General features: G+C 40.6%; 5 protein-coding genes across 11 annotated transcripts; 4 read left to right on the forward strand and 1 right to left on the reverse strand.

Annotated features, from left to right (window-relative positions):
• The first annotated feature begins 2,024 nt into the window (after window positions 1-2,024).
• LOC148868894 (Pentatricopeptide repeat (PPR) superfamily protein) lies at window positions 2,025-8,107 on the forward strand. Of its 5 annotated transcripts, none has more exons than XM_088973604.1 (6): window positions 2,320-4,817; window positions 4,971-5,147; window positions 5,455-5,551; window positions 6,813-6,949; window positions 7,057-7,215; window positions 7,388-8,107. In XM_088973604.1, exon 1 carries the CDS (start codon window positions 2,484-2,486, stop codon window positions 4,572-4,574), a length of 2,091 nt encoding a protein of 696 aa, XP_088829730.1. In that variant the 5' UTR covers window positions 2,320-2,483; the 3' UTR covers window positions 4,575-4,817; window positions 4,971-5,147; window positions 5,455-5,551; window positions 6,813-6,949; window positions 7,057-7,215; window positions 7,388-8,107. The 5 variants fall into 5 exon arrangements, with proteins under 5 accessions (XP_088829733.1, XP_088829731.1, XP_088829730.1 ...); XM_088973606.1 differs by having other exon boundaries at window positions 2,332-4,817; window positions 6,813-6,879; XM_088973605.1 differs by lacking the exon at window positions 6,813-6,949 and having other exon boundaries at window positions 2,293-4,817.
• On the reverse strand, window positions 6,685-7,684 carry LOC148868895 (8-amino-7-oxononanoate synthase). The gene is made up of 2 exons (XM_088973609.1): window positions 7,541-7,684; window positions 6,685-7,430 (listed from the first exon to the last, which is right to left on the reverse strand). The coding sequence occupies exons 1-2, from the start codon at window positions 7,682-7,684 to the stop codon at window positions 6,996-6,998; spliced, it is 579 nt and encodes a 192-aa protein (XP_088829735.1). The 3' UTR covers window positions 6,685-6,995.
• An 11,539-nt stretch (window positions 8,108-19,646) lies between the features above and the next one.
• Window positions 19,647-24,104, forward strand: LOC148868896 (laccase-4-like). Its single transcript, XM_088968315.1, has 6 exons — window positions 19,647-19,811; window positions 20,675-20,826; window positions 21,164-21,408; window positions 22,395-22,523; window positions 22,620-23,540; window positions 23,636-24,104. Exons 1-6 carry the CDS (start codon window positions 19,725-19,727, stop codon window positions 23,764-23,766), a joined length of 1,665 nt encoding a protein of 554 aa, XP_088824441.1. The 5' UTR covers window positions 19,647-19,724; the 3' UTR covers window positions 23,767-24,104.
• A 15,401-nt stretch (window positions 24,105-39,505) lies between these two features.
• Window positions 39,506-64,534, forward strand: LOC148868897 (KRR1 family protein). 3 transcript variants are annotated; one of them, XR_016107457.1, is made up of 3 exons: window positions 39,506-41,805; window positions 63,306-63,481; window positions 64,178-64,534. XR_016107457.1 is itself a non-coding variant. In XM_088970935.1 (2 exons), exon 1 carries the CDS (start codon window positions 39,836-39,838, stop codon window positions 41,771-41,773), a length of 1,938 nt encoding a protein of 645 aa, XP_088827061.1. In that variant the 5' UTR covers window positions 39,506-39,835; the 3' UTR covers window positions 41,774-41,805; window positions 64,173-64,534. The 3 variants fall into 3 exon arrangements, 2 of the variants coding, with proteins under 2 accessions (XP_088827061.1, XP_088827059.1); XM_088970935.1 differs by lacking the exon at window positions 63,306-63,481 and having other exon boundaries at window positions 64,173-64,534; XM_088970933.1 differs by lacking the exon at window positions 63,306-63,481.
• Window positions 64,535-106,123: 41,589 nt separating this feature from the next.
• On the forward strand, window positions 106,124-108,980 carry LOC148868898 (transcription factor DIVARICATA-like). The gene is made up of 2 exons (XM_088971825.1): window positions 106,124-107,588; window positions 107,993-108,980. The coding sequence occupies exons 1-2, from the start codon at window positions 107,161-107,163 to the stop codon at window positions 108,489-108,491; spliced, it is 927 nt and encodes a 308-aa protein (XP_088827951.1). The 5' UTR covers window positions 106,124-107,160; the 3' UTR covers window positions 108,492-108,980.
• The last annotated feature ends 16,300 nt before the right edge of the window (window positions 108,981-125,280 follow it).

Below are 125,280 nucleotides of genomic sequence, written 5' to 3' on the forward strand. Positions count from 1 at the left end.
TCCCTTTAAGTGATAAGGGATAACCCTTATCTTATTTGCAAATCAGATCAGCCATCTCCTAATCTAATTAGGAGGCTTCCAGATCTAAATCTCATTTAGATCTTGGACTCTCTAAGTAGATAGGGTCTGGGCCCAATCCTATCAGCTGATCCATCTCAGAATTCGCCCCTTTAAGTGACTAATCAAATTAGCCCAGTTCGAAATGGGCTTAAGACCAAGTTATGTATTCATTTAGCCTTCCAAACTACTGCCTAGTTGGGCTTCCTTGTATAGCGTGGGACCCTAACATTGATCTACACATCAGCCACATGGGTTCGGCCTAGCCTTTGTTACAAGGCCTGGCCGAATACACTGTTATGGACAGTGCACCCCCTGAAACCCATCTCATGGGCTTTATGGGCCCAATACTTACCCTAAGAAGTCCCTAGGCCAAGCCACCTTGTAACACCCAAAGACTAGGCAGATGCAAGATTATCCCATTAGGTATTATCCTCAATTGTCTTACACTTAAACTCTCAGCCCATAATGATCATATACTACCCGACAAGAGAGGACTTCTCCCTCGGCTGCAAGGAACAATGTTGCACTATCTACTTATATGGATCCCGGGAATTAAAACATTTTGCAAACCTTTTAAAAACCATAATATATATACTTTTATATCTCATATAAAATATATTTTGCAAAACAAATCTCAACGATTGAAATCGGTTGCTGACAGTCTTGGTTTCCATTAGTGAGAGTGCATCTCCGATCATTACCTTTGTCCGACAAAGGGGCTGATCCTGTCACTATGATCACCCACTTAGATGAATTCTCATACTGTCCCAACACCCAGGTTTTGACCCCCACTAAGATCTCACTGGATGGTACATCAAAGACAGCCTAATCCGCCACCCAGTGCAGTATCATAATCGAGTCTAGCGGTCGGGTGTAACTTTCCAGTTTTGCCCATCAATCTCCAAGGTCCAGGGCAATATTGGAAATCTGGTCCAGTTCAAAGATTCAATCAATTATACACTGTATGTGCCTAGAGTCTCACCCTGGCAGCTGAGACAGGCCACCCTAACCGACTTGGTGGCACCACAGTGTCAGCCTTGTCAGGATAGGTCTCCCCAGATCGACCCACTGACTGTGAACATTCTAAACTAACACGAGTCTCATTAAGTGTCCAGTTTACGGGTATTACATAGAAACATACTAAGGGAACATGAATCAAATATGCACTTTTATTCATTACTATAAACTCATAAAGTACATCATCTTGATTGAAGCTAAGGGCATACAAAACTGTCTAACATCTCTATCTATCTATCTTTGTTTCTTTTGAGATCTCTCTAGATATCTCGAGGATCATCCATTTTTTTCTCAGTTTCTCTCATCCTCTATGTTTTTCTTTGTTTGCTTTCTTTCTGCAGGCATTCTAACACTCTAGTTGACCAAGATAATGCTAGATGGCCGAGATAATGCTTCGACGATAGTTCGTTCTCTGTTTATGTGTTTTTCCGGCATCCTAAATGGTTGTGATAATACTCCGATGTCCTGGATGGTAGTTTTAGTTCTCCGACTTTCTAGATGGTAGTTACAGTTTTTTTGGCAATTTCCAACATTATGAATGGACGTTCCATTCTCCGACGTTGTGGATGGACGTTACGGTTCTCCGGCTTTCTTTAGAAGACAACTTGCAATTAGCAGTTCTTCGGTGTGCTGGATGGCAGTTACAGATGATGCATCTTCTACAGTTTTTTTTTTTGTTCTTTTTTTTTTTGCATGGTTGGAAGTTACTGTAGCTATGTAATATCCTCTATCAGTTTTCGATTTGGTTGATAATTCCTCTTGTCAGTTTGTTCGTCAGTTATGGTGGTTTGGAGATGTTCTTATCCACTTTTGTTAGTGATTTTAACTCACCTTGCTTTGATAAATAACCAATTGATTGATTATCGAACCCTAAAACTTAAATCTACATACAACACACTTGTATTGATTTTGCTCTTATAAGTTCAAAGTTCGACTCTAGCCTTTTTAATTGAGTCGTTCTTTTCAGGCTTAGGATTTGGGCCGCATTGGACCCGGGCCCATGGTTATACGGAAAAATACGGACAGGCCCAATGTAGATTTCTGATTTACACTACACAATTATAAACATACAAAATCTCAAAAACTACCACTCTACACACAAATGCCCGCCTTCCGAGCTGGCACCCACCCCAACTGATGGTAAACCCGGTCTGAACCGGACATGGTTACCCTTGCACCTCTGGTTTTTTAGCTTCTCCCTCCCTCTGTCCTCTTCAAAGCTTTAAAATCAGGGAAGCCGTCGGGAGATTTCTTCTTCCTCCCAAATCCTCTACTCGCCGGAAATCAAACAGTCGTCTTCGATCGTTTAGCCGGTAGCAGTGGACTGTAACCACACTTGGACAACCATAGCTAAACAGAAAATGCCATAAAGATGAAAAACAATTTTGAAATTTCGTTTTTATTCGATGGCCGAGTTCCCCAAATTTCTTCATGCGAAGTACCTTCTGAAACTTCTCAAAGCAGAGAAGAATACTCTTTCGGCTCTTTCACTTTTCGAGTCGGCGACCCACCATCCGGGTAACGCACACACTCCTGCCGTGTTCCATCACATCATCCGTCGACTTGCCGACTCGAAACACGTTGGTTATATAACCAGAGTTGTCGAACTCATCCGTGTTAAGAGATGCAAGTGCTCCGAAGACGTTGCTTTATCGGTCCTCAAAGCGTACTCGGAGAATTCGATGCCCGAACAAGCATTAGATATTTTTCGGCGGATGGACGAAATTTTTGGTTGCCACCCAGGTATTCGATCTTACAATACCCTCCTCAACACTTTCGTTCGTTCGAGCCAGTGGGACCTGGCCGAGTCGTTTCTCGCGTATTTTGAAACGGTTGGGATTTCTCCCAATTTGCAGACTTACAATGTTCTGATCAAGATTCTCTGTAAGAGAGAACGGTTTGATAAGGCCAAGGGTTTGTTAGATTGGATGCGGAGAAGGGGCTTCGAACCGGACGCCTTTAGTTATGGTACCCTCATTAGTGCCCTTTCTAAGAGCGGGAAGTTGTCGGACGCACTGGAGCTGTTCGATGAAATGTTCGATAGAGGAGTTTCTCCTGATGTAGTATGCTATAATATTATGATTGATGGGTATTTTAGAGTCGGGGACGTCTCGAAGGCTATGGAGATCTGGGAGAGGTTGTTGAGAGCGTCGAATGTTTATCCTAACGTCGTCACATACAATGTTACGCTTAATGGTTTGTGTAAATGTGGGAAGTTTGACGAGAGTGTACAGATATGGTCTCGAATGATGAGGAATGAGCGTCGCCCAGATTCATTTACTTATAGCACTTTGATACATGGATTATGTGAGTCGGGGAATGTTGATGGAGCTTCAAAGATTTATATGGCAATGGTTGATAGTGGCTTGGCTCCTGATGTAGTCACCTGTAACGCACTGCTTAATGGTTTTTGTCGATCTGGTAAGATTAATGAGTCTTTTATATTGTGGGAATCTATGCAGAAGGCGAGTTGTTGCAACACTGTGAGTTACAACATATTGATTAGGGGTTTGTTTGAGAATAAAAAGGTAGATGAAGCAATTTCCATCTGGGAACTTTTACCAGAAAATGGTTGCCTTCCAGACTCAACAACCTATGGTGTTTTAATTCATGGGTTGTGCAAGAATGGATACTCAAACAAGGCATTGCAGGTTCTGAAGGAGGCAGAAGATAGAAACGAGGATCTAAATGTTTTTGCCTACTCCTCATTGGTTACTGGTCTATCCAGACAAGGGAGATTAGATGAAGCAGTTTTTGTCTTTAATCAGATGAAGAAACGTGGTTGTAAACCAAATTCTGAAATGTACAATTCACTGATTAGCGGCTTTATTCAAGCTTCTAAACTTGCAGATGCAGCCTGGATTTTTAAGGAAATGGTCAGTAATGGTTGCTTTGCCACTGTTGTTACATACAACACTTTCATTAATGGTCTATGTAAGGCAGAAAGATTTGGTGAGGCCTCCACTCTTGTGAAAGAGATGCTGGGGAAAGGCTGGAAGCCTGACCTGGTCACTTATAGCTCTTTGATGGATGGACTCTGCCGAGACAATAAGATAGAAGAGGCTCTCCATTTGTGGGGTCAAGTCCTTGATAAGGGATTAAAGCCTGATGTAGTTATGCACAACATTCTAATTCACGGTCTTTGCTGTGCAGGCAAAGTGCAAGAAGCATTGCAGGTCTACTCAGAGATGAAACAGAAGAGCTGTGCTCCAAATCTAGTGACATACAACACCCTAATGGACGGCCTCTACAAATCCAGAGACTGTGAAAAGGCATCAGAGATTTGGAGACAAATTTTAGAAGATGGGATGCAACCGGATATCATATCCTATAATATAGCTCTTAATGGGCTTTGTTCTTCTAACAGGGTATCTGATGCTGTGCGGTTATTGGAAAATGCCTTGGCCCAGGGTGTTATTCCAACTGCCATTACTTGGAGTATACTGGTTAGAGCAGTAATCAATATTGACATGCTCTTGTTGGAAAAAGAAACATAGTGCAATGAGTTCGTGAAAACTTGACTTTGCAGCTTGTGGAGTCTGATTTTCTACATCATGGGAAATTCTTGGAGATGATCCTATCATTACTTTTATCATGTGCAGTTTCTGTCAAAGAACGTTTCAAAATGAGTATGCCAATTTCAAGGGCGTGAAGAACAAGTGATCATATTTTTAAGGAACTGTGGACATTAGTGATGTTTTCTGATAGCTCACATGCCATTGCTTACATGTTTCTAGAAGGTATCCTACAAAAGCGATTTAAGTTGCATATTAAGTTCTACAGGTTGGGAATTGGAAATTTCGGTGCATGCTTTATTTGGTTTATAATGGTTACAAATTAGTTGTTGGCGATCTTCCTCTTGAAAAGAGCATACCAAACTCTTATTTGTGCAGGCATCAAGACAGGGGTGTAAGCAGAGCTTGGTATTTGGTTGTCTACAAGATGTTCTGTCAAGCACAGCTTGGTATTCAGTGGTCTACAGCATGTTTCTAGCACTTCAATGCCCTGGGTCAAGTAAGGGAACTTTTCACCTTGTTTCACATGGGGTTCTGACTAATGAATCATCAAAGGTATTTTATCTTGACCGGATAAACTCCTAAAGGATACTGTATTATTTCAAGAAATTGTTATTGTAACAATTTATTATACATGCAATTTGGCTGGTAGCTGGTTTAAGCCCTTTCTGGGCCTACCCAGTCAAAGTTCCTGGTGACAGGGATGCCAAATGAAACTTGCTACATAGAAAGAGGGTAATGTTTGGATACAATGTGGACTCATATTGGATTCCCACCTTAGGTACCACATGCATTCCTGGTGTATAGACATGATCTCAGGCCTATTGTTGTCAGAAATTGTAAACCTGCCTTTCTTTTTTAGGTGTCGCAAATAAAACTTGAAGCTCCTCCAAGTCACTGAATTGGATCAACTCAACTCAACTCAACCATGCTTTATCACAAGTTCACAACTAGTTGGGGTCAGCCACTGTAATCCTGTTTTTGCTGTTTCACTCTATTATGGGCCACATCTTTTGTTTGTTTTTTTTTCAAGAAAAAATACCTTAAATTAGATTTTTGAAAGATGATACATGAAGGCCATTGAGGGGTAATTGATGTAGTAAATCTGTTCCCCTCTTACATGCTTTAATTGCTAATTGATGAGCTAAACCATTGTACTTCTGTTTACATGGTGTATTTGACTTGTAACAAAAGAGGCTTGAAGCTCCACTACCCTATCTCTGTACAACTTTTGGTTCCAGTCCTGAATAGCAGAAGGTGTAGTCACAATATATGTACTATTGCTTGTGGATCACAAAATACTTCTAGCTCTTTAATATTTCTCTTTTTGGCTTCCTGGAGCCCTAACATGAGTGATTTCCATTCTGTTTCTTGGGGATGGTGAGCTGAGACTTTATGTCCTGCTGCTGCTATAACCCTACATGAATTCTGTATTAACACATTAGAGCTGGCAGCTCGACTTGAAGAATGCATAAAGGATCCATCCACGAATAGGGTATATGATGGATTATGAGGATGGAGACCCATGTCCTGAATAGTCGTCACCCCTTGTGTTGAAGGTTGTGCATTATTTATGACAAAATATTTTTCTTTCCTGATAACCTACAAAAGATCAGGTGTTATATTATGATGCAACCTTCTATTGCGCACACCCCACATGAGTCTTAGTGCAATAACAGCAACATGAAGATATTTATTTTTCTAATGTTTTGATACAACATTTGACGTGTCATGCATCCATTGTTGAAATGGCATATTCAACAATGTTGGAGAAGATCCTTCTATGTTAAGGTTTATATGGAGGTCTGTCCATACTGCTCTTGCAAAAGGGCAGTTGAAAAAGAGATGAAAAGCTGTCTCCTTTTCTGTATTACAAAGTAAGCATAGCTTGCCATCTTCCTCTAAGAAGTACATCTTGTCTCTTGTGGAAATGCCATTCCAATATAGCTTCCAAGCAAAAATTTGAAACCTGAATGGGACTTTCAGCTTCCAGATAGACCTCCATGGCATCATTTGTGCGGATGCAGAGGGTAGTTCTCTTGTAAAACACAAGTAAGCAGATTTTACTGAAAATGTATGGGAGTTTTGAGTGTTTCCAGAGTAAAACATCCTGACCTGATTGATGTGCTAGTTGTATTTTAATCTTTCTTTGTTCATAATTACAATGAAATTGGAAGCATCAGATATGGTAACTAAGTTACATGATTTTGGTAATTACAGAGACATTGCCAAGATCGACTCTTGATGATGCAAAAGCAAAAGTAGCTTGATGTATCAAGCCCAAGGAGTAAGAATTCACTTGGGTCTATTGTATCATGCTATATTAATCCATGATTACTACCATTTGAAACTTTCAGGTAGAAAAATAATAGAATTGATTCTGCTATTCTTTCTTCATCTACCTCACTTTTGCTCTTCTTCCTTTCTTGTTCTTTCTGATGTTGATGACATCATCTGCTCATAGGTGAATTGAGCAAACAAACCCACCAGAATAGCCCCCAAAACTGTAACTTTTCTCCAATCCAACGAAGTAGATATCAATGCATCAGCAATGACAATGACCAACAAAGCTATTAATGCAAGATAAATGCTCCTCCTGATTTTCGATCCAGCATTTTCTTTAGTAAGTTCTCTAATCTTTTTTGTTTCCTCTTTTGCTTTAGCTCGTTGTCCAGGTGCTCTCTGCCTCAGATTTTTGAAGAACAGCCCTTCATTCCTGTCCTTTTCCATTTGATCTTCAAACTCTACTAACTTCCTCTCATTCTTCGCAATTTCCTGTCTGTTCGATGCCGCAGTTTCCTCGAAGGCTTGCATCCGGTTCTCAAGATTTTCCATTATCTGCTAATCAAAAAGCGAAGAACTGGTTATCAACAGGAAGGAAAAGTTTTTGGCAAACTACCCCTGCTCCCTATGCATTGGATGGACATAAAAAGGGAAGATGAACGGACCCGTGCCCCGGCTTCATCAAGATCCTTGAGAGCATTTTCCCCAATCTCATCAAACTCAGCATTAGCATCTTCTGCAAACTGGGTCAAATAAGCAGAGCGCTCATCTAAGTAATCTGTAAGTCGGACCTTCTGGGCTTGAAGCATCGCAATTCTAGCAAGTAGTTCTTGCTTCCGGGCATCTCCTTCGGGAGGGGGGAGGACTCTGATCCAGCATCAGAGGCCTTAGACAGAGGAAGGATGGAAATCCTCTTCTTGGTCAGGTGATTGTTTTTGTAAACAAACACGTTTATTGTGGGAGATAAGGGGGTTTGGATGAATTTGAGAGTGGGAGAGAAGGGGGTTTGGATGGCTTTGAGAGCGTTCATCTCGTCTTCTTTTCGGATAAAGTAGCTGCAAGAAATGCAAATTTAAGAAGTTGCAGTCTCTTTGAACCTCTCGTCTCCAGACGAATCAGGTGCATTATCTCTCCCTTTTTTTTGTCTCTTTTTGATTATTGAAAAGACAAATAATACCCTTCTTTGCTAGAATTATTACCAAATTGTCTTTTGCAACGTTTATGATGATTAATCCGAACTTGCCACGGCTCCACGTTTTACAAGTTACAAAGAATCGACACCTGTTCAATCCACGTTTCTTTGTAAGTTGTTACACAATGATACTAATTTCAAGGCTTATAAATAATTTCAAAAAAAAAAAAATATAGAGTTCAAATCAGCCCCCACAAGATTCCCCCTTCCTCCCCACTCCACAATGTCCCACAGCACATTCCTACCGTGTACCTCCCCACCCCACAATGTCCTACAGCACATTTCTACCGTGTATTTGATGATGACATCATTATTTCTGATATTATTATTGGAAGATGTTTCCAACATAGGACAGATATGTGCTATGTGCTGTGAACAGTGTGGGGGGCAATCTTGTGGGAGACTGATTTGATCTCAAAAATTTAATGACTCCGAATCTTCTGCCAACATCACATGTTCCAACACTTCATCAATATGATCTGACACGGCACATCTACCCATGAGACTTCACTCGACAGATCATATGGGTAAGGTGTTGGAACCTATTTTATTGGCATTCTCAACTCCTTAACTGGGTCATTTGGCATCCCTCTAGGCACGAGTTTAAACCTGTGGGGATTGGGGAAGAGCTGGCTTCCCGCATGGAGATCAAATCAGCCTCCTACAATACTGTGTCCCATAATGTCTGACGGCATATCTCAGTCGTGTATTAAGAACATCTCCTGGTAATAGTATCAGAAATGATAATATCATCATTTGAAGATGTTTTCAATACACAGCGGGATGTGTTGGACGTTATGGGGGAGTAGTCTTGTGGGGGCTGATTTGAACTCTGTTGAATGCCAATGGGCCCGTATGTATCTTTGTCATCATTAACCCACTAACCTTGCCAACTGGGTCTTATCATATTGCATTTGCATCTCATTCATGTGCCGAGGCCCGAGGGGGTGTAAATCCGGGGTGCTTGATGGGTTTAAGGTCAATTCCCCAGTTTCAATATTTGGGCACAGGTCTTGAGTCTGGAATCAGTCTAAGGTCAAGTCTAATCTGTTCAATCAGACCGAAATTTGACATAGGGTTGCTGGGGTTTGACTGATCAATTGAGCTTATCTGGACCTATTAGGCCCAATGTATTAAACAGTTGCATAAACCTATTTAGTATCGATAATCTAAACCTTTAAATAGAAATTTATATATTTTTTATATATGCACCATGCATGTACATATCTACGCATGTGTGTCTGTAACTGTATGGTTGGACAGGACTCAGGTTGGGTTAGTGATGGGTTAAGATCTGGCTCAGGCTACTTAAGGGTTAGGCCTGTGCCCAACACGAAAAATAAGATCAGGGTTTTGGTACCAGGACTAGCTTGAGGACCAGAAAATCCAAACCCGAATTCCCACGGGTTTTGCTGTAGTGGCTTTGGCCTCTGTATGAACGGGGTGTTATATGCTTGACCCAATTACTAAGCTTAGCAGTAGTAAGACATGGGTGCAACTTGAGCTGGATTAAGTTGGGTTTTCTGAATGGGCCTGGACGGAAAGTCTATCTCGAATCTGTGTAAAATGTTAACTTGGGCCAACCTGAATTGCACCCTAAATTAGCATTCTCAGAGTCCAGATCACCTGCCAACAAAACACATTTCAATCCTGACTAACATGATTTTACAGCGCAGATCTCATACACGGTGGGTTCCAGTCTCATGGTGAGATGTCCCATGTTAGATTAAGTTGGTAAAGAATTGGAACGTGTTTTATTGGCAGAAGATCTCAACTCACATTCTTGATGCAGAGAGCCCATCCTTATGCTTATGCGGGTTTGAACTTTGAACTCTCACTCTCACTCTCACTTGGACGGATGCCCAGATCAATTGAAAGTTGAAACCCATATCTTCTTTCTTTTACGTTTTTGTCACCGCATAAATGAAATAACAAAAGTACAAGGTGTTTTCGAGGCTTCTGACCCTGTTTTATTTCGTTCCCATGCTAACAATTGAAACAATAGAAATGGATGGGGCTTTCTGTATGTTTTATTTCTCTATTGGTGGCCTCTTTTCCAGAGTTCCTTCTCTGGTAATCTCCCTTCGAGAGGTTCTCTGACCAATTTGAACTTGTTGTTTTTTTTTTGTGAATATATATATTCGAAAACTGTAGACATAAGTATTCGAAACTACAGATCTCCTGTTCAGCTGATTGCACAAATAGTTCAGAGTTAAAAGCAATCAATTCTACCTTGATTTATATAGATGCTTTTTCTACCAAAAAAATAATAAACAAGTTCATTTTGCACGACATGAAAACACGGAGATGCAATTCCTTCAGAGATAGAAATGCGAACTGCCCCAAAGGACGGAAAAAAGACACTGACCCGAAACTATCATGGTAGTACAAGATTACAATACATCACTGGCCCCATTGAGTTTTAATTGAGTTCATAGTCTATGCAACCAAACAAAACTCTATGCTTTCAACAAAACATTTATTCAACAACAGCAGCTGGTGAAGTAAGTTAGGATGCTGTAGTTGGGGACTCTGTTGGATATGAATTACTTCAATTTGGATAACTTTTAGGTTCTGTTCGCATTTTGGTAAATTATTTATCTAGGTAAGTTTTTTCTTACAAACACTTTTACCCTCGTAAGTACATTTACCCATGTTCTTTTATTTTTCATATAAATAAGGAAATGACCATTTTACCCATAAAAATCTATTATTAAAAGAGGTAGAGGCATTTTTGCCCCATTCAAGTATTAGTAACTTTCCCCCGTGATAAAATTATTTACCCACTTAGGAAATGACTATCACTTATCCCAGTAAGTGATACTTAGGAAAATAAACTTTTCCTGGTCCCCACATAAATCTAAAAAAGAACATGGGTTTCTTGGTCAATTTCTCCCTTTTCAAAATCCAAAAAAATGACACCCCCTTAGATGGGCTTATCCAGAACTAAACTGACAAGATGCCAACCGAGACAGATAAGATATGATTATTTATTTTCTACTCTTTTTTGGCACTAGGCATGATAAAAAATCACAAGAATTGCTGTCCTATGAAGCATTTGTTTTGAAACCTAGGAACATTGGTTAAGTAAGCTTCAATAATAATAAGAGTATTAATAAAAGCCATGTGGCATCATGAGATAAACTAAAGATTTGATAATAGTCTCTTGCCCTGGTTTGGTGACTTCTAGTTGTTTATAGGTGTTTCATTCAAGTGAAGATACCTTATGTTCTTAGCAAGGTTCAAAGTATCGACATGTATCGGCCTGTATTGGTTGATACGTATCATTCTAGGACCCCTCCGATACGCCCCTACAGTGGGTGTATCGGGGGTCTGACCAGTTCAAGGTGTGGAAGAGGCCTAAATCAGTTCCCCTGAACCAGTTGCAAAAAATAAATAAATAAATAAACACTAAAAAGCTGTATTGATTTGTCAGATACGCCCAAACCAGCATATCAGATATATCGATATTTTGAACCTTGGTTCTTAGGTTCTAGCAAATTAAAACATAATTTCTCTGCTACGAAAAAAAACTTCTTAGTTTTTATCAATCACCCAAATAAAATAGAGAGATTCTAAGGCATCACATCAGTATCTCTCATGGATGATGAAACCTAGTTTTCGAACCCCGTACGGCATTATTATTATGTCTGATTCATCCACTCTTAGAACTCGGAAACTCATGACAACTATTGTTTCAATGGCTTGCAATGACCTCAGAGGGACTAAAGAGGGAGATTCAAGCTACATTAATGTACGATCTATATAAAAAAAGCTAAATTAATGTACCAACTTTGGAAGGAAGCCTAAGCAAGTAAGCATCCTTATTTCCACGGGTGGAGTTTAAAAGGGACAACAGAACGAGAGACAAAAGAATATGGGGTTAGTTGTTAGAAATTTGATGAATAAGCTGTGTAGCATCCTCTAGTTGTTGCTTTCAAACAACAAAAATAAAAATTATCCTTGAAAAGCATTTCCCAACCATATTTGTTGACTTGCAAACTAAACATATAATGAGTTTCAAATTGTTAATAACTTCATATTACCCAACACCTCCTTACCTTCTCAAAGTCGGAAATCTCCATGAAACCATAACTAGAAGATGTTGGTTGTTGGGGGGTTGATTTCAAACCAAACTATCAAGGCACTTTGGAGCACATAATAGCATTACTGCTAATAACCATAAAATGGCAGTATTAATAATTAATGTGGTAGTAATAATAGTGTTTTTCATTATAATCTTAACTAACATTGAAATTTAAATTAATTGGTGAAAGGGTGGGTCTTCTGCTCTTATTTCAATAACCTACTTGGAGCCCCAATTTGGGGGAAGATCGAGCGACTGTCAGTTGTTGGTCATTTGAAGGACTGTCCACTTCAGCCTCTTTGAATAGTTTAACCTAAGGGTTTTAAAGCAGCTGAACTAGTTTAATTAAAATTTCAGCTCAGCCCTCTCAAACAGGCCCTGAGATTCCCTTGCTTTTCAGCTTTGCACCCTTATATGCAAGGATGCTTTGCTCTTATGGCTGTGTGCATGTTCTTGGACATTATCACTATCACTTGTCTAGCTCTCTTGTACATATAAGACATCTGAGCTCTGCTTCACATACAAAGTTATAAGCATGATTGCAGTTTATATTAGTCTATTGAGCAAATGGTATGATCCCTACCATTTTTTGTCATTTATAGGTAACCACATGTGTTTGAAGTTAGTATTTTTTTTTTTGAAAAGTGGATAATGTGTATTAGGAAGAAGGTTTATATTTGAGAATAGAATGAACTACTCTTCAGATGCATTTTCGTAAGAAGGTAGGATACGATTTTCTCAAGTAGAAATTCTCTAGTATTTAAAATCTTTAGAATTAATTCTAATTTGGGACTTATATAAAGTTTATAAATTAGTGTAAGAGTACGTGTACAATTAAGTAATATATGTATTTTGATTTAACTTTTATAATTTGCATGGAGCCAATGCAAGTGTATGCTTTATACAATTAAAGATTTATACTAATTTTATATTAAGCTATTGCTATTTTAATAAAAAATGGATTCTAATTGGACATACCGACTAATTCAAATATTTTTTTATATGAGATTGAATTTATGGATCTCTTAGATTCTTATTGGGTTAGATTGGACATACCTGGCCCTATCCAAATTGGATCCGATTTGTTTGCAGCTCTATAATTAGGCTTCAAAAATATTTAACTTTAAGACGTTTAAACCCACCTACAATTTCTACGAAAGGGCAAGGCAGGGCAGCTCATAAAAATTGTTTTTTATTCTATTTGAGAATAGAAAGAACCATTGTTTTTGAACCGTCATTGATTCGGACGGTTGGACTGTTCGACTCGAAAACCATCTTGGTAATTGGTTTTATTTCAACCCAAACAGCGGTTCATGGGTATGAGAGAGAGAGAGAGAGGAATGAACTCTAAGATCACTAGATCCCAGATACAACAAAGAAGAAGAAGAATGCATAGGTTGGAGACTGGAGAGAATCATCACCATCACCATCATCATCGCCGGTGAATGTTGAATCCTCCTCCTCCTCCTCCTTCCCTCATTTCCTCTTTCCTCTTTCCTTCTTTTCTTTCTTTTCTTTCTCTTATTGCTTTTCTTTTTTTATTTTCCTTTTCTATTCTTTCTTTCTTTCTTTCTTTCCATCTTTTCTTCTTTCTTTCTCCCTTTTTTTTCCTCAGCTAACAACCACAACCTCCCTTTTCTCATAAAAACCTAAAGCCAAACCATTCAAACTGTTTGACCTAAAAACCGATGGTCAGAAAGATTACATTTTTAGGTCTTTTTTTTTGGTAGAAACTAGCAAGATAAAGTTCATTAAATTAAACGCGAAGTACAAAAAACATCATAAGTTAAGGTCTAATTAAGTCTTGGTTGGCCAAATCTTGTATCCACCCAGGTGGATCATGGACAAACAACTCAGACTCTTTTAGACCTTTCCTGGCTAGCATTTGTGCAGCGACATTACAAGATCTATTTACATGATTAAAAAGAGATTGCTAAATCTTCAGTTAGTAACTTAATATCTGATGTAGCGCGATCCGGACACTACTAGTTGACTGTTGACTGGCTCCTTGTTGGCAACGAACGACACCTGAGAAGATGAAATGAATGATTCTCGGGGATTTACCCGATGGGTATACTCCGATGCTTAAGTTAGTACTATGCATGGAAAGTAAAGGGAAACACGAAGGCTAAGAGTGGAGGTCTCGCTTTTTCCTATGCTCGAAAGATTGGAGGTCTCAAGAAGTAGTTTTCTCCTCTGCCCTAAGGGCTTTTATAGGGGCACTCTTTGTGAGATCGGGTATAACCGCCACCGGGCCTCCTGCTACAGCCGTTACCTGCCAGGGCTGCGCAGGTGGCCGTTGGGATGTATTCCTTACCCGAGCGAGTGACACGTCCCCAATGTGACAGGCATGCCTCCGCCTACTGAGAGACGTGGGCGCAAACTGTCGAAAGGACAAGGACTGTGCCGTTAATAGGGGATATGGTACAGTCTGATTGATACGGTCTATCAGATAGAAGCTTCCAGTGGAATGCTTGTGCTGCCCACTCGCGAGCTACTTTGCAGCGAGCTTAGAATACTCCAAGAGTACCCTTAGTAGAATTAGTCCTAGAAATGACTTGTCTGCTGGGGAGCTCGGGCGAGTTGGTTTTCTTGGCTTGCGAGCTGAAGTTTCCTCGGAATATCCCTTTGGGGGTAGCTCGGGGATCCCGGAGCTCGCGTCGTGGTGAGCTCCTTTTGCGTGATATGATGTAGCGAGCTGCTTTATGGACCCGTTACTTAGCTGTACTGGGCCACAATGCTGAGCTGTTGCTTACGTCGGGTCAGTGTCAACGTGTCACCGTTTCATAGATCGGGTCAAATCATCCTTCATCAATATCCATGCAAAGAAAATTTGCGTCCAAAGCCATATCCAAATTTTCTGTCTTCAAAGTCTGCACCAGGGTTTAGTAGTCATATTCCACAGCTATATTTTCCTCCTTGTACATACTCAAAACCTCTAGACTGTTGAGGATCACCATCGCTTCTGCCTGGATGGAAGACGAAGCTGTTGATTTACCAAAAATTGCAGCTATCACTGTTCCTTCAGCATTCCTTAGAATTGCACCAAAACCTGAATTTCCAGGACACTAAAACTCCCATCTACATTCATCTTGAGTTCCCCTACTCCTGGTGCTTCCCAAAAATAACATCTCTCCTCACTCTGGCTTGGATGTTGAGGAGAAGAATCTTGCAATTCTGCTTGAGAAATCATCACTGTCTCTCCACACTCTATAAGAAATAGCAAGGGTAACTCTGAGAATCGGGTCTACATTCTAAAATATTTTACCATTCCTAGCCTTCCAGATATGTCATAGTAATAGAAAAGAGAAAGGAAGCAGTTCATCTTTTTTGTCTCTGTCTTTTAAGCACAAGTCTAACCAAGTTGAGAGCCATTGATTGAAAAAAGTAAAAGGTCTACCCCTTAATCCCAGAAAATTCATGTGGGAACCAAACCAAGTTGCTTTGGCATGTTCACAATCAAATAAGCAATGTATAATGGTTTCAGTCTGTTGAGCACAGATTAGATAGATGCTATCATTAGAAAGTTTTTTTTTATATAGGTTTTCTTTCACTGCTAGAGCATTTTGTAAGCATTTTCAAATAAAGTCTCTTATTTTTGGGTCAAATTTTGCTTTCCAAACTTCAATCCATTGCTTTTTCCCTATATCTACTACAATGAGAAGGTTTGTGGTCTCGATGGTTGGCTTACTACCATTTGATACTAGGGCATAGTACCTAGTTCTAACAGTATATAGCCCTTTCTGATGATAGGTCCATTTAAGTTTATCTTCCTAGTTTCCTCTAGCTAAATTTACACCCATAATGTTTTTAGCAATAGCCTCCTCAAAATTTTCTTCAACCAATTTTGTCTTCCATTGTCTACTATTCTCTACCATGATGTCTTTAACCCAGATCATATTTGGGTTATTTGGCCTAGGCCCCATAATTCTAAAAGACTCGATCTGGTTTAACCATGGGGTCATCCCATATTTTAATTTTAGTACCAGAATTTACAGCCCAACAAGTTCCTTTCTGGAGGACCTCTCTTGCTACTACCATACTTTTCCTTTCCCAAGAACCCCTAGTAGGCAATCTGTCAGTTAGGAAGTTTCTTCTCTTTAAGTATTTGGCTTTTATAATCTTAACCCATAGGTTATTTTTTTCATTGCATAATCTCCAAGCTTGCTTTGCTAATAAAGTCATGTTAAAATTATGTGGATCCCTAAATCCAACCCTCCTGCGCACTTATTTTTGCTGAGAATCTCCCAACAAACCTAGTGTGTTTTCCTCTGTTATTTTGTTCCCCCCCACCAAAACTTAGTTTGGATTTTTTTAGTTCATTACACACTTCTTTGGAAGGAGAAAACAGAACATTGTGTAGTTTGGGATTGCACTGGCCACTGCTTTAATCAAAACTTCTTTCCCAGTTTGAGATAGTAGGGATTCATGCCATTTAGAGAGCAATTTTCCAAATCTTTCAATTAAGAAATTGAAGAGGGTTTGCAGTTTATGATGCAAATTTCTACTGAAAAAAAACTTCTGATTTAGAGAAATTTACCTGCTTCCCTGAGGTTTCTTCATAAGATTTGAGAGCATCCAATATACTTTGCCCTTCCCCCATCTTTGCTTTAGAAAATATGTAACTGTCATCTACAAAAAAAAAACAAGTGAGAGACAATTGGACAGTTTCTGACAATTGAAATGTCATTTATTTTCTTTTGAGTAGCAAACTCTATAAGGTTTGTAAACAAAATTTAAGAACAAAATAAAAAGAGATAGGAGGATAGAGGATCTCCCTACCTCAACCCCCTTTAAGGTTGGCTTTTAAAACCTCAAAAAGAACTACTCTTTAGATACTTTCTTTTAATAATGAATCCAAAAGGGCAAATCAGTTCACGCACGGTTTTTTCAATGTGACTACACCCATGAATCTTTGGGGTGATCCAATGGGTTCTCACTAAATAGACAATGAGCAATCTAATGTGTTCATCATTTATTGGCTTGAAAATAGAAAATATCACCATTTCTTACAATGTTTTAGCTGTCTGATTTTTTTAGCCAACGAATAAGCCCTTTTCTTTTTATAAATATATGAAAATAATTTATGTTCTTTGCTTGGTGGAGTGAAGGATTTGTACATGCTTGCATTACTCTCCAGTCGGAGGCCGCTTTTGGGTGGCCATGGTCATCCTATCAGGATACCTTTTTGTGTTTGAACTCAAAGAAGGAACGCTAGCAATAATAAATCTAATTTCTTTTTGTCTTTTTGGCTCGTATTGTTTGTGTTTGGAATTTGGAACTTGTTTTAATTTGTAACATCATACAAGGTTCTAAATATCGATACGACTGATACATTGTAGCCTGTATAGGTATTTTTTCTTTTGTGTTTTACTTTTTTTTTTTTTTTTCGAAATTGATTAGAGAGATTGGTTTAAAGCGCGACTATCCTCTGAACCAATGGCTGATTCAATACAATTCTTATAAAAACATATTAAAAAGCCATCAGCACCATACATATCGACTGATACGTATAAATACTTTGAACCTTTTATCATTTATCCAATCCGGTCACTTGCTGCTTTGTCTTAGTTTTTGTTGATTATATAGCCAGATGATATTTGATAAAGTGATATGGAACATAGCAATCAACCCAATATGTATGATTTTATTCTTTTTTTTTTTTAAACGACAAAACAACTGCCAGGTTCGAAAAAAAAGAAAACAATCAATCGGTGTTTTATCTAGTATTAATTTTAAACCCCTTCCTCAAGCTTCAACCGTTTTTCTCTCTGATCAAATGGGTCAGTGCCTCAGTAGTTCAATTGTCTGGATCAACCGGTCAACCTGTGATGTCATCAATATAAAATTTAAAATAAAATAAAATAAAACAGTATCCTGCAAGAACTCACATTGAATGGGTCAGATGGGTCAATTGTTCAATCGTCCCGATTAATAGATTATTGACCAAGTTTATTAGGGGTGTTGTTCGATTAACTATGGCTCATGGGCATTTATTTCAAATCAAACCAATTCTTTGATTTTTGCAATGTCTTGAAATTGAACCAAATCAATCAGTTAACCTGGTTTTTATATTTTTAATATGCATTATAAAAAAATGCATAAATATATAATATTATATTAGCTGATTTAACTAACGTGGTTTGTTTAGGTTAATCAAGACCGAACATACTAATTGGTTAACCGGATTTTTCAGTCCGATTTTTTTTATTTTGTTGAGCACTCCTAGAATTAATAGGTTGGGTGTTGAGTCGAATTAGAAGTGTGAATGACATTGTTTTGAAAACCAGATCGGAGCGGGTGGTTGGACCAGTTGACTGGAGATTAGTTCTATTTCACCCTAAAACTGTTTTTTGGTCAAAGCCATTGATTTGGTCAGCGGCCAGTGTGACCCAGATAATGGTTTTGGCCTCGTTTTATTTATTTATTTAACTTAAGAGCGAATTATTCATTCAAACTGGATGATCTGATCATTTGACCTGTGAATCAGTCTTAGAACGGTTCCATGTTCGGTCCGGTTTTAAAAACCTTGTATGAATATGTTAGTGGTCTGACCTTCACGATCAGTGACGGATTAATAATACTGGTTTTTTCTAATTTGACCTTCACATATGGTAAAGCATGCATCCAATTCAGTCACAATGTTTGCCAAAGACTCACCCTCACGCAGCGGTATCAATTGGACTGGATTTGGTCTAATTCGGTCCAGTCCAATGTTATTACAAATGGACCTGATCCAATCCAATCCAATTAATATTTTGGACCATTTTGAATTGGTCTAAAGCCTGTCCAATCTGTTCAAATTCTTATTATTTTAGATTGGTTTCAACTCAAACCTGATCCATTGACACCTATGTTCTTATCTTCTATCAATGGATTAAATATTGGCTCAATCCAATATAAATTCATTATGGACGAACCAGGTCCAACCCAATATGTCATATTGGTCCATCCAGTCCATCCAAATTTAATATGTCTTATTGGTCCATCCACTCCGTCCAAATGAACTTTGATTTGGATGGATTCAACCCAAAACCGGTCCATTGATACCCCTACCCTCATGACACCAATGGATTATCTTCCGGTAATCACCCCAAAAGGCTGCAACTCAAATATACCTGCCAAAATATTTATTCTATTAACATGGAAACAATATAGAAAGTGCAAAAAGCCCATAGGTCTTGAGGGCCTAGAAGTATCAAAGCTAGCTACTTGTGAACCAGAAAATCCACCAACCAAATTTCCTGGATGGAGGGTTGTAGCCAATTGAAAATGGCAAATCTCCAGAGCTTAATAGCTTTAACATCGAGGATTATCACAGTGGTTGATATGTTGTACTTTATGTAATATGAAAGGCAACTTAGGCCAAATTTGTAGTATTCTACTCGCAATCTTCTTCTTCAAGAATCCCCGGTTCACCTAACTAATTAAAACGACATGGAAGCAAAGCCGCCCTCATGTCTTTATAAGCATGTGCTGGTCAGTCATAGCCAGACTACAGCGAGAAGAGTTAGAGGAAAAAAAGTGAAAGAGCAAGAAGAGAGAAGAGACATAGATTAAAGAAAGAATAATGGTGTCCTGGGTTCGGCTCTTGCTACTAGTGGCCTTCCTGCTTCCTGCACTCGTTGAATGCAGGATTCGTCACTACAAGTTCAATGTAAGTATAATTTTTGACCAGTTTCTCTTGGCATCAAAGTTGAATGGTACATTACAGCTTGAGCTTGGTTTAGAATAGCTATTTTGAATAGGCATAGCTATTCCATTTCCAGTTGTTTGGTTAGTCATGGCAAAATAGGAATCCCATTCCCATTCCTGTTAGAATGACATTCTCCCATTTGAGAGAATGACCATTCTCTGCCCCTCCCTTGAGAATGAAATCTCATTCATTATTATTATAATTTCTATTCCGATTCTTATCTGAATCAAACAGATTATGGGAATAAGTTATCCGATTCCGAATAATTTCGATTTCAATTCCAACTGTAACCCAAACGGACCCTAAATAAATATGATCTGATCTTGTTCTATGATTTACAAATATCAAACTTTACATAGATAGATAGATATGGATATAGATATGTTCCACCTCAAAACTTGTTTTTTTTTTCTTTTTTAATTTTTTTGGTTTTGAGTTAGCAAGAGCTAAGGGGCTGTTGCTTGGTGTAATGAGAAATTTAATGCATATTTATCTATTTATTTATTTATTTATTATTTTTTTTTTGGGGGGGGGGGTGTCACTTTCTTTGCTGAATAGATATGTTTAATTAGAAGAAGTGTTTCTTCTGTCAAACAATAAGATCTCATTCAAATAAAAAGGGAATTGAAAAAGGAAAGCAGTTTCTTCTAATCGGAATTGTTTTTTCTTGGATTTCAAGTTATAATAGATTTTTTTTTTCTGGGCTTAGTGGTTAAGGATTTCAAATGTTTCAAGCAGTACTGAATTAATTCTAATGAAGTTTCATGGGTGACAACTGACAAAGAATTAATGAATCATGGATATGGTTGGTTTAATTTCTGCAGGTGGTGATGAAGAACACAACGAGGCTCTGCTCAACGAAGCCCATCGTCACAGTGAACGGGCGGTTCCCAGGACCCACTCTCTATGCCAGGGAAGATGATACCGTGCTCGTCAAGGTCGTCAACCATGTCCAGTACAACGTTACCATCCACTGGTAAGCCCAAATGACTACTTTGCTACCTACATTTTGCCATAATTCCTAGAGAAATTCGAATTTCTGTTAAAAAGTCAGAAGGGCAACATGGTCATTCTACTCGGTAAAATGACTGTTTTGTTTGTTTGTTTGTTTTCCACATTCCCTTTCATCCTTTTGGGTTGGGTAAGCACTAAGCAAGCTAGCTTACTCATCAACCTTAACAAACTGACATTTTGATCAAGCACATATAAGAGGCAAAAGTTGTCTAAAGTCTGGATTGATAATAAAAAATAAAAAATAGCTAAAAGTGGAGAAAAACAAACACTGATTAGTCTCTGTAAATTATGTATGGCAGGCATGGCATCCGGCAGCTTCGCACAGGCTGGGCAGATGGGCCGGCCTACATCACACAGTGCCCCATACAGCCAGGCCAAAGTTACGTCTACAACTTCACCATTACGGGCCAAAGAGGCACGCTTCTGTGGCATGCGCATATCCTCTGGCTAAGGGCTACTCTCCATGGTGCCATCGTTATCTTGCCCAAGCGTGGCGTTCCTTATCCATTCCCCACACCCCACAAGGAAGTGGTCGTCATCTTAGGTGCGATTTAAAGACCTCATCAATAATATTCTCTAATTAATTCAGGTGCAGTTTGGCAAGTATTTTTGAAAGATTTTTTTAACAAGTAATTTGGTCTATCGGATTATTATATTTTTTTAAATGCATTTAGAGATTATTTATCACATGGAAACATCAGAAAGCTTCATTTGAAGCTCTTTAGATTTCCTGAAATTTGGTGTTCTTTTCGAGTCTTTTGCACATACATCTTATGGTCTTACTTACGAAGGAACAAAAATCCGGAAGCTCCTCGTAGGAACAAGGTTCAAGTCTATATTGGTCTGTTAGGATGCCTCAGCTGCATACATCACTGCACTTCCACTTGACACCTATCATAATGATAAACGGATCGTCTCGCCGTAACCTTTTCTTGGATTCTCAAAACTTCCGTCGCTCCATCCCCGCAGGGGCAGAGAACCCGTTGCTGTATCGGCTGAAAAAATACCGATTTTTGGTCTTTCCTAACGTTGATAGACTTCCTACTCCCACTTTCTCTACCTATACCTTATCCATTAAGGTTCAAAAAACTGACCTGGAACTAGAATCATTTTGGCGACCGATTTTTGGGTCAGCAGTTCGATTGTCTGATTCAGAAGGGTCAATGGTTTGATCACCTGGATCAATAGGTCACTGACCAAGTCAACTATTTTTGGTCAAGAAGCAAGAAAACCAGATGCATAGCCTGGGCGGTTCCTAAATCGAATAGTTCAAAAACACTGCTACCCACAAGACATTGCGATCGCGCATCTCACAACAGAAAATGGCGATGTGGCTGCAATTCAAGGCGGGTAGAGTGTGGGTAGAGAACAAATGGACACGAAATTCGGTTTTGCTTCCAAACTTTGTCAAAACAGAACGAAAATTAAAAGACGGCACAGAGAGACTTGCCAAACGCCGACTCAATACTTTCTTCACAAAGGTGTAGATTAGAGGTTGTTATTTTTGACTTGATTCTTGGAAAATTGTAGGTGAGTGGTGGAAGTCCGACGTTGAAGCTGTGATCAATGAGGCTCTCAATTCTGGTCTGGCACCAAATGTTTCAGACGCACACACAATTAATGGCCAACCAGGGCCAGTCCCTACCTGCCCTTCACAGAGTATATACTTGCTACTAGTGAAAATGATCTCCGATTCTTTTTCATTTATCAGAAGTCTCAACAGTAGTTAATTTCCTTTCTAATTATCATGCGCAGGTGGATTCAATTTGAAGGTAGAGCCTGGCAAGACATACATGCTACGCATCATCAATGCTGCACTGAATGAAGAGCTCTTCTTCAAGATCGCCGGACACAAGCTGACGGTCGTCGAAGTTGATGCCGTCTACACCAAGCCTTTCAAGACCGATACCATAGTCATCGCCCCCGGCCAGACCACAAACGTCCTCCTGGAAACGGGCCGCGGCTCCGGGAAGTACTTAGTTGCTGCCTCCCCTTTCATGGATTCGCCTATTGCCGTCGACAACATGACTGCAACCGCCACCTTACACTACTCCGGCACCCTTGCTACATCGGCGACCACTCTCACCAATCCTCCTCCTCAGAATGCCACCCCTGTAGCATCCAACTTCATCGACTCACTCCGTAGCTTGAATTCGAAGGAGTATCCCGTCAAAGTCCCACTGACCGTGGATCACTCTCTTCTGTTCACCGTTGGCCTCGGCGTCAACCCATGCTCCACCTGTCCTAATGGGATCCGAGTAATTGCAGACATCAATAACGTAAGCTTCGTCATGCCGACCACCGCGCTGCTCCAGGCACATTACCTCAACATAAGCGGAGTGTTCACCGATGATTTCCCTGCCAACCCACCCATATCGTTCAATTACACGGGCACCCAGCCGGCCAACTTACAGACTATGAACGGGACAAAGCTTTACAGGCTGCGTTACAACGATACAGTACAGCTTGTGTTGCAGGACACAGGGATGATAGCCCCAGAGAACCATCCCGTCCATCTGCATGGCTTCAATTTCTTCGCAGTCGGAAGGGGATTGGGAAACTACAATCCGAAGACAGATCCTGCCAAATTCAACCTCGTCGACCCCATCGAGAGGAACACCATCGGAGTACCGTCAGGTGGTTGGACTGCCATCAGATTCAGAGCCGATAACCCAGGTAAAGAAATTAATTAACAATTCATGACTCTGTGTAATCAATTACATACATCATCTCATTCTTAACTATTACTTCTATTCTCGATCAATTTGTAGGTGTTTGGTTCATGCATTGTCATCTGGAAGTGCACACGACGTGGGGTCTGAAGATGGCATTCGTGGTGGACAACGGAAAAGGCCCCAATGAATCCCTGTTGCCACCTCCAAGCGACCTACCCAAATGCTAAGCAAGCCGAAGGCTTCACATACAGTTCTATTGTTTTGACAAGTCTTCAGTAGGGGAAGAAAAGGAAGAAGGATTAAAGGTGTTGATGAAGAGGTAGAAAATGAAGGAATTAAAGGTGTTGATGCCTGGTTTATTCCCCCTCCGGTTCAATGGAGGAGCTGCTTAGGCCGAGTTTGAATAATAAAACCAAAAAACCTTTTTTTTTTTTTTTTTGTATAATGTTTTCATATTCACAAGATTGCAATGTGTATTTATGTATCCATCAACTGAAACTTTCCAAGTGAAAAAGTATCTTCACAACTTTTCAATATATTGGATATTGAGCTTTATCCTGATCAAGTTGGGGGAAAAAGTTCTTATAGCGATTAAAAATTCAGAAAAGTCCATTTTTAGTAAAACGTGAAAATATTTGGGTGAAAGACTTAAACCTCCCCAGTGTTTCTTCTAAATACTTATACCTCCCTTGTAATTTCTCAAAGGACTTCAACCTCCCGGGCTCCCATGTGAAATGATGTCGCTAGGACAAATAAGACCCCTCTCTTATCTATCTTCCATATTCCGTTTGACTTAACAGTCATATGTCTTATATATATTTAATTTTTTTTCAAAAATTCACTTTTTCCCTTTAACAAATTATAAAAATAATTAAATAAAAAACCTCAAAACAGTTGGGTTTGAGGCGGTTAGTGGCGGAAAGAAAGAGACCACCACCCAGGGAGAATGAAGCCTAAACTCAACCCGGAAAGAGAAAGTGAGAGAAAGAGACTTGCAGAGAACACAGCCATGGCTTTGTCGACGTTGTGGTCCTTCTTGAATCCATCAAAGAATTGGTTCGCTGCTGAACACATGAAATCCCTCTTCGAACGTCTCAGGAAAAACGATCGAGCTTCAATATGATGACCTCTATGACCCGATGTACGATCTGGACATCAAGGAAGCTTTGGCTCGCCTTCCTCGCGAGATTATCGACGCGAGGAACCAGCGTCTCAAGCGCGCCATGGATCTCTCAATGAAGCACGAGTACCTTCACGAAGATTGTAGGCAATGAGACACCATTTAGGAGCTACCTTTGGGGGCATTGCCTCTATCAGCGCACCATCCCTTGATTGTACTGTTATTTATATCTCGGTCGTTACTTGCTGAGTACATCTTTAAAAGAAATAAGGACACTATTATTCTATTGGAATCTTTAAAGAGGAACCATGAAAGCTGAGAGTTTTGGTTTGTTTTATCTACATGCAGATCCTTTGCTTTTATGGATCGATGCTTCACTTTGAAAATTAGAAACACATTAAAGGGCAAAAGTGTCTTTTTATGAATTCTGCCAAATAAAGTTTATGTCCAATTAGAAAACACAGGGGAAGTATAAGTATTTATGAGCAAACTTGGGGAGGTTTAAGTCTTTTAGTTGGTAAAAAATAAAACTTATCTCTTTTTTTAATTTTATCTCTTCCATTAACTAATTCCCGGTAGCTCCACGGTCAAAATTAAAGGAGGTATAAGGTAATACTTAAACTTGAGGGGGTGTCCAAATATTTGATTGAAAATTTGAAATCCCTAAGTCTTCGTTTGTTGTGATATAAATGCCCAACCGGGATTTATGTAATCAAGTTTGGATTTGTAATCGCTTGCTTTATATGAAAAATACAATGATTAAGAGGGCAAAAATGTATTTTCTTACAATTTTGTATCATAAGGAGAGGATTGAACTGTAAAACATGCCATGTTGAACCGTGTCTCTCTCCTTTGGGATATTTTGGGGGTTGGCCTGGCATGACCAATGAATGGAGTCTGTGTGGGCTCATGTTGGGTCGGGCCATGAGCCGAGCTGGTCTATGGGCCATGCCTTGGGCTAGGTTGGGCCATAGACTGGGCCAAAGTTATTTATTTAAAAAATTGAACAAAAAACTTAAAATTTTAATTTTATATGAATTTTGAATTTTTGATGTATATAATTGCTAATATATACAATAATCAAATAAAATAGTATAATAAAATTGAAAAAATATTTATTTTATTAATATATTATATTCCATATATTATAATTATATATAAATATTATATGTTTATATATAAATATATATAATATATATGGGCCATGTGGAGCCATGTTGAGCCATGCCACGGGTCGGGTCGGGCTATGCCAACCTGCCGGCCATGAGCAACACGTCACAACAGTACAGACCATGCCGGCCCAGCCCATTGATGTGAAACCCCCAAGTACGACACGACCCATTGGCCCATACAATCATGTTTATACTGCTAAATTAGGATTGCATTTCAAAAGAGACGATGTTCCCTAAACAGAATATAAACACAATTTTTACAAAAAATGAAAGGTGAAAATTCTAAAAAATAAAAAATTCAAATTATTCTATTATTAAATTCATTAAACATTTAAACATGGTTTTCGTTAATTCCCAAATAATACGGATATTATAAGTATGAATGTGACTTAAAGGAGTCGCACCACATTTGAAGTCATTTTCAAGTGGGAATATCTCCGGGTGATGATATCAAAAATGGTGATGTCATCATCGGAAGATATTCCCAATACACATGGGATGTGTTGTGGGCCCTTAGGGGGGCTGATTTGAACTCGATTTTTGCATATTTAGATCTTGTATCACTGACACATTAGAAGGGACTTAGGGATGGAGCAGGGTGCACGTGAGACACACCGAGCAGCCAGATAAGGAGAGCCGCAGTTTCCATGTGTTTGAATGTGAGTATGTGACATCTCTCCCTTTTCTGAGCCCAGAAAGATATTTTCACTCTAGCCCAGCCCGCTCGACCCGGACCTGCATTAAGCCTTCACACAATGTGGGTCAGGTCTAGGCCAAGCAAGCCAGACCTGGAAATTGGTATATATATATCTTTTATATACAGTATAATATCTTCCATATTTAGTATACATCATAGTATATACTAGTATCTTAGTATCTTACATATAAGTTACGATTTTTACTAAATAAGTAAATATATATTGCATATGTATATGGGATTCAATCCCAAGCCTTTGCTACAACCAGCAAAGCCTTTACTATATTAATATATACATAATAAATTTTTAGATCTTTTTTGTAATATTGATTATAAAGTTTAATTAAAAGTTTGACACTTTTAAATATAAATACTATTAGGGGGTGTTCTTTTTTTGGATTTTGAGGGGGGGAGTTGGTCAATGGGATTTTGATTCCCATTGACCAAGAACCCCATGTTCTTTTTTCAACTTTATGTGAGAATCAGGGAAAATTTGTTTTCTTGGATATCACTTACTCAGAAAGTGATACCATCTCTTAGGTGGGTAAATAACTTTCCCACATAAGGGGAAGATTCCCAACACTTGAGTGGGACAAAAATACCCCTTTTAATAATGGATTTCTATGGCTAAAATGTCATTGCCTTATTTACCTGGGAAATAAAAGAACATGGGTAAATGCACTTACCCAAGTAAGTGTTTCCCATGAAAAATTTACCTAGATAATTGCATTTACCTGGGTAAGTAACTTACTGAAAAGGGAACGTGGCCTTAATTCGTAATGTGCTAGCCTGGGGACAGCCCTAGACATGTATCATCAAGCCCAATGTGTAGGCTAGGCCAGGCCCAAGTAGACCTCAAGGTCATTAATACTTGCAAAAAACCAGCCCATGATCATCCTTAGTTAATCAATACAATTTGGCATATAACTGTTATTTGTGGTTATTTATAGTTGAAACAAATATACCTTATTTGACGTTTCTTGCTCTAACAAGGTAAAATCTAACCATTTTAGCTTAATTGATTCTCATACGTTATGTGACAACATACATCTCTCACCAATTTGTATGGATCAACCTAAAACGTTTTCCAAGTAGAAACAGCAATGATATCGATCACAACCCAAAAAAGTAGTCATTTTCTATTCTGCTAATTTGCTTATTATGTATAGAAAAATTTAACCCTCTAGGCTCCACTTGAAAAGAAATATATCTCACTGGTAGGATCAATTCGAACCATTCACATTAGGGTAATATTAATCAATTATTGTCCTTTCTTTATTCTTAGGGTTGTGTTTGGTTTGACAGAAAAATAAGAGAGAAACAGAAAGCTGAACGAAAGTTTTTTTAAGTAAATATGTTAAATATTTAAGAACTTTCCCTCAACTTTCTTTATTTTTTATTTAATATCAAGCCAAACATAGCCTTAAAGGTGTTTCATTTATACACTACGTTTGTGTTCCTGTTCTTTGAAAAATAATTAGTAGGGGACCTGTGCGATGCATGGGAAAATCCAATGTCTAATTTGCTGGTAAAAAGGATCAAAAGGATATATTGAATGTCGACTATTGGTAAATTTCCAAAAGTATATATACTAAATTATTGATTTTTTAAATATATTAAATAATTTATTTTCTTTTTAAATATATTATTTACAAAATTACACTAATTTATCTTTTATATTTCAATATAAGTTAATTAATAATTTCCTTTTCTAAAATTTTCCAATTTTATACTAATTTATATTAATTTTCCAAAATTACAAAATCACATAATTTTTCAATAATTTTCCAAAATATATCAAATGTAATAGAATTTCTCAAATTTCCAAAATACTCCAATAATTTTCAATAATTATTTACTACATTTTAAATAAATTTTCCAAAATTATATTAATATATTTTTTATTTTCTTCTCCAAAATTATGATATTTTGTTTGCCAATTTGCAAACTCCACCAACTCTTTCCTGGGGCTATAATTGTTGGCTTTATTTTTCAATTTTATATTTTTTAATTAATTTTAAATGGCATTTATAAAGAAATTAATGGTTGAAATTTTTGTATATTCATTGATTTCTAGTAACTCTTATGGAAAATAACACAATTTAATTGTTAGTGTAATAAAATTAATTTTAATAAATTGTAACTATAGTAAAATATTTATTATAATGATTACTCTATTTAATTACTACACCAAAATTCCAATAATAATTATTAGTGTAATAATTATTTTGAAAAAATAATTAATTTCACTAAACTAATAATTATTATTGGAATTACAGTTATTTCAAAATTACTATAATTACAGTATTTTGAAAATAAAAAATTTTACTAATAATTAATGTAACTTAATCGTTATTATTACACTAATAATAAATTTACATTAATAAATTTCTGAAAATGTAAATTCCAATGATAATTATTACTGTAATTATCATCAGCGACAGAACTCCAATAATAATTATTGTTATAAATTTCCATAAAATAATAATTTACACTAAAATTTCAAAGATAATTATTTCTGTAATAAAGCTAATATGAAAAACAAATCTGTAATTAGAAATAAAATTTCCATTACATTAATTATTGTAATTGAATTATTACAATAAAATTCCAATAAGATTTATTAGTGTAATAAAATTATTTTGAAACAAGCAGTAATTATTACACTAATAATTATTATTGGAATTTCTGTATTTCAAAAGTACTGTAGTTACAATAATTTCAAATAACAGATTTTATTGTAATTTATAAATCTGTAGTAATTATTATTTTTAAATAATGGGAATTTGTGTAATTTAATAATTACATTATTGGAATTGATACAAAATGGAAATTTCTTAATTATGTAAAAATATTTATTACTATTAATTTCCATTATTTTAAATCAAGATTCACAGTTTTTTCTATTATTAATTTTTCAAAAATTATTAGATAATGGGAATTACTATTTGAGATTATGAAAAAGGGAATTAGTTAAACTACACTAACAATTATTTTAGTGTAATAATTATAATTATATTGATAATAATAATAATTTCAGTAATTATAAATTATGACAACATAATTATAAATTTTGAATAATTACAATAATTTTCCATAATATTCCAAAGATTAAAAATTGTCATAAAATTCCAAAATTGCACTCGCTTATCTGTTATTTTCAATTAAATTTAATAAATAATTTTCTGAAAATGTAATAATGATAATTAGGCTAATTTTATGAATAATCAATTATTAATTTTAAATAATTATTTATTGGTTGAATAATCGATAAATTTTCAATAATTTCAGTAATCTATTGAATAATCAATAAATTATCCATAATTTCCAAAAACTACACCAAACTATCTTTCATTTTCGAATGAAATTAATCATTAATTTATAATTATCTGAAATCATAATTATAATTTTTAGAAATGTAATTATTTCAATATCTTTTACCAACAATCAATTACTAAAATTTGTAGAAATTATTGATAATGATTTATTGATAAGTATTAATAGTAGTTTATTTATAAATTAATTATTTGTATTTATTTTCAGAGATTACTATTATTAATTTTGTAAATGTAAATGAATATTATTGATTAGTAATTATAAATAAAAAAATTATTAATAATAGTAATGCTTTAATTGTTCTAAATTATTAATTATTGCCTCGCTAATTAATATATTAATTATAGATTATTGTAATATACTTATTTATTAATTAATGCATTAGTAATTTATTAATTATCTCATTTACTAATCTGGTTGGCTTGGACTTGTTCTAAAAATGAGCCAAACATTTGTAGTTCGTCGAAACTCTACTTGTCCCATTCTCTTGAAGAATTTTAAGAGGGGATAGGGTTGAAAATTTGAAATCAAGGAGGGGTAGGATTGGAAACCCCCAAACTCTACTTGTTCCATACTCCCATTCTCTTAGGCATTTTAAGAGGGGATAGGATTGGAAATATGAAATCAGGGAGGGGGTAGGATTGAAAATATAAAATCAGGGTGTTGGACGAAACCATTCTTTTCAAGCATTTTAAGAGGGGATAGGATTAGAAATATGAAATCAGAGAGGGGGTAGGATTGAAAATATAAAATCAGGGTGTTGGACGAAACCATTCTTTTCAAGCATTTTAAGAAGAAATAGGATTGGAAATATGAAATCAGAGAAGGATAGGATTAGAAACCCCCAAACTCTACTTATCCCATTCTCTTCGGACATTTTAAAAGGGGATAGGATTGAAAATATAAAATCATGAAGAGATCGGATTGAAAATGTAAAATAAAGGTATTGGACGATTCATCCATTTCTTCTTTTTCATGAATGGGTAAGATACATCAGCAACAAAAATGTTATTGGATATCTGTTCCCTCATGAAAAACATTTTCAACTTGATTTAGGAAAGCCTGAGCTTTCTAAACACAAACAAAAAAATATATTTTAAACATGTGTTGTTTTTAATTTTCGTTGACATCATACCAACTTTTATTTGAATTGACATGATTCCTTATTAAAATTACAGCTGCAACCCAAAAGAGATGACGTTTCTCATCAGAATATAAACACAAACTTAGCAAACGTGAAGGACAAAAAATTAAACCAGCTCATGATAACAACTCATTATCAGTTGAAAATTTCGTAAAAATGTAAAATTTAGATAATTCTATTATTAGATTCATTAAACACTTAAAATATTTATCCTTGTTTTTAAAACAATATGGATATTACAAGCATGAATGTGACTTAATGAGTCACAACACATTTGAAGTCATTTTCAATTTTGTGAAGACTTATTTCCTTGCATATTTAATTTTTGCTTGTAGAACTTTCCTTTCTTTCTTTCTTTTCTCTACTTTTTTTTTATATGACACAGTACAAATTTGAGGGGACTTGGGTTGGACATTCTACCAGAAGAGAAGCATATAATCTACTACTTTACATATATTTTCCATGTGACAATTAGCAAATAAAGCTTGCCTTTACTACCAGTGCTGTTTCTATTTGAAAATAAAGTTTTGGGTTGATAAAACATATATTGGCAAACAATTGTTATTTGAGTTTATTTATAGTCGAAATTGGTATATCTTAAAAATGCATGTATAAGAGGTTGTTTGTTTGCAAAAACATCAAATTAACATTTCTTACTCTAGAGGTGAAGTTTAATCATTCTAATCGATCGAAGTGATTATAAAATGAGAATACATATCTCTTACTTATTTGTATCGATCAACCCACAATGGTAGAAATTGCAATGGTACCCATTAGAGAATAAGGCCATGTTTGATTCTACTCTCATTATTGCTCATTATTTCCTATAATAAAATTATATAATGGATACAATTGGGCAAAATGAGAAAATGTTACTACAAACCAAACACTTTTCTTCAAAATAACGAATTCTTTTCATGAAAAGAATGAAAATAAGTTTTAAACAAATTTGGTTACAAATTTCAAATTTATTCTTTTTTCATTAACAGAAATAATAACAATGGTATACATACAGTACTCATATCATTAGCAAATATATAGTGGAAACATGTGAGACTCACATCAACCAAAAATAAATCAACTATGTGGACCCCACATTAATAACACAAACTATGAAAGAGAAAAAAAAAAAACAAAAACAAGAAACTAGAAAAAGCATTTTGCATTGGGTTGTAGAGCCACAACAAAGTGAGGTCATTGTGGTTGGGGTGTGTTAGGAGCCGCCACCTAATATTTACACAAAAATTAAGAAGAAGAGATGAAAAGTAAGAAATAGAGGAAATTTTAAAAACATTTTAGTCTAAGAAAACATGAAGGTTTTAGTCTTAAAATTCCCCTAAGTGACTCTAAAATAACTAGGTGTGACCAACCTATGTAAAGGATGAATGTGAAAGGGGTTAGGCACGACAGATTTACCCAGGGTTGAAGCCCTGACCTCTATTTCATTCCATCATGCCTTAAAACAATGTTAATGCAAATAAACTACAAAGTTGTGAAATAAAGTAAGGGGTACCCCATTTATTGCTTAAAGCCCACTAAAAAAGTCTGGGGAAATAGAGCAATGTATTGCTTATTTGTCCCTGAAAAAGATTAAGTCCTAATCTACATGCTTAGATGCAATTATACATAGCATGTTATAATGTAAGCAACAAAATAGATAAAAATAAAATAAAATAAACCAGGGAGAATGACGATTCAGCCCAGGGGTGAATTTTGGCAAGGCCTCTATTTTTAGAGATGGCCTTGGTTTGAACCTAAATAAGAGATAGGGGTGAATTTTACCTACACCCCCATCATTAGCTTTAAGGGGGCATTATTTTTTCGGATTTTGAGAGGGGGAAAGTTGGTTATTTTCATTCCCACTGACCAAGAATCTCATGTTCTTTTTTCAGATTTATGCGGGGACCGGGTAAGTGATACCCATCTCCTAGGTGGGTAAATAACTTTCCCACCTAGGGGGAAAGTTGCCAACACTTGAATGGGACAAAAATATCCTTTTAATAATGGATTTGTATGGTTAAAATGGTCATTGCCTTATTTACATGAGAAATAAAATAACATGGGTAAATGCACTTACTTGGGTAAGTGTTTCCCAGGAAAAACTTACGCAGATAACTACATTTACTTGGGTAAGTAACTTTGAGAAAAGCAAACGAGGCCTAAAACTTGAATTTTAGAGGAAAATCGCTCTTGGAATGAATCAGAGTGAGGCTTGCCAAAACTAGACCAAACTGAATGAAAATTTGAGGGTTTGAGTATGCACTTGATCCTTTCTGAATCCTTGTTCATGAATGGTGCTTTAACCAATCAATTTTGTGTTTCCTGCAAGGTTTTGATGTGAAAAGGCCAAAATGCCTTTGTTTTTCTTCTTTACTTTAAGGGGGTGTTGACAGTTGCATATAGAAAATGTAAAAGAAAATCTAAAGGAAGCAATTAACACATATTTAGAACTCATTGCTGAATTAAGTTGTCAGTTATTCAAATGAAGAACAAAAGCTTGGGATTTCTAAACAGAAATGGAATTTAAAAATTATAAGAGAAATTTTCACTTTACTATCTTGAACTTTGGGGGTAGTGTCAAGCTAGTACCCGAACTTTAAAATGTGTCAATGCACAGTTCCCAAACTTTTGAAAACTGTCAATTTAGTATCCACCGTTAATAATCCATTAGTTAACCAATGCACGTGATGTCACATGTCATTTATAACATTCTAAAATTCCAAAATTACATTTTAAAGAGGATTGTTCATTGTCTTCTTCCTTGAAACAGAAACTAAACTAGAGCAACGATTTTCATGTTACATGCGAAATCAGAGGAACATCCTTTAAGCGGGCATGATGACATGGCTGAAAAGACAAATTTAGTCAACAATTCTACTAGCTTTTCTGATGGCACAATTGGAACTCCAAGTCTCCAACTGAACTACATTGCTGCTGAAAAAGTTGGCGTGGATCTTAACATCTAACGTTCCTTGAAAACAATGGAGAACTCAAGTTGAACTTCTGAAACTTGTAGCTTCTCCATGAACATTTTATGATATAACTAGTGAAATTTTCAATGTTCGGGAAAAAATGATAGGACAAATAGTAGGAAGAAGGCTGAAACTGTTTGTAATGGATGCGGGGACCATCTTCGAGAAATCCAAATCATGAGCTATTAAAATACATAAAATAGTGTGACTTTGGGCCTGTTCGTTTACTACGAAATCTAACATCTAAAGATGTAATAATTACATTAAGAGGTATATTGGTATTGGTGAAGTTTTCTTTTCTCAAAGCTCTGAATGCAGAGAATGTTGTTCTGAATTTTGAAAATTATCAAATGTCCATTTTGACCCCATATATGAAAGTTTTTGTTTGTCTTTTTAGGAGTATAATTGAAAAACAAAAAAAATGTATGATTGCACTTTAAGATATAGGAGATAAGAGGAAATGAACAACCGTAAGAGATAAGAGTTAAGAGGAAATGAGGAGGCTCTTCGTCTCAAAAAAATAAAAGGTGGTGATTTTGAGAAGTTATTTTATTTTTGAGTCCCACTGATATTCAAACTGACAATGGTGAATTAATTAATAAGGAGTAATTAGAACTAAATCATCATTAGGTAGTTATTGCAGACAATGAGTTTATAATGGAAATTGGGTCTGATGTTGTATACGAGTACAACCTCGTTTGTAACATTTGAACCATTTTGCATTTCTATATACTAAGGGAAAAGCTGTGAGTACCATTGCCATCCATCTGAACCATCTTTTTTTTCATTTATTTTCTTGTGTGCCCCTGAAACTTGTATATTTGTTCTTCTTTCTTTTTCGTAAGGGGTTGACGCCTCCCATAAGAGGTTTTTTTTTTGTAAAGACACTTGAGTAAGTGAAACTTAAGTTTTTTTTTTTCAAAAGATGCTCTTCCTTTTGTTTGGGCCTTGTATATTTTTTCTTCTTCTTTTTTTTTTTGTAAGAAGTTGACGCCTCCCCAATAAGAGGCCTTTTTTGTAAAGACACTTTAATAAATGGAACTTAAGTTTCTTGATGTTCTTCTTTTTGTACAAGGGACCGATACCTCCCCCCGAAGAGTCATCTTTGTAAAGAAACTTGCCATCATTTAATAAAGTAATTCTTTATTGCAAAAATATTCTTTACTTAGTCTTTTGTGTGGACGTTCTGTATTATAGTCTTTTAAGCCGATGCCGACACCATAAGCCGCTCGGTAGAAGCTATTGAAGTCCTGGAACTCCTTGCCTTAGCAAAAAAGAAAGAAGGTGATTATGGTCGAGGCCAACATCATGCTCAATGCTTCATTACGCAAGGGTTTTGTGGTTGAGATCACAAGTGGTTGCTTTAGTGGGGAAGTATTGTTTACTTAGTATGTCATTCATCGTGTTTTTTATTAAGTCATTAGCCGACATTGGCGCTTTGGCCTCCAAAGACTCGCTCATTTAAGGGTCTTTGAGGCTGAGGCTGGGGTCATGGCCTAACTTATCAACAGTTGCTGGGGTCGACCGGAAGAGGGGTCCTGGTAGCTAGAGAGCACGAGAACGTTTACACAAAGAAAGATCTGGGGATGAGGTCTTCCACCCATATACTCCAGCTAAAAGGTGTTGGGTCCAATTACTTACTTGATTTTGTAGGGCCCTCCTCAGTTTGGGCTAAGCTTTCCAACACCAGGCTCGAGACCATGACTTTTCTAAGGATGAGATCCCCTTCCTTGAAGTGACACTCTCTAACTTGGGACACTGACATGTTCTGAGCCTTGCGGGCATGATGATCGTTGAAGAGGTTGTGAAGGTCAGAAACAGGATGGGATCCCCCGCCCTTGGAGGGGGCTGTAGTGGCCCGAGCGAACGCCATTGTTCCAACTGGTCACTGCACGATGGTGTTGACGACTAAGATTCTTGTGCTTGGTGTGGGACCCCATGGGCTTCCCCCTTGGTTCCCTGTTCTTGAGACGAGGTTGTTGTTATCTGACTAGTCACACCACTTGTTGTTATCTAACGTCGAGGGGTTGGCTTCTCAAGGCCGGCCAAGCACTGGCTTAACGGGGTACGGGCGGATTGTCTACTGTGTTGTCCATGGCTTCCAATGGGGCGGCCACCCTATGGGTAGCTTCTTGCCAGACACCCTATATTGTCCAATCGCTGAGCTAGGTTGTCCAACCTGTTCAGGACCAGCTCGAACTGGTCAATTGTGACTAAGTTCTGAACGTCAGGGACGGGCTTTGCTTGTTAGCCATTTCAGGAACACGAGTTGATTAAACTAGGTTTATTTTTTCTTAAGGAAAAGTTTTGAAGATGTTTCCATAGACGACGCCAATTGTTCCTGCCAAATATGAAGCCAAGGGCAACAACATAATTTCTAGCGTCCGAGGCCGACGATGTTTCAAACAATGCTCTCTTGTTTGGTACTATTTGTGTAGAAAAAATGTTGCTCCATACCACACATTGGAAATCAGGAAAGTGTGGTATGAAGCAACACCAAATTCAATGTTTTCTGAGAAGTCGACATGTTGCTGCCAGCAGTGCAGTGATGTGGCATCAACATGTCATCATCTTGGACTTTGGATAATATAGATCAATGTTGAAAACATTGCTGACAGCACTGATACCAAACAAAACCAGTGCTATTTTCTTAGAAAACACTTATATAGCAACACCAGTTCCAAAGGTACTTACAACTCCACATGCCCAACACCGTTTTTTATGAGAAAATTGTGCAATGTTCCCAACACCAATGCCAAACACCTACTAAAAATCCCAAATTTTGGGGTTCTTCAAAATGGGCTTATTCTATTTAAAATGCACTTATTAGGGCTTTTTACCAAATGCCCATATACGTGCCTTTTCCAAGTATTTTTTTGGAATCAAGTGATTTTCTCCATAAGTGCTTAAAAGAAGCACTCCCAAAGAGGACCTAGTTAATTAGCTGAGTTGCCTTATCAGTAATTTTATCCAACTTACCACCTCTTTGATAGAATTTTTGTTTGGAAGAGTATTAATCAAATAAAAAATAAGCTGAAAACAAAAAGATTGAGTATGAAATTTGAATGGAAACTCCATGCAGAGGCTAAAAAATAGCTACAACATAGTTACGATCACCAAAGAGATGCTCTATAGTTTCTACAACTGAGTTATAGCAGCACACAATTTGAATTAGAATTAGTCCACCTAATGACAGATTTCAAGGGAAGAAAATCCCGAAGGCAAGGCCATATGAAATGTTTGAATATGTGAGGACTGCATAACTTCCACGCATATTTTAAACAAAACTTAACAGTTTGAGGAAGGAGAGGCTGAGGGGAAGTCCTTAATTAAATCCCGATGAGCCAGTTTAGTAGAGAACACTCCCTTAATGATTTTTCATCCAAATCTAAGAAACTTTAGAGTCTAAGGCTGTGTTTGATTGCAATGCAAATAAATTTGTACTGATGTAAAATTATGGTAGTGCAAATGGTTTAAGTGTAAACTCTGACCTATTTTTGTTTCAAATTTTAGTTTGTTCTTTTTTATTGCAGTAAAAATGAAATAAATTAAGAGAAAAAAGTAAAATCGAAAACAAAATTAAATGGGAATTTGCATTTTCTTCATTTGCACTCCTATACATTTATAATAATACAAATAAAATTGCATTGGAACCAAACACAGCCTAAGGGAAAAATAGGAGCATCACAAATGGCTTGAGCGACTGGATAAGTAAATAACTAATTTAGGAAAGAACCTAGTGTAACTAGATAACCAACCCTAGATAATAGTTGCCCTAGATAAGGTGAAACAAATTTCCAATAGGATGAGTCTTAAGAATTAATTTGATAAAGAAATAAATGATTGTTCTTCAGGATCATTTTGGAAAGAGTACAAATGTAAATATGTATAGTACAAATACATAAAAAACCATACAAAATACAAGATTTTGCACTCTACGTATTTGTATTTGTACTCCTTCCAAATGGAACCTCAAATACTTAATGCGTCGATGTTTGGACCAAAGCTTATCACCATGAGTCAGGAACTTGTACGCTAACTTCTTCAAGAGAGAGGCGTTAATAATAACCGTGTCGCTAAACCCTAAACTCCCTAGGGCTTGGGTTGGTAGAGCTTATACCAAGAGACCGAATGATAGGAGAGAGAGAGAGAATTAAAACCTAAATTCCTTTAAAAGTTAGTCCAATTTTATCAATTTGATTAACAATTCCCTAGGGAATTTAATCATACTCATACAATGGGCAGGTTTGTTTTGAAGTATATATAGCATAGAAAGAGCATGCAGCAGAAGCCTTCCAGTGGCTTAGTTTGGATTGCAAATTATCCAAGATAAAATAAAGAGGCATATTTATTATGGTGCAATAATAAATGAATGCCCTAATGCTTAGATTATGGAAACGATGCTTGATAATTCATTGAATTTGGGGGGTGGATTTTCTTACTAAACACCAACTTGACTTTTCACAATTAATAACTTGACCAGACATATTTTGAAAAAAGTGACCAAAAAAGGAGTCTTAGATTATCTAGTTCATCTAAATGAGCCTTCATAAAGTACATGGTATCATTTAGGCATGGTATCATTTAGGCAATGTTTGGTTTGAAGGAAAAAGTAGGAAAAGGTAAAGAAACTTTTACAAAACTTGTATAGGTTTCTCTACCTTTCCCTTCCTTTTCTTAAGTTTTTCTTCAAATCAAACATAACCTTAGGAATAATAGATGAGAGAATGAGGAGCTTGAGTATTTATTTTGATAATGTGAATAAGACCCTAATCTTCTCCTTACCCTATAACATGGTTTTAGGGTAGGGCTAACACCAGCATAAGACATCACTTCATCTAATTCAAGGTGGGGCCCGGACATCAAAAGATTTGAATTCCTTGGTTATACTAAAAGATGGTTGACTAGCTAGTATTAGCACTCACCTACTGGTCACTTTTGTGGATTCGGATTTCTTCCTCACACCCACCTCACATCACTTGTAGTTGTGCATTGGATACCCCCTATGAATGAAAACATACTAGTATGGGAGGTGGGTGCATGGAAGATTTTATGAGGAAATCTGAACCCAACTTTCACTCCTTTTTTATCTATATCTGCTCCATACAATGCCCCTTTCATCGACCTTACAACATTTCTCAGTCATGCATAAAGAATGTCTCCCGTACTAGTGTTATAATTCATTGAATATGTTCCCATTACATGGTGGGATGTATCTATGAGGTTGGTGTGAGATGGGCTTTGTAAAGAGCAAATCTCAATTTAGAGGAAATGGTTCTATGCAAGGTAAACATGAGATGAGATTGGCGCCCCACAAATACCCTATATGCATGTCTCAACATGCATTGGGAACATATCCCCTACCTGTCATGGGGAGATGTTCCCAATACTTGACCGGGATGGGTCATGGGCCACGCTTTGTAGGGTGCTGATGCCAATTCCCATTGTGGCTATAATGTGTGTGTAGAATTGGTGTGGGTAGAAAATCCGGACTCCTTGTCATCCATCATGAATACTTGGATATAGCTGTTTTGTTGGTGGCAGATCCCTACCCTCCCATCAGTTCGGATCGGCTCATAACACTATACCTTTCCAAGGCTTTCTGTACAGATCATGTTAAAACTTGATGGAAAAGTATTTTGTTGTGAACAGATCCGGATTCGATTCCCACATCTAATTTTTTGCCACGTCATTTTCTTTGCTCGCTCCGACATATTAAATCGAAACAGCAAGAAAAAACCGGGGGTTAAGCTTTTAGGGTTTTGTGGTTCATACTTAATAATGGGAGATAAAAACCCTAACTCCTAGACGATCAAGCCAGGGCATCGAATTCGGTCGTCTGTCTCTGGAAAAAAATGGGGTTGAATTTATTCGAGGGATCTGGTTCAGATGATGAAAACATTTCGAAGATTGAAATCGACAAACAATTCGCTCGTCGTTTCGAGCACAACAAAAGACGAGAGGATTTGCAGAGACTAGAGGAGTTGAAGAAAAGGGGACTGGTCGATAACTCCGAAGACGGCTCTTCGGAATCTGAAGACGACGAAGACGAGGAGGTTTTGATCAATTCAGGTAAAGGAGAATTACAGTTCTTAGATGCCCTTGTTAAGGTCAAGAAGAAGGAACCGATAATTAACCAGAAGGATACTAAGCTCTTTGAATCTGAAGATGAAGAAGATGACGAGGAAGAAGAAGAAGAAGAAGAGAAGCCCAAGTCATCGAAGGAGAAGCCTATGTATTTGAAAGATGTTGTTGCGAAACAGTTGATCGAAGAGGGCCCAGAATTCGATGATAATAACTCAAAATCCCGTATGAAGAGCTACTCGGAGGAGCAAGAGGAGCTTCGACAAGCTTTCTTAAATGCGGCCGAAGAGGATTTTGATGGTGACGAGGGGGATTTTCTGATAGAGAAGAAAAAATCCCAAGTAGAGGATGGGGAGGATGAGGATATCAATGAAATTCAGAAAAGGTTGGATGAGTATTTTGGTGAGGATGAGAAGTTGGACGAGAATGAGATGTTTTTGAAGAACTACTTTCTGAACAAAATGTGGATCGACAAGGATGCTAATAAAGGTGCAAAATCTTCTGAAGAAGATCTTTATGGGATCTCGGAGGATGAGGACGAGGTAGAGAAGCAAGATAAGTATGAGGCGGAGTACAATTTCCGGTTCGAGGAGGGTGCTGGAGACCGGGTTCTGGGTCATGCCCGCTTCACGGAGGGGTCTGTGCGGAAGAAGACGAATGCAAGGAAGCAGCAAAGAAAGAGCAAGGAAGAGAGGTTGGCTCAAGCAGAACTCGAGAGGAAAGAAGAACTGAAACGCTTGAAGAATGTAAAGAAGAAAGAAATAATGGATAAGCTCCAAAAGATAAGGGCTATCGCGGGTATAGCTGAAGGCGGGGATTGCGCTTTGAATGAAGATGATCTAGAAGAGGATTTTGATCCTGAAGAATACGACAGGAAGATGAAGGAGACATTCGACGTGGATTACTATGATGCGGTGGATGCTGACCCTGGTTTCCGTGGTGAGGGGGATGAGGACAGTGTTGATATTGAGAAACCGGATTTTGACAAGGAAGATGAATTGCTTGGGCTTCCGAAAGGTTGGGATGTGTGTGGATCTGGTGATGGGTTCTTAGCAGCTAGAGAAAAAATTTTAAAACGGAAAGCAGATGAGAAAGATGTTGAACTCTCGAATGCACAAGACCAAGAAGAAGACGAAGAAGAAGAAGAACTGCCCCAAGAAGGTAAACGCAAGAGGAAACGTAAAATCTCTCTCTATGAAAAGGTTGCTCTTGATAAAGCAATGGAGGAGTACTACAAATTGGATTATGAAGATACAATAGGAGACTTAAAGACAAGGTTCAAGTACACTCCAGTTCTTCCCCAGAGATATGGTTTAAGTGCTTCAGAGATTTTAATGATGGATGACAAGGAACTAAATCAATATGTTTCTCTAAAAAAGATTGCTCCTTACCGGGAAAAGGAATGGAAGTTGCCAAAAATTAAGAGATACAACTTGAAAATGAAGAATAAGTCAGAGTTGCAAGGCAAACATATGAGAAACCTGAAGGCTGGAAAGCACAGAAAAAAGGGTGATGATCATGCTGCAACTTTGGCAAAACATGTAATGGAGCAAGATAAAGCTGAGGCTGGGCAACAGAATGGTGAAGTGGGCACCACATCTAGGAGAAGCAGGAGAAGGCGCCGCCAGGCAGAACTAAAACTATCACAATCGAGGCTTATGGCATATGGAAAAATTCCCTCTAAGCCCAAAAGTAAGAAAAAGCAATAATATCTACAGCTTATGTACATCAAGGAAATGAGGTAAATCCTTGAATTTAGTTAATTCTCTGTTCTATTTCTTAATTGTTTGACTGTGCTTTGTAACGATTGTGGAGTTTAAGGATAGTTTTTTCTTCCTATCTAGTTATGTTTTGCCACATATATTGATTCAACAGCCTTTTGAAGTAAATGAAAAATATTACTACTATGTTGATTAAATTATAACTTTGTCTCTGGTTTATAATGACTGTGGAGCTTAAGGATAGCTGTTCCACCCTTATCTATTTATGCTTTTATGGGATGTATTGATTCAACAGTCTTTTGAAGTAAATGAAAAATATTAATAATTTAATACTATGTTGATTAAATTATAACTTCTGCTTCTCTTTCTCAACCATTGTTGTAGGAGCACCTTCTGATATTCTAGGCAGACTTCAAAATGATTTTTAGTTAATAGGTAGATAAGCTTCAATTGATTAGTAGATTTTTTCAGCACTTCCCATTTGATCTCAAGATAAACCATAAAATTTGAATGCAAATGTCTTTATGTCTTCCAGGAGGCATGTTTCTGGCTCTTTCAATCGAGTTTGACCTGGAAATTGGAATTTAGTAATGTACTTTCTTTAGCATGCCACTAAATTTGATTGCAAAGGCCTTCATTTCTTCTAGGAGGCATGCCCCTCTGAATTGAAATTAACTTGGAATCCGAGTTCAAAATATTAGTATCATGAAGCTTGAATACGCATGGATATGGTGGAAATGTATGGATACATAGGGAAACTCTTACAATCCCCACAAATACATCAACAAAGCGCTAAATCTAAGGTTGAAATAATTATGAATAAGGTATAAACACAAAAAAATGCACATTTTAATAGTTTATATGAAGAGATACATTACAATCAACAATACTGGGAGTCTAGAACATGTTGATATCATACAATAACTTTACTAATTATCAAACAGCGTTTCAGGTTTTAATCTATTAAAAATTCATTACAAGATACATCAAATTGTTGTTAGGTCAATGAGTTTGATAGAATAGATCATTAACAAATCCATCTTATAGTCCTCTCTTACCTTGAAAATCATTTAGAATATATAAAATAAGCTAGTTTTTCTTATTTTTGTTTTTTCCTAAAAAATTAAGAAAATTTCATTTTTGAACGAAATATTCTTAGACCTATAAGTTTAATAAATACATAGATCTAACAAGCTTGGACTGCTGGTGTAATTGGATATATGTTGGTGGTTTAAACTGTCGGGTCAGCTTATAAAACTGTCAAAAAGTTTGGATGAGTTATTGAATAGCAATTCGTTGACCTATGCTAGCTGTTAGAAACTTTTAGCGGTCCTTAATGGTGTTGTGCTGTTCCACCTGTGCTCTGTGCCCATGTCTTTAGATACCAATATGATACATCATGTATCAGGTGTATTGTGTTGATAATTTGAATCTTGCTTGGAATGCATTTTCTCTGTTGGGACATACTTTTGAATTTGGGTTAGTCACTTAGTCTCATGCAACCTTATGATCTATGACCTCCGGAATGCTTCATGTGCCTCATGCAAACCTTATGACTGAGAAGAAGAAAAAATAACAAATCTGAGAAGAAAAAAAAATATTGGTCTTAAAGTATCCATGCAAGACAAAAGGTGCAAGTTCCTATCTCAATGAGCATGGGTTACACTGTGTAGCTATCTTTGATCACTTATATTCAATATAATACTTTACTGTTAAAAAAAATTATAGATGTGATAAAGATTAAAAAGTTATGGCTCTCCTACACCTATTCCTACTCTCAAGGAGGCTTATACCTTATGAATTCTGAACTATGCCTTCCACCTCAGACTGGTGAAATGCATGATATCATGCCTATGTGTTCTAATATGTTGCTTATGATGATTTACAACTTAAAGAGAGAACAATGAAGTCAAAAGACTCAATGGAAATATAGATCACAGGATTCAAGACAGTTATGGTGTCTTACTTTGGGTGGATCTAGCTTGCTGATTAAGCCAGCAAACTGATATGGGATTATGTCTTCAAAATTTTAGTTTTATGGTCAGCATATTTCATTGGGTTAGTCCACCTTCTATGTCTGAACTAGAACACTCTGCCACATTTACTAATTCAATTTTATTTTTATTTATTTTTTGCTCAAGTTTTAATGTTTTAGTTTAAAAGAATCCCAAGATTAGTGCCTTAGCCTGAGGAAATAATTGCAAGTTTCTTTGGATTCTAATAACTTGCGATTTTTAATTTGAGGACTCCATCTGCTTTTTAAGTTCTCTAAAGAAGATGTTCTTATCTTGTGAGGGTGAGGATTAGAATATTTAGACTTTGAACATTCTAGGGTTCTTCTCTTGTGTTTCCTTCTTGACCTTACTTGAGTTTCCTCCCTCAAACATTTTCCTCGAAATCCCTTTTGAGCTAGCACTACACCTCCAAAAGTAAAGGCTTTTGTTGGGAATGTGCATTTCAAATCTTTAGCGCATAAGAGATGTTCCAAAATGAGCAAGTAAAGTATTGGTATTGTACTAATATCTGTCGAAGTCAAATTTTTACAATAACTAACTATATACTTAAAGGACCTGTTCATTGGGATATAAAGTGATTATAGTATCACTTCTCTCTCTATCTCTCCCTCTTGGCCTCTCTCTCTCACAAAGAAAGAGGGGAGTTTTGTTGGTGGAAAGATCAAGAGGCCATGGAAATCCAAGTGTTATGGTGGTTTCGAGATAGGCGATAGCGGCTAGGGAGAGATTTTTGCAAAAAGCGTAGTCAAAAGAACAGAGAAGTGGAACAGTCTTATGCAGACATGGCCAAACTACCAACTTGGTCAAAGGAGGGTAAGGTGGTGCTGAAGGTAGGGACAGTGTGTTTCTACCTAATCACAAACGGTACGGGAGAGAGCAAGAGAAAGCAGTTTTTGGAAACTTGTTTGGTAGTGGTTGTGGAGACGTCACTCTCAGTTGAGGAGTTGCAAGTGTGGGCCTTGACAAGTTGGGGTTTAACGTTGGGGGTTAGGATGAGAAGGATGGCGAAGAATACATTTCTTTTCACCCTACCTTCAATAACAGAAGCTAGAAGAATCTTAAACATAGGAGTAAGAAACACTGGAGGAGCTTTGTTTAATTTATGTCCTTGGGAAGATACTAAGGGCTGTTGGCAAATGGAAGCTGGGCCCTCAGAGTCATACTGGTTAAAAATTTTTGGACTTCGACTTCACTTGTGGAGCGAAGGTTTGGTGAGGAAAATTAGAGACCTGTGTGGGGGCTGCTTAGAAACAGACGATTTTGATGAAGCAAAACAAAAAGTCGAGTGGGTGCGGGTGAAGGTGAAATGGAGAGGCTGTCCACCGGCAGCCGTCAATTTAATGGACGGAGAGAAGGCTTATGTGGTTGCAATACGAGCCAAAATCGCACCAGAAATTGCAGCTTCAGTGTATGATTTCAAGGAAGCAGTAGAAGTGGTGCATGAATGGTCAGTTTGGGAAGAAAGGAACAATAGGATCTTTAAAGGAGTGGACACATCCAAGGAGGAAATTGTAGAAAGGATAATCATTATGACTATTCAATGGTTGAAAACTTTGGATTTGTTTAAAGACTTCTCAGCTGAAGACATTTACGGGAATTGGGAAGTCCTGGCATCTACAACTTCCATAAAACCTACTGTGCAGGAATTGTGGTCCCCACCAACACAACAAGGAGTGAAACTGAACTTCAACGTGAGTTCTAGAGGTAACATGGGCCCTTTAGGTATAGGAGTATTCAAAGATGAAAATGACAGAACTGTGGCTATGTTTTTCAGGACCAATAGGAGTGGGGGACTCATTGAGAGCGGGGGTGATGGCCTTGCTTCAAGGTGTAAGATAAGCCAAACAATTGGGGTTACACCACATTGAGATAGATGGAGACTCTAAATTGTTGATTGAGTGGCTGCAATCTGGTAAGTTGGGAGCCTGAATTTATAGACAACCCATAAGGGAAATCCTCAACACAACAAGGGAGATCGGTGCATGCTTCAAATGGACAAGGAGATCAGCTAATGGTTTAGCTGACAGTTGGCTAAACAAGGGATTGTAAGGGAGAGAATGTTCTAGGCAGTTCTGTAAGAAAGATTACTGGGGGCCCAACATCTATTTAGGGGTTGACAGCTGTACTTATTTATTCTTAAGTTGTATTAATGAAGTTACCGTTTCTAATAAAAAAGGGCGTTTAAGGTGTTAAAGGGAGAATGTATAGGCGAAGAGGTTCTAAGAAAGATAAAGGGTAAAGAAGTAATTGATTTGGAAAAGGACAAAGAGTCCATGGAATCATCGGAAATGTCTACAGCTGTTGGAGCCAAGGATGGAGATACCCAGATTGGTACGCTTAGAGATGAGGGATGCCACATAGTGATTGCACAAACGAGAGAAGATGGGATCTTGAGACAAGAGGATGAAGTTGGTACGAGTAAGATCTAGGACTGTAGGATATCTGAACCACCTGGCATAGAAATTAATTATAGGGGGCGGAAAACGGCCAAGTGGTGGTAAAAATGACTTGGAAAACCAGATTATGTTTAAACTTTTGAATGAAGACACTTTCTTGGAAACTTTGACGCTTAAAAGTGTTGGTAAATTGGAAGGATTGCTTATATATGAAAGGTTGCCACTTGGAGAAGCTCGGAAGGGCTGGAGAGCACTAGTGGAATGGTTAAGCGAAAGAAATGTTGTAGATGCTAAGCGGATCCCATTCTGGATTAGGCTTAACTTTAGTGTCTGGAGGTTATTGAGGGAGATGGAACGAGAGGAGAGAAACTTCAGGCCGGTGGGGAAGTGGAGGATGGAGATGAGTGTTGAAGCTAAGCATTTCTTATTTGAGCAAGGATGGACAAAAGGTAAGGCATGCTTGAAAATCATAGAAGGTAATAGGGCAACGATATTCATACCAAAGGAAGCATGTTACTAGTTGAAAGGCTTTGTTGATGGAGCAGTAAACACTATTAGGGAAGAAGGTGGAAAAACTCAGTGGCTTGTTGTGGGAAGAACTATGAAACAACACTAAGAAGAAATGAGAGAGGATGGTTTATCATGGTTACAAAACACTTTGGCACTAACAAAAAACAAATGATTTGTATACTGGAAGGACAGAGGGGACAAAGCTGGGCTTCCTTCGCCAATAACCTTCAGGCGTTTCTCTTGGAAGTAGAGAGGAAGGTTGCAGAACAGAAGGATAACAAGCCGTGTGAAAGTGTTCCAACGAACCATGGTACTCCGGAGAATAACAAGAAGCAAAGTCCATCTTGTCAATATATCTTGGTAGCAAGTTCAATTGGACTTTGGAAATTAGCACTTGAAGAAGGGAGAGGCAAATGGGAACATAGAATGGTATTAACGGCAGATAGGACTGTAGGGGATTGGACGAAAGTCTTAGAGGTAGTTGCAGAAAGACTGGGCTTAGAAGGTGATGCTGTCTTATTGCCGTTTACTGAGAAGAAAGCCATACTTGATTTTGGTGACGAGAAACTGAGCTTCAATACAGTCCAAGTAGATGGAGGACTAATACAAATACAAAACTGGGCTCCATGTTGCAATGAAGTTGAGCCAAATGATGGTAGCCTCGGGATCAAACTTTTAGGGCTTCCCTTTAATCTCTAGAACGAATTGACCTTAGGAAAAATTGTTAGAGCCTTTGGGGGAATTCTAATGGAGCTGAACCTGAGAAGTTTGCATGCTGTGGAGATCATAGTCGCAGGGATTAAGTATGAGAACCTATCGTGTTCTTTTGATGTTCTCTCCGATGGCACCTAGTACAGGGTTTGGCTGGCATCGGAAGTTGGGGCATCTCTTTGGGGAAGACGAATAGAGGTAGGAAACGATGGTGAGGTCGCAGGTTGGTCTACACATGGCACCCAGGGAATGGTGAAGAAACCTGATGCGCGTGATAGAGTAAAAGAGGAGAATGAACAGTCATAGGGGGTTACCAATTCTCGAAGCTTACCATTTAAAGTTATTAATTCAAGATTCTTTGCATTAGAGACAAGGTCTTTTGGTGGCCCTTCCTATGCTGACGTGGCCGGAAGGGGAAATAACTCGGCGAGTCTCAACAATGTAACTCAATATGAACCGGTTGGGAGAGCGAGTGAACCAAAACTTGGACCACATGCCACCATTAGTGGACCACGTGAATACTTAAGGTGTCACGTGGGGCATGAGAGACTAAGAGAGGTTGTAGACTAAAACTCTCTTCTATCTTCTTCCAGGCAAGGGTCAGCCGAACATGATGAGTCATAGAAAGCGCAATCAGGAGGAAAGTATCCCTTGAGTTGGACCCATCGGCTGGACTTTAACGAGCAGACCTTCAGTGTTGTTGATCACCCAATCTCGTGCTACATTAGAGACAAAATAGAAGTAAGAGAGGAGGAAGACCAAGGGTGGATAAGTTGCAGCTCGGAAAGTGATGTAGAGGGGAGTTCAGAAGAGATTGCTAGTATTGATAGTTTGGAAGAGGAAGGATTCCATGGAGGCCAAAATAGAGAGACATTAAACTTGGAGCATCCTTTTTCTCGGAGATACGGTGGGAGCACAAAAGAAAGACTTGGAGTTTCCGGTGAACACGAACAAGGTGGACCAAAGCCCAAATACGGACAAGCCTTTACCAAGCTTTAGCACCGTGCAAGTAGCTAAAAAGGAGTTAGGTCAAGCTAACCTAGAACTGAACAAGGGTACATCATAGAGGTGAATATCCGGGTAAGGGAAAAGGTCTTTGTGTAGACCACTTGACGGGGAATAGTTCCCTCCAAATCGAGGAGACAGAAAGATCCAAATTTTCTTTACAGGGATTGAAAACCAACCACCCTCATTTGCCCCTTTCTCACAACCCTCGGTCGAAACCAGGTAACTCTGTCAACTCTGTCAATTCAGTTTATGCTACTAATGAGTGTTTTGTGTCCCTTGTCCCAGATTCCATTTCCAACCAAGAGTCAGAGGCCCATGGATAGGAATCCACAATGAGGATACAAGGGGAGAAGGAGGGGGAGACAACAGTGGGAATAACATGCGGGGATAAAGGCTTTGGGGAATCATTGAGAGAATAATGAGTGAAGTGGAGAGGAATGAATTGCAAAGGGTGGGTACAAATGGGGCAGAAAGAGTTCCTGGTGTAGAGAATGAGATAAGGAATGAGGAGAGTAGTAGTAGTGGAGAGCTTGGAAAAGTCGGACAAGGGGAAACTTGTAAGGAAAATTCAATAGCAGAATTTGTGGGAAAGCTAGGGTGTAAACTGAAGAACCCGAATGATATAAAAGCCTTTATACAAAAAAGGAGGATAGAAAGGTTAAGAAGGAAAACTGAGTGAAGTTGAGAGATTGAAAAGAGATATTGAGGGGGATAAGAAGTTTGGGGCGCGAGGGGACAGAAGGAAAGGGATTAAATGTGAGGGGGCTTGGTAGTGCGAGGAAGAGAACAACAATTAAAGAGGTGATTAAGAAGTTTAATCTAGATGTGGTATTAATTCTGGAATGCAAAGGAATGAATTTTGATTGCAGATGGGTAAGAAGTGTTTGGAGAGCTAGGGGGGAATAAGTGGGCTGCCGCTCCGTCGTGGGGATCCTCAGGTGGGATTGTGACATTGTAGAAAGAAGATATGCTAATAGGAGTGGAGGAGTTGATAGGTGATCATTCTGTTTCTTTAAAGTTCAAGCAGGTGGAAGATGGTTTTGAATGGGTACTTACAAATGTTTATGGCCCCAATGACTATTGGCAGAGAAAGAATTTGTGGGAAGAGTTGAGTGATATTAGGGGCCTCTGGGATGGACCATGGTGTGTGGGAGGGGATTTTAATGTAGTGAGATTCACAGAGGAAACCACCAATCCTAGACAGAGAGTGACAACAAGTATGAGGAAATTCAATCAGTTTGTGGATACATTTGAGCTTAAAGAATTTCCACTCCTAAATAATACGTTCACATGGTCAAACCTTCAATCAAGTCCAATATGCTCTAAGCTGGGCAGGCTTATATTTTCTATGGATTGGGAGGAACATTGGGGTAATTTAACATCTAGGGCACTTCCTAGACTTACCTCGGACCACTGGCCTATAGTGATGTGTAAGGAGGAAATGAGAAGTGATGGACCTGCCCCTTTCAGGTTTGAAAACATGTGGTTGATCCATCCGGGCTTCATTGAGAAAATCAGGTAGTGGTGAGAGCACTTTAATCCGCTAGTACAATGGGAAGGAATGTGGTTCCACAAAAAGCTTCGGTTCTTAAAATCCCAAATAAAGGAGTGGAACATGTTGGAGTTTGGGAGAGTGGAGGAAAGGAAATAGATCCTGTTGGAGCAGATAGATGAACTGGATATGAAGGAAGAAAGGGGATTTTTTGGAGAAGAAGACAGAGAGAGGAAATGGAGTTTAAGGAAGCAAATGGAGGATTTATTGCTTAAGGAGGAAATTAGTTGGAGGCAGAAATCTAGGTGTAAATGGTTAAAGGAGGGGGATAGAAACACTAGATTTTTCCATTCAGTGGAAAATGGTAGGAGAAAGAAAAACTTCATCTCAAAACTAAAAGTTGAAGGAGCAGTCATATCCCACCCGGTAGAAATAGCAGAGGCCTTTGTGAGTCACTTCAAATCTATTTTCAAAAAACCTCTAAATGAAAAGATTTGGTTGGAGGGTTTGGATTGGCTGACTCTAAGTGCTAAAAACAGAGTCTGGTTAGAAAAGAGATTTGAGTTGGAGGAGATGAAGGAAGTGGTTTTTTCGATGGATAGAACAAAAGCTCTAGGCCCAGATGGTTTCACAATGGCTTTTTATCAAGATTGTTGGGATATTGTGGAGAAGGATCTTGGGTCAATGTTTGAGGAGTTCCACGGAAGGGGAATAATTAACCTGGGTTTGAATTCCACATTTATTGCTCTGGTACCAAAGAAGAATGAGGCATCACAACCAAGGGACTTTAGACCTATTAGTCTGGTGAATAGTTTGTATAAAATAAATGCAAAAGTGTTGTCTCTAAGGGTAAAGAAGGTTCTTCCTACCATAATTGCACCTAACCAAGGTGCTTTTGTGAAGGGAATACAGATTACTGATCAAATCTTGATTGCAAATGAGAATCTGGAGATCTTTAGGAAATCCAAGAAAAGGGAGTGGTCTGCAAACTGGATTTGGAGAAGGCTTATGACATCATTGATTGGTCTTTCCTATTGGAGGTGTTGAAAAGTTTTGGATTTGGAGACATTTGGTGTAAATGGATCTGGGGTTGTGTTAGGAGTTGCCACTATTCTATTTTGGTGAATGGAATTGTGGCGGATTTCTTCCCTGCTTCGAGAGGAGTAAGACAAGGAGATCCACTATCTGCTTTTCTTTTCACTATGATTGCTAATGTTCTGGGGAGATTGATCCATAGAGCGGACTCGAGGAATTTAATAAAAGGCTGGAGAGTAGGAAGGGAAGAGGTACCACTTACACATCTGCAGTTTGCAGATGACAATTTTGTTCTGTGAAAGTGGGGACATCAATTGGATTCGGAATTTAAAATTGGCAATACAACTCTTTGAACAGATGTCTAATCTCAAGGTGAACTTGGATAAGAGTAGTATGGTGGGTGTGAATTTGAAGGAAAGGGAGCTAAGTGAGTATGCAAGCGTGTTAGGTTGTGCAACCTTGGATTGGCTTATGACTTACTTAGGCCTCTCCTTGGGGGATAACTCTAAGAAGGTAAGCTTTTGGAACCCGGTGGTAGAGAGATTTGAAAAAGGGCTTGTTTCTTGGAGGAGAAATTATCTTTCCTTTGAGGGGGGGGGGAAGAGTTACTTTGATTAGGTCAACCCTAGCTAACCTACCTGTTTACTTCCTTTCAATATTTAAGATCCCCACAAAGGTGTCTTAACATTTTGGAGAGATTAGTGAGGAATTTTTTGTGGGAGCCTAGAGAGGGAAAATAGGACCATAGGGTGAGTTGGGAGTTGGTAACTAGATGTAAGAAGCTAGGAGGTCTTGGGATAGGGAATATTAGGAAAAGGAACATGGCATTGTTGGGGAAATGGTTATGGAGGCTTCCATTGGAAAGAGACAAATTGAGGACAAAGATTGTGGCTAGCATACATGGGCTCGAAGGCAATGGTTGGGAACCTGGAATTTTGGCAAGGGCTACAGCTCCCTCTCCTTGGAAAGCCATTTACAAATTGCTTCCACTCTTCTCCTCTTGGATCAGGTATGGTCTTAACTCCAATTATAGAATAAAATTTTGGGAACAACATTGGGTTGGGGACTCACCTTTGATGGACCAATTTCCTTCTCTGTATGCTCTTTCAGATTCGAAATATGAACCCATATCATCCTTATTATGCCCTTCAGGCTCTCCTTCTGGTTTTGGGTGGAACCTAGGTTTGAGAAGGGCAATTAGGGTTATAGACTTGGGCCACATCATGTCTTTGTTAGCTATCCTTAAAAATGTTTTCTTGGACCCTAATAAGGACACCAGATTTTGGGTTCCTTCCTCATCAGGTATTTTCTCTTGTGCTTCGTTTTTTGAGACATTAACTCAGCCTTCTGACCCTATTGGGTTGTCCTTCCTGGTTAAAGAAATTTGGAGTAGGCCCATTCCTCCGTGGGTTGGTAGTTTTTGTTGGGAAACTTTCCTGGAAAGAATTAGCACAAATGACCTAATTCAGAAAAAGAGACCCAATTCTTGTTTACTTCCTAATAGGTGTACTCTCTGTAAAGTTGATGGGGAAACTGGTTACCACCTTATGGGTTACTTGTTTGGTTGCTAAAACAGTAAGGGAGTGGGTTTTTTCACTTTTTGGGTGTATTTGGATTCCCCCTAGGAGCATCCAAAGCTTGTTCTCTTCTTTTTTCAGATGGTCGGAGAAGAGAGGGAAGATTATGTGGAGAAGCATTGGGGCAGCAGTGTGTTGGTCACTATGGGAAGAAAGAAACTTGCGAATATTTTCAGAGAAGGAAAGAACCATGGAAAACTTATTAGATCTAATTCTGTTAAGGGTAGCCCATTGGTTGAAAACTGTGGAGCTGTTCTCAGGTTTTTCTGTGGCTGATCTGGTAAGAAATTGGAAAGAGATAGCTTCCTCTGCCCTATGTAAGAGGACTCGTAGTCCTTCTTGGTCCCCGCCTCCCTCTGGGTTCATAAAACTGAATTTTGATGGTAGCTGCTTAAGGAATCCAGGGCCTTCAGGGATTGGGGGAGTGTTTAGGAATGAGGATGGGGTTATCATTGTCATGTTTTCAGACCCAATTGGAGGAGGAGACTTTCTTAGGGCTGAGGTTCTTGCAGCCATGGAAGGTATCCAAAGAGCAAGGGAGTTGAATATCAGATGTTTGGTCCTTGAAGGTGACTCGGAGGTGGTGATTAGGTGGCTAAAGGAAGAAGGCAATAGCTTGTGGAGTTATATCAATGAGAAGAAAAAATTCAAATGGCTGAGTATGGATATTGTGTTGCATTACAGCTGGGTGAGGAGGGCTGCTAATTCATTTGCTGATAGGTTAGCCAAGCAAGGGGTGAATAGGGAATCTTTCTTTTGGGCTAACTTTTGAATTTTTTCCATTGTATTCTGTTGGTGGGGAGTTAAGACATTTTACCTCCCCCTTTTGTACCTAAAGTTTCACATAGTTTCATATCATTAATAAAGTTTCCTGTTCTGATAAAAAAAATGTTGTAGATGCTAACCAGAGGGAGGAGGTAAACTTGACAAGCTTAGCATCTGAGAATGTATGAGAAGAACCTCTTGTTTCTCCTTTTTAGGGGGAGGGCAATCAGTCAATAAGCCAAGACGTATGGGTTTTAAACTCAAAAAATATGCTCTTATCGAAGGGTCAAAAAGGTTTATCACCATCAGATCCTGAAGAAGTTGGGGGTGAAGACGACCTAGGATCATCGGAAACACCTACAAAGGAGGTCGAAGGTGACCTGCTAGGGATGCAGACTCAAGACAACAGCATTGAAGTACAACCATTGGCGGTTGTACCTACAAAAACTTGGAGTTCATCAGTTACATATGAAAATAGTTTGGTGTTCTCAGGTAAGGGGAGAAAAACTCATAACAGGGTATGGAGGAAATGACAAAAGGCTATCTAATGGAAGTTGAGAGGAGAATTTTAGTGGAGAGAGGAAAGAAGGGCAGAAAAACTGAAAGGGAACTTTTTGGACTCTTGGGGATTTAATGATAAAGTGGGCACTCCAGGCAGGGATGAGGGTAACAGAAGGAGGTAAAGGGGTAAACTGCTCTCTTAGTTTTCTTTCTCTAATCTGACATCATGAAGTTAATTTCCTGGAATGTATGAGGCCTCAATTCTGGTTGTAGGTGGATAGTGATCAGTGCTCAAGTGCGGAAGTGGAATCTAGACGTGTTATGCCTTCAAGAGTTCAAAATGGAAAACATGGAAGAAGCTCAAATCAGATCAATTTGGGGTAGTAGAAACTGTGAATTGGACCTCATCCCATCAATTGTTATAGTAGGGGGTCTGGTCATCATTTGGGATCCAGATGTTTTGAGAATGAAGGATAAAATTAAAGGAATTTTCTCTTTGTCCATTTTGTTCCATTTGTGTGAAGTTGATTGGGAATGGATCTCTGCAGGGGTTTATGGGCCAAAAGATAATGGCTTAAGGAGTTTGTTTTGGGCGGTATTGGATGGGGTTAAGGAAACTTGGGAGAAATTGTGGGTGGTGGGTGGAGATTTCAACACTACCAGATTTACACATAAGAAAAGGGGGGAAACAGGGTCCCAAGGGGCCAAAGGGGTTTTGGGGAGTTTATGAATAGATGGGAGTTGGATATTCCACTACTAGGAATGAAATACACTTGACAAACAACCAGGAGGAGGCAATATTAGCAAAACTGGATGGATTTGTGGTTTTGACAGATTGGGAAGAGAAATATGGCCACTCTCCATGGAGTCTCTTCCTTGTTTGCTTTCGGATCACATGTCAATTTGTTTGGGCAGCTGTGGAGTACCATTTGAGAACCTCTAGTTAGAGGAGGATTGTGAGTCTACTAGAGTTGTTGTGGTCTCAATTCCACTTTGAAGGATCAGCAAGAAGTTAAATAAAGTGCCTTAAGGAGAAGATAAGGGTTTGGAGGAAACTGGAATTTAAAGGGGTGGAGTTGAGGAATAAAGAATGTTAGATATTATAATGGAGGTGGATAAAGCTGAAGAGAATGGACAAATCTCAGAGGAAGACAAAAGAAAGAGATGGAGTGTCAAAGCAAACATTGACAAACTTGCTTTCTGAGTGGAAATGAAGTGGTGGTAGAGGTCAAATGGCTGAGGGAAGGTGATAAAAATATCAGATTTTTTTCACAAAATGGCAAATGCTAGAAGAAGAGAAAATATGATAAAGAAGATGGTCATAGAAGGGGAAGTGGTGGAAGAAGAAAAAATTAAAGAGGTAGTAGAATGTTACTTTTCAAAGCTTTATAAGGAAGTATTGAAGAGAAGGCCTAAGGTAGATGGGTTAGAATTCAGCAGTTTGTTCGAAGAACAGACGAGAAATTTAGAAAGGGTTTTCACAGAACAGGAGGTGTGGGAAGCAATAAATGAAATGGAAGGGGATAAAGCCCCTGGCCTAGACGGCTTTACAATAAAGTTTTTCAAAAAATGCTGGATTTTTTTTTCTAAAAGGGATACAATGGCAGTCTTCTCAGAGTTTATTCTTCATTTGCTTTAGAAAGAAGTCTAAACTCTACTTTTTTCTCTTTAATTCCTAAGAAAAAAGGGGCCGAGGAACTTAAGGATTTCAGGCCGATCATTCTTATTGGTAGTGTTTATAAAATTTTATACAAAGTGCTAGCAAAAAGATTGAAACAGTCATGGGTTATGTTATTTCAGAGTTCCAAGGTGCTTTTGTTGAGGGAAGACAACTAGCGGATGGAGTTCTAACAACAAACAAACTAATTGACTCCCGGATTAGGAGTGAAAGAGCTGAACTGTTGTGTAAATGGATCTTGAAAAAGCCTACGATCAAGTAAATTGGGGTTTCCTAGATTATATATTAAGGAGGATGAATTTCAGCTCCAATTGGATCAATTGGATGAAGGTGTGTGTTACAACTCCTTCATTCTCCATTTTGGTTAATGGCATGGTCTGCGGTCATTTCAGGAGTTCAAGGGGTCTAAGACAAGGCGATCCCTTGTTTCCCTTTCTATTTCTTTGTGATGGATATTTTGGGAAAATTGACTTTGAGAGTAGTATTAGGTGGTTTTTTGGAGGGTTTTACGGTGCGAGAGAACATATTAGAGATTCGCTTGCTACAGTTTGCAGATTGTAATCTGAAGAGCTATACTCGAAGTAGCAAGGAGGAGAAGAGAACCACAGAACTGAAGAGAATGTCGAACTGTTCTATCCAGTCGACCAGTCCTTTATTTATAGATGAATATGGTACAAGGTACAAGAAATTATAGGTCCTCAAACCTGGAAAACCAATATTGCTTGGGCACATTGTGCTGGAAAAGAAGGGCTCAAGCTGTCTCCAATAGATGCCTGTTCTTGCGCTCAGCAACCCCATTTTGCTGAGGGGTGTAAGCACATGATGATTGATGTAACATGCCTGCATCTTCCATGAATGAGTTCAGGGATCTTTCAAAGTATTCAGCTGCATTGTCTGAACGGAATTGCTTGATCTTTTTATCAAATTGTGTTTCAACCATCTTGCAAAACATCATAGTTATCTGGGGAACTTCTTCACGTCCTTTCAACAGATAAATCCAAGTGCACCGAGAATAATGGTCAATAAAACTGATAAAGTAACGGAAGCCATCAATGGAAACAATGGGTGAAGGACCCCAAACATCAAAATGAATCAAATCAAAAGGGGCTTGAATTTCATTACTAGAAATTGGATACATTGATCTACATTGTTTTGACATTTGACACACATCACAAATTAAACTCTGACTCAGAATGCCCTTACATAATTCGGGAAACAACATTGCTAAGGAAGAAAAAGACAAATGACCTAGCCTAGCATGCCACAAGTGCAGCCTAGCTATTGACTCCACACTTTCCGGACTAGTAGTAGAAGCTTGCAAGGCCGAGCTGACATCTTCATCAAAATAGTAGAGGCCCTCATACTCATGACCACTCCCAATCGTTCTCCTCGTCAATCTGTCTTGGAAGACACAATGAGAAGGAAAGAAAGTTGTACTACAGTTCAAGTTTTTTGTAAGCTTTGAAACAGACAACAGATTTGAGGTAAGACTAGGAACATGCAGGACTGATTTAAGAGAGAGATCCTTGCTTAGGTCAACCACCCCTTTTCCAGAGATGGTGGAGAGGGACCCATCGGCTACTCTCATCTTATCCTGGCCAGACAACAGATGATATGTGGAGAATAAGGAGGACATATGTGTCATATGGTCAGTGGCTCCTGAATCAATCACCCAAGAGGTAGAATTAATGGAACTAGATGCACTAAATGCAGAGGTTGTACCTGATTTGGCAAGAGAGGTGGAAGCTAAAGAATTGTTCTTCAGACGGGCTAATGCCCGACTGAGAACCTCTACCTCACTAGCTGTGAAGCCCAAAGTACTTGGTCCAGAGGAGTCGGCAGCCTGCCTTGCGGTGGAAGATGACACTGTCTGAATACTCTGTGAGTTGTCACTACTGTTGTTGGTGGCAAGATTCCCACTTGCTGTGTGGCCCTTATGTTGCCTTTTGTCCTTTCTCAGAGCAGCTGGCTTCAGATGAGGGTACAGGACCCAACATTTCTCCTTTGTGTGTTTCTCACCACCACAATGTGTACACTTGAGGGACTTTTTGTCTGAAAATCTATTCCCCTTAGTGGAGACTAAGGCTGAATGTTCTCCAGGTAGTTCTGTTGACTGTGTCTGGAAGTCAACTTGCATCTCCTTTCTCCTTACTTCTTCATTCCTCACCAGGTAGTAGACATGGTGAAGTTCAGGTAATTCATCTCTCCCTAGAATCTGTGACCTTATACCTTCATATACAGGGTCAAGACCCGCCAGAAACTTGAAGGCTCTGCCCTCCTCAATCTGCTTATCATGCCTCCCCTTATCATTAGCATTTTCCCAATCCAAGATCAAATGGTGGTCAAGCTCTTCCCAGAGGCCTTCCAGTGTTGCAAAGTAGGTTGCCACAGACAAGTCTCCTTGCCTTAAGGCTGCAATGTCTTGGCTCAGCCTGTAGATTCTAGCATTGTTCTTTTTCTGGCCATATGTCTTAGATACTTTCTCCCAAATTTTAGCAGCTGTGGGGAAATGACGAACAGTTCTGGCCACCCTAGGAGTCATAGAGGCCAGCAACCAAGACATGACTGTGGCATTTTCCTTGCGCCACACGATGTATTCAGGACTGCCAATTTCTGGTTGTTTCTTGTCTCCATCCAAATAGCCTGTGAGGTCACGAGAGGTAATGAACAGCATTGCTGAGACAGACCACTCTTTGAAGTTATACTCATCTAGCAGCACACTTGTAATCTGCAAGCTGTGCAGATTAGGGTTTTCCAGGTTTGAGGACCTTGTAACAGGTCTGTTATCTCTAGAGGAAACTTCACCGGATAGTGAGGACATCCTGACTTCAGTCCAAGAGTTGTTCATAGTACTATAGGTGATTCTGTTAAGAACTGGCCAAATTGGTCACTGTGTTCACAGTACGGGTACAGTAGCAAGTAGAGGTCTGTAATTGAACCAGTTCACAGTGTTGGTAAAAGTTTAAGGTTGTAACTGTGTGGTGCAAAAGTTGCTGCAGTTCTGGTAAAAGATAAAGGTCTGTAACTGAACCAGTTCAGTCCAAGAGTAGGGCTAATAACCGACCTGAAGAAAATCTGTAACTGAGGTTGCCGCAGTTCTGTAAGAGTCTTGCTGATGCACCAAGACTACAACTGTAGAAGCTGATGCACCGAAACTGCAACTGAAGTTGAAGGAGCTAAGTCTTTACCACTTGTTCTGATGCACCAAGACTGCAACCGAAGTTGAAGTAGCTAAGTCTTTACCACTTGTTCTGCACAAGTCTTGCTGGAGCACGAAGCTGCAACTGTAGAGGAAGCTCTCCCCCTCTCGGCTAGTGCTAGGACTGCTGAAGCAGCCCTCAACCAGGTCTGTCCTATACAGACCTCTCTTAGTATCCCAATAGCTACTACTTGCTGGTGTAATCTAGTAGGACATCTACTTCTGGGTCTTACTTCCCTTGAGTCCTACAACCAAGAGAAACCCTAGGTTCGAACTTGCTTTACTCTCTTACACTCCTAGGTCTTCACTGCAGCAACCCAGAAAAGGAAGAGAGAAGAGGAAAGGTCAGCAAGAGAAAAGAGTGTGCCTGCTGAAACCAGGAAGGAGCTAATGCTCTGATACCATGTAATCTGAAGAGCTATACTCGAAGTAGCAAGGAGGAGAAGAGAACCACAGAACTGAAGAGAATGTCGAACTGTTCTATCCAGTCGACCAGTCCTTTATTTATAGATGAATATGGTACAAGGTACAAGAAATTACTGGGATGCCCTTGATTAGTGATGGGACACCCAGATGACTTAAATCATTAAACAGGATTAGGCCCAGGCCCATTAACACAAGCTCAGTTACAAGATAAGTTAAACATAAGAATGGGCTAATAAGAACTCTTATCAGCCAAACATCACTCTAACATTCTAACACAGATGACTCAGTTTTCTTGTGCAATGCTTCTCAGGAGCAACTAGTGTTTTAAAAGCACAAGTTGCAAAAAAGGTGTAGTGGTCAAATTGCGCCTGAGGCGCAAGGCAAGGCACACACCTTTTTAAGCAACGTGCAAAAAATAAAAAAGCTAAAATATAAAAATATAAAAAAAATAAAAAAATGCCCAAAAATAAAAAATGAAAAAAAACCAAAACATTGTTAAACATAATATTAATAAAAATATTAACTTAAATTTTCAAATAAATGTTTTAAAAAACCTATTATCTAAAATTAAAATACATAAATATAACATGCAAACCATATTCAAATGAGAAGTTAAAAATAAAATCAAATATATAAAACCCACAATCTCTTATTTTTTTCTCAATTGCATCACTTCAAGTAGCTAATGTGATGTAAAACATATTACATTCCTGATTCTACGAGCTGCCTTTGTGCCACACCCCTTGAGGCAAGCCCAAACAAGTCCACGTTAAGTCTCAAATTCATAGTACCAGAGCTTCGAGAACCCCCTATTTGGTAATGTTGTTCATTCATTCATCCTAATAAAATATTTTCTTAAAAAGCAATTTAAACTATAAAATCATTATTTTTTTTTGTGTGAGAACTAAGAATTTAAGACCTAGTGTGGGACTTGTTTGGGCTTGCCTCGAGGGGTGTGGCACGGGGTCCGGCCGCTAGGCACAAAAAAAAAAAAAGCGTCAATATTTCAAAAGGTAGTGTATACAGCATGGAAGGTGATTTCTTAGTATGGAAGTACTACCATGGATGAACACTATTAATAATTATTATGATCTCATCATAGAAGGTGATTTCTTAGTATGGAAGTACTACCATGGATGAACTCTATTAGTAAATCAGGTTTTGGGAATCACATTCACTTTTGGAAGGATGTTTGCTGTGGAGATACACCATTAAAGGTAGTGTATACAGCCTTCTTTAACATTGCTTTGAATAGAGATGCCACAATTCAAGACTATGACAAAGTAGTGGGTGGCAGGTATGGGTACACCAATGCTTTTGACATAATGTGAATGATTGGGATGTACTCTTGTAAGTAGCTGTTGGAAGCTCTTAGTGGCTGCTATATACATCTCAGTATGATGGATTGTATTTGGATGGCAGGCAAATCTGGCACCTTCTCAGTTACGTCTTTCTATCCAATACGAATTTGCTCTCCCTGCACCTCCTGCAGGCTGCAGTGAGACCATCTTTCTAGGGAGTTTATATGACAAGTCCATACAATAATCAATAGTAGTCGGCTGGATTGATCTTCTCTAAAATTGAAATGCTAAGGGAAACAAGAGCTGTTGCATAAGTTAAAGATGAGTTTAAGGCTGAAATTGCAAAGGTTGTATGTCATAAGCAAATTGGCCTAAAGGAGTAAAAATAAGGGTGAATAAAGGGAAAATAGCGGAATGATCTATATCAAGCTGAAAACTCAGATTGCTTTGTTTTTGACACTTTGCTTATGTGTACCCAACAGAATGGTTTCTTTGAACTTTAAAGTGGTTTCAACAATTAAGAAAGAAAAGACATAAAAAACAATTAAGAAAGAAAAGACATATAAAAAACAATTAAGAAAGAAAAGGGAAATAAATATACAATGAGTTGTTCGAAGACTAGAGAAATTTAAAACTGGAACAACAAATAAATAAAGGAACAGTGAGTGATCAAGAAAATTAACAAGGATTGGAGATAATGATTCGGCAATGGAGAAAGAAAGAACAATAGAAATAATAACAGATATTCAGTAAACCAAAATTTAACCAAGAAATAAAGTACCTGCTATCAACAGAGGATAAGTCCTAACAGAATCAACACAACTAGTTTCTCTAGGAGTCATCTCTTGAAGATGGAGTCAATACCTTCGTACATTTGGAGTTGGTACTAAACATGGAGTAATTTGATGGATCAAATGAGCTAATACATGCAGTAATTTACTTGAGAAACACAGTGGATTTTCCAAGATCTATAAAATATTTGATTTTATAGATGGCCTTTGGAGTGGGGAAGACTTTGGCAAGAGGTTGTTGGCAATATTCATGGAAGTGCAGGCAATGGCTGGGACATTGGGGTATCTTCGAGGGCTATTTTGGCTTTTCCTTGTAAGTCCATATGTGGAGTGCTTCCTTGGTTTTTAAGCCTTATCAGGTGTGATGGTTTTGCTATGGAGATAAAGTTCTCTTTTGGGAGAACCTTGGATAGGCAACTCAACCTTTAAAGATCCCTTTCTTTCTTTGTTAAAAAAATGAACCTATCCACTGGTTTGTGTTTGACTGGGGTCAGTTGGAACTTGGGCCTAAGGCTGCATTTGGCATTCCTTATTTTAAGGACTTGTCTCCTTTTTAACAGCAAAAAAAAAAAAAAAAAAAAGGAATGCCAAATGCAGCCTAAGGAGAGATGTGAGAGATCATGAGCTTGTCAAGGCAATCTCACTCCTACAAATTCTTTATTCTGTTTTTCTGGATTTTTCTAAGCCAGACTGTTGGGTTTGGACTTTTGGACTCCCCATCTTAAGGAAGTTTTCTCTTGTGCATCCTTTCTTGTCCTGTGAAAGAAATTTGGTCAAAACCCATTCTCCCAAGGTTGGGGCTTTATGTTGGGAAGTCTTTCATGGAAAAATTAATAATTTGGATGTCTTGCAGAAAAGAAGACAATCTGTGTATCTCCCCATGTTGGTGTACCCTTTGCAAATTAAATGGAGAAAGTTGTTTTTTGAAAAGTAAAAGAAAAATTTATTGATAAAATAAAAAGCAGATTACAACACTAATAGGGGTGTTAAGATAACACCTGAGCCCACTACCACAACAGCAAGGTTCCCAAAGACACAAAACTAACAAAAAGAAAGTTGTTACCACTTTCTAGTATCCCGCCCTCTTGTTGTAGGTATCTAGAAAAGATTTTTGGTCTTTTTGGTGGAGTATGCTCCCACAGATTGGTAGTCTCTTTGACCCTACGATCTTTAGCTGGTTGCAGAGAGGAGGTAAAATCATGTGGAGATGTGCTTGGACTGCATTGATTTGGACAGTATGGGAAGAAAGAAACAACAGAATTTTCAATAATATGTAAAGAAATGAGGAGACAATGTGGGAATGTGTTGTAAATAGGGCTATACATTGGACTACATCGTTAGACCTTTTCTCAGACTCCTCTTTTGATGATTTATGGCAAAATTGGGAAGTTGTAACAAGAAGTTCTGTTATAAGGGATAAACTGGTTGCAGTCTGGATTCTACTGAAAAATAATGAGGCCTAAATTTCCAAGTAGCAAGGGCGTTTTCTCTGAAACTTGTTACATGAATAAAAACAACAAACATAATTGTATTTTTTTTTAGTATCATCACCAAGATTGACTCATGAAGGATTTTTTGTTTCACTTAGGGTCCTTTTGATTTGCCATCGGAATTGGAATTGGAGTCAAAATCCCTCCGAATTGCAATGGTCTATTCCTCCTGCCTGTGTGGTTCATATGGGAATCAGAATTAGAAATGGCTGGAATGGATTCTGAGGGGGAGGGAATGACCACTCCCTCAAATGTGGGAATACCATTCCACCAGGAATTGGAATGGGATTCCCACGAACCAAAAAGACCCCTAGTTTTTTTTGGATAGGTGACTCGTCAACGGTGACTTGTCAACTAAGTTTTGGCTCTAGAGAAGCCTCCTAAGCCAATAAGATTTGAGCAGACTAGCTTTATCTGCTACTCGAGTAAATGGTTTAGGAATTTTCTCCCCGGCAACAATCAGTTCTGGTGGTTGAGCGATAAAATTTATATGAAGCATCCATATATTCTTCATTTTTCTTCTTCACCATCTTTGAATGCTGTAGGTAGTCAATTTGCATGCATTTGGACCTTGGTTGACTCTTCATTTGAAGCTACGTGTTAATCTTTCCCTGTCTTCAATAAGGTTTTGCTCTTATATGGAATTCCACCAAGCAATTGCTGGGTCCGAAGCTTCACTGATTTGAGACTTCTACTTCACCTCTATAGCTGCCTCATCTTGTTCTGTTTTTGGAGAGAACTTTTCTAGTCTGAAGACTTCCAGTCTGGTCCGATTGAATTATTTTTCCTGTGCCCAACATGGTATGCTGCCCTTTTTGGTTAGGCTGCATGCTTCCCTATATTACTACAGGTTCATAAATGCGAGCATAAGTAGGCTCATATATGTGGGAACATAGTGTAAGGACATTGGACATGTATTTCTTGGCAAATGTTAGTGTATACTGTAGCATTTGAACAATGAAAATCAGTTTTTCCTTAAGGCTGTGTTTGGTTGCAAAGCAAATTTATTTGCACTGATGCAAAACCATGTCAATGCAAATGATTTTAGTGCAAATTATGATTTATTTTTATTTCACATTTTACCTTATTTTGTTTGATTGCAATACAAATGTAGTAAAGCAAGACTTGGAGCAAAATAAAGTAACACCTAAAACAAAATTAAACCAGAATTTGCATTCTCGTGTATTTGTACTAATGCAACTAAAATTGCACAGCAACCAAACACAGCCTAAGTCTCAGTTTTGTTAGAGTACAAATACAAATATGTACAGCACAAATACATAAAAAATAATATAAAAATGCAAAGTTTTACACTACATATTTGTATTTGTACTACCGAACTGAGCCTAAACAAATGCTGACTTGAGGTGAATCTTATATCCAAATTTACTTCGTCATTATCTGTTTTGTAAGATCTTTCCTTTAACCAGTTACTTTTCTGTAGCTGATATTTATGAGTTCTACCTGTTACTAATGCTGGATCTTATTTTAGAGCAGGAATGGGTAGTCATCCTATGATCGAAAAATTGAATGGAGCTCCATGTAAGCTCATATTTGGAGATGTGAAGGTGAAGATTTCGAGTTATGTAGGCCCAATGAAAAAGGTAAGGTGTTGGTGGTCGTAATTGACCATATCAGTGATCGTTCTTTCATCCTTTCCAAGATTGGAGAGCATATGGCTTGGAATCTTTAGTGGATGTCGGGATTTGTTAGATATAAGATACCAGATTTTGTAATTGATCGAAAAAAAAGAACAGATCATATTTATCTTAGGGAACCTGGTAATTCCATCAACTCAAATGTCAACTTCTAAGAAAACCCAATTTTGTGAAGGGTGGGTTTTCTTTTCTCTTATCTTTTTCTCTTTTTCCTTTTATTTTTGGACAGGAACTCGGTTAGCTGCATTAGGTGGTCGGTTTTTGTGGCAAGATACTCAAGTCTCCATTATTTCGGTACCAATCGTCATGCCTCATACCAAGGTTTTTAAAACTGAACTGGACAACAAACCGTTCAGGGTCCGGTTCTGGTTAAATGGCCCGATCATTTGAACTGAACGGACAGCCCATTCTAACAAAAAAAAAGGCCGAAAACCGTAGGATGTTTTGACCACTCTGACTAAACCAACGGTTTTTGGCCAAAATAATGGTTTTGGGGTAAAACGATGTGACCGGTTTCCGAATGTTTTGGTCCAACCGTCTGGTCCGGTCTGTTTGTGAAAACCATGCCTGATACATCATATATGACATTGGTGCTAGGCCCCAAAACGATAATTTCTTGCAACACTCAATCGCGGCATACTTTCCCGCCCCTATCCTCCCTCTTCGCTCTGAGTTTAAATACCACTTCATCTGGGGACCACGGCTTGAAAGTGAATGTTAGCCATCTGATTTAGAGAACCAAGATGGTACAAGATAAGCATATGATGGTTTTGGGCTATCGGATGGTTCTCTCATACGAGTGGTTTGGATCCTATTTTGGTGCTGTTGGTCGTCAAAGTTGAAAACTCCACGAATGGAACTTGGAACTTTGGAAGTAGGAACCACTCAGGGTCCCTTTCTGTTGTATTATTGCATTTTGCCCCTTTACTTGATCCCCCCACATTTTTTTTTCTCTTTTTGGGTAAACCTGGTTAGTCCCAATTTTTTTTTGTTCTCTTTTGGTAAATCTGTTTAGTCCCATTTGGGGCATCGCAAGTGTGGTTGTGCCCTCTCGGTGAGCGAAGAGGCAAAGAAGGGGTGTGAACTGGGACAAACCAAACCCAAATGGAATTCGATCGTTGAGAAGTGGGAAGAAAAAGAACCTCCCCATAATACCTTACCAACTTTCCTAACACCAGATTGGTGGGCATGGTTGGTTGAATAACAGGGTTCCTCGCTTAGTTAGATCTACTCATCTGCTACGTTTCTTTCAAAATTCCCGCAGTATCATCATTATTGTTAAAAGTAACGCAATTAAGGGTTATGGTCGAACATAATGAGTGCAGAAAAGGGAAGAGTTGTTCAATCATTCAAAAGCAAAACTCTTCTCTGGTCCACCAGCTTCTCTTTTGCCCAAGTAAAAGATGATAGCCATGGCAAAATGATTAGGGATTGAAAAAGTCTTTCTTGAGGCACACCCACCCCTCTAAAGTCAGAGTCCATGATCTCAACTCAAGGTCCCCAACTCCCGCATTAAAAAATAAAAAATAAAAAAATGGAGAAAAAAGCCTCCTTTACTGAATATCCCAACGAAGATCCTCTCTCTCCATGCTTTATGATGTCGATATCCGATTGAGTTGAATCTTCCCACAGTTCGTTAACATGTTAAGAAGAGTGTACTACAGAAGGACAAAATGCGCCTAGGATTCCAAGATCCACCATGTTGCACATGCACACCTCATCTAGCCTCTGAGCTCCGAAAGGGAGTTAGCCTTTTAACTACTTTCCAACGGCGATGCATCTTTTCTCCACGCAGATGGTTAAATGGCTTTGCTTGTAATTTAGATGGGCCGTTTAACTTCTTAATGTCAATCAAATGATATTATCTTGTTAACGAAGCAAGAAAGAATGAAATAAAGATTGAAGATATGGAAAGCACTGCTTTTTTGACCCCCACCAAAGCAAATTCCTGTCAATCCTGATCGCAGAAGGCCCCTCAAAAGAATCCCTGTTTGGTCCGAGTGAGATACGTACCAGTGAAAGTGTGTTCAATTATATGATTTCTCGATTGGGTGGAACTAGGAAAAAGTTGGATTTTTCATTCACTTCTCCTTTGTTGCTCAAAGCTCAGTCACAGAGCCATAAGAACAATGAAATAACTGAATACAAATACTAAATAGGCCTATAAACGGAGCGAATTCGAATCGGATTATGTTATTTTCGAATTCAAATTCGATTACAAAACTAATGATTCGAATTCGGTTAGATGTTTGACGGATGCTCAAAAGTAAAAACTGAATTCGAATTTGACTTAGATAATCAAATATTTGGTTAATTCGAATTCGATGGATTAAACCTAATTCTTGAAACCAAACAATCCAACACTTTCATTCCCTTTGAATGAACTACAGAGAAAGGAGAAAATATATTGTTTCAACTTCAACAATCTATGGAGAAAAACCTGATTCTATGAATGATGAAGACAGACGGAGAATAAGGGGAAAAATAAAAAGAAAACAAAAAACAAATAAAATCTATAACAAATAATAAGCCTTCGATAAGTAGGAAAGCAAGAGAGATGAAGGAATAAAATATCATCTTTCATGTTTAACGATTTATGGAGACAAACTTGTTTCTATGAATGATGAAGACAGACGAAAAACAAGGGAAAAAATAAAAAGAAAACAAAAAATTAATAAAATCTAGAATAAATAAAAAGTCTTTAATAACATAAGGGTCGAACTTACGACCGTCTGCTTAGGAAATAAATGTTTTATCCACTGAGCTACAGGCACTCAACGATTTAACAATATTAAGTATCGTTATTACGTCTAAAACAATAATAATTGATTGGTGGGCCATCATCCCCGGATCATTCCGTATTGGGTATCAATCATACTATCAATATTTGTTTGGATTCATGTATTTCCCTGAAAGATGGCAGTGGCCCACCTTGTATTTAATTTATTTTAGTATTGGAAGCTTGCTATAAAACTGAGAGCTCAATTCTTCCGATCTTTATCGAGGTCCCTCAAGAGGGTATCATTAACAAGTAAAGTTGGAAGCCACTTAACATCTGTACCCCACCTTGTATTGACATTTATTCCATGTAAGGCCAAATCAAATTGTTAAAAGCTACCAATATAATGGCACCATTCCCTTTAATGCAAATGTTGGACAATTGGAAGTATCCATGATTAGAATATACATAATGATGCAATGAATTTTCTATGCTATATATACATGGAACCACTCTCCCAACACCCACATACGTAGGAACATCTAGGCCATCACCCAATATTGGTCCTGGGTCTTGATTGTTGTTGTCAAATGTGGAGTTGAGGACAATAATATAATTTTTAGTGTTTGAAGCTGATAGGTTTAACTTGTTGAGAGAAAGAAGATATTAGAGGCCCCGGAAGGTATCCTAGGGGCGAAGATTCCAATGGTCAAGTTAGTCGAGAGCCGTGAGGGGTTGGACCAAGCAAGACATGAGATTTAAAGTTTAAATTCTAGCGTGTCTTTACCTCAATGTGGGAGCCATTTTTATAGTTGCAGTTGCTTGAGAGGAGTAGTAGTTGGGAGGTCGAAGCGGTTGGTGATGGGTGGTCAGGATGTGCCTGGCCGACGCCACGTGTTGAGATCTGCAGGTCAGTCGGATACCCTTACATCATTTGTCCCCCACTCTTGAGGTCGTAGCGACCGAGGTTAGATGGCGGGTTGCGTCGAGGCCTTGGCTTCACCTTCGACCGAAGAGCTCTTCTCAATGGCTTGTGTGGTAATTGCTCATCTCTTCACCCTTTGCGTTAGTGAAGGACCATCTTAGGCCGAGGGTACATGACCGTGGCCCATGCAGGCATAGGCTATCTGTGTTCGTTGCTTGTGCCTCGCATGGGCGTTGATGTCACCCCTCATATGTCCGTATGCAGAACGGATGTCAGGGTCGACCGAATGAGGCCATACACAAGATGGTGCGGGGGTCCGGTTTGGCGTATTCTTGTCCAGAGTTGATGGGAAAACTGGCCCCATCAAACACTCCGGAACACCTGTTTAAACATTTATAATTTTATTCCAATTCTCAAACAATTACTAATGTAGTAAAGTGATGAGAACGGGTCGTATCCATAGGGAAGCAAGGGAAAAATAATTACGTACCCAGATTCGGGAGAGAGAACACAAAGGGGAGTTGCAAAAATATAAAATTAATTAATTAAAAAAAAATGGAATCATTAAAACCAAATTTGAATAGTACTGAGAATAACAAGTGCATAAAAATAAATAACAGAAACAAATAAATAAAAGGAATGAAATAAAAATGTTTGAGAATCCGATCAGAGGTAGCAGTCTCCGGATCTCTCATTCGACCCTCAAACATCTCGAGCTAGGCCATTCGTCTTACTTGGCAGAATTTCAGATCTGTAAAAAAGAAATAAAACACAAATTAAATCTAATAGAAATTAATTTGCAAGAAGGAAAAAAATTAAACTGAAAATTAAAGAACATAAAGTAATTCTAAAACTAAAGAAAAAATGGTTGGGATTCAAATCTAGAGGTGGCAGTAGTGGTGTTGGCGAACTGCAAGTAGGAACCCCTCCTCTTGCCTAGGCGTCCTCCTCTTCCTCTACCCTTGAACTTCTCAAGATCAACCTTCCCTTTTACCTGGGTGAATTGACCAACCCCTTCTACAGGGCCCCTAGGGCCCTTTTTATAGAAAATGGTGGACACAACTGGAAATAGGGAGAAAGATGAAGGGCAACAGCTGGGATTTTGCAAAGTTAGGGACGCCCTAGGGTTTCTAATGGATGGATAAGATGGTTTTGAGGTGATCCTATGGCTGAAAATAAAAGGAGAGAGCGCCCAATATTATGTAGGACTGAGATTTGGGCGCCCAGAAATGGAGGGTGTAGATTAGAACATCTAGGGTTAAAGGGTTAAGATTAAAAGAATAGGTGGTGCCCTATATTGAATGGTTGGGATATAAGATGGAGGGAGTGGCTGATATTTGGAGGTGAGGATTAGTAGAATAGGTGGCACTCTAGGGTTTAAAAGTTATAAAGGAGAGCCCTAAAATGAGTGGTTAAGATTGAAAGAGGTGGAAGGTGGAGATTAAACACCTAGGAGCAGTTAGGGTTTGCTAAGAGTGGAAAAATAAGGTTAAAAAGGCTCCCTAAGATTTGCTAAGGAGAGGGGAGCATGGTAATACAATAGGATGGGCGCCAATTGAGTTTAACAGATAGGAGGTGCCTTTCTGTTCTTAGTTCTTTACAAAAACACCCCCTCTCTCAGTTGGTCTTTACACCAACTTCCCAAAAACTGCACTTCAGGCTACAAAACTTCAAAGTTTTCTACATATTTTGCACAGAGACCCTCAGAGGTCACATAATTGATTTTAACTGGGAAAATGATACACTTTGACTATTCTAGGGCCAAAAATACCCCTGAATTAATGCCCTTAAGGCATCAAAATGCAGGGTTATCACACCCCCCAACTTAAACATTGCTAGTCCCTTAGCAATGCAACCTTAAAATTACACCAAGTATATAGATCTTTCCCATTACAAGGTCATCCTTAACAAAATTAATCAAGCCTCCTGATTCCAACATTCTCAAACTCTGTATAGATCGGTATTGGGCTTTAGGGGTAAAACTGTCTTATTTTGAATATTACCGAAACATGGCTTAAAAATCTTATTTATCCTTTCATTTGCAGATTGTCTTGATAAATTGAGATTGATTTAAAATTAGACAGGTATTCTTCTTATCATTTTTGACAACGGATTTGTACCCCTGAATTTGCTATGCAAACTTATTTTTTTGTTACCTTCCACCGTTTTACGTGAATCTCAACATTTGCCTTAGGTGAAGAAACCCAGTTACTAAGTGTTAGGTAAGTGTCTTTGGCATTCCCTTTTCCGTTTGACATGAATCTTGACACTTGGCTTAGGTGAAGAGACCTGGTTACTAAGTCTAGGGTGTCCATTGACTTTTTATCTCTCTCTCTCTCTTTGTTTTTTTTTTTTTTTTTCAAACAATGTTCAGGGTAGTCCACTGTTTCTAACAATTTGAAGAATTTTTGTCTAATGTCTCAGTTTTTCTCTTCTTATCTTTACAAGGAAAACTTGGGAGTATTTTCCAATTTCTAAACGATTTTGACAATATTCAAATAAGACCAATTTTAAAGATTTCAGTGAAATTTTAGTTCTACATATTTAAAGGCTTAACTTCACGATTTTTTTTTCTCTTTCCTCACCCCCAACTTAAATGCCCTTGTCCCTAATGGCATGACTAGAATGATGCAAAAAGGATTTGGGCCAAAGGGAACAATGGATAGGGTTTTTCTTAAGCGGTTCAAGGTTTGCCACTTGGTCTCGAATCAAGAAAAGAAACAACAATTCTAACACTACAGACAAAAATCAACTGAAAACTACATTGGGTTGCCTCCTAACCAACGCTAAGTTTAACGTCTTTAGCTGGACAGATTCACACACTATTCCCATCTATACTCCCCAACTCACTTTCATCTTCCGACAGACAGGGTTCAGATTGGGCTAACCACGGGGTAGACAGGGCCTCTAAAAGATCATCAACTATATCCACCTTGCACTCATCTTCCCCTAAGTTTGGATACTTAGAGGCACTAAAAATGTTTAACCGAACTTTCTGCTCCCTTAATGAAATGCCCATTTCTCTCGATTTACAATTGAGAGTTGTATTGGCCGTTGCTAGAAATGAACATCTTAAGATTATCGGGATGTGGTTCAGTTCCTAGGTTAGGGTCATGTCTAAGATAAAATCCAATGGGAAGTGACAACCCTCTACCCTAACCATGACATCGTCAATAACACTTCGAGGAGTGTTGATTGACCAACTAGCGAGTTGTAGAATTATTGAGGTTGATTTTAACTCGTCGATTCTAAACCTATCATAAATGGATGGAAGCAGATTTATACTGGCCCTAAGATCCACTAGTGCCCAACCGAAGGTGATTCCAGTGATGACACAACTTATGAGAGGAGCACTAAGGTCTTTCATGTTCCGGGGGAGTTGATTTAGGAGAGTTGCACTAACATTTGTCAAGAGCTTCATTTTTTGTGGGGCATATTATGGCTCCGCCATTTGAATACACAACTCTTTCAAGAACTTGGCATAAGCCGGGATATGTTGGATTGCATTGAGGAGTGGGATGCTAATATGGACTTCTTGGCTCTCCTCATTAGGGCTGTTCATGGGTCGGTTTACTGAGGTTTTTCCAACCGACCCGACTTGGTCAGGTTACCTAAACTTGAAACTGAAATCGACCTAGTGTTAAGCAAAACTGACCTGGTCGGTTTGAGTCAGATTGGGTCAATTTGGGTCGGTTTCGGCTCTAAGTTCAACCATGCTTGACAGAAACTCAACTGCAACAATGGGGGTGGACCAAGTTAGAAACTTAGAATTGAAGTTATCAAGAAAATAGAAAGTCAAACAGTATTAGAGAAAGAAGACTGAAATTTGTATATTTCAAGAAACCTTCTAATCTAAGTAAAAAAGGACACCTAATTCTAATTGTAATTGGTTGCCTATTTGGTGTAAAAGACCATAGAAACTAGGATCTTTTGATTCTTTTCTTTAAACTTTTCCAATAAAAATCATTGTCTAGTTGTCTTACAATACTTTCCATTAATGTTATTCTTAACTAGAAGACTAGAAATTAAGTTAGGTTGTAATTAGGATAGAGACAACTTAGTTAAGTAGAAACTAAGTAGGTTGTAACTACTAACTAGGAAGTAGGAACTAACTACTAACTACTAAGTCGGTTCAGTTCGGGTTGGTTTCGGTTTTCACATAAGAAAACCGAAACCAACACGAACCATCGGTTTATGATGTTTTACAACCCGAAACCGACCGGTGTTGAAGATAACCCGGCCAACTCGGGTTGGGTCGATCTGGGTTGATCGGTTTGGTCGGGTTGGGCCTTCTTATGAACAACCCTACTCCTCATTGTGACTTTCTTTGTTCTTTAGCACCGGCCCGACTATGAGTGCAATTGGAAAGGGAATTGCATGTTGGTTTACTATAGCCTTGGTATTTTCAAGCTGAGGGCCCTTATGAGGTGGTTGAACTTGTTGTGGAGGAAAACCCGATGGCTGATTTCTAGAACTCACAACCGGTTGACTTAGTAATTGCCCTACTCTTCTCCTCCTCTTGGCTTCGACTAGCTGGCCTATTCGGTTTTCTAATCTATCGATGGACTGCTGCTGATTTAGGATCAGTTGCTGAAGCTTCATGAATTGGTCATCGATGCTACGGGTTTGAGGAGGTTATGGGTAAGCCTAATACGGTTGAACCGGTTGGTTCCTAGGGTACACTTGCTGGAATGAACTCTGTACTTGTGTCCTCTGAAAATTTTGGGCCAATGAGTTAGATGGGTGGTATTGCTGTTGGGACTGTGTATAGGTTTGACATGGTTGAGCCGTTTAAGTCCCAGGGTAATCGTTGTACTTCCAACGAGTATAGGCTTCAAACCATTGAGAGTGCATATCTGGCAGGGGGGTTTCTTGGACTTGGGCCCTATAATTGAAGTTGGGCTGATTTTCCCACCTAGGGTTATATGGAATAGAGAATGGGTTAGCATTGGGTTGGAAAAATCTATTGGTCACATGTACTTGGTTTGGAATAACTAGTTGAAATGGATCCGTCGCAGAGCATTGTCTAACATGATGGGCTGGGCTTGCATAGATGGAACATGATGGATATGATGACAAGGTTGGGTATGGGCCACTTTGTTGATGACGTGCAAGGACTTTGCCAAGTCTTTGGGCCATACCATTAATCTTGTCCAGTTGTCGAGACACATGGTTCCAATCTATTTGTGGCTCAAGTTGGAAGTAATTTCTCATTCCACAAATTATGGGCATTGAATTCATTTTATTTTAATCCCCTTTTTCTTCTTTTTTTTTGAAATTTGAAATTTATATTTTGAATTTTAATTTCAAATTTAGATCTTGAAATTTAAACTCAAATTTGATTTTTTAAATTTTTTTAATTCGAAATTTAAATTCAGGTTTAGATTATGAAATTTAAATTCCTAAAATCTAAATTCAAGTTAGAATTTTTATTTTTTTTATTTTTCTTTTTTTTAAAGGCAAACAAATGAACCACATGACCTAGGGTTTCCTAAACTAGTGGTTTAACCAATGTGAATCCTTTTAGGTTCACATGGAATTACACCACTTCCTTTGGTTATCAAGGTAAGAGGTGGCGATGTGGGAAGCTCCCTTTGCTCTTGCAAGGGCTAAATTAAGTAACCACAAAACCCACTTAGGTTTTGCCATTTAACCTCTTTCCTTAGACACCAACCATTGGAAATGGAAAATAATTTCAAGCTCTCCTAAAATTCAACACACCTTTGAACCGCACGTGAAGGGTGATGTTTTTTGGGCGAAGGAAGGGTGATGAAATCCCCACCTTATCTTATTTAAATTGGATGCCTTTAAATGAATTAACGAAAAGACAAAGTAAACACAACAAAATGCAACTAACTACAATGCATGAATAATTATTTCTAAGATGCAATTCAGCAATCAAACAAAAAATAATAAAACAAACAACCAAGAAAAAGGAACAATTAAAATTCTAAAAAGAACACCTAACACATTCACAACTAACAATAATAATTTCAGCAAATAAATAAACCTATATGATTTATGCTCTAGAATATGAAACCCTAAATAATGGAATGAAAATGCAAGAGAAATATTCAAAATTTTTTTATTTTTTTATATATTTTTAATATAAAATTTAAAGTTTTGGGAGTTTAAATTCAAATTAAGATTTTGAAATTTAAATTCCTAAATTTGATTTTTTTTAATTTCTAACTTTTTTAATCATTTTCAATTTTTTATTTCAAAATTTAAAATTTAAAATTTAAAATTCGAAATTTGAAATTCATTAGATTTAGATTTGATTTAAAATTAAAATTTAAACTCAGATTTGGAATTTAAACTCAAATTCAAAAATTTAAACAATTTCCTATTTAAAAATTAATTATTCAATTAAACAACTAAAAGAAAAGAAATTAAATAAAGCAACAAATAATAATTGCAAACAGAAAATAAGACAATAATTAATTATGCTAAACAGAATTAACAACTACCAAAAAAAATTCTAACAAACTAATTGCTAATCTAAAAATTAAACTGAAAATAAAATGATCAAATAGAAAATTAGGTAAGAAATAGATAAAATAAAAGAAAAAATATAAATATAAAAAAATTAAACCAAAAATAAAATAAACAAAAGAAAAAAATTATGCTGATTTTTTTTTTATTTATATTTTTTCATTTTTTTAATAAAAGAAAAACACAAATTTAAAAATTAATACGAAAATAAAATTAAGAAAAGAAAATACGCTGCAAAAATAAATAAGATGAAATAAATGAACATTTTTTTATTTCTTTTATTTTATTGTTTTTTATATGAAATAAAAGAAAAAAAAGAATCTAAAATTTAAACAAGAAATGAAATAAAATAAAACAAACAATAGAAAGTTTTGCTACAAGAAATAAAATAAAATAAACAAATTTTTTTGTTTTCTTTTTTTTTTTCTTTAAATCTGAAATAAAAGAAAAACACAAACCTAATAAAGCAAAAAAATTGAACAATAAATTAAAATAAAGAAAGAAGAATAGATCTAGAAACAAAATGGTAGAAAAATAATACTAAAAAAATAGGATCTAGAAAAAATTAATTAAAAATTTTAAAAATTCACTATTCTAGCAAAAAAAGATTTCAAAAATTAAAAATAAAATGGGGTGATTACACATGAAACACAATCCAATTTCTCTTCTCTTCTTTTCTCTCCCACAGTCCCACAATACTCTAGTACCCCACCTTTCGCTATTCTGTCCTGCAGAATCAAAGAGAAATGAGAGTTAAAATGAGATAACGAATCAAGTAATAAAACGAAAAAGAAAAAATAATGAAACACATCCAGAAAAAGTAAGTAAAAGTTTTTCTCCGTACTTCCCCAACAACAGCACCAAAAACTTGGTGTATTTGGAAGTGCGTCGTTAAACACTCTAGAACACCAGTTTAACCATTTATAATTTTATTCTGATTCTCAAATAACTACCAATGCAGTAAAGTGATGAGAATGGGTCGTATCCATAGGGAAGCAAGGGAAAATTAATTATGCACTCAGATCCGTGAGAGAGAACACAAAGGGGAGTTGCAGAAATATAAAATTAATTAATTAAAAAGAAAAAAATGGAATTCATTAAAAACAAATTTGAATAGTACTGAGAATAACAAGTTCATAAAAAGAAATAATGGAAAGAAATAAATAAAAGGAACAAAATAAAAATGTCTGAGAATCCGATTAGAGGTAGTAGTCTTCGGATCTCTCCTTCGACCCTCGAACTTCTCGAGCTAGGCCTTTCGTCTTACCTGGCTGAATTTCAGATTTGCAGAAAATAAATATAACACAAATTAAATCTAATAAAAATAAATGTACAGGAAGGAAAAAAATTAGACTGGAAATTAAAGAATAGAAAGTAATTCTAAAACTGAAGAAAAAATGGTTGGGATTCAAATCTAGAGGTGGCAGTAGTGGTGTTGGCGAACTGCAAGTAGGAACCCCTCCTCTTGCCTAGGCGTCCTCCTCTTCCTCTACCCTTGAACTTCTCAAGATCAACCTTCCCTTTTACCTGGGTGAATTGACCAACCCCTTCTATAGGGCCCCTAGGGCCCTTTTTATAGAAAATGGTGGACACAACTGGAAATAGGGAGAAAGATGGAGGGTGGCAGCTGAGATTTTTCAAAGTTAGGGACCCCCTAGGGTTTCTAATGAATGGATAAGATGGTTTTGAGGTGATCCTATGGCTAAAAATAAAAGGAGAGGGCGCCCAATATTATGTAGGGCTGAGATTTGGGCGCCCAGAAATGGAGGGTGTAGATTAGAACATCTAGGGTTGAAGGGTTAAGATTAAAAGAATAGGTGGTGCCCTATATTGAATGGTTGGGATATAAGATAGAGGGAGTGGCTGAGATTTGGAGGTGAGGATTAGTAGAATAGGTGACACTCTAGAGTTTAAAAGTTATAAAGGAGAGCCCTAAAATGAGTGGTTGAGATTAAAAGAGGTGGTGGGTGGTGATGTAACTGTTTCTGAACACGTACCAATGTTTTGTGATGTAAATTTTTTTTGGCTAAGTACCTCATTATTTGACCCGGTGGTGACGTGCCTTGGTGATGAGCTACTTGGTGGCGAACTGCCTGGTGGAGAACTACCTAGGGGCGAACTGCCGAGTGGCGAACTGCCTAGTGGGAAGCTCCCTGGTGGTGAGCTCCCTAGTGGCGAACTGAGTGGTGGCGAGCTGCCTGGTGGCGAACTACCTAGCGGAGAGCTACCTGGTGGCAAACTCCCTACTAGGCGGCCTGTCACTTAGAGAATGGTGTAGCTCCCTGGTGTAGCGCAACCCGATTGCCCTCTGCATGAGGTGGTATTCTTTCCTTTGTAGGCAGTGAAAGCTGAGAGACCTGCGAGAACTCCATATTTTCCTCCTCTTTGTAGGCGGCGGGAGCTGAGGGACTTGCGGGAACTCCATCTTTTCCTCCTCTTTGTAGGGGGCAGGAGCTGAGGGACCTGCAAGAACTGAATTAGAGGACCCGGGGGTATTTTATAGGGGGGGTCTCCGATGCTTAAGTTAGCACTCTGATTGTAGAGAGCTTTGAAGATAATATTGGAGAAACGAGAGAGCAAGAGAGCAGGGATTACCTCTACCCTTTTTCCCTTCTCCTTCCCCTTTGGGGGGTGAGGTCTTTATATATCGGAGTCCTTGCAGGTTAGGTGGGTGAAAAGCCTCCAAACGGTAAGACTCGTCACATCCCGTCAGAACCGGGGTACGGTGGTGAACTCCTCGAGGTCGTTAGGCTGGCGCTTGTGTCAGGCGGCCAAGTCGACGCTTGGGCCAGGTTGTCAGGGTGGTGCCTGCGTTAGTCGGCGGGTCGGTGTCTGGGCCAGGTTGTCAGGTCGGCGCCTGTGTCAGTCGGCGGGTCAGTGTCTGGGCCAGGTCGTTAGGTCAGCACCCGTGTCAGTCGGCGGGTCAGTGTCTAGGCCAGGTCGTTAGGTCAACACCCGTGTCAATCAGCTGGTCGGTGTCTAGGCCAGGTCATCATGCAGGAGATCTTCCTTCGATATGCCAAACTACTCCTGTACCGAACTTCTCTATAAGTGACGAACTGCCTATGGCGAGCTGCCTGTGGCCAACTACTTATGGCGAGCTGTGGCAAGCTACTTATGGAGAGCTGCCTGTGGCGAGCTGCTTATGGCGAGCTGCCTATGGCGAGCTACCCATGGCGAGTTGCCTGTGGCGAGCTGCTTGTGGCAAGCTGCTTATGGCAAGCTCTGGCAGCTGCCTGTGGCGAGTTGCCTATGGCAAGCTGTCTATGGCGAGCTGCCTGTGGCGAGCTACTTATGGTGAGTTGCCTGTGGCGAGCTGCTTGTGGCGAGCTGTCTATGGCGAGCTGCCTGTGGCAAGCTGCCTGGAGGCCATACTTAGTTGGCATGAGGTGCCACGTGTCACAATTCCACTGGAGGGCCAAATCTGCCCTCATCAATTGCCCCCCACTCCCGAGCTGAGAGTAACTCATCGAAGAGAGTAGATTTCTTTTGGCCCGTAAGTTGACGAGCTAGTAAGTGCTTATCCAATTCCTAGTGTGGCCCGTAGGCTTTGGGAGTGACTCGTAGTCTACTCTTCTTTGACTTTTGCCCGTGTCGGAGAGGCAACCGAGTCTTAAGCAGTATTGTGGCCCATAGGCTTTGGGAGTGACTCGTAGTCCGCTCTTTTTTTGACTTTGCCCGTGCCAGAGAGGCAACTGGGTCTTAAGCAGTAATGTGGCCCGTAGGTTTTGGGAGTAACTCGTAGTCTACTCTTTTTTTGACTTTGCCCGTTCTGGTGAGGTGACTGGGTCTTAAGCAATAATGTGGCCCGTAGGCTTTGGGAGTGACTCGTAGTCTACTCTTTTTTGACTTTGCCCATGCCGGAGAGGCGACCGGGTCTTAAGTAGTAATGTGGCCCGTAGGCTTTGGGAGTGACTCGTAGTCTACTCTTTTTTTGACTTTGCCCGTGCCGGAGAGGCAACTGGGTCTTAAGTAGTAATGTGGCCCGTAGGCTTTGGGAGTGACTCGTAGTCTACTCTTTTTTGACTTTGCCCGTGCCGGAGAGGCGACCGGGTCTTAAGTATTAATGTGGCCCATAGGCTTTGCTTTGTGAGGTGTCGAGCTATGATTGTGCTGCATCAGCTTCGTAATGCCAATCACCCACTCCTACAAGAAGCTACTAGGAGCTCGACCTTCGGGGGTAGCACTACCAACTTTAGGTCGCCAGCTCACACGGGAGCCTTCGAAGGCTCGATCGGTAAGAATGCCTATGTAGTTGGTTGGCTGCCAACTCCTGCGGAAGCCACGGAGAGCTCATCTTTGTAGGGGGGACCTTGTAGAGAGGACTGATGAGGCATTATCTGAATTGAAAGTAAGGCTGGTAGAGATAATTAGTCTGTTAGCTCCTTGCATAGTCTTTGAGTTCATAAAAGATGCAAACTATAAAGCGATAGCTTCGATTTCTAAAAAGTGAGGATTTAGATTTCTGGGAGAAGAGGACTTAGCTTTTGTAAGATGAGAACTTAGCTTTTTGTAGCGTTTCCCACGACGCCAATTGATGTAACCGTTTCTGGCCACGTACCAATGTTTTGTGATGTAAATTTTTTTTGGCTAAGTACCTCGTTATTTGACTCGGTGGTGACGTGCCTTGGTGATGAGCTACTTGGTGGTGAACTGCCTGGTGGAGAACTGTCTGGGGGCGAATTTCCTGGTGGTGAACTGCCTGGTGGTGAGCTCCCTGGTGGTGAACTGCCTAGTGGTGAGCTGCCTGGTGGCGAGCTCCCTGGTGGCGAACTGCCTAGCGGAGAGCTACCTGGTGGCGAACTCCCTACTAGGCGGCCTGCAACTTAGAGAATGGTGGAGCTCAATGGTGCAGTGCAACCCGACTACCCTCTGCATGATGTGGTCTTCTTTCCTTTGTAGGCAGTGAAAGCTGAGGTACCTGCGACAACTCCATCATTTCCTCCTCTTTGTAGGTGGCAGGAGCTGAGGGACCTGCGAGAACTGAATCAGAGGACCCGGGGGTATTTTCCCGGCGGGGGCTCTCCAACGCTTAAGTTAGCACTCTGATTGTAGAGAGCTTTGAAGATAATATTGGAGAAACGAGAGAGCTAGAGAGCAGGGATTACCTCCACCTTTTTTCCCTTCTCCTTCTCTTTTGAGGGGGTGAGGTCTTTATGTCCTCGCGGGTTAGGTGGGTGAAAAGCCTCCAAACGGTAAACTCGTCACATCCCGTCAGAACCGGGGTACGGTGGTGAACTCCTCAAGGTTGTTAGGCTGGCGCTTGTGTTAGGTGGCCAAGTCGGTGCCTGGGCCAGGTTGTCAGGGTGGCGCCTGCGTTAGTCGGCGGGTCGGTGTCTGGGCCAGGTTGTCAGGTCGGCGCCTGTGTCAGCCGGTGGGTCGGTGTCTGGGCCAAGTCGTCAGGTCAACACCCGTGTCAGCCGGTGGGTCAGTGTCTAGGCCAGGTCGTCAGGCAGGAGATCTTCCTGCGACATGCCAAACTACTCCTGTACCGAGCTTCTCTACAAGTGACAAGCTGCCTATGGCGAGCTATTTGTGGCCAGTTGCTTATGGCAAGCTGTGGCAAGCTACTTATGGCGAGCTGCCTGTGGCGAGCTGCCTGTGGCGAGCTGCCTATGGTGAGTTGCCTGTGGCGAGCTGCTTATGGCGAGTTGCCTGTGGCGAGCTGCCTGTGGCAAGCTGCCTTGGCGAGCTGCCTGTGGTTAGCTGCTTATGGCAAGCTCTGGAAGCTGCCTATGGCGAGCTGCCTATGGCAAGCTTCTTATGGCGAGCTGCCTGTGGCTAGCTGCTTATGGTGAGCTGCCTGGAGGCCATACGTAGTTGGCATGAGGTGCCACATGTCACAATTCCACTGGAGGGCCAAATCTGCCCTCATCAGGTGGAGATTAAACACCTAGGGGTGGCTAGGGTTTGCTAAGAGTGGACAAATTGGGTTAAAAAGGCTCCCTAGGGTTTGCTAAGGAGAGGGGAGCATGGTAATACAATAGGATGGGCGTCAACTGGGTTTAGCAGATAGGAGGTGCCTTCCTGTTCTTAGTTCTTTACAAAAACACCCCCTCTCTCAGTTGGTCTTTACACCAACTTCCCAAAAACTGCACTTCAGGCTACAAAACTTCACAGTTTTCTACATAATTTGCACAAAGACCCTTAGAGGTCACATAATTGATTTTAACTGGGAAAATGGTACACTTTGACTATTCTAGGGCCAAAAATATCCCTGAATTGATGCCCTTAAGGCATCAAAATGCAAAGCTATCAGTGTCTTTTTGTCTCCCGAGGTTAGTGCCACGTGGAGCTCGTCGGTTTGAGCTATCATGTCAGTAGTTCCATGGCCATTGGATCAATTTGATTTGTGTTGTACATTTTTCTTTAGGTAGGGAAGTTGGTTGAGTGACTCTCCACCATTTTCTTGAAACCTTCTGCCTGGAAGCTACTAAGGACACCTCGTCTATCAATAACCAACCTCTTAAACTTTCTTTAACAAACATCTTTAGGTAAAGGATTTTGGTTGTGAGACTTATAATTTTCCTGACTGGAGTATTCCTAGAAGCACTCCTAGTAGTAACAGGAGTGATAGTAGTGACTTCGAGAGCTCCTCTCGGACATCCAACACACGAGTGCTAAGGGAGAGAGTCACATCTCGCGGGGCCAAGTGCAATCAACAGAGTGCGAGCTCTGCCTATGAGCGCACTGGTTCCATGAGGCTAAAGGTCGATGCCCTAGGGAATGTTCTTAGACACCCTAATGTGGTGGATGTGGAAGAGGTTGACAAACCCATGATCGAGGAGCAGGCCGAGGTGTGATGTTGGGGCGTTATCCCCACTCTAACTTAGACAACACTCTCAGAAAGGTGCAAGTTAGCGCATTGGCCGAGAAGTACTACATCTTGGGGAACTATAGGGTTAAAGTCCACTGCGTAGGTAATAAGCCATGGCTTGCTCTTGAAGGGTAGGTGTTTGTCCATGAGCATTACTTTCACTTTGGGTTGCAGTTTCCCTTTTACCCCCTCATTCTTGAGATCTTGAACCATTACAACCTCACCCTTATCCAGCTCACCCCCAATGTCGATAGAACGATAGTGGCCATATTGGTGATGGTTCATTTCCGAGAGGTGACAGTGACGCTAAATATATTTCAATGTCTGTTCACACTGAGGAAGCACCCTGACGAGGAGGGATTGTTTTAATTCCAAGGTCGACAGGGAATGATGGTGGACAACCCGTCATATGTCCACAACTGGAAGAAAAAATTCTTCTTTGTTAGTTGCCCCCAAGGCTGGTCCTCTCGGTTTTGTTGGGGAAACCAGGTACATTGACTGGAAGGATTAAGCCACGTAGCAACAATGAGGAGAAGGTCGTGATGACTCGACTTCAGTTGGCTCAGATGATTCATGCAAAGCCCTTGGTGATGGCCGGCCTTAGTCCTATCCCCCTCAGTATGGACGCTCCCGCTGTCTGCCAGTTCTGAAGTTGCTTACGTTTTCTAGGCATTCTTCTTACCTATTTGCTTCTCTTGTTAACAAAATGGAGGGCAACAAGAAGGCAAAGTTGCTGGCGACAACATCTATGAGGGTTACTGGGAAGGGAGAATGCCACGACGTTCACCAGAGGAGGGGGCGGCAAGACAAAGGGTCGAGGCCAAGGCAGCCTATAAGAAGACACAGACACAGAAGCGCCTTATAGAAACAACTTGAGATCCTCAAGTCAAAAGACTTCAGCTGTGCGAGCAGTGCTGTCATGAGGGGATCTTGGGTGGGCCACATTAGGTAGAGCCTCAATTGTCTGATTCCCGAGAGAACAAACTGCTAACCACTCATCGGGCATTTCGGATGACATGAAATATCCTAGAGGGGGACTCCTTGTCAGTTCTCGGTGTTGACCGGTAGCTAGCGGTCGACATGGTCCTTCTTGAGAACCACCAGTCCTGGACTCAATATTAGGTGGTCTCGATCCGGGACACACTTTTGGACAAGGCCATTGTTGTATGTGTACACTTCTTCGAGTCCGTTGCATTGCCCATGTCTTCTTAGCGGTATGTGACTGCCAATTTTCCTTTCTTATGTGCAGATGGTCTCTTGTTCAGTCGACCTTTGTGACATGGTTGAGGTGTTGATCTAATAGCTTCGGTGGGTGCAGGAGGAGATCGAGTGCCTAAAGCAGCAAGCGACTAAGGCGCAGTTCGATTGGGAGGCGGTTGAGGGCTTGGCACGCAACGAGCATAAGCGTTGCAAGAAAGTCGAGGTCGGGGCAGCCAATTACATGGAGCTCATGAATGAGATGAAGTCCTTGGTGACAATGGAGTAGCAGTTGGAGGAGTTGGTCGTAAAGGTGGTTGAAAAATATAAGACCTCAGAGGAGCACAAGACAAATTTGACCCCTTTCGCCTTCTAGGCTTACTTAGAGGGCTTTGACGACTACAAGGCCCAAGTGATGAAGTTCCTTCCGAGCTTCAATGTTGGCCAGCTGGATCCGTTCGCCACTGAAGCTCAGCAGATAGTGGAGATACTGGAGACAGACGAGAACTCAACCGATGATTTCACCACTCAGACTGGAGGGGGCCAATAAACTTTTTTTTTTCTTTGTTTTCTTTTGTTTGGGCTTGTGTGCCCCTGACACTTGTGTATTTTTCCTCTTCTTTCTTGTAAGGGGTTGACGCCTCCCCCATAAGAGGCCTTTTTTTTATAAAGATACTTGAGTAAATGCAACTTAAGTTTCTTGCCAAAAGTTGTCCTTCCTTTTTCTTTTCTCCTCTTCTTTTTTTTTGTACTAGGGGCTGATGCCTCCCCCCAAAGAGGCATATTTGTAAAGAAGCTTGCGATCCTTTAATAAAGTAATCCTTTACTTCAAAAAGTGTTCTTTACTCAGTCTTTCGTGAGGATGCTTCGTATTAGAGTCGTTTAGGCCGATGCTGACACCAAGAGTTGTTCTTTACTTAGTCTTGGAACTATTTGCCTTAACGAAAAGAAGGAAGTCGATTATGGTTGAAGCTTACATCAGGCTCAGTGCATTACTGCGTAGGGGTTTTATGGCCGAGGTAACGAGTGATTGCCTTAGTGGAAAAGTGTTGTTGACATAGTGTGTCGTTTGTCGTGTTTTTTATTAAGTAATTGGCCGACGTTAACTCTTTGACCTCCAAAGACCCTCGCTTCTTTAAGGCCGAGGCCAGGATTGTGGCCTTGCCTTTTAAAAGTTGTTGAAGTCCCAGAAGTTCTTGCGTTATCCATAGAAAGTCAAAAGGTAGTTAGGCATATGACTCGCAAAGTGTTGTATGCCTTGGGGCCGATGTCTGGTCCGAGCTCATATCCTTAAGGAATGTCGTATGCAGCGATTGGTTGACCGAGGAGGTCGTTGTCTAGTCTAGGCATATAACCTTAGAAAAGGTTGTATGTTGTGGTCGACTAGCCGAGGGGTCCTGGAAGTTGAAGGGAACGAGAACGTTTACACAAAGAAAGATTTGAGGTGAGAGGAACTTGTACTTTTCATTTAGAATTTTTCGGTAAGGTATTTACAACTCTATTGATAGTACATTTGGAGATTCTCAGAGTTTCAGGTGCGAGGCACTAGTCTTCCTCCCATATACTCCAGTCGAAAGGTGTCGGGTCTTACTACTTGCTTGATTCTATAGGGCCCTTCCCAGTTTAAGCCAAGCTTTCTGATGCCGGGCTCAAATCATGACTTTTCTGAGGACAAGGTCGCTTTCCTTGAAGTGATGCTCTCTGACTCGGGAGTTGTAGTATCTTGTGACTCTTTGTTGGTATGACGCGACTCCAATTTGGGGTTGCTCTTGGACACCTTCCAATAGGGTGAGGTTGTTCCTTAACTCTTCACTATTCTCTGCTTCCTTATATGCCTTGGTCTAAAGCGTTGGCTAGCCGATCTCGATTGGGATGACAACTTCTATCACATATGTCAAGTTGAAGAGGGTTTCACCAGTGGTAGTATGAGGTGTCATTTGGTATGCCCAGAGAATGTTGTACAGTTTGTTTGCTCAAAGCCCTTTGGCTCTATCTAATCTCGCCTTCAGTCCATCTAGGATCATCCTATTGGTGCCTTTGACTAGCCTGTTAGTTTGAGGGTAGCCGATCGAGGTGAAATCCTGCCTTATGCCTAGGCTTCCACACCACACTCTGAATCATCAAAAGAAGCTCTGAATCGTCTTAGTCGTAATGGTTTCCAAAGATTCGGCTTCAACCCACTTGGTGAAGAAGTCTACTGCCACGACAAAGTATCTCCTATTCCCTGTGGTTGAGGGAAAAGGTCCAAGGAGGTCCATACCCCATTTTGCAAAGGGACAGAGGATGTTGAGGGCCGAGAGGGCCATTGCAAGCTGATGAAGGATGTTGGAATGCCTTTGGCATCGGTCACACTTTTGTACCAATTCAATAACGTTCTTTTGGATGGTTGGCCAAAAATATCATTGTCTGAGTTGAAAACTGGTGATCATTGAGGAGGTTACAAAGGTCAAAAACTGGTGAGGGAGAGGCATGGAATCGGCCTCCTACCATCGGAGGGGGATTGTTTTAGCCTGACCACTCGTTGTCGTCCTGGTTGGTCGCAGTGTGACGGTGCTGATGGTCGTGATTCTTGCAATCGGCATGGGACCTTATTGGTTTGCCCCCTCGAATGGGAAGCCTAGGGGTCTTAGAACTGGGCTTGCTAGCTTGTTGGCTGCTACTATTGGAATCTGAGGGGTCGGCCGCTTTCAGCGGGGTGGCCACCCTATGTGTGGCTTTCTGTTGGACGCCCTATATTGTCCAATTGCTAAACCAGGTTGTTCACCCTATTCATCAGCAACTTATTCGGATGTCAAGGACGGGGTCTTGCTTTTCAGCCATTTTAGGGACACCAGTTGATTAAATTAGGTTTGTTTTTTCTGAAGGGAAAGTTTTGAAGACCTTCCCATAGACGGTGCTAATTATTGCTGCCAAATTTGGAGTGAAGGCAACAACATAATTTCTAGCATCCGAGGCCGATGAGTCCAACCTATTGAGAGAAAGAAGATGTCAAAGCTCCGATGGTCAAGTTAGCTGAGAGCTGTAAGGGGTTGGACCAAGCAAGAGAGGATACTTAAAACATAAGTTCCAACATGTCTTTACCTTAATGTAGGAGCCGATGCCACGTGTCAGGGTCCACGGGATGGCTGGAATGCATCCATCTGATGTCACGGCTGTCCAAGGTCTTTAGATAGGTGAACTGAACATGAATCCAATCTTTGGCATGATGGGTTATACATCTGGTGATTAAAACCATTTCATCATAATATAACATTGGTGTAAATGATCTCTTACAAGTTGAAAGAATTAGAAGAGCTGAGGGCATACAAAAAGGACTTGAATAAAAATAATAAGAAATGGTTTAAACACCCGTAATATAACATGGATATGGCACTGGAGAGAATGGAATAACAAAACAACATTCATGTAGCCGATTGCATATGATTAGGACAAGTCACAACCTCATTGATAACTTATTCACAAAACAGTAAGGCAATCGATTATCGATTCAACCACTTTAACTGTTATCAAATGACCCTTAATAAAGCTCAAGGGTTAACAAACTAAAGTGATTCTCTACATCTAGGATAATATAAAATCCCAGACTAACAGAGTTAGAGGTTTTAACTTCTAATGTAAGGCTTCAATACAAGGGCCAACAATTTTAAGTATAAAGTTGAATCCATCTTGTTTTATTATCCGATAATACTGTGTTTGATTTGGAAGAAAAGGTAGGGAAATGAAGGGATATAGCATACAATTCTTGTATTCTCGTGACATGAAAATACAAGGATTGTATGCAACATAACCAGAAGCTGACCCAAACCCGTTGTAGGTCGAAATTTATAACCCGTCCAATCCTAACCCGATTGGAGAAACACCAAATCCATTTTAATAGAGGGGGCCCATTGATATGGACCACGCAAGCCAAGTATTGGATTGAAAGGAGTGGAGAAAGCACTTCAGTTATGCTTAGAAGAACCAATCACCACCACCACCCACCACCGGCATTGTCATGTACCTCCCCCCTTCCCTCCCCAAGTACCCCTCCACCCACATATTCCAATCAGCAATTGTTGTCAAACTCATGATCATGTCACAATAACGTCTTAGACATCATCCATCACATCATGCTAGATTCTAGAACTCTACTTCTGTCTTTCTATTATTGTACGGTTCATCAAATTTAGATAACAATATTATTTAGTCAATATATCCCTTAATTTACAAACTAACCCTCATGATTTGAGAGGATAAATCTACAAAACCTAGACTGTAATTGTTGTCTACAAACCCTAAGAACCCTTTAATCTGTATCTATCTAACGGGCCTCTATAGTGTTATAACAATAATATCTCTCACACACAAAGTCACAAACACATTTGATCAGAATCTCAAACTAATCCCAGTGGAGAGAAGTTTGACCAAGAAAGCAGAGAGAGATAGATAGAGAGAGATGAAATATAGAAAGGAATTATTCGATCACAATTCTATCAACTGGGGGGGGGGGTTTCTTCGTACATTAACAGAAGCACAAGCAAACCTCCCATCCCAATAGGCCCACTAGTATGTATAGGTTTATAAAATAGCATTTCCCTACAAGGCAAGGCTGTGATCCACACTGTACATCACATGTACTGATGTTCAATCCATAAACGTTTAGTAATGTTGGAGGTGGGGCCCACATATGGTCTTCCTTCCTTTGTACAGCACCAAGATAAATCCCTGTGACTTTTTGTTGTAGCAAGTTGCACATACACACACCCACATGGGTTTTGATGCACAGGCCTATCAGAGTGCCCTTAAATCTCAATCACCATCACTGGTTTCTTGCCTTTTGAGATTGAGAAGGAATCATCCCATTTTTGGAAAAATAAATATACTTTCCTCTTCCTCAATTTTTTCTATTATTATTTTTCATTATTTATATATGAAGTCACCATCACTCCCAACAATATGATCCTACCCCTTTATGGCCCATTGGGTCTTGGTCAGAAGAAGAATCAGAAAAAAAAAAGAAATTATCGTTTAAAATAGTAGAAAAAAAAACAGATAGCTTTGTAAGGCTTAATCCCATTTTAATTAGGACTTTCAAAAGTTGATTAATCATAAAATACTGATTTCCCTTCCCTCTTCAATGGTCTAATTAAAAGAGAATATTTGGTGGGTTTGATTTGTTAATTTAGAGTTGTTTTTAGATTAAAAAACCGAAGCCGACCACTTATCAAGACCCCATTTGCAAGTACATTCAAAGCATTTTTTTAGTTTTTCTGTTTTGATTTTTAATAACTAAAAATCGAATTCTGCTTCAAGATGACCGACTGTGTTTAATTTGAAAAATCCATAAGTTTGCGTATTGAGAATAAGACAAAAAGCACCGACTTTCAAAAATATCTTGCTTTCGTATGAAAAATTAATTACAATAAATAAAAAGATGGATAAAACCCTTTAGCTTATAATTTCTATGTTATATCACAATTTAGAAACTAAGGATCCATTTGATTTGATTCGAAGGAAGAGGGGTCTAGAATTGGAATTAAAATGGGTTATTCCGATTTCAACTGTTTGATTGGATAGAATTAGAATCTCATTCTCATTTCCGTTGGAATAATATTTTTTCATTTGAGAGAATGGCTATTCCCCCTCCCTTAGCAATGGAATCTCATTCTTATTGATTTCAATTCCTATTTCTATTCCTGTCTGAACCAAATAAATTATGGGTATAAATCATTCCAATTCTGATTTTTATTCTGAGGCAAACAAAACGGACCATAAGACTAAGCCACTTAATAACAACTTTAATATACTCTAAAGAGTGTTTAGGGTCTCAAGAGTACAATTTAATAACCTTCTCTACTCTTTTTTGCTTGATTATCATTTTTACTATTGGTCAAAATTTTACTCAATTGTTTAGATAGATAGCATTCTATTGATTGGATAGGTACATCGAATCAGAAAACTCAGACGATCCATTGAATTGGTAGCCCCTAGTTGAGTTATGTGTGACGCAAAGGAATCTTGCTGGGGCTCAGGTCAGTGCATATGGCCGACATTTGGGTTTTTTTGAGAATCCCAGCCCAACAGCCGAAATTCGTCCACTGTTCAAAGCTTTTCATGTAGAAGGAAAAGACTTGGGAATTTGTATGCAAGCTTTCATGACTCAACTGGGGATTACATATTTCCTTTTTTTTTTTCTTTCCTGTAAAGAATTAAGGGTTTCTTTTTTACTTTTTATTTTTTGTTTTCTTTTGGATGATGAAGTAAGTGATTATTCTTCTTGCTTCCTGATTCGAGTTCTGCTTTTTTGTTGTTTTTATCCAACCGAAGCCCAAAATTATAAATTTTTATTTCTGTTTCTTTTCATTTCCCTCTTTCATATAGGTCCAGTTGTATAAAAGAAACATATTAAAGGCAAAAGGTTCTTTTCTGTAATCATAATCTGTATTGAGTGTTTTGATAGCTAGATAGATAACTTTATTGAGTAGAGTATTTCAATTATATTGACCAAATTCTTTTATATATATATATATATATATAACCAGCCAAAAGGCCTTTAATGCCTTCTTTGATTCAAAGGCGAACCTTTTATAAAATAAATAATATCACATGAGATTTCATTCTACCTTTAGATGACTATAGTATCAACCATAAAGCAAGATTAGTTCTTGGTGATTTCTTCCTTTCACTTAAATTTTCTATTCTCCACTTAACTTACCCTCTTACCCCACTCCCAAAAATAAGAACAAAAGGGAGAAATCCTGTCCACATCGTCCAGAGATCCCATATAACTGGGACAAACATTGAGTAACTGCCTTTTACTCTTAAACTTCATTAGCAAACATAAATGTGTGCTTCCTTTTTAATTTTTTTATTATTTAATTAACTAAGTAATAAGTTGAGAAAGCTATGTCTCTCTTAATTATTTTAGTTTTTTTTGGATTTTGGGAGGAGAGAAAGTTGGTGAATAAGATTTTATTTTTCATTGATCAAGATATTCATTTTTTTTCAGATTTATGTGGGGTCAATGAAAGATTTATTAAGTGATACCCATCTCACTGATGATTAAGTAACTTTCCCACGTGGGGATAAAATTGCCAACACTTGGATGGGACAAAATTATCCTTTTTAATAATGGTTTTTATGACTAAAATGGTAATTGTCTTATTTACCTAAGAAATAAAAGAACATGGGTAAATTTACTTTAATAATTGTTTCCCAAAAAACACTTATCCAAGTAAATATAGTTATCAATATGGAGTGGTAGGGTGCACACGAGGCTGGTCATATCATGGAGAGCCTTTAGTTCTCTAAGTTTGATCCTGCACTTTTTTGTGTTAAGGGTGACAAGCAACCATCTCAACTATTGGATCATTGGCTTAAGGTGAAGAGACACACCTTAAGCTAAGTGCATTAAATAGATCTAACCAATCTGATATCTTGATATTGAGGTGAATCAAAGGCATTCCATGCATTTTGGCAACATTCCGTGAGGATGTTTTTATTGTTCCCAGTGTTCTCACGAAGCAGGAATGCATTTGGTACAACAAAAAAGAAAGAAACAAGCTATTCTTGCATGAGAACAACACCCCAAGAACATGTTCTTTGGGAGTGATAAATTGATATTCTCAAAGAATGCATTCCCAGAGAACACGCAATTCTTACGACATTAGTGCATATTGAAGAACATGTGCCATCGATTTTCATGTGAGAGAAGGGGTATGTTTGGTATTTCACGTGAAATGATAGAAATAAGCCCTAAACAACCACCTTTCATTTATTCAATAATACCTCATTGCCACTGCACATCTAAGAGGAGGGAACTCCCTTGGCTCTTACTGCATCAACAATCGGATGACGAGCAAACGATACAAAGCTCCGGCAACATTTTTGGCCAGATTCACATAAACAGGTAGGTGTATTCCTTCCCGTCATACATGGTTTACTCGTCATTGCTCTGGCTAGATTCACCCAAACTAATCTTCGACAACAACCATCTCTAACAGATGTCAAGTTTCCATCATCTGAATTCATTTGTTCATATTATTTTTTTTTTTTTACTTTGTTGGATATCTTGAAATGCGGGGTTTCTATTATGTCGATTGGGTGAGGTTTTTTTTCATCTAAATTTGTTATCCGAACGCCATTTCTGTTTTTGTAGAACAAAAATATGTTCTCAAAAACACATTTTTCCAAACACCTCTATTATTCCCAAAGAGCAAGAAATAAAATTCCTGTTCTAACACGAATTTCTAAAAGAACAGAAATAGATGAGAACATAGCCAAACAGGGCTTAAATTTCTCCTCCACCAAAAGTCTTTGGGTACAAGGGACAATGAAGTCACCACCATGTGACACTGCCAAGCATTCTTTGGTGAAAGATAGTAAGACACATCAGCTTTGTTTTGACAGTTGATGCAATTGAAAAGGAAAAACTTTCATTATTTCGATGAAGGATGCAAGCATCCTTCTATGAGAATCCAGATTTGCTCATCACGGAGTGATCTCTACACCAACCTCACAGAGCTTTCAGCGCCGTGCATTGAAAACATCTCACATACTTGTTTCTGTCATTCATGGGATGTTGTTCCAAATGCATAGCTGCAATTTAGTATGAAATTAGTGGGAGGCATGCTTTAGGAGCAAATCAGATTTCATTCCAAGCACCCTACCCTACTGATGGACACACATACAATGTTCTATTAAAGCTGGAATATTTTATTTGAGGGTGATGTAAGAATAATTTACATATTCACAAGTGAATTGTTCCTGTGTTCATGTCCATCCTGAAATGAGTGAAGATAGACAAAATAGTTTTCTAAACAGTCCTGGTGATTATAAAGAGCCATAAGCAAAAATTCTGTGCACATAGAGCTTTTGTTTAATGAGAATCCTGTCACTCCAATGTGGTGATCAAATGACATGAAGATGCTGTCAATTTCTCATCCAGAAAGAATCATCAACTTACTACTCCAACCAACCTCAATATCCTTTAGTGACAAGCTCGACTACCCAAGTTGATCTTCTACTTAGGTCGGTTAACTACTATTCTTTTTTATCTTATGAGAGCTTCGGCGTGAAAGGTATAGAAGGAGATTTTGAGGGCAGGGGATCATCTAGTGAGGGAGGTTTATGATCATCTGATATGAGGCTGGTCTTATGGTTTTTTAAAGCTCAACACGCTCTCCAGGAGTTCGGCTTCAGTCAGGGCAAAGCCCATTTGAGCAGCTTTTACAGTCTTGCATTGAGAATATTTCGGTACTTATATACTTTATTTTGTGGAGTGATATTCTTAATGCTAGATTGGAAAAAACGGTTGGAATGGTGTGAGCACAGACTTGCTCTAACAGAAGCTAATCTCCTCTCCAGACTCCAGCGATGACACACAATAACTAACCTGGAATTATGATTATGAAATGGTTAAAGCCCATCTCACATGGTTTCAAGCTAAATATTGAGGGTGTAGCCAGGGGGTCAGTAATAGATCTAGGTGACCTGCAATTAGAGTCCAGATCTCCTGCAAACAAAACACATTTAAACAACTCTATCAATATGATTAAAGCCACATCGTACATCTCATATATGATTTATCCCACTTTTCTCGGCAGGAGATCCTAACTCCAGTAATTAGCTTATCGAGAACATCTCCAAAACACAAAGGGTGAGGCTTACATTTAATGGATGGGTTAAAATTATGCGATGAACTTGGCCTTACCGGATGTGGATTGAGATTGATTCGGAGGTGCTGGTCAATATGGTTAAAAGGTTTGATTCCATGCCGATGGCGATTGTGGGCCATAATTATATGTGGGGAGAAACCATGAGGTTGTGTAGGAGGGTTGCTTTAAAGATAAACCATATGTGTATGGAATGCAACTGAGTAGAAGACACTTATATAGCAAGTTACTCCTGTGACGTGGGTGGTAATTTTATGTTATGTTTTGACTGAGTGATAATTTGTCGGAGTGGGTTAAAGAAGACCAATTGGGAATCCCTTGGATGAGGACCAAGAAGATTTTGAAGGTAATCCAGTTTGTACTAATTTGTATATACTATGGACAGATGATCTTCTTGTATAGCTTCTCTACAGGGGTAAGATTGGCAATTAGTGAGCTGGGGTTGGTTTTGTATGCCTTGTCCTCAATCCCAAATTTAAAAAACCTGCCCCATATCCTAACGGGGATCCCTGAATTTTTCAGTTCGATTAACCGCATTTATTGTTGACTGTATGCGCTTGAAATGTGACATAATCATTTATTGTAAAACTGAAAAAAGTAATAATTGCAATCATTTATGATAATTAAGCGTCCTTAGACACTACATTAGCATAACAGTGAAAAAATGCTTTACTGTTGGGAGAACTTTAAAAAATAACTTCCCCCAACAATAGGCCTACACAGAAAACAAAGCCATCTTTTACTATTCTTGATGCATACAAAAGAGCATGAGAGGGGAAATATAAAAATGACACCTATATGCCAGCATTTATTGAAAAAAAGCCTGCGCTTCCAAACACACGCTTTATTGAGCATTTGTAAAGGGTATGGGACATAGTTTTTAAATATTATTGCATTACTTTCTTACCATATCTAGGGTTATTAATGGGTGAGATTTAGATTAAATTCAGATTTAATCTGACTCCCTATCTCTATATTTTTTGTCTCCATATGCATTATTATATTACATATAGTCGGATTCATGCCTTATCCCAGCTATTTGGGGTTGGTTACATGAATCCAGTTTCACCAATCTGTTATATTTAAATCCATATTCATTATTAAATTATTAGTGTTTAAATCATTTCTTGCTATTTCTACCCATATCATTTTTGGCCTATTCCAAGCCATTATAACCCTTTCAATATGTAATAAATCACTTCTTCTAATTAATGTAGTTGGTGGTCTTTTATGCACATTAAATCCAAATATGATCTGATTATTAAGTATATGCTTCAGAAAACGATGCTGCTGATGTACTATCAGGTATGACATTTCCTAGAGCAACAACAACACTTTCTATTTGGTACTAATGCTCTATGTGTTTTCAGCATTGGTATTCATTATAGTAAGTCCATGTCAATGCCACATCACATCTTCGTTGGCAGCAATGATTTGCAATCTGAGAAAATGTCAAATTCAGTGTTGCTCCAAATCACATCCTTTTTGAAACACCGTTTTTTATAGAAAAATGATTTCAAACAGACATTTCCTGAAACACTGTTTTTCTAACATAACACTGATGTATCACCATTTTTTGGAGCAAGGGCATCAATGCCAAACAGAAACTGATGAGGGCAGATTTGGCCCTCCAGTGAAATTGTGGCACGTGGCACCTCGTGACAACTAGGAAAACACCCAGCCAACAAACTTACGAAGTTAGTGACCCACCCGGGCACCAGTCTGTCTAGCTTGGCGTGACCTGCGCGCGGCCTGACACGCGCCTGCGCGACCTGCGCGCGGCACACGCGACCTGCACGGCGCGCGCACGACCTGCGCGACCTGGCCAACCTGGCCCGACAAACCTGGCTAGACACTGACCCGCCGACTGACACAGGCGCCAGCTTGACGACCTGGTCTAGACACTAACCCGTCAACTGACACAGGCGCCGACCTGACGACCTGGCCTAGACACTGACCCGTCGACTGATGCAAGCGCCCCTCTGACAACCCGGCCCAGGCGCCGACCTGGCCGCCTGAAACAAGCGCCAGCCTGACGACCTCGATGAGTTCACCACCGTACCCCGGTTCTGACAGGATGTGACGAGTCTTACCGTTTGGAGGCTTTTCACCCACCTAACCCCCGAGGACTCCGGTATATAAAGACCTCACCCCCCAAAGGGGAGGGGGAGGAAAAAAGGGAAGTAACCCCTGCTCTCTAGCTCTCTCATATTATCTTCAAAGCTCTCTACAATAAGAGTGCTAACTTAAGCGTCGGAGAGCCCCCATCGGTAAAATACCCCTGGGACCTCTGATTCAGTTCTCGCAGGTCCTTCAGCTCCCGCTGCCTACAAAGAGGAGGAAAAGATGGAGTTCTTACAGGTCTCTCAGCTCCCGCCACCTACAAAGAGGAGGAAAAGATGAAGTTCTCGCAGGTCCCTCAGCTCCCGCAGCCTACAAAGGAAAGAAGACCACCTCATGCTGAGGGCAGTCGGATTGCGCCGCACCAGGGAGCTCCAGCATTCTTTAAGTCATCGGCCGCCTAGTAGGCAATCTGCCACCAGGCAGTTCGCCACTAAGCAGCTCGCCACAGGGCAGTTCGCCACCAGGCAGTTCACCACCGAGCAGCTCACCACCGGGCAGTTCACCACCAGGCAGTTCACCACCGAGCAGCTCGCCACCGGGCAGTTCGCCACTAGGCAGTTCACCACCGGGCAATTTGCCACCGGGCAGTTCGCCACCAGGCAATACGCCACCAGGCAGTTCACCACCAAGCAGTTTGCCACCAGGCAATTCGCCACCAGGCAGCTCGTCACCAGGCAGTTCGCCACCAGGCAATTCGCCACCAAACAGTTCGCCATCGGGCAGCTCGCCACCAGGCAGTTCGCCCCCAGGCAGTTCTCCACCGAGCAGTTTGCCAGTAGGCAGTTCACTATCAAGTAACTCATCACTAAGGCACGCCACCACCAGGTCAAATAACGAGGTACTTAGCCAAAAAATTTTACATCACAAAACATTGGTACGTGGCCGAAAACGGTTACATCAATTGGCGTCGTCTGTGGGAACACACTACAAAAAGCTAAGTTCTCATCCTACAAAAGCTAAGTTCTCATCTTGCCAAAACTAAGTCCTCACTTTTTAGAAATTGAAGCTATCGCTTTATAGTTTACATTTTTTATGAACTCAGAGACTATGCAGGGAGCTAACGGACTAAGTAGCTCTACCAGCCTTACTTTCAATTCAGATAATGCCACATCAGTCCTCTCCGCAAGGTCCCCTTACAAAGATGAGCTCTTCGTGGCATCCGCGGGAGTTGGCGGCCAACTGACTACATAGGCGCCCTTACTGGTCGAGCCTTCCAAGGCTCCTGTGTGAGCTGGCAACCTAAAGTTAGTAGTGTTGCCCCCGAAGGTCGAGCCCCTAGTAGCTTCTTGTAGGAGTAGGTGACCGGCATTACGAAGCTGATGCAGGCCAAGCCTACGGGCCACATTACTACTTAAGACCCGGTAGCCTCTCCGGCACGGGCAAAGTTAGAAAAGAGTAGACCACTGGTCACTCCCAAAGCCTACGGGCCACATTACTACTAAAGACCCGGTCGCCTCTCCGGCACGGGCAAAAGTCAAAGAAGAGTAGACTACGAGTCGCTCCCAAAGCCTACGGTCCACACTAAGAATTGGATCAGCACTTACTAGCTCATCGACTTACGGGCCAAAAGAAATCTACTCCCTTCGCTGAGTTACTATCATCTCGGGAGTGGGGGGCTATTGATGAGGGCAGATTTGGCCCTCTAATGAAATTGTGACATGTGGTACCTCGTGACAACTAGAAAAACACCCAACCAACAAACTTACGAAGTTGGTGACCCACCCGGGCACCAGTCTGGACGGCTTGGCGCGACCTGCGCGCGGCCTGGCACGTGGCACACGCGACCTGCACGACGCGTGCACGACCTGCGCAGCGCGCGCACGGGACCTGTGCGGTGCGCGCGGCCTGCGCGACCTGGCCGACCTGGACCAGCCTAGCGCATGATTCGGCCAAGCCGCCCATAAGGTGCCCACCGACGAACCTGGCTAGACACTGACCCGCCGACTGACACAGGCGCCAACTTGATGACCTGGTCTAGACACTGACCCGCCGACTGACGCAGGCGCCCCTCTGACAACCCGGCCCAGGAGCCGACCTGGCCGCCTGACACAAGCGCCAACCTGACGACCTCGATGAGTTCACCACCGTACCCCGGTTCTGACAGGATGCGATGAGTCTTACCGTTTGGAGGCTTTCCACCCACCTAACCCGCGAGGACTCCGGTATATAAAGACCTCACCCCCCAAAGGGGAGGGGGAGGAAAAAAGGGAAGTAACCCCTACTCTCTAGCTCTCTCATATTATCTTCAAAGCTCTCTACAATAAGAGTGCTAACTTAAGCGTCGGAGAGCCCCCACCGGGAAAATACCCCCGAGACCTCTGATTCAGTTCTCGTAGGTCCTTTAGCTCCCGTCGCCTACAAAGAGGAGGAAAAGATGGAGTTCTCGCAGGTCTCTCAGCTCCCGCCACCTACAAAGAGGAGGAAAAGATGAAGTTCTCGCAAGTCCCTCAGCTCCCGCAGCCTACAAAGGAAAGAAGACCACCTCATGCTGAGGGCAGTCGGATTGCGCCGCACCAGGGAGCTCCAGCATTCTCTAAGTCATCGGCCGCCTAGTAGGCAGTCCGCCACTAGGCAGTTCACCACCGAGCACCTCGCCACTGGGCAGTTCACCACCAGGCAATTCACCACCGAGCAGCTCGCCACCGGGCAGTTCGCCACCAGGCAGTTCGCCACCGGGCAGTTCACCACCAGGCAGTTCGCCACCAGGCAATACGCCACCAGGCAGTTCACCACCAAGCAATTCGCCACCAGGCAGTTCGCCACCAAGCAGTTCGCCACCAGGAAGCTCGCCACCAAGCAGTTCGCCACTAGGCAAATCGCCACCAGGCAGTTCGCCACCAGGCAATTCACCACCAGACAGTTCGCCACCGTGTCACAGGTGACTCCTTCGTCGCGCCATCAAGCACCTACAATGATCCATCCGAGTGCCAACCGTGTGCCTTCATGGTGTCAACATGTGTGTCATGGGTGGGCTTTGCTTGTATTTTGTAAGGGGGATCGCCAATGGCGTTATTGTAATTACTTAGTATGCTTTTCCATCATTTTGATGTTTCCTATTGTCACTCCCCCAAAAGCTTAACGTACTCTTTGAGGGGAGGTAGGTAGTCGAGTGAGCTCATAAGCGTGTAAAGGTTAAGCACGAGATCCCCTCGACACTGTACTGTGTGCTTGTGCTTACCACTGATTAATGCAATACAAGTAGCCTTTTGCTAACTCGTGTGCCATCTTGTTGCCTTTGTGTGTGTGTTTGCTTTGTTTCGTAGGCTTATTCGCCCATCTCGAGTGCCGCACGGGGCCCCAACGATTACCCCCGTGACAGTTGGTATCAGAGCAGGTGCTCCTACAAACACTCTGGACCTTGTCTTCGTCCCTACATCAACCCAATGAAGAGCAATCGGGGCATTTCCGATGACACACCACATGGGCGGATTCAAGCTCACGACACTGATGAAGCTCCACTTGACGAACCTACCAAGACACAAGCCCTAAAGGGGCGTACAACCAAAGCTAGCAAGCGCGACAAATCAGTCGACCAACTAGCCACCGTGGACATGCGCCTCCTATGTTGCGAGGTGATAGTGGGAGAAACCCGAGATCGGGTTGACGAACTCCACCTCAACCTAGAGACGGTTGAGAATGCAGTGGTGGAACTAGAAGGACGTTTCAATGCCGCCTTCAGAGACATGCACACCAGCATACAGAATTCGAGAGCTGGGCCTTCCCAAAGAAGCTTACAGGGCTTGCTAGACAGATTCCAAGCGCAATTGGATGAGATGAGAGATGAGATGACTCTCCTAAAGAGGACAGTGGCCAACACACCAAGCACTCCCTCCACCCTAGCTTCCATGAACATCAAGATCCGAGAGCCAACACCTTACTCGGGTGCTCGGGATGCTAGGGAGTTTGACAACTTCTTGTGGCAATTGGAGCAATATTTCTCTGCCATTGGAATCATTGACAACCAAACTCAGGTACGTACAACTGCTATGTATTTGATTGATATCGCAATGTTATGGTGGCATAGGTGTTGCCAAGACATTGAACGTGGAACCCGTACCATTGACACTTGGGTTGGATTTAAGCGTGAGATCAAGCGGCAGTTCTACCCAGAAAATGTGGAGTACTTGGTGCGCCGAAGAATGAAGAATCTCAGACATCAAGAATCACTACATGACTATGTCAAGGAGTTTTCGACCTTGACGCTGGAGATCACTGACATGTCAGACAAGGATCTTCTGTTCAATTTTATGGACGGTCTCAGGCCATGGGCTGAGTTCGAACTCCAGCGACGTGGGGTTGAGGACCTCGCCACCGCCATGGCCATAGCTGAGCAGCTTGTTGATCTGAGAACACCTAAGGAAGATGTGCAAAGACCATCCAGCCCAGGTACCATGAGTTTGAGTGGGGGAGATCCACAATCAACCCCTACAAAGGAGAAGCCAGTGCCTGCGGACAAGTCCTACAATTACCAACAAGGGAAGAAGCCACAAGGAGGCCCAAGCTACCAGGGCCACCAATCCACCAGGAGACCTCCTCCTGCGCCGTGTTACCTTTGCAACGGGAAGCATTGGACGAGTGACTGTCCAACCCGAAAGAAAATAACTGCCCACATCGCCAAACTTAGCGATAGTGAAGAGAGCGATGAGGAGAAACCCACAGCGGCGCCAAGAGTAGGCGCCCTCCAACTCATCAATGCCATGGTCAAGAAAGAGGCCACATCAAAGTGGCCCACCAAAGCCCGCAAGGGGCTGAGTTGTGTAGACATCACCCTCGCCGGGAGGCCGACCCAAGCCTTGGTGGACACTGGGGCCACCCACAACTTCATTTCGCTTGCGGAGACAAAGCGACTCGGCTTGACCACCACCAAACAAACTGGGTGGGTCAAGGCTGTCAACTCTAGGGCCAAAGCAGTAGAGGGCACGGCCCGTGGAGTAGAACTCCGAGTTGGACCATGGAAAGGACCCATCAATCTGTCTGTGGTTCCCTTGGATGATTTTCAGGTGGTTCTTGGAGTGGAGTTCCTCAAGCAGGCGGAAGCAGCACTTATGCCACACATCAACAGTTTGCTTATTCTGGACGAACACTCCCCTTGTATGGTTCCTGTCTCATCATCCTTGCAGATACTTGGGAAGCAGCTTTCAGCCTTGCAGATACTTGGGAAGCAGCTTTCAGCCTTGCAGTTGTACCAAGAAACTATCAACCATGAAGACAGCTCTGCGTCAACAAGGAAGAACCCCTGTCAAGTACCTCACATCGACACTGGAACTGGTTGGGAAGTCATCACCAGGAAGAAGTCACCCCCCAGACAGTTCCATTTTCAGCACCAACACCAATGCCAGCGCCCAAGTCAACACCAGCAACAGCATCAGCTTCAACGCCAACCACATCAGCAGAAGTCGACTTCGCAGCAGAAGCCACAAGTGCCCGCAACTGGTGGGCCCAACAGATGAAGACCCAAGGCCGTGCCAAACCTTGCCCACATTTACTACCACAACCACCAGGGAGAGCGAGTGCCACCCAAGCCATCTAGGGACCACGTTCACATTATCCCTAAGGCTAGTTCCCGTAGTAGCCCTGTGAGTTACCCTTGGGGAAAAATGCATGGGAATCCACACCGTAATAATCCAAAACACCATTTTGATCCTTACCTGGCCCAAACCTACCCCTTAGCCAAACAGAACCAGCCACTAACATACCTTGAGGCTGCCAGGAAAGGACTTAGCCATAGGAAACCCCAACAGAATGAGCCAACCCGACCATGCCACCAAAATATACACCTCGGCCTTGGACGACAGCCGGTTCAGGGAGCAGCAGAAGAACCCTCCTTCCGCAACAGTGACTCTAAGGGACCAGCCGAAGACGATCTCCGAGGACGTAGATCGAATTGAGTGGGGGAGAATGTCACAGGTGACTCCTTCGTCGCGCCATCAAGCACCTACAGTGAGCCATCCGAGTGCCAACCGCGTGCCTTCATGGTGTCAACATGTGTGTCATGGGTGGGCTTTGCTTGTATTTTGTAAGGGGGACCGCCAATGGCGTTATTGTAATTGCTTAGTATGCTTTTCCATCATTTTGATGTTTCCTATTGTCACTCCCCCAAAATCTTAACGTACTCTTTGAGGGGAGGTAGGTAGTCGAGTGAGCTCATAAGCGTGTAAAGGTTAAGCACGAGATCCCCTCGACACTGTACTGTGTGCTTGTGCTTACCACTGATTAATGCAATACAAGTAGCCTTTTGCTAACTCGTGTGCCATCTTGTTGCCTTTGTGTGTGTGTTTGCTTTGTTTCGTAGGCTTATTCGCCCATCTCGAGTGCCGCACGGGGCCCCAACGATTACCCCCGTAACAACCGGGCAGTTCACCACCAGGCAGTTCGCCCCCAGGCAGTTCTCCACCGAGCAGTTCGCCAGTAGGCAGTTCACTACCAAGTAGCTCATCACTAAGGCACGCCACCACCGAGTCAAATAACAAGGTATTTAGCCAAAAAATTTTACATCACAAAACATTGATACGTGGCCGAAAACGGTTACATCAGAAACTAAATGAGCATAAGTTTTTTTGGATCCTTTCAAGATATGGTCTTTTTTGTGTTTCGTTGGTGCCATCAAAATTGATGCCCACCATTCCAATATTTGATGTAGTTTCACTTCACGTAGCATATCTGGATTGATTCCCACCTGAGTTTGGATCCACACTGATTGAGCTAATGTACGTTCAAAAAGATAGGTCTTCATGTCTCCACTCCTTGGTAGACGCTACAATATTCTTCCTCCACGTTCATTTACCTAACTTCAAATAGTTGGTGGAATAAGGCCTTATGGATTTGAGGTGCAATTTTCATCATCATATCTATAAAAAAATGTAATGATGCTGTTAGCCTTCCGTAAACTATATATAGACAAAATAGTCCTTGAACTATTTTGGTTCTTTATGAAAAAAAGAAACAATAGTACAAAATAAGGTATTGTTTGTGAGCCTGGATATCTACCGGTTACCTGTTATCCAATTTTTTTTTAAAGCAAAAGAAAAAGAAAAAGAAAAAGGAAAAAAAAAGTATATACTGGTTACCTATTAGTTGGATACATTGCTGAATTTGTATTACATGCTTAAATTCAAAATATAATTTGTATTTATATGTTTAAAGGTGCATTCCTGTTGAAGATGTCAACTGGCTCAATTGATAAGGCTTGAGATTTGGGATTGAATCCCACCTTTTGTGGGGTTCAGTGGGGTTCTGAGGTACCCCTTTGCCACCTCATTTACCAATTATAAAGGTAATGCAACAAGTCCTCATGAAAATAAGAATATGGCAACTGTTTCGTTTTGTCAAAATTGGATTTAGTACTTATAAGACCGTTTTCACACCATCTTCACAATCACTTGCGGGCTTACATTGAAAATATCTCTCCATGAAAAAAAGCATACAAATATAGAGATATTCTTAATATAGGCTGTAAAAGGCTATGATGACGATATGAACACGGTCTTGTGAGAATTGAATCCGATATCCATTTGTTGACGAAAGTAAAACTCTCAGGACTCCCCCAGTCCCCAAGAGAAATTATTTTAAAGAAAATGAATTTGGAGGTTGGAGTTTTATCTCGGTTCAAACTTCAAAGTTCTTTTTTTCTTTTAATTTTTTGATATAAAATGGCTCAAAGTTTAACTTCTCCAAATAGTGCTGGTGAGTCCCAATAAATTTTGGGCTTTATTTCGGCTCAAAGTTTTCTTTTTTCCTTTTAATTTTTTTTTATATAAAACTTGACTCGAAGTTTAACTCTCCTAAAGTTTAATTTCTATCTTTGACCTTACTTCCAATTGGTGAATTCCAAGTTTTTGTTTGTCTAGAATTTTAAATCTCTCTCTCTCCAAATGTTAAAGGTTAGCAGGTGGGGTATATGATTGTATGTCGCATGAGCCTGGCTGCACAAACTCACTCCCCACCCACCATGGGAGAAAGGAAAGCAAGGAAAAGCAGAAAAGATAAAGAGAACCAAAGTACCCATACTAAAGTAAATCGGGTTTTATTTCGTTTATTTTGATAAACTTTTTGTTAATAACTAATAACTCCAAATGATATTTTTGAAATTGTCCCGCGAAGCAAATTAGTTTTGTTTTTCTCATAAGCAAAAGCAATTCCTTTTTTAACTCTTCCTATAATTTGAAAAGCTAGTTTCCGAAGCAAAGTTTTATACGAGCGATACTACTTGACCATTTACTTTGGTGCAATTAAATGTAAAGCCCACAGATTCATAAATGAAGCCGAAACAAAAATTAAGTGTGGACTCTGTTCATGTCTTGTCGTGAGGTATGCAATTTTGCATCTCAGAAAGGGCCAAATCTGCTATTAAAAGCCACAAATATCTTTATCAGTCCATTGAACCTAAGGGTGCAATTAAGTTGGGCGGGTTGGGGCGGGTTTATGATCAATTTGGGCCTGATCCTAAAATTTGGATTAAGGCTTAAGTCCAGATCGAGTTCGAGGTCTAGTCCGATTTTTTTAACCCGAGTCTAACCTGCATTGTAATTTGATGAATTCAAGTTGGAATTAGGACCGGGTTAGGTTTGGATTGGTCAATAAATCTATTCTAAAATTATATATATATATATATATATATATATATATATATATATATATGTGTGTGTGTGTGTGCGTGTATGTGTATTTATGCAAACATGTATACATACATATATATATATATATGTATAGTTAAACCGGGTCTAGACTACTTAAGGATTAGGTCCAAATTTTATTTGAAAAATAAAAAAGCCCAATTTCTTAGACCCGATTCCAACCCGTATAAAATTTCGAATTAGACTGATTTAGATTCAGATTGGGCCCACCCAAATTGCATCCGTCACTGAAGATCGGTTAATAAGTTCATTTAGAGGACTCAATAATGACTGAGCCAGGCGGTTGTGGGGCGTCCTAGGCGTGCAACGGTGCGAGAGAGGACAAAAGAAAGGGTGGGAGAAGTTGGTCACATCAGAGAGGGACCGTTATGTTGTATTGGTTGAGCTGGACCCATTATTAGGTTGCTTCCAACAGAGAGAAGGATGCAAGCTCCCACGCTTTGAGAAATTTATAAATTAAGCTACTACTGGTGAAATTTAATAGCTCTGGGATTAGAATCTCTTACCATGCATGGTCCTCCTCGTTACGTACTATATATTACTGAATGGAGCCTGTTATTATTGTTTTCATCTAATACATCTATTTATCTATCTATCTATATAATCAAATGGATGATAATATATATAATTAAATGGTTTCCATCATCATTTATGACAAATTGTAATTCCAAATCAGTAATCGTGGCTTACACCAATAGAATTGTTCCAATCTGATGATGATTGCCAGTGACATTCTCATACTTTGTTCTTTCACTTTGTGGGGTTTTAGGGGGTAAAGAAACAGAAGACAGCAACAAAAAGAAGATGATGGTGGGAACAAAACACTGGAGAAAAAAGAAGAAGGCGAGGCCCAAAGATATGTGAGATGGTTGGTTGGGAAAGCTAGAGAAAGATAAAAAAAGAGGGTGAAGTCTCTTGCTTTGACCTTATTCCCTTATTTTAATTGAGCAACTACTTTTAATTAATCAAATTTGGGTAATCGTAATTAAGTGTGGCTTTTTAACCCTTGGATTGATATATACTAGATGGAGATCATATTAAAGCCCATACATGGTGGGATATTTTTGCAAAGTAGATTCTAGTCGATTGAAAGGACTAGTGTGACTCTTAATTGGTGGGTTGAGTTTCTGTGGGTCCAGAGCATTAAGGATGTTTAGTTGATGTCTAGGGACCACATCATACCATGTTTCGTTCAATGAGAGGATTAAGACCCACCATTAGAAAGAATTAACAAATAATCTCCATATTGCTTTTGCACTGTCAACAGTGAAAAGGTAGTGTGATAATCAAACCTCAAGCTGACTTTTAGTTCAATTAACCTCTAAGAGTGAACCCATAAACTGTTGGTCCCACTCCTATCAGATATTAATATATTAATTATTGAGATTAGTGTTTGAAAGAGAAAAGAATATCGCATTAACTGATGTTTGGCTAAAAACATTGGTGTGTTTATATTTCGTTGGTGACCACGGATGCAGGAAACTTTAAGTTGATATTAGACATGTGGCAAGTTAGATACTGTTGGAGAGGTTCAAGCCTTTGCAATTGTGCGTGTAATGTGTATGTGTTTTTAATTTTTTGCGAAAAATTAATTGTTCATATTTAAGTATACACGGAAAATAGTTTATTAAATACTTAGAAACTCTTAAATAGTTGAGTTATTGAGTTTAATTCATTTTGGTTTAGATCTCACTTTGCTCTATTTATTTTGGGTCCGGATTTATTGGAGACAAAATCATATACAACGGGCTGGGCAATCTTTCATAAGTAAACATTATGCAAAAGGTGTGGATTTTATGAGACCCCATGTGTATAGAACACTAGTATGTTCATTCCTAATAGTTGCCTAGCCCGCTGTGCATGATTTTGCCTTCAGCGAATGCTGAATCTATTTATTTAGATAAAATTGGAATATGTATCAAATTTTCAGGATGTAAAGTTTACACCCAAAGACGCACAAATCAGATTCCTTTACCCCCTGTCTACTCAACAAAGAAAAGGCCTAAAGGTGTTTTCAAAACTAATAATGGAGAAAAGCTTACACCCAGTCCACTTTTACACTTGAAAGGAATGCAGCCTGAAAGAAAATTTTCATTTTATAAGACGTAAATATATAGATCATTGCATGGTTAATGGTTTTGAAAACGGGACTGAAAACTGGTCAGATAATCAGTTTCATTTTACTCTATATCGTTTTTTTTGGCAAAAAATCATTGATTTGATTAATAATCCGCTGATCCAAAAAATTGCACCATCGGCTTATCAATCCAGACAACAATTTTTGGTTATTTTTTATTTTTTTATTTTTTTAAGTTAGAACAGACTATCTATTTGAACCAGACGATTAGATCATTTGACTCGAAAACCGGTCCCAGAACGGTTCCACGTCCTGTCCGATTTAAAAAAAAAAAAAAAAAAACTTGTTCATTGGGAGATGGAGTTAAAAGTATAAAATGAATAGAACTCAAATTAATGACTATTCCTTTTGCCTTTTATACTTTCGCAATTTTCCTCCAATTCTATATTTAGCAGCAGATAGATGCTTTTTGCTTAGGGGCTGTTTGAAACAGCTGAAGTGGTTAAACTGCACGGCTTATTGTTTTATTTTTTAGTGAATAAGTTATTAAGAAAACTGTGAGCTTTCGAAACTGGATTAATTACTATAATAACCTCAAATACTTTATTGCTTAGGTATTTTATATAATTAAAAACAAAATAAGGGTTCGGCCACTTCAACTTTAACACCTACAGTGATGGAAAAAATCAACTCGCGCGAGAGTTGATAACCAACGAGGGGGAGAGAGAGCACAAAGTCATAACTCATAAAGCCATATTGGGAACAGAAAATCTCCTCTCTCAGGTGGGATCTATGATTCTATATTTCTATTCAGTATGAAGCCCAATCAAAGCCACGTGGATTGATGCAATTTTTTTCCCTACCTACAGGCTACAGCATAAAAGTACTTCCCATGCAAAAACTTATCCAAACAACTTCTTAGTTATCAAATTTTTGTTTGGTTTTCTTCTCTTTTCGTTGCCCATCATACGGCCTAAATCAAGATGAACATGAATTGATTAGTGGAGAACAGGTTAGCATCCATCATTCACAATGGGACATCGCTCCAGGGCTCCCGGCTGCATTTCATCATTTAAAACTAAAAAATAACAACAATATTTTTAATCACATTTTAAAATAATAATTAACACACAGGGAGAGAGAAAGAGAAAGAGCGGTTTATTTTAATACGGAGGGGAACTTTTTCTCCAGACTCCAGTTGAGTTGACAGATCGCAGAGCCCACAAACAGCATAACCATCCAATCGCAGCCGAACACCTTCAACTTAGCTCTCTTTATTTCTTTCTCTATCTCTCTCTCTAAGCCCCTTCTCTCCTCTGTAGCCTCTCTGTAGAGTTTGTAGGTATCTCTTCCAACGAGGAGGTGAGAGCTGGCCAATTTGATCCATTCTTTCACGCTTGTTGTCTACACTTGCTTTTCTTTTTCTTTCTTCTCTTTTCTTTGTTGCTCTAGCCTCAAGGAAAAGGAAGAAAGAACTGAGCTTTCCCACCTTTTTCTGTTTCGATAATTCAGATTGTCCTCTGTTCTCACAGTTTTCTCAGTTGGGTTTCTGGGGTTGCTCTTGTGCTCATCTGGGGCTGGTTTCCGTAGCTTTTATTGCTTCTTTTTTTGTTAAATTGGTTTGGTGGGAGAGTGGATTTAAAGTTGCCAAGGCAATTTCGCTTCAAATTTCTCGAACTTTTGTAATTCATAATTTGGAATCTATTTCATTTTAATTTGAGTGTTTCAGATCTGATGGGCGGCCTTAGGGTTTATTTATGACCAGTAAAGATCTGTACTTTCTTTATTCAAATAATTTTTCTTTCGGATTTTCGTCGATTTTGGAAAGTGGGTCTTTTCTAGATTCTTCGGGTTATGCTTCCATAAAAAAGGTATTCGGATTCCCTGCAAATGCTTCATGATTTAAAGCCTGTTTTCTCGTCTTAAAACCCCCACCTCTGCATTTCCTCTCTGGGTTCTCCCTCCTTTGCTCTCTACTTCTCTGTTCCATCGAAATCAAAATCTCGAACCTATTCTCCGGAATCGAATTATCAAACTGTAGCAAACTCAAGGACTTTCCTCTTTCCGTGGAAGGAGAGAGAGGGAGGCTGACTGGCCCCCCGCGAATTCTGAGATTATTATTAATTTTTTCATCGGATTGGTATGAGCTGTAATTCTGTGCTGTAACTGTAATTCGGAAACGATGAGATCGGGAATGGAAATTCTCTCTCCGGCTTCCTATCATCATACCAACTCGAATTGGTTTCTTCATGAGAGAAAGAGCAGGGCATGGACCCATGAAGAGAACAAGAGGTTTGAGGATGCTCTTGCGGTATATGATAAGGACACTCCTGATCGATGGATGAAGGTGGCGGCAATGATTCCAGGCAAGACCGTGGAGGACGTGATGAGGCAGTACAATGAATTGCTGGTCGACGTTGGCCATATAGAAGCTGGCCGGATCCCGATTCCTGGGTATCGCACCCCTTCTTTCACATTAGACTGGACCAACAATCGTGGGTTCGACGGGTTTAAGCAATCGTTTAGCCCCGGCGGCAGGAGAGCTACCTCCGGTCGGCCCTCCGATCAGGAGAGGAAGAAAGGGGTCCCATGGTCAGAAGATGAGCACAGGTAAGCTATCATGTCGTGTCTCTGAATTTTACCGTTTGACAGTTGTTGCAGGTTACTTGCTATGTCATGTTTAGAAAATCTTTAGTCTTGGAACTTCAGTTTTTCCTCCATGTCTGAGTTAAGCCTTGTAGCTTTGTGATTTTGGATTTTAACTCATGGCGTCTTCATTATTTCCCAGAGCCAGAGCTTACAACAAAGATGAATTCAATGAACGTTTAACTTGTTACTGTTTACGTGTCTGTACTTTTTGGCTGGCCTGTAACATGAACTCATTAATCTGATTGTTTGCAGTTAAACTTCTCTGCTCGTAGTCGTCGACCTGAAATTCTTTCTTTTGCCAGATTCTAGTTTCCTTTGAGCTACTGACTGAATTTGGTTTTCTGGGTTTTGGATGACCAACACAGGTTGTTTTTGTTGGGCCTTAAAAGGTATGGTAAGGGAGACTGGAGAAATATCTCGAGGAAATTCGTCGTCACTAGAACACCGACTCAAGTAGCTAGCCATGCCCAGAAGTACTTTATCAGGCAGCTTTCAGGAGGAAAAGATAAAAGGAGATCCAGCATCCACGACATCACAACTGTCAATATCACAGACACTAGACCTCCCTCACCGGACAATGATAGAGCCCCTTCACCGGATCATTCTATAGTGCTTCCCCAGCAATCTAATTTGGCTGTCACACCCAAAGTACAGTATGATTGGAGTCAGCCAAACAATGGGCCTGCCATGGTTTTCAACCAAACAAATGGTAACATGTTCATGTCACCTTCTTCTGGGGTAGCTTCTTATGGGCATAAACTACAAGGGCAACATCAACCAAGAGAAGCTTCTTATGGATATCACTTTGGACCTCAGCATTCAATATTTCAGTTGCAATCCTCACAATACCACCAGATAGCATGACTGTCTTTTGAGTTCTCAATGCTTTTGTCATGGTTTCTATGTGAATATGTGGATGTAGACTTGAAGTAGTTCATAGTATCAGAAAAATAGGAGATAAGATCATATATTGTGCTTTGAGTTTCAAAGCCCGAATCTTGAAACTGAGGGAGAGGATTCTTGAACACGGGTTTCTCTGTGTTGAAGATTTCATGTTGAATTTGAGGTGTCTTCTTTGGATCAGATATTCTAATATGGGGTTGAGGGAGATAGTAAGGAAATGCAGTCATTTGTAAATATGCCTTGATGTTATGTAAGAATTGACATTTTGGGGAATGGCATTCAAGCAGTAGATTTGATCAGATAATGGGTTGTCCAGTTATATGATCTGTTTTACTTTAGGATGCTTTCCTTCAAGATGAAGATTTCTATACAGAGAGATCTGTATCAGCGAGACAGTATCTGCGGTTCATGTTACTGTGATGAATGAAATTGCTCGAACCAGTGAGATAAGCTTCTTAGAGTTTAAACCAAAGGATTGATATATTCCAGGGATCATCTGCTTAAAACTAATGATAGGTAGAAAAGATTAGAAAATGGGTTTATTTTAAAGTTGTTAATATTATTAGTTCCATCATCAAATATATTTGATTCCAAAGTACCACCAGTCCTAAACCTTTGTACCTCGTCTCCATTACTTTGAATTATATTATTCCTTTCTTGTTCTCTATTCCTTGAGCAATTAAATCCTTCGCAGGTTTGGTTATCCAATTTTTTTCAACTCTAAATTTGGGAAAACCAAAACTAAAGCTTCTGCATCTGCATCTGCAGACGGACATGAAACCAGTAACCAAACTAATAAAATTCTCTGATGAGTTTCAAGGATTTGCAGCATTGGAGACCAAAGTATGGTCCATGGCATGGAACCATCATGTCCATTTCATAGATAAAGAACCGAAGCAGTGTCAATCAGAACTCCATGTCATCAGTAGTTCAGTTCAACTTGGCCTAGTCACACACCACTCTCTTTGTTCCGTAGTAGTATCTGATATACTTAATTTAATTTGGGTAAATTACCTAATTCAGGATTTGTGCCTCCCAAATCCAATATGGCCTAGTTGACTGAGCTTGATCACCTGACCTTAGTAGAGGCTGAGTCATATATTCCACTAGCGTCGGCATCTCATGCTTCAATCGTCTCCTTTTTTCCCTGTTCCCTACTTATTTTTTCACGAGGGCATGTTGGCTTAGAGGAAGATCCTAATCCTAATTCCTAAGTGGGTATTGGTGGTCTAATGAAATAAACCCAAGAGAATGCATGAAACAGTGAAAATATCGCTATCCCATCTGATATTGCCAATGTTATGTATTCCACATCTCCTGCAATCCTTTCTCCATTATCCCTTCGTCTTTAGATAATTTTCTCTCCTTTTCCCGTCGGCAGTCTGTGTATCCGGAAGGTACGGAAACCACCAACTAAACTAACAAGAAAGGTTTCAAGTGTGCTGCTGCTGCTTCCAGATATTTTTGCTAGCATTATGGCTTTTATCTAAGGATTAGGGTCCTTGCTTTTCGCTATGCAGGAAACAAATCTTCTATCAACTTTCCTTCATCAAGGTGGCTGATGTATGTTGGAGCTTGAAGCTGGGGTTTCAAGATTCTCTCTCTTTATGTTTGGGAATTAATGGAGTGCGATCTGGCCAGTTTTAGTTGTCAACGAATTCGCCTCTAAGCTAGAGCGTTGGGGAGCCTGAAACGGGAAAGATGAGGGAATTCCGGGGGGAATCCGGTGTGATAACTCCGAAGTTTAAGTCAGTAATCTCTCAAAGGCAAAATGTAGACCAGATAGCGCAAAGTTCACATACCTTATTTGTTGGGGGCAGGGGGCTCTTATAATCACTTCGCGCACTCGCTCCGAGTCCCTTGTCAGGTCGGGTATGATTACCCTTACGTCTGTCAATTCGGTCGTCGTCCTTTCTGCTGGGACAGAACTGCCACTGCCTAACTGTCTCTCTAACTAGAGATGGCGGTGTCAGGTGGCGGTGGCAGGTGGCCGTTTAGAGTGCGGCCGTCAAGCGTCAGATCCCAAGTCAGTCAAGTGCGGCGCCCTCGGGAACGGACTTCCTCAGTGTCAGGCATAGTACGGTTTGTTTGGTTTTGGTGCCCTGAAAGTGATGTGGAGTGGTGAGCGAGGCGAAGTCTTGAGTTCGGAGGTATGTATAGGGCAGGTCAGTTCGGCGAGGGGTATCCCGAGCTGTTACAAGGCAGGCCAGTTCGGCGAGGTGTATCCGGAGCTGTTACAAGGTAGGTCAGTTCGGCGAGGTATGTCCCGAACTGTTGCAAGGTAGGTCAGTTCGGCGAGGTATGTGCCAAACTGTTGCAAGGCAGGCCAGTGGATTACTTTCCGGTTTGGGGCCAAGGGTGAGTTTGGGCCCCTAGTAGGGAGTTTGGTCCACTGGTTTCTCCCCTTGGTGAAAACACCTTAGGCTTGCTTTTGTGCCGAGCTGTTGCTTTTGCCACATGTCGCATAGCTGTGAGGTCGGGCCAAATCATCCTTCATCATTTGGCCCCCACTCCTCGCGCCAAGGGTCTTGCCATGGTGCGGGGAGTTTTGCGGGGTGGTAAGTGGATTTGTCCCGTCCTTCGAATCTTGATTGCGCGAGTTGCCTTTGCCAGGGTTCTTCGGTTCCGAGAAGGCGGGAAACGTGCCTACTGCTCATAAATGTTGATGGTCGTGACAGCGCGCGTTTTAAATTTCAGAAATTCGCGCTGCTGGAACGTGACAGCAGGTCATTTAAATTTGAAAAAAGCGCGCCTTTGCCGTTTTGAAGGGACGTGCGCTAGCGGTTTTTGTCAGTTGTAGGGGGGACGTGCGGCGCGGTCAATTTCAGAAAGACGTGCGCTGATGTTTCTCTCTTTTCGGAAAGACGTGCCCAATCACATCTCGACCTTATGGGACGTGCTGTCAGCGCGAATGTGGGCCGCCGGATCGTCTTTGAACTGCACGGTCGGTTCTTGGTTACTGTAGCTATAAATAGTGGGGGACCCCAGTCGATTTGTCACTTTTGCGGTTTGCCTATTGAGCTTGCGTCCAACTTTTCAGCTCACGTCCAAGTTTTTCAGCTCGCGTCCAAGTTTTTTCAGCTCGCGTCTAGGCTGGTTACTTAGCCTCCAAGGTTTTTTGTCTTGTTCCCGTCTCCGAAACCTTCAAAACTTTCTTCCGGTGAGTACTTTCCTGAATCCACCTATTTTCCTCGATGTCTAGCTTTGATAGCTTAGATGACTCTTCAAGTAGGACTGATGTAGGTTCTACAAACCGAGTCATATCCCCCGACTGCCTTAGTGATCCCGAGGTGGAACTTGAGGATGACTATGAACCCGTAGGCCGAGCCGCTTCGGGCAGTTTGGCATCTACCTCTCGCCAAGGTCGGATGCTAGATAGGTTTGGTCCCTCAACCATGACACCCGAGGGGCTCCAATCTATACTCATGTCTTACAATCTGCCTGGGGGGTATACATATTTCATTCCCTCGGGTAGTTTTCCCTGGGAACACGGTCCTGACGAGATCGTGATTTTTCGAGAGCAGCTCGCCGCGGGGCTGCGACTGCCTTTCCACCCCCTTTTAGTTGAAGTCATAAACCACTTTGTCGTTACCATTGGCCAGCTTCACCCGAACTCTATTCGGAACCTAGTGGGGACAGTCTCCCTTTTCTGCGAGCAGAATTTTCCTTTAGACTTGGAGATATTCTCCTCCATCTTGATGCTTAAGAGACAAGCGGGTTCTCTTCCTAGGGGAAGACGGGCGTATTACCTTTCTCCTCACCCTGGCTTTAAGCTTTTGCACGATCTTCCTAATAAGGTCCCGGCATGGAAGTGGGACTACTTCGGCGTGAGAAGTGCGCAAGGATGGCCCTTTCAGACCGGGTGGGGTGAGGTCGCTCCTGATTCTGGTGTCACTCTCGACAAAGAGACGGTGAAGGGCCTCCGGCAATGAGCACGGCAAGGTTTAAAGTGTCATGAGTACTTGACGGAGGCCAAGCTTATTGCGGTCGGCCTGAGTTCGGGTAGGTTTCTAGTTCTGCGATTTCTTGCTTGCTTTTTTCCTTCATTTTTTCTAATGTCAAACTCGTTTCTACAGTTGTGATGGATGTGGAGAGAACTCGTGGGGGGCGCCTGTTCCAGGGCATGAAGAGGAGGAAGCGGGTCGCCAAGCGAACTCGTACCGAGCTGCCCCTGGATGAGGAGCCTCAAGTTCCAGGCCACACGCCGGAGGATCTGCCGAGGGAGCCCGAGGTGACTCCGCCGATGTATGAAACTATCGGGGTGCCTTACGCTGAGACCACTCATACGGGTGCTCCTGCATACTCCAGTGCTCCTGCTAACTCTAGGTCCGCTCATACGCGAGCTGGGCCCTCGGGCTCAGGAGCTCAAGGGGAGTTCAGGAGCGTGTTGACGCCGAACTATGCTCTTCAGAAGAGTAGAGATGCTACTTTCCCCGAGGAGATCGCGGTGTGGACCGATCTTCCTTTGAATCAGGTCGCCTGCCGCGCCGTAACACACGCTATGGTGGTAAGTCAGATTTCGTCTGCCTTCATTTTCTATCGCTTTTGCTGTTGTTGCTCACTTGTTTCTTTTGGTAGGTGAATTCTTCAATTCACGCCTTAGCGGCCCAAATGGAGAGGAGCTCGCAACAGGCGCGAGTTGCTGAGGCTGCCGCCCATGCTGCTGAAGAGGATTTCCGTGCCATCGAGGCGAATACCCGAGCCGCTGAGGCGGCTGCTTATGCTGCCGAAGAAGCTGCTCGCGTTGCCATGGCCAGGCAGGCGATGTCTCAGCGTGATGCCGAGGCCATGGGGGTAGTCATCAAACACATGGCGGACTTGAAGTTGGACTTGCAGCATCAAGTCGAATATTTCCAGGAGGACATCAGGGAGAAGACGCAGATTTTTTCCTAAGGCATTGAAGACGCCAAGAAGAAGGCTGTTGAAGACTATATTGCCTCTTCGCGTTTTGACGATCTGATGGTGGATTCTTACAGAAGGGGGTTCAAGCTGAGCCGGTGGATGATCCGGAACACGTACCCCGACCTCGATGTTAGTGCCATATCCACTTTGCGTATAACTCATGAGATGGCCAATGCTGCCGATGGCGAGCCGGACTCTAAAGGAGAGGCAGGGCCTTCGGGTGTTGTTGAAGTGCCTTCTGATGGCGAAGAAGTAGCTCCGGGCATGTAAAGATAATCTTTTTTTTTTGAAGTGCCTTCTGATGGCCAATGTACTCCTGTTTCTTGCAACGGAATAGATAAATCTTTTTGCCCGTGTTCCTTTTTCCCGAACCGATTCTTTGTCGAACTGATAATATGCCACTTGTTCGGGTTATTGTACTTCTGCGACCTGTTTTGCCGCGAACTGATTTTTTGCCGAGCTGATAATATGCCCGACTTTTCTTTGCTTGTTTACGCCGAGGTTCCTTTTGGCTCCGCATTGTGGCCCATAGGACCTTATAGCGATTTCGTCCACTTCGCTTGGCGGTTTATAGGTAGTATCGCCTTAAGTTCACGATGTTCCATGCTCGAGGTACTAGTTTTCCTTCCAAGGTTTCAAGCTCGTATGCCCCCCTGAGCGCTCTCTTTACTTTATAGGGCCCTTCTCAGTTTGGTCCAAGTTTGCCCACGTCGGGTTCGGGCACCATAATCTTACGAAGGACCAGGTCGCCGACTCAGAAGCTTCGTCGCTTTACTCTGGCATTGTAGTAGCGAGCTACCTGCTGCTGGTAGGCCGTTGTCCAGATGTGCGCGAGGTCCCTTACCTCATCCAGTAGGTCAAGGTTGGTACGTAACTCATCTTCGTTTGTCCGATCGCCGTATGTTTCTAGTCGCAATGTTGGTACTTCGATTTCCGTCGGGATAACTGTTTCAGTGCCGTAGGTGAGGTTGAAGGGGGTTTCTCTCGTGGCGGTTTTTTCTGTAGTTTGGTGAGCCCACAAGACACTTGGTATCTCTTCGGCCCACAGTCCCTTAGCACGATCCAAACGTGCTTTCAGTCCGCACAGGATGGCTTTGTTCATTACTTCCGTCTGACCATTTGCCTGCAGGTGCGCGACTGATGTGAAGTTTTGACGAATCCCCATGTTCTGGCACCACTCTTGGAATTTGATATCCTCGAACTGCTTGTCGTTGTCAGAAATTAGTATCCGAGGTAACCCGAAATGACATATTATGTTCTTCCAAAAGAAGTTTTGTATGTTTCGGGCCGTAACAGTTGCCAGAGGTTCGGCTTCTATCCACTTCGTGAAGTAATCTACTACAACAACTATGAATTTTCTTCCACCTGTTGCTGGCGGGAATGGCCCCAGGAGGTCAATGCCCCATTGTGCAAAGGGCCACGGGCTGACGAGGTATTTGATGTCGGAAGCAGGCTGATGGTGGATATTGGCGTGTTTTTTACACTTGTCGCATTTTGTGACGAGCTCGACAGCTTCTGCCTTCATCGTTGGCCAGTAGTATCCTTGTCGAAGTGCTTTTTGTGCGAGTGCTCTGCCCCCCCAAGTGTCCGCCGCACAGGCCTTCATGAGTGTCGCGGAGTATGAACTCGACTTCGGCAGGTCGTAGGAAACGCAAGTAGGGGAGCGTGTAGGACCGTCGGTATAACCGTTTGTTTATTATGACGTATTTGGCTGCCTGGCGCTGCACCCTCTTGGCCGCATTGCGTTCTGCCGGGAAGGTTCCGTCTATCAAGAAGCTCGCGAGTGGGTCGATCCAGCTCGGCTCTGCTTCGAGGACTGGAGCGGCCTCCTCTGCCCCCCCCCCCCCCGAGAGTACTAGGCCGAGGTAAATCCTTTATGTACACGGTTCTCATGTTGTTGTGACTTGTGCTGGCTAACCGGGACAGAGCGTCGGCCTCAGTGTTCTCTGACCTCGGGATTTGCCTGATGAAGTGTGACTGGAAGTTGAGTAGGGCCTCTTTTACTTTCGCCAAATATGCGATCATGGAGAGCTCGCGTGCTTCATACTCGCCCGTAGCTTGGTTGACCACGAGCAGGGAATCGCTGCAAATGACCAAGTGCTTTGCCTTTACCTTTTGCGCTAGGTTTAACCCGGCTATCAGTGCTTCATACTCTGCCTCGTTGTTGGATGTCACGAACTCAAAGCGTAGTGCGTATTCAAATTTTGTGCCTCCCGGGCCACATAAGACTATTCCAGCCCCGCTGCCTTGCTGGTTCGAGAAACCATCCACGTGAAGGATCCAGGGCTCCTCATCCCAATTCGCGTTTCGCCTGACCAGGAGAGATGCCACACTGGCTGCTACTTCACGGGGTTCAGACTCTATTGGCTCGGGAGCTCCGAGTTCGCCCGAACTGGGGACCTCGGGCTCAACCTGTAGGGCTTCGTGGTTGAAAGTGCACTCGGCGATAAAATCTGCCAAAGCTTGGGCCTTAATTGCGGTTCGTGGTTTGTACTGGAGATCGTACTCGTTGAGTTCGATGGCCCACTTCGTCAGCCTACCGGAGACCTCGGGCTTCAGCAAGACTTGTCTTAGGGGTTTGTCGGTTAAGACGACGACGGTGTGAGCTTGGAAGTACGGGCGGAGTTTCCGAGCTGATATCACCAGTGCGTAGGCAATTTTTTCTATTTGCGGGTACCTTGTTTCTGCTCCCTGCAGAATCTTACTAAGATAATTGACGGGCCACTGGACCCGATCTACTTGTTTTACTAATACCGAACTGACCACTTCGTCGCTCGCCGAGAGGTACAGTTTTAAGACCTCGCCCTCCTCGGGTCTGGCTAAGGTTGGTACGGTGGCGAGGTAAGTCTTTAGCTCGTCGAACGCGAGCTAGCAATCTCGGGTCCATTTGAACCATTTTCCTTTGATTGCCTTGAAGAAAGGTAGGCAGCGGTCTGCCGACTTCGACATGAAGCGGCTATGCGGTCGTTTAGCCTTTGAACTTCTTTTACTTTCCGATGTGGTCTCATGTCAAGGATGGCCTTTATTTTGTCCGGGTTGGCCTCAATACCGCGCCGGTTGACAATGTACCCTAGAAACTTACCCGAGGTGACACCGAAGACACACTTGTTTGGGTTTAGTCTCATGTTATATTGACGCAGAATTTGGAAGATAGAATCCAAGTCTCTTATTAATTCTCGCGAAAACTGTGTTTTGACGACCATGTCGTCTACATAACATTCGATTTCCGTGCCAATTAAAGGCCGAATAAGTTTATTTACAAGTCTTTGAAAGGTCGCACCAGCATTCTTTAGCCCGAAGGGCATGACCTTGTAACAGTACAGGCCGAACTCGGTAATGAAGCTGGTTTTTTCTTGGTCAGACTGGTCCATCTTAATCTGGTTGTAGCCTGAGTAGGCATCCAAGAAGTTTAGCAGCTCGTGTCCCGAGGTCGCGTCCACCAGGCAGTCAATTCGGGGCAGGGGAAGCAGTCTTTTGGGCAAGCTCGGTTCAGGTCGGTGTAGTCGACGCACATGCGCCACTTGTCGTTGGCTTTTTTCACCAGCACTGGGTTGGCTACCCAGCTCGGGTAATGAACTTCCCTTATGAAGTCCGCTGCGAGGAGCTTTTCGACTTCTTCGTCGACCGCCCTCCAGCGCTCCGGGGCTAAGTTGCGTTTCTTCTATCTAATGGGTCTGACTACAGGGTCAGTGTTAAGCTTGTGAGTTATAAGGCCGGGGTCAATACCGGGCATATCTGCCGCGGACCATGCAAAAATGTCTCAATTTTGGAGTAAGAAACTCACCAGTTCAGTTTGCAAAGGCTCATTGAAGGAGGCACCGATCTGTAGTGTTCGCGACGGATCTGTAGCAGAGGCAGGGACTGTGGCTGTTTCCTCAGTGGGCGAAGCTCGCTCCTCGCCCTACTCCGCAGGTCGCTCTAGTTTGAGATCGTCGGGTGCCTTGGTTTTTCCCTTCAGGGCGGCAACATAGCATTTGCGGGATTCAAGTTGGTCACCCCGCGCTACCCCCACACCGAAGTCCGTGGGGAACTTCATTGACAGATAATAGGTGGAGACCACTACACGCAGAATATGCGTAATTGGTCGCCCTATTATGGCGTTGTATGGGGAGGGGGTCGCGACCACCAGGAAATCGTGGTTGAGTCTTACCGCACACGGCAATGTGCCAACTTCCACAGGTACTGTTATTTTTCTCAAGGGCCTGACTTCCTCTCCGCTGAAGCCTACCAGAGGAGTGTGAGCGGGTTTCAAATCGATTTTCTGCAACTACAATTGGTCGAACGCTGATTTGAATAGTATGTCCGCCGAACTGCCTGAGTCTACCAGTATGCGCTTGACTTCGAAGTCGCTGATCCTTAGCTTTATGACGAGTGTGTCATTGTGGGGGTAGTGAACACCTCGCACGTCGTCTTCTGTAAAAAAGATCGGTTCTTCCTTCTTCGGCCTCTTGGGAGGGTTCTGCTCCTCTCGGGCTGCTTCGCGAACTGATGTCCTTGCTGCCGCCGAAGTGCATCCTGCCACCACCAAACCGCCCACTATCACATGGATGGTTCCCCGGACTGGCCTTTCTTCTGGGGGAGTTCGCTACAAGGCTTCAGCCGGTCTATTGCTCAGCTCGGGGACATCCTTCCCGTGTTCCCCTTGCCGACTTGCTTTATTGCTATTGTCACAATGTACAAAATTTCTTAAGTACCCGCGACGGATGAGTCCTTCTATCTCGTCGTGGAGATTATTACATTGCTCGGTGCTATGACCGTGATCTTTATGAAAACTACAATATAAATTTTTGTTCCTCTCGATGGGGTTGCTCTTCAGGCGAGGTGGGCACTTTACGTAAGGGACGTCCTTGATCGTCATCGGGATCTCGATCCGCCTTGTGTTCAATGGCGTGTAATCCGTCCGAACTGCTAAGGGAGCTCGGGACGGCTGGCTTGGCTTCGCCTCTCGGTTCTAGCCTCTTCTATCGCTGGGGTTGGAGGGTTGCTCGCCTTCTCTTTTTCTTTTTTCAACCCCGCCTTCGTTTCTCTGGTTTATCTCTTCCTCTGTTCTCATAAACTTGTCCGTGAGCTTGAGGAAGTCGGCTGAGGGATCTGCAAACATGCTTCATTGAACCGTTTGATGTAGCTCCGGATGGGTTCTCCCTCTCTTTGGATTACCCCGAAGATACTTTCCTCGGTTCTGGGACACCTTTTGCTGGTAACAAAGTGCGCAGTGAAGATCTGCATGAACTGGGGCCAGCTTCTTATTGACCCGGAAGCTAGGTTCCGGTACTAGGTGCGGACCACCCCTCTGAAGGTGGTGGTGAAGGCCACGAACATGCATGACTCGCTTGCCCTAGCGAGGTGCATTTGCGACTGATACGCGTCGACGTGGTCGTTGGGGTCAAAGGACCCATCATACTTGTCCAGAGAAGGGAGTTTGAAATCTCTAGGCAAAGGGACTGCCAAAAGTTCTGTTGAAAGGGGGGAAGGAACTGAGAGAATGGGGACGGTTTTTACCTCGCCCGAGCTCGTTTCTTCCTTGCCTCTGAGCTCGGGTAGCACGCGGGTAGCAGTTCGGCGACTTCGCCGGTGCCTTCTTTGAGTGGGCCTGGTGCTGGCGCTGTTTGCCTCTGTGTTGCCGAGCTCGATGGGCCCGGAATGCTAGCCTGCTGCTAAGGCGCTGAAGCGGTTCTCCGTGAGTGGGAACTCGGGCTTGGAGGGCCGGGGTGACTTTGTTGGTGAGGTTCTTGACCCACCCGCAGGCTGCGAGGCGGGGGTGATCTTTCTTTGCTTTCGGCCTGGGGATGAGGCCTGACTATTAGGGGGGTTCCGTGGTCAGGAAGCCTCTCCTTGGTGAGGTCGTCCACTTTGAGGGGAGGCCTTGACCGGCTTTGAAACGGGGTGCCATAGTGGAAGCAGTGGTTGGTTCAAGGGTAGCTGAGGGAACTGTTGTTGATAATGGTGTTGGGAGAGGTGGTGCAACACCTGGTGTTGCTGGAGTTGGTGCTGCTGGAATTGTTGCATTTGTGCCTGCATTGCCCGCATGCATTGCATGAGGTCATCTAGCTGGTTTTGGCGGGCTTCCAGTGGGACAGTAGTTGGTTCCGCAAAGTTCGTTTCGATGGGGGGGCGGAAGGGGAATGTTCAGCGAGGGAGTGTTCAGAGGTGCCACCGCCTGTGGCACATTCAGACTTGGGATCCCATCCACTGAAAGGGGGATGGTGAACTGCCCAGTTCACACCGCCGGAACATGAAGTTGTTCTCCGGTAGTGGCTGTTTCGGTTCCACGTCCGGCACTGCTGGAGGAGGCCATTTCGTTGTTGGAGTGGGTGTTAGAGTTTTTGAAAGAAGGGTATGTAAAAGATATTTAGAGGGAGGCTTTTGGAAGCTTTCCCACAGACGGCGCCAATTGATGGAGCGCGATCCGGCCGGTCTTAGCTGTCAACGAACTCGCCTCTGAGCTAGAGCGTTGGGGAGCCTGAAACGGGAAAGATGAGGAAACTCCGGGGGGAACCCAATGTGATAACTCCGAAGCTCAAGTCAGTAATCTCTCAAAGGCAAAGTGTAGACCAGATAGCGCAAAGTTCACATACCTTGTTTGTTGGGGGCAGGGGGCTCTTATAATCACTTCGCGCACTCGCTCTGAGGCCCTTGTCAGGTCGGGTATGATTACCCTTACGTCTGTCAATTCGGCCGTCGTCCTTTCTGCTGGGACAGAACCGTCACTGCCTAACCGTCTCTCTAACTGGAGATGGCGGTGTCAGGTGGCGGTGGCAGGTGGCCGTTTAGAGTGCGGCCATCAAGCGTCAGATCCCAAGTCAGTCAGGTGTGGCACCCTCGGGAACGGACTTCCTCAGTGTCAGGCATAGTATGGTTTGTTTGGTTTTGGTGCCCTGAAGGTGATGTGGAGTGGTGAGCGAGGCGAAGTCTTGAGTTCGGAGGTATGTATAGAGCAGGTCAGTTCGGCGAGGGGTATCCCGAGCTGTTACAAGGCAGGCCAGTTCGGCGAGGTGTATCCGGAGCTGTTACAAGGTAGGTCAGTTCGGCGAGGTATGTCCCGAACTGTTGCAAGGCAGGTCAGTTTGGCGAGGTATGTTCCGAACTATTGCAAGACAGGCCAGTGGATTACTTTCCGGTTTGGGGCCAAGGGTGAGTTCGGGCCCCTAGTAGAGAGTTCGGTCCGCTGGTTTCTCCCTTTGGTAAAAATGCCTTAGGCTTGCTTTTGTGCCGAACTGTTGCTTTTGCCACATGTCGCATAACTGTGAGTTCGGGCCAAATCATCCTTCATCAGCAATGAATATCATAGACTTTGAGTTTCCCTTAAGTTTCTTTTCAGAACAAGAATCTTCAACCTAATTAAGCGTTCAATGTTCAAATCAGACCAATGATTCCATAATCTGACGAGGCAAACGTAGGGTGGTTTGATTATTTAACAATGTGTGGTTGAATACTGGATATCATCTAGTAAAAAAATAAATAAAAATATCTAGTTGACTCTGGAATTTTCCACGTGGCAACCAGAGTGGTTATCTCATGGGTCTTCAACACTGTCGCCCCCACCACCATCGCTATTTAAGGTGAAGGTTCAGGTGGCGTATGATAACGTTGGAAAACTATTTTTTCAGTGGTTGGATTTTGTTTGTATTAACGTTTGTGTTCAGTCTAACCACCCTCACTATCACCAGGATGAAGTACAAGATCCTCTTTTTCCGTCAGTTTGGGCAATTTTTTTTTTTTTTTTTCTTTAACTCAAGGCCTTGAATAGGTAATATACATAGCGGGGCATAAAGCTGACTTTGATGGAAGTTGAATTATGGGGCATGGCAACCCAGAAGCAGAAGCTGCCCATCTCATCCCTGAAGACCATATCAATTATCAACCCTCAGGTTGAAACAGAAGGCAGTCTCAATTCTCAAACTAAGCACCAAAAGTAAATCAAAAAATGTTTTGGGTTAACCCATGGTTGTGGGTCTTATGTATTCAAGAGAACGTTTGATCCCTCTAGATGAATTTGATCAAGGAAGGAACCACATCTACATTGCAGCCAGTGTTCATCACACTCACTTAAATTTCAGCTGGGTATGCCTCTGATTGTCTAGGCGCTTTTTTAAATTAAAAAATTGTAAACCTGAACAGAGTTGCATAAATCAAAAGATATTCCATAAATGGAATTTAAAAGTTGGCACGGCCAGGAAGTAAACACAGCCAAATGAAGAGAACGAAAACACAGAATTATTCCAATCATCTCTGTTCAAGCTGATTGTCTGTCCGAGTTAATTCCCTGTATGAGATCCATGCAATGGTGAATTCCGTTGCTCCAAATGCATGGCATCTAATGGGTCCAAAAGTTTGTCTGAATGTACTTTCGCAAGCACTCCTTTCCCTTAAATGAATAATTTATCTCAGAAATTGACAAATGAAATAAACACATTATATTGATCACTGCTCAGTTGTTTGTTTTTTTATGCTTTTTATTTTTCTTCTTTCTGTTGTTGTTGTTATTGGAGGTGGTGTTGGTGCTTTGGCTTTGGCTTTGGTGTTGCTGGTTGCTATTACAAGCATTGCTGTTGTTTTGCTGCTGAAACAACCATCATGAAAAGAGTAGTGCCCACCCCATGACATTAGCACATATAATTTTGGTCCCATTCACCCAATGAGAAAAGAATTCAAGGTAACATTACAGAGCAATATGATCAACCCAACTAACTTTTCCCAAGGTAAATGACAAAACTACCCACTTTCTTTTTTCAAAGGAGCAGCCTTTTCTGCAAGTTGCATAGGAAAGCACTTTGGCCACTTTATTCTAATTTCGATCAACTCCTTAAGTTGATTAAGACCACATACATAGCCTAACAACTTTACACTTTTGGTCGTATTGATCTCTCTTTCTCTCTCTCTAAAACAATATTCTGATTCTTTTTTCTCTTCAACTTTCTTTCAATGACCATGCACTAGAGTGTTTATTGTTTAGTGTTTACAGATCAAGCCTACTACGTACGGAAGAAAAAAATCAAAATAATCAAAAGAGAAAGCTGAAAGCTTGGCAGAGTGGTTCACGTGGATCAAACTTCTTTTTTCTCTACAGTTAATAATTGAAACCAAAAAGAGGGAAAAAAACTCTGATCACACTCTTTTGTAATGCATGGAAGGAGGAAGACACATTAAATCTTTTAGCAATTAATTAATATTTTACCACAATTTGACAGTTAGGTACTTGTACAAGTGACAAGAAGAGACATACTTCTGCTACAATATCTGAATAAATAAAGAGCAATTTGGAGGATAGATTAAACCAACAAAGTATTAAACACATAGCTCCCTTTGTCATGTTAAAAATGTTAAGGTTCAAAAGTTTGCTTATGTAAAGTAGTTGAAAGTTGAAATACTCAAATCGGAAACTTGGAATGGTGGACAACAACAACAATAAAGAAAAAAAAAATCTGTTTTCATGTATTCTGCTCTATAGAAATGTGGGTACATTCCTTCAATTTGCACCAAATCACTTCTTATGGTTGATGCTATTATTGGTCCACATGACTAAACTAAATGATCATGTCACTTTGTTAGGTTACCATTGAGTTCCTTTGCAAGCACCCATTTCTGATTTTGTCCAGAATGGTCTTTCCACCATCCATCTGGGCATTCTCATTCCAAACATACTCTTATTTTATGGATGTAACAGTTCTTGACCTTCTAAAATCCTTCATAAAATTTCAAAAGACTGCTAGCATCTGGATCAATATCTACCCTACCATATCTCTTGTAAGGACAAAAATGGTGTTCCCGTCTTATGGTTTCTCACAATGAGATGTTTCCTAAATTTTAGACATATTAAGTGCATCACAACTTAAAGAAAGTCTGCGTAGCCATAAAAAAGCCTAGAACCCAAGTTTTAAAAAAAGTTAATTTTTTGTCTCATGTTTTTTATCATATCTCTCATTCAAAATCAAATTTGTAATAACTCAGTAATTAAATCCTAATTAATTCCAATATTTGAGGCATATTTCTTGGCCACCCCATATAATTGGAATAAGGCATGGATGATGATGATGATGATGACTTGAGACATCTCTCTTAGGTGATCTTTGGTACTCAAGTCTCTCCAAGGCATTTCCACGGGGGCGGAGCCAGGAATTTTTTATGAAGGGGACCAAAACTTAAACTGGATTGGGAGTATTAATTATAAATGGGCCATTCGAGGGGGTGGGGGGGAACCATTAGGATGAGGAGTGGAAATATACATGGAAGAATGGAATATAAATCAAGATTTCTAAGACATGTAAGTGTTTTGCTCTCTCTTTCTCTCTCTCTCTTTTTCTTGTTTGGTTGACCGTTTTCAAGCCATTTCAAACAACCCTGAATGACTCGGATTCTGCGACAAACTTTTGAAAAAAAAAAAACATCATTTTGACATTTTTTGCAATGGGAACACTTCCTCCTTTTAACATCATTTTAAGATTTCTTGCAATGGAAACGTTTTTACCTTTTTACCTATGTTATGAGTAACTAACTGGCACAAAATAACAATATGAAATATACAAAAACCTATAGTTAACGGAATTCCAAGGCGTGGCCATGTGTAAGAAAATGGCAATTATACCAAACATTAAATTTAAGGCATTTTGTTCCTAAGCCATTAAATTTTCTTGGTTCCTTTTTTTGGTAAGCCATTTATTGATTCTCTACACCATAACTTTTATGGTGTAAAACTAAAAAATGAATATTTAAACCTAAGACTTTAGGTTTAAATACAATAGATCCACCACCCGACACAAAATTGGAAATAGGAAATTGATGCGTGTCCAAAAGTTTGAATTGGCAAGATGAGAAAATATGGGTTCATGGACATGTTTATACTTTATACATGCAAAAAAAATGTTGACTTTATACTAAAGCAATGTTGAATTAAAAAAAAAAAAAAACGGTATTCATCCTGTACATGTAATTGTCTATTTATGTCAAATAAGGTCAAAAATAAAAAGAAAATGTTACATAGAAATATCCTCAGCAATCGATGTTATGTCAACATTTTCTCTTGCCATAATTATATGGGTTGCTTCGATTCCAAATTTCAACTTGTAGAGGTTTTCTGTTCTTAATTCATGTCCTTCAATTTTTTGAATAATTTGTAAACGGGTTCAACTATGATGTTGGAAAGACATGATACTGGAAAAACATATAATAAAGATGGCAATTTTTTCCATAAACCGGGACCCCACCTCGAACAATGTGGGTTTTCCTTGATCTTAAACGATGATGGAAAAAATACTTTTACCCCAAATCAGAGATAGAGCGGGAACAATGCATAAAATTCCTCAAACCGATGGTAAATTAATAAAATATCCCTATATTTAATATTGATTTTTAAAATATCTCTAAGTTTTTCTCAAATTCTTAAAATCGTAGTCCCATAACTCTATTTCTAAAGTACCTCTAATTTTCATAATTCTATTGCTAAAATATCCCAAAATTCCATAATTTTATTTGTAAAATATCCAACAATTGGATTATTTTTGGGTGATTGTATCAGGATGGGGAAAATTCAGGGATTTCTTATCCCCCGACAGGGAGTGGGTGCCACGCCACAAGGAATGGGGCAGGGACAAAGAGGGGGTGCCCTGCTCCAAACCTGCCTTGTTGCCATTCCTACATATAACCAATCAACAAGCATCGCAAAAGTGGTAACTAACCAAGTGGGTTTTCATCAAAATTTATTCATTCATCATCATCATCATCATCCATGCCTTATCTACATGGGGTCAGCTACACGAATCCTATTTCACCAATCCATTTTATTTAAAGTCATATCTACTATTAAATTATTAGTGTTTAAATCATTTCTTACTACTACTATTCATGTCCTTTT

Source organism: Nelumbo lutea, chromosome 2, assembly GCF_056320005.1.
Source record: "Nelumbo lutea isolate HS-2025 chromosome 2, American lotus-T2T, whole genome shotgun sequence".
NCBI lineage: Eukaryota > Viridiplantae > Streptophyta > Magnoliopsida > Proteales > Nelumbonaceae > Nelumbo > Nelumbo lutea.

What these genes read in the sequence shown, in the direction of transcription:
- LOC148868894 (XM_088973607.1), top strand. Translation starts at nt 2,484, where the DNA reads ATGGCCGAGTTCCCCAAATTTCTTCATGCGAAGTACCTTCTGAAACTT.
- LOC148868895 (XM_088973609.1), bottom strand. Translation starts at nt 7,684, where the DNA reads ATGCTTCAAGCCCAGAAGGTCCGACTTACAGATTACTTAGATGAGCGC. An exon ending in TTGATGAAGCCGGGGCACGG is followed by an intron (nt 7,431 to 7,540) that starts GTCCGTTCATCT and finishes TTTGATTAGCAG; the next exon opens with ATAATGGAAAATCTTGAGAA.
- LOC148868896 (XM_088968315.1), top strand. Translation starts at nt 19,725, where the DNA reads ATGGTGTCCTGGGTTCGGCTCTTGCTACTAGTGGCCTTCCTGCTTCCT. An exon ending in TTCGTCACTACAAGTTCAAT is followed by an intron (nt 19,812 to 20,674) that starts GTAAGTATAATT and finishes TAATTTCTGCAG; the next exon opens with GTGGTGATGAAGAACACAAC. An exon ending in TACAACGTTACCATCCACTG is followed by an intron (nt 20,827 to 21,163) that starts GTAAGCCCAAAT and finishes TATGTATGGCAG; the next exon opens with GCATGGCATCCGGCAGCTTC.
- LOC148868897 (XM_088970935.1), top strand. Translation starts at nt 39,836, where the DNA reads ATGGGGTTGAATTTATTCGAGGGATCTGGTTCAGATGATGAAAACATT.
- LOC148868898 (XM_088971825.1), top strand. Translation starts at nt 107,161, where the DNA reads ATGAGATCGGGAATGGAAATTCTCTCTCCGGCTTCCTATCATCATACC. An exon ending in TGGTCAGAAGATGAGCACAG is followed by an intron (nt 107,589 to 107,992) that starts GTAAGCTATCAT and finishes TGACCAACACAG; the next exon opens with GTTGTTTTTGTTGGGCCTTA.